General features: G+C 44.4%; 1 long non-coding RNA gene across 1 annotated transcript; it reads left to right on the top strand.

The window, feature by feature from the left end:
• The first annotated feature begins 42,905 nt into the window (after positions 1-42,905).
• Positions 42,906-108,359, top strand: LOC137522758 (uncharacterized). The gene is made up of 4 exons (XR_011022430.1): positions 42,906-43,020; positions 49,568-49,655; positions 55,005-55,078; positions 107,631-108,359. It is a non-coding gene; the product is annotated as an uncharacterized lncRNA (long non-coding RNA).
• Positions 108,360-144,179: the final 35,820 nt, after the last annotated feature.

Below are 144,179 nucleotides of genomic sequence, written 5' to 3'. Positions count from 1 at the left end.
TAAAGCTTGCTTTCAGCCAAACCTTTGATAGACATATACTTCTAGTTATTCATTTTATTAGAGCCATTTGCAATATAAAGCTGTCATTTCTTTTCTGTATACTTCCTTTCGCTCTGGACTTAAAGTGGATCCGAGATAAACTTTTACTCATTGCATAATTGTGTTCCTTTCATATAGTTTATAGGGCATTCCTTAAGCCAAATACTTTTTTCTTTTTGTTTTAATTCTCTAATTCCCTATACACTAAACAAGCCTCGCCCACAGCTTTTCAGAGTGCCTTGGGCTTACAGAAGCTCAGTCTGGGCAGGAGGAGGGGGAGGTGTTACTAGCCATTGATTTCAGAGGCAGACGGGAGGAGGGAGGAGGAATTTACAAACAGACAAGCTGATAGCATCTCCAGCCCTTGGCCTGTGACAATGTGACAAACAGAACAAGGCTGCCCTCATTGTATCACAGGAATATAAAATCATAAACTTTTGAAACTTTTGCAGCTAGATATGCTGTGTAAACCATCTAAACTTTAGATAAGATATATAGATAAGTTACTTGTTATAGTTAGTTTTTCATCTCGGATCCGCTTTAACCTAAAACTAGATTGAAACTAAAACTACGTCTATGGGAGTTGGGGACATTGTATAGTTATATATCAAAGAGAAAGTCACATGCCACTACTGATCATTAAAACGTTAAGTTTATTATGAATTTATCAAAAACAAACATGACAAATATGTTAAAAGAAAAATAGGACCAATTTTTGGTTCCAGAAAGATTATCACACTGTGACAGTAATTTAGCGCTAGCAGTATAGTAACATGATACTGGCCTATCTGACCAGATCTGTATTTAGGTGATCGGAGCACATTTAACTCCCAAAATGTGTTTTTATAGTGAAAATGTGTCTCTTGTGTTTCCATTTTGGCATGCTTTTATCTATTACATACGATTGTACATGGTTTTGAATTGCATGTGATTTAAGATTTATGATAAGCTTTAATTTTTATGATTTATGATAAGCTTTTTTTTCCACATTAGATGTTTATTGAAACAAACATAGTTTCATGTAAACATACATCAACAGAACATGGCAGTAGTGTAGCTTAGGAGCTCTGGGCCCCAGTGTGAGTTTTACATTGGGTCCCCTCAAGCGCTCTATGCATAACTATTGCAAAACCTTCAAAGGACAGCTGCAGTGTCAGAGAGGTGTAGGCTGGGGAGGAGATCAGTCTATTAATGGTTTCAACTAATCAAAGCACATCTAGAGGTGATCATTACCAACTTCACCAATATAGAGCTAATAAAGCAGTTGAAGGAGGGCCCCCGCTGGGCCTCTTTGGTCCAGGGGCCCTGGTGTGCTGCCTCCCCTATTGCTACACCACTGGAACATGGTCTATAGCAACATAAGAAATATAGAAAAATGTAAAAGCTTTAATAATATAATATGAGATCAGTAGCAGGGGCGTAGGAATAGACCCTGCAGCCCCTGCAGTTGCAGGGGGGCCCCTAGCAAGTCAGGGGCCCGGAGGAGGAAAGGCTGTCACCACCGGCGTACCTACCGGGGATGCGACTCTCTCAGCTGCAGGGGGGCCCTGCCGCCCGGGGCTGCTCTGGGGCCCGCTCACTGTGCGTGTGGGGAGCGCTGCTCTGAACCCCCCAGCAAGGTGCTCAACTGGCCGCAGCGTCTAATAGACGCTGCGCCAGTTCATTCCCCGCAGCTCCGCTCCAGCAGCAGCCTGCATAGTCTCCGGCAGGCAGAGCAGGGCTACGGCAAGATGGCCGCCGAAGAAGCCCTACACTGGAGACTATTTGTGTCTCTAGTACAGGGCTTCGGCAGCCATCTTGCCGTAGCCCTGCACTCTGCCTGTCAGCGCGGGAGATGTGCTGCAGGAGGACTCGGGGAGCTGCGAGCCAGATGTCGGGAGAGGAGAAGACTTCTGTCAGGTAAGTGAATTGTTTTTTTTTCACAGGTGCATTTTTTTTTTCTAGTGTCTGCTGCCCACATTGTGATTTTCTGGTCACTGCTGCCCACATTGTGATTTTCAGGTGTCTGCTGCCCACATTATGATTTTCTGGTGACTGCTGCCCACATTATGATTTTCTGGTGTCTGCTGCCCACATTGCGATTTTCTGGTCACTGCTGCCCACATTGCGATTTTCTGGTGTCTGCTGCCCACATTATGATTTTCTGGTGTCTGCTGCCCACATTATGATTTTCTGGTGTCTGCTGCCCACATTACGATTTTCAGGTGTCTGCTGCTCACATTGTGATTTTCTGGTCACTGCTGCCCACATTACGATTTTCAGGTGTCTGCTGCCCACATTACGATTTTCAGGTGTCTGCTGCCCACATTACGATTTTCAGGTGTCTGCTGCCCACATTATGATTTTCTGGTGTCTGCTGCCCACATTATGATTTTCTGGTGTCTGCTGCCCACATTACGATTTTCAGGTGTCTGCTGCCCACATTGCGATTTTCTGGTCACTGCTGCCCACATTACGATTTTCAGGTGTCTGCTGCCCACATTACGATTTTCAGGTGTCTGCTGCCCACATTGCGATTTTCAGGTGTCTGCTGCCCACATTACGATTTTCAGGTGTCTGCTGCCCACATTACGATTTTCAGGTGTCTGCTGCCCACATTATGATTTTCTGGTGTCTGCTGCCCACATTGCGATTTTCTGGTGTCTGCTGCCCACATTACGATTTTCAGGTGTCTGCTGCCCACATTGCGATTTTCAGGTGTCTGCTGCCCACATTACGATTTTCTGGTCACTGCTGCCCACATTGCGATTTTCTGGTCACTGCTGCCCACATTGCAATTTTCAGGTGTCTGCTGCCCTCATTACGATTTTCAGGTGTCTGCTGCCCACATTACGATTTTCAGGTGTCTGCTGCCCACATTACGATTTTCAGGTGTCTGCTGCCCACATTGCGATTTTCAGGTGTCTGCTGCCCACATTGCGATTTTCTGGTGTCTGCTGCCCACATTACGATTTTCTGGTGTATGCTGCCCACATTAGGATTTTCTGGTGACTGCTGCCCACATTGCGATTTTCTGGTGACTGCTGCCCACATTGCGATTTTCTGGTGACTGCTGCCCACATAAGGATTTTCTGGTGACTGCTGCCCACATTAGGATTTTCTGGTGTCTGCTGCCCACATTACGACATTCTGGTGACTGACTGCTGCCCACATTAGGATTTTCTGGTGACTGCTGCCCACATTACGATATTCTGGTGACTGCTGCCCACATTAGGATTTTCTGGTGACTGATGCCCACATTGCAATTTTCTGGTGACTGCTGCCCACATGGCGATTTTCTGGTGACTGCTGCCCACATTGCGATTTTCTGGCCCACATTACGATTTTCTGGTGAACACTGCCCACGTTACGATTGTCTGGTGAATGCTGTCCACGTTACGATTTTCTGGTGAACGCTGCCCACATTACGATTTTCTGGCCCACATTACGATTTTCTGGTGAACACTGCCCAAGTTACGATTGTCTGGTGAATGCTGTCCATGTTACAATTTTCTGGTGAACTCTGCCCACATTACGATTTTCTGGTGAATGCTGCCCACGTTACAACTTTCTGGTGACTGCTGCTCACGTTACTATTTTCTGGTGACTGGTGCTGCCCACTTTACAATTAATTTACAGTGAAACGCTGCCCCATTACGATTATTTGGCACCTATGGGGGGGGGGGGGCCCATCCAAATATTCGCAGGGGGGCCCAGTGATTTCTAGTTACGCCCCTGATCAGTAGTAAGATCAGAGATAAGTAGGATAATTAATGACATGCAAATACTGTATATTCTGGTGTATAATGCCTAGTACACACCATACAATTTTCTGTTAGATTTTTCTGTTAGATTTTCTGTAAGATTTTCTATAATTAGACAGTAAACATACTGGTAGAGATTGGTCATTATCTCTGGTGCATTGTCTTCTGGTTATCTCCTGCTGAGTAGTAGAACAATGCTTAATTGCTAGGCAGATAGATAGTTAGATAGATAATTTCCAACAGAAATTATCTACCTGTATCTGACAGGTAAATCTTACAGACAAAATTACAGAAAATGTTATGGTGTGTACTAGGAATAATACTTTTGAACCTAGGAAAATCTTCTCAAAAGTTGGGGGTCGTCTTCTACACCGGGTGTCGTCTTATAGGGTGGGTGCTGAAACTTCTAAACCTGACTGGAGAATCTGTGGTTGCCGCATATGGTGGGGGGAGCTCAAAAAAATTTCAGCTGCATCGCCACCATATGCAGCAACCGTATGAAAGCAGCAAGGGTGGTTCTGTACAAGTATAGTAGAAGAAAATCCACTCACCAGGATTCCTGGAAAGAGGTGACTTAAAGAGAACCCGAGGTGGTATTTAATTATGTTACTGGGGCACAGAGGCTGGTTGTGCACACTAAGACCAGCCTCCGTTGCCCCATGGTGTGCCTCCATGTCCTCCCTGCATGCCGCTATACCCCTCGCAGTGCTGGCGACATGCAGCGCATCGCCAGCACAATGTTTACCTAAGCGCTGTCAGTCAGCGCCGCTCCCCCGCCTCCTCCGCTTCGGCGCTACCCGCCCGCGTCACTTCCCTCCTATCAGCGGGAGGGAAGGGACACGGGCGGGTAGCGCCGATGCTGAGGAGGCAGGGGAGCGGCTGACAGACAGCACTTAGGTAAACATTGTGCTGGCGACGCGCTGCGCGTCGCCAGCACTGTGGGGGGTATAGCGGCGCGCAGGGGGGACATGGAGGCACACCATGGGGCAACAGAGGCTGGTGTTAGTGTGCACAACCAGCCTCTGTGCCCCAGTAATATAATTAAATCCCACCTCGGGTTCTCTTTAACACAGCCTTGATGATGAGGTGAGGGGGCACCTCACTGCAAAGGTGTGAGTGAAGGGTGGAGCAAGCTGCAGGCATTCGGGGATGCTCAGGGTATAGAAAAAAGAGATAGAGCGGCACTGTGCCCAGAAAAACACATCTCTTTCACTTGTCTAGCCTGCCTTTGTATCCTATTACTTTACATTCTTTTCTGCCTCTCAGATCTTACTCCTGAGGACTGCAGTGAAGTGGTGCACGCATGCATGTGCGAGATCTGAGAGGCAGAGAAGAAGGTACTAGTATACAGGGGCAGGCCAGACAGGTGAAAGAGGCGTGTTTGCACTACCATTTTGATAGTCTTGAAGACAGGGATAGCTGACCAATCCAAGCAGGCTTTGTATATGTTACGGCTAAAACCAGAAATCGGCCAATTCTAGAATTGGCCGGCCGTTTCTGGAACTGGCCGATTTGACGTCGGCCAAAGTCCAAAATGCTGGGAATTTCTGACATTGCCCGGCCAGTTCTAGAAACGGCCAAAGTCAGTCGGCCAAACTGCGAAACGCACAAATCCCAGAATGGTAGTTAGATCACACTGTGCACATCCAGGAGCTACTAGTCTGTAAGCACCTTTAGGGACCAGTTTGTCAGGTTTTTTTTGTGAATACCAAATAAAAAAACAAAAAGTGAGTCTTGCACCTTAGTAGCATCAGACGTTAAAGCATTGTATCTTGCTTTGCAGGTGTGAGGTGAGCTTCAGATTTCTTTTGTAGCTCCTTCCTCAAATAATGAACACTGGGAAGGGGATGTTTAATGAAAGAATCCACAAGCACATAGGTATCAGTATTTTCATAGGTATTGGAATGTATGTGACACATACTGCCTTCAGGGGAAACTAGTGCAGATTGTTGGGAAGGATTGAACTGTTCACAAAACGGCAGTGGAACCCCAAATAACAAAAGCAGACTCATGATGATCAGTTATCTTTGAAGAGATGACAATTTATTTATCAATCAGGAGGAATTCTAATTGTATTTAAGCTGTTAAGAGACTGTAAAGAGTGATACTTACACAATTTTGTTATCTGCAAAGCCATATCAAAGTTGCCGGGAGAAGATGGAGAGAAGACAGAAGGCGGCGGAGGAATCGGCTGCAGCCGGCAGCATACAAGCCAGCCCCCGGGTCCTTGCAGGAAAGAAAGAAAGCAGCTGCAGCCGGCAGCATGAAAGGATGCCCCTGGTCCTTGTTTGCAGGAGAGGGGGGCAGACTAGGGGGATAAAAAATAAGCGGCAGCAGCAGGAGGGACAATACAGCCTTGCAGTAAGAGCCGAGGAGAATGAAGAGGAGGTAATTAGCGGTGGGGAACGGCACTTCGGGACTTGGCCGGCAACATCTAGCCAGAATGCGTTCTGGCCGGCCAAAGTCCGCAAAAATGCGCCATTTTGCACACTGGCCGGATCAGCCGGCCACTTCGCATTCTGACCGGCCAGAACCCGAAGTGGCCAGACTTCGGGTTCTGGCCGTAACATATACAACAACCAGCCAATCGCTGGTAAAGTACATCGCTTGCTATGATTGGCTGGTTGTTGTATACTGGGTACCACAAACAGTACAGCGTCAGTATCTAAACTATTTATATAGAATCAATAGTTGCAATAAAGTCCGGTCAGCACACCTATAATTCCAATGCAGTGTTTTGATTTATTGCCTATGTCAACACAAGTGACAATTGTTTCGGGCCACAGAGGGTCCCCTTCTTCAGAAAAGTGCAGACTTATATTTATACAGTATAGCACCAGTAGATAGATAGAGTACTGTATACAAATGTCCAAGAGTCAAGAGAGGTAGTCTTATAGGGCGAGTATGTCCCAAAATGTATATTATAACTGGAAAAGTTGGGGGTCGTCTTATATGCCCAGTCATCTTATCCGCCGGAATATACAGTCATTCAGAACTGATGTAGAACTATGCAAGTTTTGATTGCACAATCTATGTAGCTGGAAAATTTTGCATTTAAATCTCAAGTGGGCTTCATTTAATTGATCCATTTTGAAGCTGATCATCTGGCTCTGGACTTTATTTCACTTTGACTATACCATGACCTCTATAAATAAGACCTTTCTCTATTATCTATGCATGGTGTTAGGCTATGATAACAGGTTTACGTTAAAAGATATTTTGATTGAAAATCAGTCCCCTATATCAAAAATTAAATGTACTGTCTTTTTTGGACTATAAAAGTCACCTTTTTTCCTCCAAAAGTGGGGAAAAAGTCACTGCTTCTTATAGTCCAAATACAGGGAGTTCCTGACTTGTGAATGCCTGCCAATACGAACCTCAAACCCTCCACAATGTCGGGGACACCCTGTACTGTGCCCATGCAGAGGAGGACACGGGGGGATACAAAGGGGAATAGAAGCGGACACAAGGAGGACAGAGGTGGACACATCGGGGACACAGGAGGACTCAAGGCAGACAGAGGAGGACACAGGGAGACACAAGAGGTACAAGGGGGCATAAGGTACAAAGGGAGCATAATCCACAAGATGCCCCTTAACCATGGATGCACCAGGTTTAGTATATATATACTTATTCCCTTCCTTTGATGTGACTATTTTGGTTATAAAGTAAAAAAATACATACTGTAAATAATACAAACATTTATACATTTCTGTTCTCTCTAAAGCATACACGTGTCTTCGTCTCTCTTGCTTAAAAGAGCTGAGAGACCTGCCCATGTGTGAAGGGTCTAAATCTTGATTCTGCAGGATAAACTTGCTGAGAGCGCAAGGAAATGGGGCACTGGCAGAAGACAGAAGGCAGTGCAGATACCTCTGGCTATTCTCTGCTTATTTTGTTTCTCCTCACTAAAAAGAACCTGATAAAACAGAAACATATGGGCTGAAACTCACACTGACTGCCAGGAAACAGGATTTCTTTCTTCCTGGAGGTGGTGGAAGTTGGATGCATCTTTATTTTCTGCCTGGTGTGAGGCAAAGAACATTCAGTAAATAAAGTCACGCTCAGCCCCAACCCAGTCTCATTAAATAGTTATCTGGACAACTGTACGAGTCAGAAAATAAGAGACGATTATTATGTCACATCCAGAGGCAGAAACTATCATGTGAGATACAAAGCAATGAGAATCACATTAGCCATCCCTCACACTACCTGCTCTCAAGAGCTTGCAGTCTAATCATCAAGGAGTTTGGATGAGTGAAGACAGAAAGCCACTGTCATATTCCTGTTCATGTTGATTATAATATAATTGCTCTTCTGTCTTCGAATAAGACTGAATATGTTATATCAAAATATACAAAAGATAAGCTAAACTCGCAGAATTTTAAGAACACCATAGAAAGGGGAGTATTTAAACAGCACATAATGGGCTTGATCAGAGTAGCATAACGAGCGCTACAAACTTATGCCTCCTAATTGGCAATGGCACTCGTCCTGCCCTGAGTCCCTGCGGGTTCGTAGCGCTCGCTATGCTACTCTGATAAGACATGTTAACTTTGATAAGGTGTGATATCTTTGATAAGGTGTGATATTTGAGTTATCGCGGTTTAGTGAATAAAGCCCAATGTGTGATGCAACTGAGCACTGTGAACTACAAAACTACCCCTCACACAACCATTTCAGCCCGTGGGTTGTTTTCACCTTATGAACAAGAGGAATTTTCACATTTCAGCGCTTCTCCCATTCATTCTCCAATAACTTTATCACTGGTTATCACAACAAAATGATCTATACCTTGTTTTTCACCATCAATTTGGCTTTCTTTGGGTAGTACTTTATGCTAAATATTATTTTATTCTAAATGCATATTAATGGGAATAATAAGAAAAAAATGGAATATAGCATAATTTCTCAGTTTTCAGCCATTATAGTTTTAAAATAAAACATAAAACTGTGGATAAAAGCCACAAATTGTATTTCCCCATTGGTCCCAGTCATTGCAACGTTTAACTGATATCCCTAGTACAATGTATGGTGACAATATTTTATTTTAAAATAAAGGTACATTTTTCAGTTTTACATCCATCAGTCATCACTAAGTAAAAGACCATCATTTAATAAAAAATATACCCTGTTGATTGACATACATATTAAAAAAAATGTAGTTCCTACAGTCTGTAGGTGTGTATTTGGCCATAAGATGTCCTTGCTAAATAAGAACTATTGTTTGCCTGTGTTACTTCGGAAGTGACACAGGCATCTCATTGTGATGCCGGTGATCACGTGGACCTAGAGGGGAGATTAATGAATGGTAACTTTGTTCCCATTCATTCATCTAACGATCGGCGACGGGAGTGGCAGAAACGAGCAAGCAGGAGGGAGTACGGCAGCACCATCTGAGAATGATCACTGATTTTGAACAGAAACAGTGATCATTCTCGGTGGACATGCACGAATTGGCTCAGGGGACTTCTTTCCCCTGCTACAAATCCCCCCTGTCGCCGGGACCATTGCGATCGCGGGCTTCTGCGTGCATGATTGCACGCACAGCACCACAGACTGCATGGATGTGAGTTTCACGTCTCTGCGGCTACAGCAGCACTAGCTGCAGGTGTGAGACTCATGTCCATGTGGCAGTAATGGTTAAAGCAGCAGCCATAATATCTCAAGTGCAGTTCTGAGATCCCCTTTCAGGAGAGCTATAGCCGGTGCAATCCTCCAGGCAGGTACACCACCCCTGCCCCACACTGTGTATATCCAATCAGTGAATCTTATATAGCAAATAAAGAAAAAAATGTTCAGGCATTTTCCATTTTTACTTCTTCTGACCTAAGCCAATTTTTATGTCATTTCCTCCCTTACTCTTTTTTTCTTTCTATAAACTGCACTGTGATAACTAGCTTGCTTTGTAAAAACATGTGAGTGCAGCATAAATTGGATTTCAACAGCTTTTCCCTTCTCAGCCTTTTGTCCCACAGAACTGCCCTCAGACAATCAGTGAGGAGCAGGGATGTGGGAGGGGAGATTATTTCAGCAGCTTTTCCCTTCTCAGCCTCTTGTCACACTGAATTGCCCTCAGCCAATCAGTGAGGAGTAGGGATGTGGGAGGGGAGATGACAAGCTTCCTTCTCATTGGCAATGTACCAAACAAAGTCAGGCTATATCTATATGTTTAACCTTTTTATTGTTTCATTTGGGCACCTCCTAAAGCTTACGTGCTCATGAGTAGTGCGAACGATGCAGGCTATTCACACCCGCCCCATACATTCCCATAGTGCCATTTTTCCCTCTTCACCTTGAATGCATGTTGTGAATAGGACAGGACGGCCAATCAGACAGGATTTACACCTGGGCCACTCTCCCCCATAAAAGGAACAATCCCGCCGGCCATTTTCATTCTGCATTAGTCAGTGTAAGGAGAGGAGCTGCTGTTGCAGATAGATGTATCAATGGACGATGAGAGATAAGCTGCTTTGGTGACTTTTGTGAATATTGTGCAGTGTAACTGCTTCCTAGGTGCTCGGCTACTTGCAGTTCACTAGTTAGGGACCCCCCAATAGCGTTTTTAAAGGGAACCAGAGATGAACGATTCACACAAAATAAACATATCAGTTGATAGCTTGTAAAGAATAAATGCTCTACCCAATAATTTTGCCACTCTGGTGTGCCTTTTTGAGTGCTTTTTATCCATTATTGCCCCAGGAAATATCCAATATGGCCGCCGGCTCATATTCCTTCTGTTTCCAGGTTATGAGGTGTTCTGGATGTGCTGTCTAGGCTATATGAGACTATAAACAAGAAGGGCTGCTGTAGGCTTTCATCTGTGTGCTTTCAACTTCATATTCTGGTATGCTTTGTGGCTGCCTGTAGGAAGTGTCTCTCATAGTAATGAAACTGCATACAGTAGATAATAGTGACAGGCTGCACAGCCACACTTGTCTGTTAGACAGAGATTTTTCCTGCAGCAGCAGCCCCTCCCATGTCATCACAGCTCTCAGTATGTAAAGCATGAAATTTGAGCCAGGAGGGGGAAGGCTTGGGCTTGAAAAGACTCCACAGAAGAGTGACTCAGCTATAATGATTCCAGGTCAAACCTCGACTGAATTGTCGGTGGATTCTTATCACAGTTGATAACAGATAGATTAGACTGAGAAGAATAAAACTAAAAGCAGGGTAGGTGTTTACTGTCATGTTCCCACTGATAAATGTAATAAAATACATGAGGGTGCTTCGTCTCTGCCTGGTTCTCTTTAAGGACTCTGCTGTACTTCAAATTTGTTATTGCTTTTGTGTGATGTAGTGTGTTGTATCAACAGAACACCCTCATATACAGTGTAGTGTGTGCCTGTGTCACATTTATAGCCCACCCTCACTGCGCAAAAATAATTAATTGTCTGACATTTGTGACATGATGTGTGCTGTTATCCCCACATAGCATCACAGCTACACCCATGTGACAGGTTGTACTGTGTTATCGGTGATATCAATGGGCCAAATAAAAGTGTGACAGACATTTGTGACAATACCCCTTTGCTGGTCACTGCCTGCTGTGTGATCAACGTGTACTGTCACTGTGTCACATCAACATTTGTGTGCCTGTACTGTGCATGGCTATGTCACCATTATAGCCCACCATCACTGCACAAAAGTAATTTAATGTCTAACATTTGTGACACAACGTAATCTGTGTTGCCCCATAAAATAAGCAGTCAAAGCTCAAGACAGCCTCCTTGTGTTTCACCTTCCATCGCCTCCCCTTCTCCTTTCCTTAGTTCCCAGTTGTCCTTTACTCCAGCCTGCCCACTTCATGGTCATTGCCACAGAGTCAGAGTTTATCCATCAGATGTTTAAGTGGAAAAAAATTATGTTTCCAGGTAGCCCCCTTGCCCAATGTCTGACAGCTGGCTTGTCAGAAGTGCTAGCCTGCCAACATTTTCCATACCAGCTGGTTAAATCTGAGGCCTTCAAAAAACTTGTATGCATTGCTGCTCCACAATGGAAGGTACCTCAAAGAATACTTAGAAGGTACCTGAAGGATACTTTTCTCAGACGGGCTTTCAGCTTCTCAAATTATAAGTACAGCAGCCGGGTCAATGTCACTCTCAGTCCTCAAAAGGATTTTGAATACTATGAACTAATTGTGTACATAAACTCTTATACTACTTGGAGGTAGTAAAACTGGCCAGTGATTGGATCAAAATTTTAATGTGTGTATGAACCCTTTATTTATCAAAACCTGTATAGTCAAGATGTACAATTAAAAAAAAAAGTTCACTCCTTATTTTGTTTGACCTCACATTTCTTATTCTCTTTAAAGATTTTAACAGGTTTACAGAGAGATGTTGGAGAAGAAAACTTTAGCACATATTTCTGCTGATGCAATTAGGGCATTAGAAAATGTGTCATTAAATAGATGAGTGTTTCCTACTGAAGAAGAAAAGATAACATGACCACTCTTCTAAAAAAAAAAAGGTTAATAAGGGTGATTCCCTAAAAAGAACTGGTAAATATACTGGGAAGCTCTAATATGTGAGATTATTTGATTAGATTGTAGCCAGTGGTTCTCAGAAACTGAGCAAAGCTTTACAAAAAAGAGGAACTTTTTTAAAATAACTTTTTTAAAGCAACGTAAATGACTCACCTTATGAACTCAAGATTGCATTCTGATATACGGTACTTAAACATATATGACATAATTTTTGCCTATGAAAGTTGTAAGGAGCGTCAGCGAAGGGTTGGGACTTACAACACTATCACCATGTCAATTGCTATAAAAGTACGTGAGGAAGAAGACAGTAATGGTGCCTATTAAAAAGGAAACCCCATTCACATAAATGCAAATCTTTTCTCTACTGGCACCAAGTGTATAAAAAGGGTGCCACATAAATATAAAACAACTATATTGTTTGTAAAAGGGGGCTGCGTAAATATACAACTATATAGCTTGCTATCTTTAACTTTTTGATTTCCATACCAAGTTTATCAATTACAATAACCCATTATTTAAAGGGGTTCTGTGGGGGTGTCCTGAGGATAAAAACAGTCACTTACCTGGGGCTTCCATCAGCCGCCTGAAGCAATAATGTCCCACGCCGTCCTCGTCCGATCCGCCATTCTCCGCCACCAGTCTAGCGCGGCATGCTTTCAACTGCGGCTGCGCGGGCATGGCCATGCGCCTGCTCGCTCCCGCTCGTGTCATCGGAAGCATACTGCATAGGCACAGTACAAGAAACCTTTGTACTGCGCCTGCGCAGTGAGCTTCCAATGAAGTGAACGGGAGCCCGCATTATTCGTCTGTGTCAGACGAATAATTGCTCGGGGCCGGCGCCGGAGAACGGCGGATCGGCGGAGGACGGCGTGGGACATTATTGCTACAGGGGGCTGATAGAAGCCCCAGTTAAGTGTCTGTTTTTATCCTCAGGACACCCCCATAGAACCTCTTTAACAAATGCTTGTTTCTAAAACTGTATAATTGTTTCTAAAACTGTTCCCTATGCTTTCTCAGAAAAAAACAAATGTTTGCATTTCGAATTTTTGCACTACAACAAGCAGCTTCTCTGCTATGTATTAAAGATATTTTACTATATGATGGGAGTAGTGCAACATCTATAGAGGTTGCAATGGGGAATAGTAGAATATCACTATTATAATATCTGGCGCCTTTTTTTAACTGGGACCTTTATTGTATGCACACTGGCATAATCCACTTCCCTATCAAGCCATGGTAACTTCCATAAATGGGGAGTCACATCACTAATATTAGTAGCACACCGGTAGATAGACTATGTCATAGGACTACCACATTTTTTATTTCACATTTAGAGTCTGTGGTATAGAAGTGGAACTACTGTTTAACCATCTGTGAGAATTTTTATCACTTCCTGTCCAGGCAAGAGGGTGACAGCCAGCAATAAATACAATGGGCTTAATTCATCAAGCTGTGCTGCTAGAGCAGGACAGCTTTATGAGAGGAGTGCAAGCTCAGCGCACGCTATGCTGCGGTACTGCAGCGTAGCACACGCTGGTACCTCAATCGTGCTCTTTGTAACTAACGGCCAGATCCAGCCCCGTCCAGTCCAGTGACTTTCTAGGACATGATTTCGGGGCTTTGATTGACCCAATAGGCTGCTTGTCACTTGACAGGCAGCTGACTGGGCCAATAAAAGTGCAGGGATCACATTCCTATACAGCCACTACACCTGAGGGGGCTCAGAGTGGGATGAGCAGAGTGACCATTGGTTACAAGGAGAGCGCATAAGTTACCAGTGCACACTAGGCTTCACTACTGCAGGATAGCGTGTGGTGAGCTTGCGCTCCTCTGAATAAGCTGTGCTGCTAAAGAAGAGCAGCTTGATAAATCAAGCCCATAATGTTTTAGGGTAGGAAAAAGTTAGAATCCCTGGTAAGTATTCATAGCTGTTATATAAAGTATAAAGTCTGTGCAGGCGCTCAACATATAATGATCAGTTCCAGTCTTACTGTCAATATTTTCAGCACAATACCAAATGCAAAGACATAGTCCCATTAGGTACTCTCACCAGATCAGATGGCTGATTTGTAAAACAGATCAGCATAAACAGCATAAAAGTGACACTCCTTTGACATCTGTATCCGTCTGTATGTGAAACTCAAGCAGAATATGCAAACATAGCGTGATCCAGCTTCAATAGCCTGTATAGTGCCAACACTCAGCTCCACACGTGTAAGGTGACTAGACCCAGTGCTCCCGCCACAGACACCTATAGTGGTGCTGTTGTACGCTCACCAGATTGGGACGCTGATCCCATAGGCTGACCAGCAGTTTGCACTTGTTGAAATAATATTCCTCGTTTTCGGCTTGCATAAGTTCCCCTTAAAACTTAAAACAGACGCTACATAGCATAATACTGCTTTAATTAAAAAATGTAAAACATAACAGTGCACTCACAATGGTAGAGATCATGTGCGCGTATAGTAAAACCCCTGATATTCCTTCAGAGCTGGTTGTTTCTTGTCTCGCGTCTCCCAGCTGCAACTTCTGCCAGAGGCTCCGCCTTACTAGTTTCGTCAGTTGTGACTCATCAGAGGCTTGCCTCTGGCATGGCTGGGAGACGCTATAAGTGTAATGGTATGCAAATTACTTCCGCATTGCGTAATACGGTCCAGCGGGCGCCAGGAGACAGCCTGACATCCGCCGATCACTTCCGCATTTTACGCTGCGTTCCAGCGGGTGGCAAAAGCCGTCCTAGTGACTCTTCCTTATGTCTATCATCATTACGCATGCCAGCCCTCTATTCCAGCTATCTTATATGCAAAACCCACATATAAAACTCATTTAAAATACATATAAATTACAATCAGTGAATCATTGGGCAGTTTTTTTATCTACTATTAACCCTTATAATCTATATTAGTTAAAAAACAGAACTCGATCCTAACAATGAACGGATACTGCTATCCTATACAGCTTTCCTTTCTCAAGGGTACATGCACACATCCAAAAAGTTTATTGTTAACAAACACATAGTGAGTGCACATGGACTGTCACTCCCTGCTTTCCCGAGAACAATGCTTAAGAAATATGGTCCTAACATTAATATTAGTAATACTTAATTAATTAATAGTGATAAGCCACACCCCAATTTTGATAGTGATGGTCCCCATATGTGAGATTGCATCACAGGGGTACAGTCAATGTCCACAAATCACATGTTATGGCATATAAGTTCCAGTCTTATCAAAAACTGTCAATATTTTCAGCACAATTCCAAATGCAAAGACATAGTCCCATTAGGTACTCTCACCACCAGATCAGATGGCTGATTTGTAACAGATCAGCATAAACAGCATAAAAGTGACACTCCTTTGACATCCGTATCAATCTGTATCTGAAACTCAAGCAGAATATGCAAACATAGCGTGATCCAGCTTCAATAGCCTGTATAGTGCCAACACTCAGCTCCACACGTGTAAGGTGACTAGACCCAGTGCTCCCGCCACAGACACCTATAGTGGTGCTGTTGTACGCTCACCAGATTGGGACGCTGATCCCTTAGGCTGACCAGCAGTTTGCACTTGTTGAAATAATATTCCTCATTTTTGGCTTGCATAAGTTCCCCTTAAAACTTAAAACAGACGCTACATAGCGTAATACTGCTTTTATTAAAAAATGTAAAAACATAACAGTGCACTCACAATGGTAGAGATCATATGCGCATATAGTAAAACCCTCGATATTCCTCCAGAGCCGGTCATTATATGTTGAGCACCTGCACAGACTTTATACTTTATATTGCAATTTAGGGTGATACCCCCATTGTGTGGCGATCCATACGACTGTTGATTGTGTTTGCTGTATTTTATTTCTGTTAAGGTGTTGTTACCCCCAATCTGAAAAACAGTGTTCTGACCTGTCACATTGTTAGAAAAGCACCCATAGCCACATTTTGTATTACATTCATAGCTGTTACCTGTTTACCTTATTACCTGTGCACTGGGCTACCAGTTTTCATATTGAAACCTCAAAAAGTGAGAGGAAATTTCCCCAAATAATTGTATAGACTACAAAAAAAAATGTACATTCTTAAAAATAACATATTTTTTGAGAACTCAGCCTTCATAGTGAGACATGTCATGTAAGCTAATAGCAAGATGGAAAACTGTACTTGCAATTATAAATTCAGTGATCTTTTAGAAGTAGGATTCATAGGTATAAAAGGTGAGCATAGGCTGTCGGTGACTGACTTACCTTGAAACTTTTAAAAAGAAGAGGTATATGGAGGCTGATGTATTTATTTCCTTTTAAGCAATACCAGTTGCTTTGCAGTCCTGCTGATCTCTTTGGTTGCTTTTTGAATCTCACAAATGAAACAAGCATGCAGCTAATCCAATCAGATTTAAGGTAGAGTGCCTGATCTATATGATTGGTCATTGTCTATGGCCAAAACTTTTAGAGGCAGAAGAACATCAAGACAGCCCAAAAATTTGCATTGTGTAAAAGGAAACAAATATGTGAACCTCCATATCCCTCCCACTTTCGGTTTCCTTTAAAAAAAAAATCTGAGATGGGATTTTCTTCACTTAAAGTGTACCTGAGCTGGGCAAATAAAAAGATTTTATACTTACCCGGGGCTTCCTCCAGTGAGCATCGAGGTGTCCCTCACAGTCCTCTCAAGTGCCTCTGTGCTCCTGCTATCGGTCTTGGTTGCGCCAGTTGCTCTCGGGAGGAATACAAGGGGTGTATCAGTGCTCAAGGGGCTGGAGGAAGCCCGGGTAAATATAAAATCTTTTGATTTGCCCATCTCAGGTACACTTAAAGTGAGAAAAAGCATTCATATATACTGTATTTTTTGGACTATAAGACTCACTTTTTCTCTTCCAAAAGTGGGGAAAAAGTCACTGCGTCTTATAGTCCAAATGCAGGGAGTTCCTGACTTGTGAACACCTGCCAATATGAACCACCAACCTATTGCAATGTTGGGGGCTCCCTGTACTGTGACCGTATGGAGGAGGAAACAGGGGGACACAAAGAGGCATAGAGGACAACAGAAGGAGGACAGAGGCGGAAACATGGGGGACACAGGAGGACACATGGGGGACACAGGAGGTACAAGGGGACATGAGGTACAATAGGGGTATAATCCCTAAGATGCCCCTTCACCATGTATGCACCAGGTTTAGTATATATTTTTTCCCCTTGATTTTTGTCCTCTAAACCTAGGTGCGTCTCGTGGTCAGGAGCATCTTGTAGTCCGAAAAATATGGTATATTCAATATTTGACTTAGGTTCATATTGAAGTGAACAAATTTTGCTTAATTGAGAGTCTCATTCTTGAAACGGTCCCATTAGAACTGAAAGATTGATTTGTTTAATATTACCAAGGAAAATGCCTCTACTGTGGGATTTAAAAGACAATTTAACCAGCAAGATCCTTGGTCATTTGTTATTCCAGAGAAATTTTGATAAACTTGAGCTGATTAAATTTCGCTTTTTATCCCTAATTAAGTAAGGATGATTTAACAAAAGATATGTCACTTTAGGCATTAAAATAGATTTGAAAAGAATTGTGTTACCTTAGAGGCTAAGAGGTAGATTTCTTCACTTTATCAATGAGTTTTTAATGAAATTAATTAAGCAGGGAAATTTACCTCATATATTTTCTGAGGGTCAGAAGGAATAAATATTCCAAGATATTTAATGTGGTGATGAGTGACCACTGAAATACCAATTTAATCCACTGCTACTTGTTATATATGTTCTTTCAACATTAAGAGCTCATGTCTGATAGTACTAATTTTATACCCAGAGAATAATGAGAAGAAGTTAATGATTTCAAGAGCTTTCTTTAGAACTAAAGAAAAGTTGTTTTTTTTTTAATGTGAGGAGCATGTCATCAGCACATACTGTGTATTGGTAAAAGACAGTAAGGTTTTATTTCTTAATGTAATTCCTCTGAAAGAGTCAATAATTTTAAGAGCTATTGTAAATGGTCACAAGGTTAGGTTAGACAGTAGTGGGAAAGGAGACTGTAGTTTAAGAATTAGATACAAAGCCATGTGTTAGGCATTAATGGACAACTGAAGTGAGAAGAATATAAAAGCTGCCATGTGTATTTACTTTTAAACAATACCAGTTTCCTGGCAGCCCAGTGACTGCAATAGTGTCTGAATAACTCTAGAAACAAATAGGAAGCTAATCTTGTCAGATCTGACAATAATGTCAGAAAAACCTGATCTGCTGCCTACTTGTTCAGGGGTTATGGATAAAAGTATCAGAGACAAGGGGATCAGCAGGACAGCCAGGCAACTGGTATTGCTTAAAGAGGAGCTGTTAGGTATGGGGTCTCAGATAAAAAAAAAAACACATATATCAGTAGCTAAATATTGGCTGTACTTACATTACATATGCATTTCACTGTCCACGTTTGGATTTCACAGAATTTTTATATTATTTGCAGAGAATGATGCTCCTGACAGCTCATGGCAGGTTCCATGTTTGTCTGTCTTGTATGAAGCCAGTTGTGATGTAATATCCTCCCTTACCCTGCTTCCTGATGATTCGACTCACAAAAAAGATCAGGATCAAAGATCCTAATGGTTTATTATCCGGACAACACTACTGTGCAGTGAATATTAATTAGCCATGTGGCTAGGAACAATAGCAGACTCCTGCAGTATACTCTAATGGAACATGTGCCCTGTGAACAGCACATTGATTGTTCAGTGTTGTGAGCTAGGCTGCAAGCTACAAGCTGCTGCAACATGAGCCTGTAACTTCTCACTGTGTAAGCAGCCTTAGGGCGGGATAGGGAATTGAAGGGGAGGACCAAGGTAGTGCAGTGGGAAAAGAAGCAGCCCCAGAATGCTTTGCAGTATCTGTTATGCGGCCTGCCAGCCTCCTTAGGAGCTTGGGAATAAAGAGCCTTGCTGTTCAGCACACATCATAGTAAGAGAGATTTTTAACTTCAGTATTGCCTTTTTGGCTTCCTTCTAAACGGCTTAACACAGAAGAATAGAGGTTTAAATTAGCTTTTGCAGCCTGACAGTTACTCTTTAAAAGGAAATACATATGGCAGACTCCATATCCCTCTCACTTCAGTTGTCCTTTAGGTGGAAGGGTAGGCATAAACAAACATTTTTTTTAATATAATATTAATAATAGTAATAATAACAATAATAATAATGAGTTTGTTAAAAAAAAAAACTATGGCATTGTATTACAACCAAATTACTGCTTGAATATTATTTAAACATACCTGTTGTTTTCTGGACTAATGCTAAAAGAAGTACAAAGTAGCTGTGGTTGGTGGGAGAGATTCATGACTGACATTTGTGTATCTTTTTACTGCATAGGGCATTACAAAGCATTACTTACATTGCATTATTTACAATAAATGTAAAAATGCCAGTTGCTATATGGCCCTTGATAAAAATGTGTCTTTTCTTTTGCAGTCAGATTTGGCAATAAGATAACAAGGTTGTTCAGCCAGAATTTTAGAGAGACTTTTCATTGAAAAGGTATAAAAGCCTGTTGGAAGTGGGGTAAAGGGAGTATTTTCCGTTTGCAGACATGATTGTATATAATTGTACACTAGGGCCCATGTGCATTTAACGTTTTTCACCTGAGTTATCTCCTAGGAGATAATTTTCATCTTCTCTTTAAACTACATTTCCCGCATTTTACAATTGAAAAAGTACCCAAAAGTTGGTGAAAAAGTGCTATAATTTTTTTTTGAGCATTCTCTTTCTTGCTGGATGCTTAAAAAGGCATTTTATGACAAGTTGTGAAAATATCACCTAGGAGAAAACTCAGGAGAAATAGGGAATTGCACATGGGCCATGGTAAGAAAACAGTGCTTGTATACCAGGGCCCATATGCAATTCATTTTTTCTCTTGAGTTTTCTCCTAGGTGATATTTTTATACTTGTCAATAAAATGCCTTTTAAGCCTCCAGAAGGCAAGAAAATGCTTCAAATAATTTTGATAGTACTTTTTCACCAATATTTTGGTACTTTTCTAGTTGAAAAGTACTGGAAAGTTATTTAAAATCAAATATGAAAAATTATCTCCTAGGAGAAAACTCAGGTGAAAAGGTGAATTGCACATGGCCCTAGATATCTATATAAATAGCAATTTGAAGGGGCACCAGAATTCATTAGACTGGGCTCTTATTAACGAGGACAAATACATACATATACAGTAAATGGGGTCACATGAACATGCTTTCACATTGAATGGGAATGTGTGAGGGAATTAACATGAGAGTTAAACACATGACATGTGCTGAAAAAATGTAGCCATGGTGTGTTGGTTTTCTTTATATGCTGCAAAATATCATTCCCCGATACATCCTTTTGAGGATTATTTCTTATGTATTTGATCCCGTTCCGTCCCAGTAAATAAGTAAGTAAGTAAGTATTGTAAGTAGAGTAAGTCCTGCCATCATATGTGCCGCATGTTCTGCATTTTTGTTATCTTCACCTTATTTAAGGTTTGGCTGGCTTGAGTTTATGTTAACAATTTTAATAAAAACATACCATGGAGGACTATTTGGATGAATTAAAAAACAGGAAGTGCTGCAATACTCAGTGGAGAAAGATGTCTCACTTAAAACATCTCATCCTACTGCAGAGATCACCTTCTTTCAAGATACTTACATGTGATCGGAGGTGTGAGTTTAATAAAGTTTTATTTTATTTCTATTCACCTACACATGTGCTTAAAGAGAAACTGTAACCAAGAATTGAACTTCATCCCAATCAGTAGCTGATACCCCATTTTACATGAGAAATCTATTCTTTTTCATAAACGGATCATCAAGGGGCTCAGTATGGCTGATACTGTTGTGAAACCCCTCCCATAGGAAACTGTCAGGAACACGGTCCCGACAGTTTCCTGTCTGTGAACCTTGTTGCATTGTTGGAAATAGCTGATTAAAGCGGTTTCCAACTGCCAAAAACGCAAGCAGCATCTCCTTCCATTGACATCAGTTGCCAGCAGGGAAATGTCACCATGTGATAAATGTAAGAGAGGAAAGCTTTTACAATGAGCAAACACAGACTAAATCATTTATACATAATTATTGTAAAAATGAAACACTTTTTTTTATTAAATTATTTTCACTGGAGTTCCTCGTTAAAGAGAATCTGTATTGTTAAAATCGCACACAAGTAAACATACCAGTGTGTTAGGGGACATCTCCTATTACCCTCTGTCACAATTTCGCCGCTCCTCGCCGCATTAAAAGTAGTCAAAAACAGTTTTAAAAAGTTTGTTTATAAACAAACAAAATGGCCACCAAAACAGGAAGTAGATTGATGTACAATATGTCCACACATAGAAAATACATCCATACACAAGCAGGCTGTATACAGCTTTCCTTTTGAATCTCAAAAGATCATTTGTGTGTTTACCTTCTGCCCCCTTCTTCTCTCATGCACTGAACATTACAGACTTCCTGCAGACAGCTCTGCCTGTGCCTGTGTTTGTAATTCCTCAGTATGTGTCAGCCAGCTACTTTCACAGCCTAACAGAGGAGGATTTTTATCCAGCACTCTTCTATCACTGATAAGATAGCAGAGAAGCTGCTGGCTTATGTAAATAAAACACACACTGGAGTGTGCATAAAGGAACAGACCAGCACAGAAGAGTTGGCAGCCTTCCAGACACAGGCCGACAAGTCTGACAGGGGAAAGATACATTGATTTATTACAGAGACTGTGATAGTACAACGTGCTGCAGTGAGCCAGAACAGATTAGAATAGGTTTAGGAACTTGTAGGATGGTAGAAAAAACGTTGTAATTTTTGTTACAGAGTCACTTTAAGTAAAGGCTCTAATTGTATTTATTATTTTTAGAAGACAATCACCAATACCAAGAATTTAAGCTTTTGCAGACAGTGTAAAGCTCACTTTATATATGCTATAGTTCTCATTTTAATTATCAAAACATCTACAGGTTAAAGAAAATAAATGTCAAAATGAAAGAACTAAGGAAATGCGGACTAACAAAGACTTTACATTTTGAAAAGAAGAAATATGTGGTTGCCAGCATTAATATGCATATTTCAGCATCACAGACTTGATTTTTAGTGTTCACATATACATTATTAAAAAACATTCTCTTTCTTTTCTTCTCTTATTCTTATTTGCTGCTTTAAATGTAGGGAAAGTCATTATATTATTAAAGACATTTTTTTGTTTTTGATTGGGCTTCTACAATTACGATGTGCTCAATGTGATCAAACTCATTCCAAAGAAACCAGCATCACAGCAGACAAACTCTAATAGGCCATCTAGTAGACGTCAAAACATTTCCGTTAATTAGTCTATTTCCTTCTTTTAGAGACAGCTTTATTGTAAATATAAATCAGAATAAATATAGAAGAGCATAAAATATGTACACCGCAGAAAGGTCAGCTTCACTGACACACTTTACCTAAAATATAATTAATTAGAGGGAGCTATTCTTTTCATTGACTTACAGTTACAGCCAGCCACACAATGTAAAGTAGTTAAGAGCAACTGAAAACAAATATTTATATAAAAAAAAGAAAAAAAAATATATGGATCCTCTTAATTGTGTCTCCATATTGTGACATGAATTCTTAACAGAGTTTCAAGCTACAATGATGTGAAGTTTTATCATATACTAAAACAGCACTGCACAGAGGTGTATGTGTTCTTTAGCTTGATAACAGGATGAGGAAGCATAGCAATGACTAATCAGTTATCTTCCCTACCCTCTAAAGGTACAAACACATGTCTGATTTTTTACGTCAAATCGGGCGTGTGTACAAACGATCGTTCGGCTGATAGGGCTGGTTTTGTTGGATCCGCTTGGCAGATCCGACAAAATCAGCCGAGCGATCATTTGTACACATGCCCGATTTGACGTCCAAATGACCGGTCTCAACGTCCGGTCGTTTGGAAAAATCAGATGTGGGTATGTACTAGAGATGTCGCGAATGGTTCGTCTGCGAACGGTTCCAGGCGAACTTTGGGGGTTCACGTTCGCCTGCATCAGGCGAACTTTTGCGGAAGTTCGATTCACCCCATAATGCTGTATTGAGCAAAACTTTGACCCTCCATATCACTGTCAGCAGACATGTTATTGCCAAACACACTGCTCGAGGCCCTCCCTCCTCCAAGCTAGGTCCTTATACCATTTGACTCAGTTGTCTGCCTACACTAATTAGTTATGGGACAGCTGCTACACACTCTGCTAGGGAAATTTTAATTAGCCTCTTGTGTGCTCCCACCTCCTTTCTACCCATACCCAGTCTCTTCTGCCAGGGAAATATACTATTTTAAAAACCAGTATACATCATACCATAGCTGGGAATCAAACCCAGATCTCACTGTGTGGTGGGCAAGTCACCCTAACCACTGTACCACTACAGTAGTAAGTAAAGCTGGCTTAAAATTTACCATTTATGCTCAATGCAATAGAAACATTAGGTTGCTTAAAGGGAACCTTAACTGAGAGTGATATGGATGTTTCCTGTAAACAATACCAGTTGCCTGGCAGTCCAACTGATCTTTGTGACTGCAATAGTGGCTGAATCACACCCTGAAACAAACATGCAGCTAATCCAGTCTGACTTCAGTCAGAGCACCTGATCTGCATGCTTGTTCGGGGGCTGTGGCTAAAAGTATTAGAGACACAGGATCAGTAGGCGATTCAGGCAACTGGTATTATTTTAAAAGGAAAAATCCATATCCTTCTCCGTTTAGGTTCCCTTTAAGGATTTGTAGCATAAAAGCCAACTCACATTGGCTGGGATTTGAACCTGGGTCTCACTGTGTGGTGGGCAAGCACCCACACCACTGTATCAACTGAAGCTGGCATAAAATTTACCATTTATGCTCAATACAAGAGAAAAAGTAGACAAGACAAATAACATTTATATCACACTTTTCTCCTGGCGGACTCAAAGCACCAGAGCTGCAGCCACTAGGGCATGCTCTATAGGCAGTAGCAGTGTTAGGAAGACTTGCCTAAGGTCTCCTACTGAATAGGTGCTTCGCTTACTGAACAGACAGAGTTGAGATTTGAACTCTGGTCTCCTGCGCAGCTCTAGGGCCTCCCTCCGATCCACGCACAGTAGCGTGGATCGAGGGGGGAGGCCCTAGAGCTGCGCAGCCGCACTAACGCGTATGCGGACTGCGCAGCCCTGGCCGGCTCCGGCAGCCATCTTGGGAGAGGAAGAGGAGCCCGACCCCGTCCGTGGGGTCGGGAGCGGCACGGGGGGCGATCAGACTGCGGGGACCCGGCGGAACTGCACGGAGGGCGCGGACGGCATCCTCCGTGCATTTAAAAATGATTAAGGTACTTAACTTTTTTTTACTATTTGGGCTCGTAAGTCCTTTAAGGATTTGTAGCATAAAAGCCAACTCACATTGGCTGGGATTTGAACCTGGGTCTCTCTGTGTGGTGGGCAAGCACCCTAACCACTGTATCAACTGAAGCTGGCATACAATTTACCATTTATGCTCAATACAAGAGAAAAAGTAGACAAGACAAATAACATTTATATCACACTTTTCTCCTGGCGGACTCAAAGCACCAGAGCTGCAGCCACTAGGGCATGCTCTATAGGCAGTAGCAGTGTTAGGAAGACTTGCCTAAGGTCTCCTACTGAATAGGTGCTGGCTTACTGAACAGACAGAGAACTGGTATAGCTTAAAAGGAAATCAATATGGCAGCCTCCATATACCTCTCACTACAGTTCTCCTTTAAGCAACCTACTGTTTCTATTGCATTGAGCATAAATGGTAAATTTTAAGCCAGCTTTACTTACTACTGTAGTGGTACAGTGGTTAGGGTGACTTGCCCACCACACAGTGAGATCTGGGTTTGATTCCCAGCTATGGTATGATGTATACTGGTTTTTAAAATAGTATAATTCCCTGGCAGAAAAAACCCTCCTCCCTCCGGTAGAAGGGGAGGAGGGAGGTAGCCCACAAGAGGCTAATTAAAATTTCCCTAGCAGAGTGTGTAGCAGCTGTCCCATAACTAATTAGTGTAGGCAGACAACTGAGTCAAATGGTATAAGGACCTAGCTTGGAGGAGGAGGAGGGAGGGCGGGTCCTCCAGCAGTGATGTGTATTTCACTCAATCAGGTGTGCCTCCAGGTATTAGAGCTCTTGAAACATGTTTTCTATCATTTTTCCAGCTGGTAGAATTAAAAATTTAAAATTTTCAAAGTTCGCCTCCCCATTGAAGTCTATTGCGGTTCGCGAACTTTTTCACGAACCGAACCTTTCGCGGAGGTTCACGAACAGGGTTCTCTAACCGAAAATCGGAGATTCGCGACATCTCTAGTATGTACCTTTAAGCTAGGGGAGCAAAGAGGAGTGCCCCAAAACCATATTAGTGATGAGTGAAATCTATAGAATTGGTTGGTTGCCCCCCAAATTGTATTTCATATTTTTTTTAAATGCTTCAGTTTTCCAAAATATACCAATAGACTAATTTACCTATCACCTGGAGTTAGCACCTTTACTTTTTAGTTAGTGAGCCTTTACTTTTGTTTTGTTTGTGTGTAGCTATAGTTGTATTAGCCACTTCCCGACCGCCGTATTGACAATTGGCGGCCGGGAAGTGGACCCCGCAAGGACCGCCGTATTGACAAATGGCGGCGGTCCTTGTAGGGGCATGGGCGGAGCGATCGCGTCATCCGTGACGTGATCCTCCGCCGGCGCCTGTCACCGCTCACCCGCCGCAACATCCCGCCGGCCATACGGAAGCGCCGGAGGGATGTTAACCCGACGATCGCCGCATACAAAGTGTATAATACACTTTGTAATGGTTACAAAGTGTATTATACAGGCTGCCTCCTGCCCTGGTGGTCCCAGTGTCCGAGGGAACACCAGGGCAGGCTGCAGCCACCCTATGTCGCACCCAAGCACACTGATTTCTCCCCCCCTGCCCCAGATCGCCCGCAGCACCCCTCAGACCCCCCCCCTGCCCACCCCCCAGACCCCTGTTTGCACCCAATCACCCCCCTAATCACCCATCAATCACTCCCTGTCACTATCTGTCAACGCTATTTTTTTTTACCCCCCCCTGCCCCCTGCCCCCTCCTGATCACCCCCCCCCACCCCTCAGATTCTCCACAGACCCCCCCCCCAAACCCCCCCCCCCTGTGTACTGTATGCATCTATCCCCCCTGATCAGCTGTCAATCACCTGTCGATCACCTGTCAATCACCTGTCAATCACCCATCAATCACCCCCTGTCACTGCCACCCATCAATCAGCCCCTAACCTGCCCCTTGCGGGCAAACTGATCACCCACCCACACCTATAGATCGCCCGCAGATCCGACATCAGATCACCACCCAAGCACAGTGTTTACATCTATTCTCTCCTCTAAACACCCACTAATTACCCATCAATCACCCATCAATCACCCCCTATCACCACCTGTCACTGTTACCCATCAGATCAGACCCTAATCTGCCCCTTGCGGGCACCCAATCACCCGCCTTCACGCTCAGATTGCCCTCAGACCCCCCCTTATCAATTCGCCAGGGCATTATTTACATATGTCCTTCCCTGTAATAACCCACTGATCACCTGTCAATCACCTGTCAATCACCCATCAATCACCCCCTGTCACTGCCACCCATCAATCACCCCCTGTCACTGCCACCCATCAATCAGCCCCTAACCTGCCCCTTGCGGGCAATCTGATCACCCACCCACACCAATAGATCGCCCGCAGATCCGACATCAGATCACCACCCAAGCGCAGTGTTTACATCTATTGTCTCCTCTAAACACCCACTAATTACCCATCAATCACCCCCTATCACCACCTGTCACTGTTACCCATCAGATCAGACCCTAATCTGCCCCTTGCGGTCACCCAATCACCCACCTACACGCTCAGATTGCCCTTAGACCCCCTCTTATCAATTCGCCAGGGCATTATTTACATCTGTCCTTCCCTGTAATAACCCACTGATCACCCATCAATCACCCCCTGTCACTGCCACCCATCAATCACCCCCTGTCACTGCCACCCATCAATCAGCCCCTCACCTGCCCCTTGCGGGCAATCTGATCACCCACCCACACCAATAGATCGCCCGCAGATCCGACGTCAGATCACCTCCCAAGTGCAGTGTTTACATCTGTTCTCTCCTCCAAACACCCACTAATTACCCATCAATCACCCCCTGTCACTGCTACCCATCAGATTAGACCCCTATCTGCCCCTAGGGCACTCAATCACCCGCCCATACCCTCAGAACGCCCTCAGACCCCAGCCCTGATCACCTCGCCAGTGCATTGCTTGCATCTATTCCCCCCTCTAATCACACCTTGAGACACCCATCAATCACCTCCTGTCACCCCCTAGCACACCTACCCATCAGATCAGGCCCTAATTTGCCCCGTGTGGGCTCCTGATCACTCGGATAAACCCTCAGATCCCCCTCAGACCCCCTTCCGATTACCTCCCCAGTGCATTGATTGCATCTATTTTCCCCTCTAACCACCCCTGGCCCTGAGACACCCATCAATCACCTCCTGTCACCCCCTAGCACTCCTATCCATCAGATCAGGCCCAATACAACCTGTCATCTAAAAGGCCACCCTGCTTATGACCGGTTCCACAAAATTCGCCCCCTCATAGACCACCTGTCATCAAAATTTTCAGATGCTTATACCCCTGAACAGTCATTTTGAGACATTTGGTTTCCAGACTACTCACGGTTTTGGGCCCGTAAAATGCCAGGGCGGTATAGGAACCCCACAAACTGACCCCATTTTAGAAAATAGACACCCCAAGGTATTCTGTTAGGTGTATGACGAGTTCATAGAAGATTTTATTTTTTGTCAAAAGTTAGCAGAAATTGATTTTTTTTTTTCACAAAGTGTCATTTTTCACTAACTTGTGACAAAAAATAAAATCTTCTATGAACTCGCCATACACCTAACGGAATACCTTGGGGTGTCTTCTTTCTAAAATGGGGTCACTTGTGGGGTTCCTATACTGCCCTGGCATTTTAGGGGCCCTAAACCGTGAGGAGTAGTCTAGAAAACAAATGCCTCAAAATGACCTGTGATTAGGACGTTGGGCCCCTTAGCGCACCTAGGCTGCAAAAAGTGTCACACATGTGGTATCGCCGTACTCAGGAGAAGTAGTATAATGTGTTTTGGGGTGTATTTTTACACATATCCATGTTGGGTGGGAGAAATCTCTCTGTAAATGGACAATTGTGTGTAAAAAAAATCAAACAATTGTCATTTACAGAGATATTTCTCCCACCCAGCATGGGTATGTGTAAAAATACACCTCAAAACACATTATACTACTTCTCCTGAGTACGGCGGTACCACATATGTGGCACTTTTTTACACCCTAAGTACGCTAAGGGGCCCAAAGTCCAATGAGTACCTTTAGGATTTCACAGGTCATTTTGCGACATTGTTGGTTTCAAGACTACTCCTCACGGTTTAGGGCCCCTAAAATGCCAGGGCAGTATAGGAACCCCACAAATGACCCCATTCTAGAAATAAGACACCCAAAGGTATTCCGTTAGGAGTATGGTGAGTTCATAGAAGATTTTATTTTTTGTCACAAGTTAGCGGAAAATGACACTTTGTGAAAAAAAAACAATTAAAATCAATTTCCGCTAACTTGTGACAAAAAAATAAAAACTTCTATGAACTCACCATACTCCTAACGGAATACCTTGGGGTGTCTTCTTTCTAAAATGGGGTCATTAGTGGGGTTCCTATACTGCCCTGGCATTTTAGGGGCCCTAAACCGTGAGGAGTAGTCTTGAAACAAAAATGACCTGTGAAATCCTAAAGGTACTCATTGGACTTTGGGACCCTTAGCGCAGTTAGGCTGCAAAAAAGTGCCAATCATGTGGTATCGCCGTACTCGGGAGAAGTAGTATAATGTGTTTTGGGGTGTATTTTTACACATACCCATGCTGAGTGGGAGAAAGATCTCTGTAAATGGACAATTGTGTGTAAAAAAAATTAAAAAATTGTCATTTACAGAGATATTTCTCCCACCCAGCATTGGTATGTGTAAAAATACACCCCAAAACACATTATACTACTTCTCTTGAGTACGGCAATACCACATGTGTGGCACTTTTTTTCAGCCTAACTGCGCTAAGGGGCCCAAAGTCCAATGAGCACCTTTAGGCTTTACAGGGGTGCTTACAAATTAGCACCCCCCAAAATGCGAGGACAGTAAACACACCCCACAAATGACCCCATTTTGGAAAGTAGACACTTCAAGGTATTCAGAGAGGGGCATGGTGAGTCCGTGGCAGATTTCATTTTTTTTGTCTCAAGTTAGAAGAAATGGAAACTTTTTTTTTTTTTTGTCACAAAGTGTCATTTTCCGCTTACTTGTGACAAAAATTAATATCTTCTATGAACTCACTATGCCTCTCAGTGAATACTTTGGGATGTCTTCTTTCCAAAATGGGGTCATTTGGGGGGTATTTATACTATCCTGGAATTCTAGCCCCTCATGAAACATGTCAGGTGGTCAGAAAAGTCATAGATGCTTAAAAATGGGAAAATTCACTTTTTGCACCATAGTTTGTAAACGCTATAACTTTTACCCAAACCAATAAATATACACTTAATGGGGTTTTTTTTATCAAAAACATGTTTGTCCACATTTTTCGCGCTGCATGTATACAGAAATTTTACTTTATTTGAAAAATGTCAGCACAGAAAGTTAAAAAAATCATTTTTTTGCCAAAATTCATGTCTTTTTTGATGAATATAATAAAAAGTAAAAATCGCAGGAGCAATCAAATAGCACCAAAAGAAAGCTTTATTAGTGACAAGAAAAGGAGCCAAAATTCATTTAGGTGGTAGGTTGTATGAGCGAGCAATAAACCGTGAAAGCTGCAGTGGTCTGAATGGAAAAAAAGTGGCCGGTCCTTAAGGGGGGTAAAGCCCACGGTCCTCAAGTGGTTAAATTGTTAAACTGACGTTCAGGATGATGGCGCCTTAATTGGCAGCCATAACCACAGGATTCTGGCTTTTTCTTGTTTTTCTTCCCTTTTCCCTACCAATTCACCTTGTTTTCCCCCCTGAAGGTGTGCAGTGTGGTCTGGTGTAGCCTGGGACACTGGTGCAGGTCGTGGGGACTCCAGGACCTGGAGTTTTTTCCACCTTGCCACTGCCTGGGCCCATTGTCTGTGCAGGCACAGGCCTTGTGGAGTCCGCCGCTGCTAACAAGGATATCAGGGCTCCACTGAGGTAGGACACCGCGCTGATTGGGAAACCTTTGACCTCGCCGGATGCCGACTCCATCCATCCACCCTTTAGCTGCTGCTGCTCCACTGCAGTAGGGACAACTTTGTTTCTACCCCTTTATAATGCCAGCCACTAAACCAGAAGAAAGGGCCACCACAGCCGGATGCTTCAGTGACAGCCAGATTATCTTGACCTGCCCTGCAGAATGCTGCCCAGGAGTCGGCACCCACCACAGAAATTAACACTACACTAACACTTTGGCCTGCACTGCCAGATGCCACATGTCAGCAATTGGGATCCTCTGCAGCATTAGCCATCACCACAGGTTTCTTTCATGAAGAACTGGGTCATCATTGCAAAACCTTTGCCTCCCTCTGTCTCCCTCCCCTCATGTTTCCTTAGGGATGACAGATGATTGCTAAGTGTGACTGGTGGCGCCGTAGTATGGCAGCCTCGGCTCTTGACTTTCAGACATTACCCCCCCCCCCCCATCCTTTCAGAACCTGTATGAGCCAAAACCAATTCTGGGTACAACCCCCTGTTTGTACTTGGCAAAATAAATTATTCTGATTCTGATTTTATTTCTTTTACCACACAAGGCATATACACATTTGTCAGAAATGTTTCTTTCCATTAGCAGGGGATGTATGATCTGTCTAGTTACAAAAAATAAACATGAATAATCTAAACAAATGTATGCCTTATGACTAGTGTTGGGCGAACACCTAGATGTTCGGGTTCGCGAACGTTCGCCGAACATCGCCGCGATGTTCGGGTGTTCGCGCCGAACTCCGAACATAATGGAAGTCAATGGGGACCCGAACTTTCGTGCTTTGTAAAGCTTCCTTACATGCTACATACCCCAAATTTGCAGGGTATGTGCAGTGCAGTTTCTAGGCTAAAATGCACCCAGGGCGAGGGTGTAAAAATTGCGCGCCCCCCCCACGAGCAAGGTATGGGTGCCCACAGTATAGGTTAGCCAGGTCTAGTTTCACTTAGTATAGGTCCCCCCAGTATAGGTAGCCAAGAATAGGTACCCCAGTATAGGTAGCCAGGCATAGGTGAGCCAGTATAGTTGCCCCCGCTATAGGTTAGCGAGGTAGGTGCCTCCAGTATAGGTAGCCAGTATAGTTGCCCCCAGTATAGGTTAGATAGGCAGGCGCCCCCGGTATAGGTCATTTAGGTAGGTGTCTCCAATATAGGTAGCCAGTATAGTTGTCACCTGTATAGGCTAGCTAGGTAGGTAGGTGCCCCCAATACAGGTTAGATAAGTGCCCGAAGTATACGTTAGATAAGTAGCTGCCCCCCCAGTATAGGTTAGATAGGTAGCTGCCCCCCAGAATAGGTTAGATAGGTAGCTGCCCCCAGTATAGGTTAGATAGGTAGGTGCCCCCCAGTATAGGTTAGATTAGGTAGCTGCCCCCCCTTCCAGTATAGGCTAGATTAGACAGGTGCCCCCCAGTATAGGTTAGATAGGTAGCTGCCCCCCAGCATAGGTTAGATTAGGTAGGTGCCCCCCAGTATAGGTTAGATACGTAGCTGCCCCCCAGTGTAGGTTAGATTAGGTAGGTGCCCCCCAGCGTAGATTAGATTAGGTAGGTGCCCCCCAGGATAGGTTAGATAGGTAGCTGCCCCCCAGCGTAGGTTAGATTAGGTAGGTGCCCCCCAGGATAGGTTAGATAGGTAGCTGCCCCCCAGCGTAGGTTAGATTAGGTAGGTGCCCCCCAGGATAGGTTAGATAGGTAGCTGCCCCCCAGCGTAGGTTAGATTAGGTAGGTGCCGCCCAGTATAGGTTAGATAGGTAGCTGCACCCCAGTGTAGGTTAGATTAGGTAGCCTCCCCCCAGAGTAGGTTAGATTAGGTAGGTGCCCCCCAGGATAGGTTAGATAGGTAGCTGCCCCCCAGCGTAGGTTAGATTAGGTAGGTGCCCCCCAGGATAGGTTAGATAGGTAGCTGCCCCCCAGCGTAGGTTAGATTAGGTAGGTGCCCCCCAGGATAGGTTAGATAGGTAGCTGCCCCCCAGCGTAGGTTAGATTAGGTAGGTGCCCCCCAGGATAGGTTAGATAGGTAGCTGCCCCCCAGCGTAGGTTAGATTAGGTAGGTGCCCCCCAGCATAGGTTAGATAGTTAGCTGCCCCCCAGCGTAGGTTAGATTAGGTAGGTGCCCCCAAGGATAGTTTAGATAGGTAGCTGTCCCCATAATGGAGGGGGGAAGCACCGTAGCCGCGGGGAGGGCAACCTGACCTCTCCCGGGCCGCCCTCCGTGCTCCCCCCTCAGATGTATAGTGAGCAGCAGCAGCCAGGGAGGGAGCGCTGTATACAACATACCTCCCTGGCTCCAAGCGCTGCTCTCTCGTCGCCGGTCTTCCCCCATCTGCCTACTAGTGTTGTCCGGATCATGAACGATTCGGATCTTTGATCCGAATCTATTTTGTGAGTCGAATCATCCGAATCATCAAAATGAGTGATTCGGATCGCAAAAGGGGCGGGGCCAGGAGCGACACACCACCTCTCAGCGGGCAGCGGGGTCCTGGAAGCAGAGCTGAGATGGATCGCTCTGTTGGATGGGAGCCAGCCTTGCAGGGAGACAGGTAGATGAGAGAGAGGGGACATGGGTGCCACAGCCAGATATGTGTAGAGCACACATACTGGCTATAACGTGCTGCTCATTACAGGCTGTCTGTTCCGTAGTGCTGCATAGTGAACAAATGGGAAAGTTTTGGCTCAGCTCAGCACAGCTCAGTAACTTTGCAGGCACTGTGATTGCAGCGCAATATGATCCTCCCAGACTCTGCTCTAAACAGCTACACTTTACTTTGGGGAATGCTTTATTTCACTGTGCGACGTTTGCATGGAAAGTACACAGATGAGCATATAGGTGAAATACATGTAAAGCATATGATTGCAGCATGTGGGTATTGTGTGCACAAACATTTCTGCTCTCTGCTCGTCCCTCCTCCCTTCTCTGTCCACTCCCTGCCCTCTGTCCATCTTCTCCCCTTCTCTCTGTGTGTCCACCCCCCTCCCCTTCTCCTGTCCTGCTAGTCATTTCACCCCCGAATGCTTCCCCTGTAAAATGATCCGAGATTCGGATCAAAGATCCGGATCTTTTCAATGATCCGATTCGAATCATCCGGATCATTGAAAAGATCCGAACTTCCCATCTCTACTGCCTACACGCGTATACATACGCTGCTTCCGGCTAAACAGGAAGCAGCGTGTGTATAAGCGTGTATGCAGAGAGAAGAAGACCGGCGGCGAGAGAGCAGCGCTTGGAGCCAGGGAGGTATGTTGTATAAAGCGCTCCCTCCCTGGCTGCTGCTCACTATACATCTGAGGGGGGAGCACGGAGGGCGGCCCGGGAGAGGGAGGGAGAGGTCGGGTTGCCCTCCCCGCGGCTATGGTACTTCCCCCCTCCATTACAGCGCCCCCATCCCAACAGCGCCCCGGGCGGTGGCACGCCCCACACGGGGCTAGAAACGGGCATGGGTATGTGCACCTTGGGAGTGGGTACAAGAGGAAAAAAAATATTTGAAAAAGAGCTTATAGTTTTTGAGAAAATTGATTGTAAAGTTTCAAAGGAAAAACTGTCTTTTAAATGTGGAAAATGTCATGTTTCTTTTTGTCGCCATGCAGTCATAAATGTAATACAGAGAAGAGGTTCCAGGAAAAGGGACCGGTAACGCTAACCCAGCACAAGCAGCAGAACACGTGAGGGAACAGGAGGAGCCGCAAGAGGAGAAGGCCACGCTTTTTGAGACACAGCATCCCAGGCCTTGCATGAGGACAAATAGCGTGCGGATATAGCAATGCTTTTTGCCGCCATGCAGTCATAAATGTAATAAAGATGAGAGGTTCAATAAACAGGGACCGGAAACGCTAACCCAGCAGCAGCAGCAGCAGCACACGTGAGGGAACAGGAGGAGCCGCAGGAGGAGAAGGCCACGCTTTTTGAGACACAACATCCCAGGCCTTGTATGAGGACAAATAGCGTGCGGATATAGCAATGCTTTTTGCTGCCATGCAGTCATAAATGTAATAAAGATGAGAGGTTCAATAAACAGGGATCGGAGACGCTAACCCATCACAGATGGTCATTGTTCATGTTACTTGGTTGGGGTCCAGGAGTGTTGCGTAGTCGTTTCCAATCCAGGATTGATTCATTTTAATTTGAGTCAGACGGTCTGCATTTTCTGTGGAGAGGCGGATACGCCGATCTGTGACGATGCCTCCGGCAGCACTGAAACAGCGTTCCGACATAACGCTGGCTGCCGGGCAAGCCAGCACCTCTATTGCGTACATTGCCAGTTCGTGCCAGGTGTCTAGCTTCGATACCTAATAGTTGAAGGGTGCAGATGGATTGTTCAACACAGCTACGCCATCTGACATGTAGTCCTTGACCATCTTCTCCAGGCGATCGGTGTTGGAGGTGGATCTGCACGCTTGCTGTTCTGTGGGCTGCTGCTGCATGGGTGTCATAAAATTTTCCCACTCCAAGGACACTGCCGATACCATTTCCTTTTGGGCACTAGCTGCGGCTTGTGTTGTTTGCTGCCCTCCTGGTCGTCCTGGGTTTGCGGAAGTCAGTCTGTCGGCGTACAACTGGCTAGAGGAGGGGGAGGATGTCAATCTCCTCTCTAAAGTCTCCACAAGGGCCTGCTGGTAATTTTCCATTTTGACCTGTCTGACTCTTTCTTCAAGCAGTTTTGGAACATTGTGTTTGTACCGTGGATCCAGAAGGGTATAAACCCAGTAATTGGTGTTGTCCAGAATGCGCACAATGTGTGGGTCGCGTTCAATGCAGTCTAGCATGAATTGAGCCATGTGTGCCAGAGTCCTGCCAGAATCCTCATCATCCTCTTGTGAGCGTTGTGATAGTTGTTGTGATGCATCATAGTCGTCACCTTCTTCCTGGTCTGCTTCTGCTGACCATTCGCGCTGAATTGTGGAAGTCCAACGTGCACCGCTCTGGCCCTCGTCAGTGGTGGCATGAAATTCCTGCTCCAACTCCAGCTGTTCCTCCTCCTCTTCTTCGTCATAGCTGCTGGGGCCAGCGTTTCCTGAGGCGGATGGCCTGATGTTGGTACCATCACGCTGATCGTTTTCTCCCTCAGATTCCCCCAGTTGCATCATGACAGCTGTTTCCTTGATTTTCAACATTGACCTCTTCAGTAAACACAGCAATGGTATGGTAATGCTGACTGAAGAGTTGTCACTGCTCACAAGCAACGTGGATTGCTCAAAATTTTGGAGGACTTGGCAGAGGTCCAACATGTTGGCCCAATCGGATCCACAGAAGCTTGGCAGCTGTCCGGATGCGCCTCGGTACTGCGCCATCATGTACTGGACCACTGCACTCTTCTGCTCGCAAAAGCGGGCTAGCATGTGCAGCGTAGAATTCCAGCGCGTAGGGACATCACACAGCAAGCGATGGTGGGGGAGATTGAAGCGCTCCTGCATCTTGGCGAGTGCCCACCTCTTCCCTTACCCCTCCCTCTTTCACCGGATTTCTTCCTCATTTCACTTATCCTTAAAGTACACGCTGACTGGCAGCAGTACAGTGGCAGTACAGAAATGCTATACAGTGGTGGGTGAGCGGTGTACCACTATTCCCAGCAGCGACACAGAGCACAATGCTATACAGTAGCAAGTGAGCGGTGTACCACTATTCCCAGCAGCGACACAGAGCACAATGCTATACAGTGGCGGGTGAGCGGTGTACCACTATTCCCAGCAGCGACACAGAGCACAATGCTATACAGTGGCGGGTGAGCGGTGTACCACTATTCCCAGCAGCGACACAGAGCACAATGCTATACAGTGGCGGGTGAGCGGTGTACTACTATTCCCAGCAGACACAGAGTGGCAGTAAACAGAATGCTATATAGTGTGGCTGAGCGAGGTAAACAGAGTGGCAGTAAACAGAATGCTATATAGTGTGGCTGAGCGAGCGGTGTACTACTATTCCCAGCAGACACAGAACAGTAAACAGAATGCTATATAGTGTGGCTGAGCGGTGTACCACTATTCCCAGCAGCGACACAGAGCACAATGCTATACAGTGGCGGGTGAGCGGTGTACTACTATTCCCAGCAGCGACACAGAGCACAATGCTATACAGTGGCGGGTGAGCGGTGTACTACTATTCCCAGCAGACACAGAGTGGCAGTAAACAGAATGCTATATAGTGTGGCTGAGCGAGCGGTGTACTACTATTCCCAGCAGACACAGAACAGTAAACAGAATGCTATACAGTGGCGGGTGAGCGGTGTACCACTATTCCCAGCAGCGACACAGAGCACAATGCTATACAGTAGCGGGTGAGCGGTGTACCACTATTCCCAGCAGCGACACAGAGCACAATGCTATACAGTGGCGGGTGAGCGGTGTACCACTATTCCCAGCAGACACAGAGTGGCAGTAAACAGAATGCTATATAGTGTGGCTGAGCAAGGTACACAGAGTGGCAGTAAACAGAATGCTATATAGTGTGACTGAGCGAGCGGTGTACTACTATTCCCAGCAGACACAGAACAGTAAACAGAATGCTATACAGTGGTGGGTGAGCGGTGTACCACTATTCCCAGCAGCGACACAGAGCACAATGCTATACAGTGGCGGGTGAGGGGTGTACCACTATTCCCAGCAGCGACACAGAGCACAATACTATACAGTGGCGGGTGAGCGGTGTACTACTATTCCCAGCAGACACAGAGTGGCAGTAAACAGAATGCTATATAGTGTGGCTGAGCGAGGTACACAGAGTGGCAGTAAACAGAATGCTATATAGTGTGGCTGAGCGAGCGGTGTACTACTATTCCCAGCAGACACAGAACAGTAAACAGAATGCTATATAGTGTGGCTGAGCGGTGTACCACTATTCCCAGCAGCGACACAGAGCACAATGCTATACAGTGGCGGGTGAGCGATGTACCACTATTCCCAGCAGCGACACAGAGCACAATGCTATACAGTGGCGGGTGAGCGGTGTACTACTATTCCCAGCAGACACAGAGTGGCAGTAAACAGAATGCTATATAGTGTGGCTGAGCGAGGTACACAGAGTGGCAGTAAACAGAATGCTATATAGTGTGGCTGAGCGAGCGGTGTACTACTATTCCCAGCAGACACAGAACAGTAAACAGAATGCTATACAGTGGCGGGTGAGCGGTGTACCACTATTCCCAGCAGCGACACAGAGCACAATGCTATACAGTGGCGGGTGAGCGGTGTACCACTATTCCCAGCAGCGACACAGAGCACAATGCTATACAGTGGCGGGTGAGCGGTGTACCACTATTCCCAGCAGACACAGAGTGGCAGTAAACAGAATGCTATATAGTGTGGCTGAGCAAGGTACACAGAGTGGCAGTAAACAGAATGCTATATAGTGTGACTGAGCGAGCGGTGTACTACTATTCCCAGCAGACACAGAACAGTAAACAGAATGCTATACAGTGGCGGGTGAGCGGTGTACCACTATTCCCAGCAGCGACACAGAGCACAATGCTATACAGTGGCGGGTGAGCGGTGTACCACTATTCCCAGCAGCGACACAGAGCACAATGCTATACAGTGGCGGGTGAGCGGTGTACTACTATTCCCAGCAGACACAGAGTGGCAGTAAACAGAATGCTATATAGTGTGGCTGAGCGAGGTACACAGAGTGGCAGTAAACAGAATGCTATATAGTGTGGCTGAGCGAGCGGTGTACTACTATTCCCAGCAGACACAGAACAGTAAACAGAATGCTATATAGTGTGGCTGAGCGGTGTACCACTATTCCCAGCAGCGACACAGAGCACAATGCTATACAGTGGCGGGTGAGCGGTGTACTACTATTCCCAGCAGACACAGAGTGGCAGTAAACAGAATGCTATATAGTGTGGCTGAGCGAGGTACACAGAGTGGCAGTAAACAGAATGCTATATAGTGTGGCTGAGCGAGCGGTGTACTACTATTCCCAGCAGACACAGAACAGTAAACAGAATGCTATATAGTGTGGCTGAGCGGTGTACCACTATTCCCAGCAGCGACACAGAGCACAATGCTATACAGTGGCGGGTGAGCGGTGTACCACTATTCCCAGCAGCGAAACAGAGCACAATGCTATACAGTGGCGGGTGAGCGGTGTACCACTATTCCCAGCAGCAACACAGAGCACAATGCTATACAGTGGCGGGTGAGCGGTGTACCACTATTCCCAGCAGACACAGAGTGGTAGTAAACTGAATGCTATATAGTGTGGCTGAGCGAGGTACACAGAGTGGCAGTAAACAGAATGCTATATAGTGTGGCTGAGCGAGCGGTGTACTACTATTCCCAGCAGACACAGAACAGTAAACAGAATGCTATATAGTGTGGCTGAGCGGTGTACCACTATTCCCAGCAGCGACACAGAGCACAATGCTATACAGTGGCGGGTGAGCAGTGTACCACTATTCCCAGCAGCGACACAGAGCACAATGCTATACAGTGGCGGGTTAGCGGTGTACTACTATTCCCAGCAGACACAGAGTGGCAGTAAACAGAATGCTATATAGTGTGGCTGAGCGAGGTACACAGAGTGGCAGTAAACAGAATGCTATATAGTGTGGCTGAGCGAGCGGTGTACTACTATTCCCAGCAGCGACACCATGACTGGGGGGACCCTGGCTAGCGTGGCTGGAGCGCGAACTACCCTGCCTGCCTACCCAAAGCTAAACCCACAGACAAATGGCGGAAATATGACGTGGTTCGGGTATTTATTTACCCGAACCACGTGACATTTCGGCCAATCAGAGCGCGTTCGAGTCCGAACCACGTGACCCGTTCGGCCAATCACAGCGCTAGCCGAACGTTCGGGGAACGTTCGGCCATGCACTCTTAGTTTGGCCATGTGGCCGAACGGTTTGGCCGAACACCATCAGGTGTTCGGCCGAACTCGAACATCACCCGAACAGGGTGATGTTCTGCAGAACCCGAACAGTGGCGAACACTGTTCGCCCAACACTACTTATGACACACTACTAAGTTACATCTATGCAGAGAAATACATGAACTTTTTACATATCTTTTTTATGTTTCCATTTCAATTTATTTATCTCTTTTTGTGGATCCCTTATATCTCTATTTATAAACAGTATCCATTAATTTCTAAATATATGAAGGTGGGATGGAAAGGTTGCCATTGTTTTTATTATGCAACATATCCTAAACAAAGGAGAGAAGGTCCTTTTTTGACTCTTTAATCTTTAATCTTTTAAAGTGGCTGGATGGCGTAATGGTTAAGGGCTCTGCCTCTGACACAGGCAACCAGGGTTTGAATCTCGGCTCTGCCTGTTTAGTAAGCCAGCACCTATTCAGTAGGAGATCTTAGGCAAGTCTTCCTAACACTGCTACTGGCTATAGAGTGCACCCTATTGGCTGCTGCTCTGGTGCTTTGAGTCCGCCAGGATAAAAGCGCGATATAAATGTTATTTGTCTTGTCTTGTCTAATTATAGTCAGATAATTGATGCAATACACACTATTCATGTGATTGGGGATTTTCATTTCTAATTATAAAATACAGTATAGCTCCTATGTATAACAACAAATGAGACTTGAATTATGCTGTATTGTATTGCACAGTATGGTCTATGGTTATACTCAATTCAGTTTGAGGTCAGGAAGGGAGCCAAAGAGGTTAATAATGCTAGGAAAGTTTAGGAGCCTGGTGTGTGAAGTGACAAAGGGTCTACCATCAAAATAAAGGTTAGCTTTTTGGGCCTATTTGTATGCCTTTGATGTTTACAATGTATCTAATGTGGATGAATAATAAATCTAAAGCCAGGGTGAAAAAGGCAGAACTACTTTTATTTGCCGAGTACAATGGTTGTTGACTTGTCGTACCTGGAATTGATTGCGGTACACATGGCATTGGCAACAGATTAAGCAAGACAATTAGCACAACAGAGACAGGACAAAAAAGCAATACGGTAGCAATAAAAGAATACATGTAGGTAGTCATACACAGCATTGAGGGTAATATGATTGGGCAGGCAATAAGTCATTGTAAGATAAATTAGAAGAGCGCTGAAAAGAGTGCTGCACCTGTGCGGTGCTTGTAGGGTCGGGGTGGGCGCAGGGGATTGTGGAAGATGCAGGGGACACTTCTCTGTTCAGTTGATGGAGTTTCCGTGGGGGGAGGGGGCTGGCCTTGCAGGGGAGGGCTGAAGCTCAGTCAGAGGACAGACTGAGGAAAGAAGGTGCTCCTACGTCTGGTGGATCTAGAGGGGATGGAACTGTAGCAGCGGCCTGATGGGAGGAGCTTAAAAAACAGTTGCCTGGGTGGGAGGGGTCTCGTGAGATCTTAGTGGCTCTTGTCTTCATTCTGGTCGAATGGAGGAGGTTGAGAGGTAGCAGGGTTGATCCAATGACTCTTGCCACAGAGCCATTCACTCTCTGGAGCTTGTACCTGTCACCAGCGGTAGCACCTGCATACCAAACTATGATGGTTGAGCAGAGGATTCATTCTGTAGTTGTGGTGTAGAAGCTGGTGATGGTGAGCAGCTTTTATGACATTCCAAATTTCTTCAGTTGTTGCAGGAAGAATAACCTCTGCTGTGCGCTCTTCTGGATCTTTGTAGTGTTCTGCCCCCATTTTAAGTTTGCAGAAATGGATACGCCAAGGAAACAAATGTCCAATACCCTGGAAACTACTATCCCATGTATCCCCTCGATGAGAACAGGGTGGAGTGTGGAGGGGTGTTTATGGAAGTCTATAATCAGCTCAAAAGTTTTTGACGCATTGAGGATGAGCTTATTGTCCCTGCATTAAGACTCTACATCATGCCTGTTAGGAAGTCTATGACCCATGCACACAGAGTGGGATCTATCCTAAGATTCCCGAGGTTGTCGAGTAGGATGGCAAGGCATATGGTGTTGAAGGCAGAGCTGAAATCCAGGAACAGGATCCTGGCACAGGAATTGGGTCTGTCCAGGTGTTCCGTGATGTATGCTAGGTTGACATTGATGGCATTGTCCATGGACCTTTTTGCCCTATACGCAAATAGGTGTGGGTCACGGATGGCGTCAGTAGAGCACTTCATGACCAAAGATCAATCGCTCAAAGGTCTTCATAATGGGTGGAGTGAGGGCTACAAGTATGAAGTTGTTAAGTTCCATAATGCCCGTTTTTTTTTTGGGGGGGGGGGAACTGGGATGATCGTAGATCTTTTGAGATAGGATGAGCCTTCCACTAGGGACCTGTAATGTATCGAGGAGCGGACAGGGGCCAGCTGGTATGCACAAGTGTTTAGGCATTTTGATGACACACCATCCAGGCCTGAGGCTTTCCTTGGGTTGAGTTTGCAGAGGTGGCAGGGAACATCCTTAGCCACTATGTTAACCAAGAAGTTGAAGTTTATAGAATTTTAAGCTAACCTGCTGGTTGCAAATATGTATTTTCTAATATCTAATAAAACTACCTTGACATATTATTGGATTTAGAACCCCCACAAAAGGCTATCAAAATAATTTTCAATAGGCTAGCAAGAATTGTAGTTTAATACAGTCCATAATATTCAGGATTTTTTCTATACTGTCTGTCACTGTCACGTACCTGTCTCAGGGGCACAAGCTCAACTTGATCTTTTCTAATCAAAGCGGTTGAAATTCATTAAGAGGGTTTGCTATTATCGGGGATTTTAAACTGAGCAATGAAATAGGATGCTTTTCAGCTGAACGAATTCTTGCCAGGTTTTGGAAGAAGAGTGATTTGAGCATTAAGGAATTCTGATCTGGTTATTTTCTCCCTTGATTCTATGAAACTGAAAAAAAAACTGATAAGAGATTAATATCAGTGTTGCTTGCAAAGTGCTATTTTTCGATTTCAAGAAAACGCATTGTGTTTTTGCAAAATAGTCAAAGAAATCAAATTTGTGAAAATTCATGAAAAACACAAAAATGTTACTTTTACCATGAAACCATATATGTAGATAGAAAAAAACAAAGTCTTGTAAAAGTAATACCTTTTAATGGCTAACTGCTAAAGTTAAATAATGCAAGCTTTCTGGGATCTAGTCCCCTTCTTCAGGCATATTTCTAGATGATAGCTGTAGTAAAACACTGATGCAGGGAAGCTGCATGAAGATGGCAGTTGAACGTACTGGTTGCTGTTCAGCAGTTAGATGTCAGGTGGTCAGCAGGCTGGAGCCTGTGAACTTATGCAAGCAAACATGAAATCTAGCAGGTTTCTGAAGATAGTGAAGCCAAGTCAATCATGTTACATAACTGACATACATTGACTTGGCTTCACTATCTTCAGAAACCTGCTAGATTTCATGTTTGCTTGCATAAGCTCACTGGCTCCAGCCTGCTGACCACCTGACATCTAACTGCTGAACAGCAACCAGTACGTTCAACTGCCATCTTCATGCAGCTTCCCTGCATCAGTGTTTTACTACAGCTATCATCTAGAAATGTGCCTGAAGAAGGGGACTAGATCCCAGAAAGCTTGCATTATTTAACTTTAGCAGTTAGCCATTAAAAGGTATTACTTTTACAAGACTTTGTTTTTTTCTACCTACATATGTTGTTTGGCTAACACGGTACAGAAACATTTTTACTACTATCACCATGAAACCATGAAACCTTGAAAATTTGCAAAAAGCTCAAAATCTATTATTTTTAGTGCAAAAATTTGAGAAAAAGTAGAAAAATCACAAACTTATTGCAAAATGATTTTCAATGGCATTTTCGCTCATAACAAGTCAAATTTAACATTATTTTTGTAAATTAACCTGAAAAAATACCAGCATTTTTGCTCATCACTGATTAATATGTGCAAGAATTTTTGGTAAAATGCTTCTACAAAACAATTAGTGCCAAGAAATGTGTCTAGTTTTAAATATTATAGTATCTGCAAATTCCTTTATGGTAATTTTCTGATTTAATTGATCTCTAGTAAATTACATTATTTTAGCAACCAGGATTTTGCTGAGAAATGTGCCTATTGTTCCTTGGACTCATTTAAAGCTTTAAATAGAGTGTTATAAAGCCGTTTAAAGGGTTTTTTAATTAAATTGGGATTGGCAGTGATAGCACACTTTGAGGTGATGATGTTATGTATGTATTTTAAGTTCCCACTCTCTCTTTAAATTTAACAGCTAATAATTTACCTTATTTTGCTTGTTTGTTTCTCTATATTGTGGCTTTGGTGGTGAGGAGTTCTTTACTAGTTTTATGAGTGAGTACTGAGTGATGGAACCAATTACAACTTAAAAAGTAGACAAAGAACAGGCAAAAGTTGTAAAGTGTAGTAACTTTGAGAGTGGAAAAAAAAAATCACAATTAGAAGTACAGTCAATACTCCAACCAGGATTGCTACTCAAACAACCACTGACAACACAGGTGAGGATTTTGACCCTGTCCTCACAAAATATACAGGTGAAACTCCAAAAATTAGAATATTGTGCAAAATTCCACTTAATTCAACTTAAAAGGTGAAGCAAATATATGAAATAGACTACATGCAAAGCAAGATATTTCAAGCCTGTATTTGTTATAATGTTGATGATTAAGGCTTCCAGCTGATAAAATCCCCAAAGTCAAAATATAAGACCATTAGAATTAGAGATGTCCCGAACGGTTCGCCGGCGAATGGTTCTAGGCGAACTTCCGGTGGTTCGCGTTCGTCATGTAAGGTGAACTGTCCTGGAAGTTCGGTTTGCCCCCATAGTGCACCATTAGGGTCAACTTTGACCCTCTACATCACAGTCAGCAGGCACATTGTAGCCAATCAGGCTACACTCTCTCCTGGAGCCACTCCCTCCCTTATATAAGGCAGGCTCCGCCGACCATTACACTCACTCGTGTGCCTGCAATAGTGAGAGAAGGGACAGCTGCTGGCAGACTCTCATAGTGAAATATTAGTTAGGCTGTTGTAGGCTTGTTAGCTTGCTTCTGTCTGATTCTTATTGCTAAAATAGCACCCCACAACAGCTCTTTTGAGAACTATTCTTGTTCTTGTGATCTTTTTTTTTCTGTGTGTCCCACTGACACTTGTGTTGCATAGACAGCCTTGCTAATTCATACTGTGTGTGCCACTGCCAGGCCCAGCACATTCAGTGACAGATGCACATTGTAATGCCCATTACTGCATATACCTACCTGTTGTGTTGAGTGAACCCACCTTATCACTGCATATACCTACTTGTTGCATGCATTTCACATCAGTGTCCAGTTTTTGGGCCACAACATCCCCATCTTCCCAGATTGTGTCCTTCTACTGTAATTGTACAGGTACTGGCTGACGGCTTTCTCCCGTTCTAGCAGGCGAGAGAACATGACCAGGGTCAAATACTAGCAACTCGGGCTATCACATATCAAGCGTCACACCGGCAAGTTGTTTCTCCACTGAATGTCCGCAAAGTGTGCCATGGCCATGTAAGACCGCCTGAAATGCCCACACAAATTCCTGGCCTGCTTCAGGACGTCTTCTAAGTCTGGGTACTTTGACACAAATCTTTGAATGACTAGATTGAGCACATGTGCCATGCAGGGTACTTGTGTCAGCTTTCCCAAATTCAAAACGGAAAGGAGATTGCTGACGTTGTCACACACCATGTTGCCAATCTCCAGCTGGATCAGCCACTCATCCACCTGTTTGTTAAGAACAGCCAGGAGAGCTGGTCCAGTGTGACTCTCCGCTTTGAGGCAAGACATGTCTAAGATGGCGTGACACCGTCGTACCTGGCATGCAGCATAGGCCCTGGGAAGATGAGGCTGTGTAGCTGGAGAGGAGATCGCAGCACCAGTAAAGTTGAACTGCCACTCAGCCAAGGAGGAGAAGTAGGATGACAGTGAGGAGGATGTAGCAGGAGGAGAGGAGGTGGCAGGAGGCCTGCCTGCAAGCCATGGAGGTGTCACAACAAGTTGGTCTGCTGCACAGCCATGTACTCCCTGCTTGCCTGCGGTCACCAGGTTGACCCAATGAGCTGTGTAAGTGCCTTTTCTCCATGTGCCTTCATAAGGCAGTTGTCTCTACGTGAGTGTTGGCCTTTCCGTGGCTCAATTTTTGGAGGCAGGGATAACTGATCCGATCTAAGGCAGACACATGAAAAAACGTCCAAACCGCTGAGCCCCCCTGGGGTGATGGCACTATGGTGGCAACAGCAGCTGACGTTGAAGGGCATGTTGGCTGGCTGTCCATAGGTGGCGATAAATGGCGCTGGACACTGCCACCAACTGTTTCTAATGACGAGTTCCCTCTGCTTCTTTCAGCAACTCGTCTCCTCCTACTCCTCTCTGACTCCCCCTCTGAACTGTCCCCCTGTTCATCTCCTCTATTGGGAACATACGTGGGAACTGTATCATCGTCATAATCATAATCATCCTGCCCAGCTTCTCTTGCCTCAGACACCTCCAAAACTGCACCAACAGCAGGTACTTCATCCTCTTCACACATTACGTCCATAGTGTTTCTGCCTAACTCAGACATATGAGGTGGTGTAACTTGCTTAGCGCCTTCATCTGGTTGTAACAATAATGGCTGTGAATCGGTTAATTCACCACCAATTAACTCCTGCAAAGTGTCAAATGCAACGGATGTGGTGCTTTTAGTAGTGCTGGTGGCTGTGGAAGATGAGGTGTTCTGTGTTAAATAGTCAACCACGTCCTGACAATCTTGGGAGTTGATGGGACATGCCTTCTTCTGAGCACTGTACTTTGGTCGAGGGCCGCACAAAATCACATCAACACGACCTCGCACAGAGCTGCCGTGTGGCCCTCCTCTGGGTCTGCCTCTACCTCCGTCTGTTTTGTCCGTTGTGTCCATATTGGCGGGGATGAAGTGAAAGGTATGCACTGACTTGTCTGATACAATGTGCAGTCACACAGGTGCAGTTAACAGGTATGCACGGGGTGGTATATCACACTGCATGCACTCACGTAGGTAGGTGGGTGCACTGAAAACAAGAGGTAGGTATATGCAGTGATGGGTATTACAATGTGCACCTGTCACACACAAACAGGTAGCGGACAGGCACAGTGACACTGCATGTGCTCAACTCATGTAGGTAGGTGGGAGGGTGCACTGTGAACAACAGGTAGGTAGGTATATGCAGTACTGGGTAATACAATGTGCACCTGTCACACACAGACAGGTTGCGGACAGGCACAGTGACACTATGTGATGTGCACTCAACTCATGTAGGTAGGTGGGTGCACTGTGAACAACAGGTAGGTAGGTATATGCAGTAATGGGTATTACAATGTGCACCTGTCACACACAGGTAGTCACTGAATGTGCTGGGCCTGGCAGTGGCACACACACAAAATGGATTATCAAGGCTGTCTATGCAATACAAGTATGCTTGAAAGACAGAAAAAAAGAAAAAAAGAAAGAAAAAAAACCGAGAGCCAAATCTGGTGTAGTATGTTCGACCAATTTGGAAAAGTATATAAATGAGAATATACTCACAAGTGTGGGTCACCATGCAGGCGACCACTGTAATAGCAGGTGGGGAGAATTCTCACCTGACCCCACTCAGGTGTAAAAAGTCGCTCTCTATAGAAAGAAAATGGGGATACACCCCTCCACCCAGGGTGGACAAGATATGACTAAAAATGGTAGATAGAGGCACCAAAATAGGATAAGATGGGTTAAACACCGTTTAAAAAGGAGGGGGTGGGTGGATCTACTACCCTCACTACAAATGACCAGGCTAAATCAAGCCTTAGATATTGCAAGAAAATATTTATTAGTCTCCAAATACAGTGCAACGCGTTTCACGGGCGCACATCCCGCTTCATCAGGCAATTGAGATAGGAGAACACAAATATAGGTCTGTGGGAAGCTAGAGCGCCTCTGTAGCATGCTACAGAGGTGCTCTAGCTTCCCACAGACCTATATTTGTGTTCTCCTATCTCAATTGCCTGATGAAGCGGGATGTGCGCCCGTGAAACGCGTTGCACTGTATTTGGAGACTAATAAATATTTTCTTGCAATATCTATGGCTTGATTTAGCCTGGTCATTTGTAGTGAGGTTAGTGGATCCACCCACCCCCTCCTTTTTAAACGGTTTTTAACCCATCTTATCCTATTTTGGCACCTCTATCTACCATTTTTAGTCTTATGCAATACAAGTGTCAGTGTGACACACAGAAAAAAAAATAGATCACAAGAACAAGATTAGCTCTCAAAAGAGCTGTTGTGGGGTGCTATTTTAGCAATAAGAATCAGCAAGGAGCAAGCTAACAAGCCTACAAGAGCCTAACTAATCTTTCCCTATGAGAGAGTCTGCAGCAGCTGTCCCTTCTCTATTTACTGCAGGCACACGAGTGAGTATAATGGCCGGCAGGGCCTGCCTTTTATAAGGGGGGAGTGGCTCCAGGAGGGAGTGTAGTCTGATATGCTACAATGTGCCTGCTGACTGTGATGTAGAGGTTCAAAGTTGACTCTAATGGTGCACTATGGGGGCAAACCGAACTTCCAGAAAAGTTTGCGGTTCTCAGAGATCACAAACCACCGGAAGTTCGCCGAGAACCGTTCGCCGGCGAACCGTTCGGGCCATCTCTATTCTCCAAGACACTCAAATTTTGACCCTTACCTATCAACATGGAGACTACTAATACACTTGATAATGGGTGCCTTGGGCTTCTGACATTCATTGAATGTGGTGCTGATATGAACTGCTTCACATACAGTAATATGCATCCGGTGGCACTTACTGAGAAATATTAATTTCAAAAATTGCTGCTGCTATTGATAAATAAAAAAAAAACAAATAACCATCGTATTGAATACAGCTGTTTGGATAGGAAACAGTTTATATTTATGCACTACTGAATCCATCTGAGCAAAGCACACTGAATAAACAAAAAAGTTTATTTTAACTGTGTTATGTACTCAGCACATTAATGTAATAGAGCTGCTTTGCAGCCAGACAGCATCCGCCCTCCCTCTCAACAAGCTAAATACTCTGAGTGCGCACAGTATATTAAGCTGTCTGTATGTGACATGTAACTCGTTATTTAGACATTGCAGCAATGTGAGCTAAATAGAAATAGCTTTTATCAGAGATCTGCACGAAGCGTCAGGCTCCGCTTTCCTCTCTCAACTTGTCCTGAAGACAGAAACCGAACCTGTTCCCAAAGATTTAGAAATGTCTCTTGGTAACATGATTAGAACAAATGCTTGTTTGGTTTCATTTCCATAGGATATTTATATTCTTCCTACTTTTTCTGCACTAGAGACTTATCCTTGAAAAAAAATCTCAGAAGCTGTTTTGATACCTCCTGTAAAAAAACAAAAAACAAAAAAAAAAAAAACTAGTTTTATTAGCAGGCAGAGGCGTAGGTCACAGATACCTCCAGGGAAAATAGACATCACAATGATGTGTGGACAGAGTTGGATTTAACATTCCTCTGTGAAACTCCTCAGCAAATAATTTGCTTGAACAGTGTAAACACAAACTCAAAGCAGTATTCTCCAAAAACCCCTTTCAAACAATTGCAAATGTCTGCAAACGTTTCTTCAACCCTTTACTTCTGCAACCGCTTTTTTGACCAATCAGACGGCAGAGAAATCCATGTGCACTACTTAGACCAGAAATTCATCTGAAAGCCTTTGACCTTTTCTAAAGTTAATTAGCTGAAATGTGCACCCCTTAGACAGAGAAGCGATTACTTCCCAGGGAGCTGGGCTGGAGAGAATTTGGCAGTTTGCTCATCCGTGACTGTGGCCCAGCGGGTTGTGTTAGAGCAGCAGAGACGGAGAAACACATTTTAAGAAAACCAAATCAAATTAACAAGTGATTGTTTCGTTGATGGCCTTGTCACCTGTTTATGCTCGATCGGAGTTTCAGAGGTGAAAATAAGGAAACCAGAAGCCTGTGCAAAGAATTATGACAAAGCAGGCTAATTCAGAGAATCACATTTATTCGATGATACACAGCTGGGTGGATCAATGTGAAATCATTGAATAAATACCGAATTTCATGGATGACTTTCATAAATTGACAATAACGATAGTATCATTAATATCAGACTACAGTATAAATAGACAAAAAATGTAATGCCACTTTCTGTTTTCTCAGAAATGTTACCATTCTGCATTGTGGTGAGAATGTCGACTCTCTCAACTCTGTGTTTCCATCCTTTCCTTCTTCCTGTGCCAAAAGATAGGTAAATATTGTTAGCATGAGGAGTAATGGAAGATGTTAAGATAGTTCCCATAAATTTGCAATAAAAATCTATATATCGACAAATGTGCTTAAAGTAAACCAGAGATAGTGTGTGTGGGCAAATTTATACTTACCTAACCCTAAGCCTAACCCTAAGACCACCTCTTACTAATACCTAACCTTAAGAGCCCCCATCGATACGTAACCCTAAGACCCCTGCCAGTGCCTAACCCTAAGAACCCCACCCCCACCAATGCATAATCCTAAGAGGCCTTCTCTGCCAGTGCCTATCCCCATCTGTCAATAATATGGGCCCCACCATAGGCTCATATGTTAATAGCCATGATTAGCAGCTGTTACAGGTAATTTGTGCACTGGGTGCACCCAGTAAAATAGCAGGTGCCGGGTCACATCACCTGCTATTTTAGGTGCTGACTCTGAGATGATTGGACAACCAGAGCTGAATGTATTCTTGCCCCTCCATCATTTGCCAGCTTTCTTGTTCCTTTTGCTCTCTTCCATATATTTCCCCCCTTTTTTGGTAAAGCATCTCCCTCTTCTGTGTGCAAGAAAAGGCCTCTCCTAGTACAGAACCAACCTTCTTTCTATTACCAACACTTCAGTCCCCACCACACCCAGCCCCCTTTCATGTGTTTCTTTTTGCAGGCTTGTATTACATGCAAAGCAACCTCCTTTTTCTATTATACGGTGGGTGGCCTATGCAGGAATTAGAGGGGGTGTGGCTGTGCTTACGTTGCCTAAAAATGCAGACTGGACCTACCAAGGAGCATTTGCATAAATAGATAACAGGATAAGGAAAGCAAAACTGCATGTAACAGTGTTACATTTATTTTATTTTAATTTTAAATTTGAGTCTGATTTAAATCAGTTCACTAGAAGGAAGCAAAGCAATTTTCATGGTAGATTGGATGTAATGCATGGGCATGAGATTATCTGCCCAGTAGCAAATACGAGCCTCTGCAAGACAATACATGAAAAAGCTTTCAGTGGCAGTCAGTCTTTCAAACGTTCCATGCCTTTAAAATAATATGTTCATAGTATTGAACTAGATTATTATGTCATTGGTAACCCAGGGTTAGTTGATGTGTCTGTATTATATCATTGGCTCCATATATAACAGTCTATTGCATTAAGTATGTTTGACCTTTCTGTTACCCAGCGTAGTTTAGATCATGGTGTGTATATATATATATCTGTTCATACAGAGGAGAAAGGGAGTGCCAGGATGATAATATTTCTGAATAATGTAGCACTGTAGATGAGGGAATAATAGCAATTTATTCATAAGCAATTAGGAAATGTCTGACCTACTGCAAGGAAATGAAATGGCAAATAGACATATACCTCTTTCTCTGCAAGGCATTCATTCACAAAGGTGCATGCTGTATAGACATTTAATGTGGAATATTTATTACAGACAAAATATACCTAAACTATAGCATTACCTTAAAATTAACCTTTAAATAAAAGCAGCAGGACTCACATATATTTGAAATTGTCTTTTTCAAATGATAATTTTGTACAGATTTTATTGGGGTCATATGCAACAAGGCCGTAAATAATAATAATGAACACTCCAGCCAAGGTAAGTAGCTATGTAATAAAACACTGTTAAACTAGAAACGTGTATTCATAAATATGTGGCCATATGACCCAAATATGTGTATTTCCATAATGATCCAACAAAAACAAATGACCAGAGGTCCCCATCCATGTGCTGGAGAGGGGAATAGTCCAAACTTAAAGGGGAACTGTAGTGAAAATAATATAATGAATACAATTTCTTATTGTATACAATATAATGATCACAATTGCTTATTGTTTACAATATTCATTTATAGATACTTTATTCAGTGTTTGGCCATTGTAAAATCTTTCCTCTCCCTGATTTACATTTTGAAATAATTGGTCATTGGTGGTGATATCTTTAGTTCTGCCAGGTAATCTGTACGTATTGTTTGTTACTGAGAGTTCTATGCACAGAGCGAGATATTGCTTGCTTGGCAGTTGGAAAAAGCTGTTATTTCCCACAATGCAATGAAGTTCACAGACAGCAAACTGTCAGGACCATGGTCATGACATCACACTGTGGATTGGGTCATACCACAATGGGCTTGATTCACAAAGCGGTGCTAACCTACTTAGCATGTCTAAAGTCTTTAGATGTGCTAACCAGGGTGCTAAGTAGGTTAGCACCGGATTTCTCAATCAGATCGCGCGCTAACTTTGCGCGCGCAAAGTTTTACGCGCATAACATTTTACGCGCGTAAAGTTTTATGCGCATAAAGCTCGTTTAGACGTGCTAAGGGGGTTTTCACAGGCGTGCTAACAGTTAGCACCGCTTTGTGAATCAAGCCCAATATCATCCACACAGACCTCATTGATGATCTTTTCAAGAAAAAGTTAAGATTTCTTGGTAGAAAGGGGGTATCAGCTACAGTACTGATTGGGTAATACGTTCAATACTTTCTCTTTAGTTAGATCAAATTGATGGTGAAACGCGTGACATGAACCTCTCGTTCTCTTTTAAAAAAGTGAGGTTATAGTGATCGATTGTGTCCATGACCGCACCACCAGCTGGACTGACGGTTCTTTGAGACAGAACACCAAGAATAGCAAGCAAAGAAAGAACTTTACTGGCATGCTGTGCCAATTATTGGCTGATGTTAATCAAGCCTGTTCACCCAAAACTCTATGCATTCACTGCTGCCCAGACAAACATAATCAACACCACTGTACCCCCCAACAAAGGAACCTAGCTAATCAAGTGACATTCTTATCAGCCATCGCAGGGGGATGTGGCCCTGAAATTCAGGTATTTGAGACTTTTGCAGTAGATTTGTCCAGGCATCCATGAAATCCTCCCCCCCTCCCCCACACCTTGTCCAAGAGTAGGAGATGTGCATGACCTGGCGCTGAAGCTGATAGTAGAGGAAAAAAGAAGTGGTGGCATCTTGACATCATTGTATAGGTTGTGATGTAAGGAAATTTCATACAGTGAGTCGAAGAGTACTTTGTTTAGGTGAGTGAGCTTTGCTTTTTCTTAAGCTGTGCTTAAGAATGTATTTTTTTCTTACGTATTATATGCATACTGCTCCTAGATTTGATATACTTAAATATAATTCTTATCAATGTTTCTATCATCACCCGCAGATGTTTCTTAGCACTGTCTCCTGTAATGAATAATATGCAGTAAAGGCTTAATTTCAGTGTGATGATTTTATTTAATTATATAAAGACAGTTATAACTTGAGATTGTCATCATTGCACACTTGTTTTTCCTGGAAAGGGAGCCAGTGTTAATGATAAAAAAAATAACACGCAGAGGAGGTATATCTAGGTATAACTATGTGTGTGTGACGTGGTACGGTTGTTTAAGTATATGTCACTGAAAGTATCAGGCCTGAATAAATTAAACACGGATATAGGCACACAAGTATGTGAATCCATATATAACATCCAAATCTTCCTCGTATTCATACATTTTTTAGTCCTGTCATACAACTGTGAGATCCTTCATTCTCATTATATGACACAGCTCAGAAATCCGTTCGGTTGTGGCAGGGGCCACTTGCGATTCCCAGTCTCCAGGGATTCACTCTTGCAAGTCATATGAAGAGCCATAAGAGTTCCTTTCGACACTGAAAACTAAACTTGGGAGTATAAATAATAAACAATTGGTGCCCATTTTTTGAACAATGAAGTCGGTCTCATGAAATACCTCCTTGTATATGTGTGCAAAGAATCCATTTGTTATAATTTGACTTATTTATTAACTGTAACTTACAACAGGTGAAAAAAGAGTTAGTGTGAATAGTGGGACCAATTATAAAAGAACTCGTGGTATTTTTTTTTTTTTATTAGGTTTAGCTTCAATGCAGCTGACCACTCATTTTAATTTTAATTCCACACAGTTATAATTATCCCACCTGATGGAATGAATACAAACAAATGTGAATGGCTAGAGGAAATACAATGTATACCAGGGGCAAACCCAGCAGGATTTTCAAGGGGGGGATTCCTGAAAGGTCTTCCTCAGCTACGTACAATACAGTATAATAATATGGACATCCATCATGCTGGGTACACATAATGCAATTTCCCGTCCGACTGACAGGATTATTTCCTAAATGTCCAATCTGCTCCCGATCGACAACAGGATCAATTAGGAGCAGTTTGGATACAGATAATAAGGAGGACAGCCGACATTGCTAATGAAAGGGAAAGTGAAGCTTTCACACAGCAGGGCACAGGGCTGTGCTCATACCTGACTCTGTTAAGGTTCCCAGAGCTGCTCCATACTCTGTACACATGCTACTGTTCCATCAAAAGTCAACATTAGCTGGGAAAGAAAGGGAGCAGTGCTGTGAGCTGGAGGATACCTGCAGATATTCTGGTGTCTCAACTTGTGCCTGTACCCAGACACTGCACCAGCCCTGGTCTGAGGGCGATTCTTGGCAGCTGTAATCCTCCCTGTGTTTGCATATATATATATATATATATATATATATATATATATATATATATATATATATATATATATATATATATATATATATATATATATATATATATATATATATATATATATATATATATATATATATATATATATATATATATATACTGTATATAGTCCCCCCAGTGAACGAGCGAGATAGGGACTGTAGGTTTGTTCTTAACCAGAATCTGTGCTTATACAACTTTAACATTTTTCAAATAGTTTTATCTCAAAAACTACGAGTCCAATTTGAAAGTCCTGTATTAAAGCTGACCCAAACCAAACATTTTTTTAATTCAAAATATTTAGTTGCACCACTCTGACACATACAAATATAAATAAACACTCCTTCAAGCCTATGAGCATTTCAGTGCATGCTTTTCACCCTCCTCTTTGAATAACTAGGGTTATACAGGTGGCAGCCATTAGCAATTCCTCCTTTGCTGGACACCAACTACTCCACCAGTTTGCCGAATTATTTGCCGGCAATATAAAAGGAAAGGAGGGGTTCCTCCAATAAATGTAAAATATTTTATAATTGTCATCATGAAGCTGAAAAAAGGATGCTATTTATTATTATAATTTAGAAAATAGATGTTATTTCTGAAATCTTGTATTTTTAGTTTGGGTCCACTTTAAGTTCTCTAATTTATGGGGCACCCTTTTGTTGCAAGTGTTCCATTCTTTCCTTACAGGCTGGAAACAGTCATGATCCTGCTTTTTGTGTTTATATACGAAATTACTCTCTGTTAGGTATCTATCATTTTCAATATATTTCTAATAATTACACTTTGTATGGGAATGTCTTATTCTAACCGCCCAAAACAGATAATGACACAGCTGGACTCAATCCTGCCTCGACTGCATCCTGATCCTGCCAGAGGAGCTGTTAGTCTTTGGAGGTAATTTCTGGACTGTCTTTGTAGCTTGTGTTGCTAACCTGTGTTCAGGCAAAAATCCTGATTACAGACTCACAAAACAAGCCATGTTTATGCCCAATGAGGAAACATCAGGAAATTATTTTGTGATTATGGGATTGCTATGCTCTGGGCAATGGCATAAATGAGTGCAGGCTAATGACTGTCCGCATTGCTTGGGTAAAATGTGCTGGGATCACCTACCATTTCCAGCAAATACCCACCTCTTTATCTACACCTAATATTATGCCAACACATCAATTATTATAAACAAACAGTCATTTATGAAACAGAACTTGCCCGGAAGGAGGAGGGGGGGGGGGGGGGTTGTTGGCCAAAGTAATGAATGCTGACAGCCCAGCAATGAATGCAATGGCTCAATAACTGTATAGCAGGTCAATGGTCATACACTAATACTTGGTAAGGTTGTTGTTTGCTCCACATGTCACCTATGTGAATTTTTGTCTGCAACAGACAGAATGGGTAGAGAAAGATGCTGCAAGGTGTTATATAATAACTTAATTATTTTAAATTCTGGATTTAAAGAAGAAATGTAAACTATAGAGATGTTGTGAACATAGAATTTTTCGTTCGCGAACGCGAACTTCCGAAAATGTTCACGAACAGGTGAATCTGGCGAACTGCCATAGACTTCAATGGGCAGGCAAATTTTAAAACCTATAAAGACTGTTTTTGGCCACAAAAGTGAGGAAAAAGTTGTTTCAAGGGGTCTATCACCTGGACTGTGGCATGCCAGAGGGGGAGCCATGGCAAAAGTCTCACCAAAAATTACGGCGTTGACGTAAAGTCAGGTTTTAATCCCTAAAGGGCAGGAATCACATTATGCACAGCTCTGGTTGCCAGTGGGCTGTGAAGTGTCACACACAGAAAAATGCAATAGTACTATCAGAATACAGTGAAATAAGAATGCACTGGAATGGTTCTGTGCCTGCAACTTAATGAGGCAACAGCAGGAGTGTGCACACAGCACTGAGTGTCAGTAGGCTGTTGGGTGTCACACACAAAAAAAAATCCACAGGAGACCGATGTGCTAGCCTTCAAATTGGCTGTTTGGGGTGCTTTCACAGCAAGTGAGAACAGGGGCCTAGCTAATGCTTTCTCTACCAATCTGCAGCAAGTCTGACCCTGCTCTCACATTCAGCAGCCAGCAGAGAATGAATCCAGCTGCTTTTTGATAGGGGTGTGGGGGATCCAGGAAGGGTTGCTAGCTGATTGGCTGCCATGTGTCTGCTGGTTGTGAGGTAAGGGGTCAAAGTGTAGCTCAATGATAATGTATAGGGGGCGAATCAAACACGCCAAATGTTCGCTGTTCGCTGTGAATACGAACAACGGATGTTCGCAGAATACTGCTCGCAGGCGAAAAGTTTGGGCCATCTTAAGTAAACAACAATCAGCACATGGTTCTCCCTTCCAAACACTCCTAACCCCTTGACTTCCATGCAACTTGGTATTTCCCAAGGAGTTTGAAGCCTATAAGCATGAGGTCACATCTGATTCCAGCCCACTTGGTCCATAACACTAGTTTATACTCTGCAAAAAGGCAGGGATGTGAAAGATCCTTTCCCCTCCTTGCAGTTTTTAGTTGTATAGACACGGTGTCCAGGCAGAAGTGGGGCTATTAGTTTGTGTTTCAAAAAGGGGGATGGGAGAGGGCACACTAGTTCCCCTTGCTCATTATCACAACTATAGTAATGCATTGCATGTAACATGTTGCATTCTGCTTTACTCATCATGCATGAAGACTTTACACACATGATTCTGCTTACCACAGCTTAGTGAATGCAACAACCTTGTGTATTTAGCAAGGAGCTCTGTCAAACCTAATTATTTTAAGTGTACCTAAACTCTGCATTATTAGTATTATTATTTTAAATATGAGATTTGTATCTAATACTGTGAGACAGGATAGTACATAGTGGGCCATTTATTTGGATACACCTTAATAAAATGGGAATGGTTGGTGATATTAATTTCCTGTTTATGGCACATTAGTATATGTGAGAGGGGTAACTCTTCAAAATGGGTGGTGACCATGGCGGCCATTTTCAAGTCGGCCATTTTAAATCCAACTTTTGTTTTTTCAATAGGAAGAGGGTCATGTGACACATCAAACGTATTGGGAATTTCACAAGAAAAACAATGGTGTGCTTGGTTGTTTCATAACTTTATTTTTCGTGAGTTATTTACAAGTTTATATTTGTTTACAGCTATTGACATGTCGCTGAGATTAACACGTGAGGAGCGGATAGAAATTGTGTTGATGTCTGGTGAACGCAGTAACTGGGTCATTGCAGCAGATTTCAATGCAAGACACCCTACGAGACCACCCATCTCCCATGCTACAGTTAGCAAACTGCTTGCTAAGTTTCGTGAAACTGGTTCAGTGTTGGATTTGCCAAAATGTGGACACATTAATTTAAATCTGTCACTAATTAAGAAACACTAATGGCTGTCCTAGCTTAATTCAGCAAGAGCCCACAGCGTAGCACTCGTCGCATGTCACTGGAGAGTGGCATTAGTCGAACATCCCTTCAGTGGATATTAGCTACTCACAAATGGCACCCTTACAAACTCCAGCTAGTGCAGCATCTCAACGAGGATGACCCAGATCAGCGCACTGAGTTTTCAGAATGGGCAAAACAAAAATTGGAACAGGACCCTCAGTTTACGCAGAAGATTTTGTTCAGTGATGAGGCAAACTTTTATGTGAATGGTGAAGTTAACAAACAAAACTACCGCTATTGGTCTGACCCTAACCCACATTGGATAGATCCCCCCAAGACTGTTGGAACAAAAAAAATGATGGTATGGTGTGGTATATAGGGTACAAAGATAGTGGGGCCATTCTTTATCAATGGAAACCTCAAGGCCACAGGATATCCAAAATTGCTACATGATGATGTGTTTCTCTCTTTATGCACTGAAGCTGGCACGTTCCCTGAGTTTTTCCAGCAAGATGGTGCACCATTTTAGTTGTCAGGTCCAAGCATTTGTAGATGAACAGTTTCCTGGAAAGTGGATTGGTTGTCGTGGGCCAGTTGAATGGCCCCCAAAGTCTCCCAATCTGATCCCCTTACACTTTTATCTTTGGGGTCATCTGAAGGCAATTGTCTATGCTGTGAAGATATGAGATGTGCAGCACCTGAAACTATGGATACTGGAAGCCTGTGCTAGCATTTCTCCTGCAGTGTTGCTATCAGTGTGAGAAGAGTGGGAGAAGAGGGTGGCATTGACAGTCCAACACAATGGGCAGAACATTGAACACATTTTATAAGTGGTCAGAAACTTGTAAATAACTCATGAAAGAATAAAGTTACGTTAAAACCAAGCACACTATTGTTTTTCTTGTGAAATTCCCAATAACTTTGATGTGTCACATGACCCTCTACCTGTTGAAAAAACAAAAGTTGGATTCAAAATGGCCAACTTAAAAATGGCTGCCATGGTCACCACCTATCTTGAAAAGTTTCCCCCCTCACATATACTAATGTGCCACAAACAGGAAGTTAATATCACCAACCATTCCCATTTTATTAAGGTGTATCCATATACATGGCCCACCCTGTATATATACCTTTCAGTTTAACAGTCTCATTCCTCATATTCTTGTCATGTCCGTGATCTCAGTTGGCAGAAGTAGCCATATTTCTGCACAGCCCCTCTCCCTTCTGTATGAACACTGTTATTTCAGAGAATCACAGAGGCAGATGATAAATGTGGAGTGCTTTCTTCTTGAAGATTTCCCATAAACCAATATGCTATGGGCAAAAACCTGCAGTGCTTTCCTCAGTGGGGGCAGGGTTTGAACGAGAATAAAAGTGGGCAGCGGAATCAATTGATCCTAACTATATATATTTTTTTGCCACAACTTTTATAATATTGAAAGCCTAAGTGTATTTGATCAGGCGATGTGTGATCTTAGGATACCTTTAAGAGCTAAAATTTCTGTTTTCAGTAGGTGGAATATATTGCTCTTCACGGGAATAATGGCTTCAGAGGAATAATTCAAGGGAGGAATCTCCCACATGAGGAGGGTGAATTACTGAACTTCTACAAAGGTGTGAACTCCAAAAATTGTTGTATTCATGGTTATAAATCCAAAATTGGCCTGTAATAGATAGCGGTGATACCGCTGCAGAGGCAAGGGGCATGGCGGCTATCTCCGCATATCAGCCGGCGGCCTCTGCCGCGCAGTTACATGCTGCTGCTCTGCCTGGTCCTTCTATTGCACATAGATTGAGGGCTACTACGCGCGTGCGCGCCAGGGACAGGACCTTTATGCGAATAGAAGGGGAGTCAGCTGATTTGCCAAGTCAGCTGACTCCAACGGTACTTTCGACTGGCTGAGTGATGGGGGCGGCGCTGCGGGGCATCTCTGTATATATAGTACTAGTCTGTCAGTTGCCCCATGTCTGCTGTTGCGAATGCTAACGTGTTAGCGCTCAGACCCTAGTCAGATCTCAAAGTGTGCTAGAACCAGCTGGAGCTGGGGATCCACACTTAGCCAGATTATGTTGATAGCTTAAAGTACTAATTGCATTGTATTATCTGTTATGACCTTCTGCTTCCTTTGACTATTCTCCTGCTTGTTGATTCTGTACCTCTGCCCATCTGATTCCTGTTGCCGACTCAGCCTGAACTTAACACTGAATCAGCCTTCTGTCTTTGTACTTTACCTGTCTGTATGTTGCCTATTCTGCTTGTCTGACCTTCCTGTCCTCACCAGTGGGCCTAGCCACTGGTGAGGGATCTGTAGTAGCCTTCACCTACTCCTCAGGTGAAGCTCAGCTGCAGCATTGTCTGTAACACCTGCTCCTCAGGTGTCCGCTAGCTGCAGTATAGTCTTAATCACCTGCTCCTCAGGTGATCAACCTTTGCAACACTGTCTGTAACAGCTGCTCCTCAGGTGTCCACTAGCTGCAGTATAGTCTTAATCGCCTGCTCCTCAGGTGATCATCCTTTGCAGCACAGTCAGTGGTCCCTGCTCCTCAGGTGTTCACTGGCTGCAGTACAGTCTTAATCACCTGCTCCTCAGATGATCATTGGGTGCAGTACTGTCTGAGTCACTCGCTCCTCGTGAGATCTCCTCTTCCTCATTACTGTTGCACCAAACAAAATCTCACATTGGTTGTCCTGTGTCTGGCTATACTAGAATTATGGGTGATTCTGCAGATCACCACATAATCAGGTATAGCATCTGTATTATTTTGTGATACTGCAGATCACCAATAATCAGAAAATCTGTTTTGCTGACACCAATCGTTACAGAACAGCAGACCAAACATTATGGACGCACTGTGCAGCCAAGTTCAAGTCCTGACCACCTCGGTGAATAATCTCATCGGGGTGATTAATACCCAACAGACTCAGATCACACAACTGTCTGGGACAGTACAGGTACTTCAAATGACTGTTGATACAGTGCGATCCCCTCCAGTCACGCACATGTCCGTACCCAAGAAGTTTTCGGGGCATAGATCTGATTTTCAGAACTTTAGAAATCGTGTGCTATCTTATGTTGAGTTGAGGCCTAACTTGTCAGGAACAGAGCACCAGAGGGTAACATTTATAAAGACCCTCTTGTCAGGAGATTCACAAACATGGGCATATAGTCTTCATTCAGAGCATGAGGCGTTATCCTCAGTTCCAGAATTTTTTAAGGCCATGGCCATTATATATGATGATCTGGATATTGCAACCACTGCTGAAAGGAAACTAAAGACCCTCAGGCAGGGTCGTAATCCGGTGGAGGTTTATGCTGCGGAGTTTAGGAAGTGGGCTGTGTCAGCTAAATGGGGAAGATATGCATTGCTAGACTGTTTTGTGTCAGGATTGTCCGATGCAGTCTCTGATTTGATGTTTCGACATCCTGAGCCCAAATCCATAGACGACGCAATTTCTTTGGCAGTACGGGTAGATCACCGCTTACGCTGTCAGAAACAGACCCGTGGCAGAAATGCTGTAAGATCTGTCTCCTACGCCTCCTCTCCACCCTCGTCACCTCCGCACGAGCCGATGCAAATCGGACACTCTAGGTTGACGCAAGTGGAAAAGAATCGCAGAAGGTCAGAAAGACTCTGTATATACTGTGCTGAGGAGGGTCACATTGTCCAGAATTGCCCTCAGAAGTCAGGAAACGCTGCCGCCTAGGTGTAGTCAGTGGTAATACCCTAGGCAAGCAGTCTTTACCTCTAAACAATAATCGTTTGCTCCTTCCTTGTTCCATTACCTGGGAAGGTCAGACCACACCCACAGAAGCCTTTGTGGACTCCGGCTCTGCAGCCAATTTTATAGACTATGACTTTGTAAAAAAAATTGGGGATTCCCTTACTCCCTTTAGACCGGCAGATTTTGGTCACAGCGGTAGATGACTCTCCGTTACAGTGTAGACAGCCTCTTTCCCAGAGCCCCTTATTATTGTGTAATATAGGGGTGTTACATAAAGAGAAATTACAGTTCTTTGTCCTGCAAGTGGCAGCCTCTACTATTATTCTTGGTATGCCCTGGTTGCAACTCCACTCCCCTCAGATTAACTGGGCTTCAGGTCAGCTACAGAGCTGGTCAACCCATTGTCATCATCATTGTTTGGAGAGAGTTGCTGTTTGCGCCACCAAGATACAGGTCAAAGGGGTGCCAGTACAGTACGCAGAATTTGCTGACGTGTTCTGTCCAAAGTCTGCAGATAAACTCCCGCCCCACCGGAGTTTCGATTGTCCCATAGAATTAAGATCTGGATGTATGCCCCCTAGAGGTCATCTTTATAATCTGTCAGGGCCCAAGAAACTGGCGATGCAGGAATACATTAAAGAAAACTTGGCCAAGGGCTTCATCCATCCTTCCCGGTCACCAGCTGGGGCTGGCTTCTTTTTTGTACAGAAAAAGGACGGTGGGCTTAGACCTTGTATTGACTATCGAGGTTTAAATAAGATCACTGTAAAAAATCTTTATCCGTTGCCTCTAATTGACGATTTGTTTGCTCAGGTGACCAATGCCAGTATCTTCTCCAAATTAGACCTGCGAGGGGCATACAACCTGGTACGCATTAGGGACGATGACGAATGGAAGACGGCATTCAACACGCCCGACGGGCATTACGAGTATCTGCTTATACCCTTCGGGTTGTGTAATGCCCCTGCCGTCTTCCAGGAGTTAATCAATGACGTTTTCAGGGAGGTGCTGGGAAAATTTGTGCTAGTGTATCTAGACGACATACTAATTTTCTCTCCTAATTTAACAGAACATCGTAAGCAAGTAAAGTTTGTTTTTGGAAATTAAGACAGAATTCGCTGTACGCAAAGCTAGAGAAGTGCCTCTTCGAGGTCACTAAAGTTCCTTTTTTGGGATATATTATCTCCACTTCTGTTCTCTCCATGGATCCAGAAAAAGTCTCTGCTGTTTTGGAATGGCCCCAACCTGTAGGATTGAAGGCACTCCAAAGATTTCTTGGCTTCGCCAATTACTACAGAAAATTCATCAAGGGGTTCTCCTCGGTAGTGTCACCCCTCACCAATCTTACCAGAAAGGGGGCTGACAATTACCACTGGTCGGCAGAGGCACAGTCCGCCTTTGCCACATTGAAAAAATTGTACTTTTCTGCTCCCATTCTGAGACATGTGGACGTCACCTTCCCCTTCATTGTTGAGGTCGATGCATCAGAAATTGGGGTTGGGGCTGTACTGCCACAGCGCTCTGGTCTGCAAGGCAAACTACACCCATGTGCCTTCTTTTTTCGTAGGTTCTCTCCTGCCGAGAGGAACTACGATATCGGCAATCGAGAGCTCTTGGTCATTAAGTTAGCCTTTGAAGAATGGCTCCATTGGCTGGAAGGGGCAGAACATACCATCACAGTCTATACAGATCATAAAAACTTGGAGTACATAGAAGGGGCCAAAAGACTTAGTCCCCCGACAGGCCCGCTGGTCCCTGTTCTTTTCAAGGTTCAGATTTATCATAACGTATACACCAGGTAGTAAGAACGTCAAAGCAGACGCTCTATCTAGGTGTTTCGAGCCAGAGACAGTTCAGCCTTCACTCCTGAGACCATCCTACCTCAAAAAGTGGTGCTAGCAGCTACTGAAACCTGGGAGGACTGGACGGCTACTCTGGGGCCTTACCAACAGGACATTCCAGAAGGAAAACCTGAGGGGGTAATGTTCGTACCACTTCCTTTTCGCCTACAACTCTTACAATTATTCCATTCCCATAAGAATGTTGGGCATCCCGGGGCTGCCCGAACTCAGGATCTATTGGCCAGATGTGTATGGTGGCCTTCACTGGCACTTGATTGTAAAGAGTTTGTGAGAGAGTGCTCAGTTTGCGCTAGAAGTAAGCCCTCTCGCCAGGCACCAGTGGGTACATTACAACCCCTACCAGTGCCAAATGAACCCTGGACTCATTTATCTATGGACTTTGTAGGAGAACTCCCCAGGTCTCAGGGCAAGATGGTCATTTGGGTGGTAGTTCAGGGGCGTAACTAGGCCTCACCGGGCCCCCCTGCAGAATTTCAGAGCGCCCCCCAGGGGCCCGCTCGTGGCCGTTTCGTGGGGGCTGGAGGGTTGGCAGCATGAGGGGAAAGCCTTGGCCACAGTCGGCGGGGAGAGGGGAAGTTTCCCCCCTCTCCCTCACCTCGGGGCTCTCCCCTCTGCGCTCCCCTCCAGCTAGATATAGTGTGGGCAGTGGGCAGCGGCGGGCAGATAAATACCTTCTTCCGTGCATTCCATCGCAGACTCCTCACTCTAGCGGCTGACGTCACTTCCGGAAGTGACGTCACTTCCGGAAGTGACATCACTTCCGGAAGTGACGTCAGCCGCTAGAGCGAGGAGTCTGCGGTGGATCACACGGAAGAAGGTATGTATCTGCCGGCCGCTGCCCGCTGCCCACTGCCCACACTATATCTAGCTGGAGGGGAGTGTGCTAGAACCAGCTGGAGCTGGGGATCCACACTTAGCCAGATGATGTTGATAGCTTAAAGTACTAATTGCATTGTATTATCTGTTATGACCTTCTGCTTCCTTTGACTATTCTCCTGCTTGTTGATTCTGTACCTCTGCCCATCTGATTCCTGTTCCCGACTCTGCCTGAACTTAACACTGAATCAACCTTCTGTCTTTGTACTTTATCTGTCCGTACGTTGCCTACTCTGCTTGTCTGACCTTCCTGTCCTCACCAGTGGGCCTAGCCACTGGTGAGGGATCTGTAGTAGCCTTCACCTACTCCTCAGGTGAAGCTCAGCTGCAGCATTGTCTGTAACACCTGCTCCTCAGGTGTCCGCTAGCTGCAGTATAGTCTTAATCACCTGCTCCTCAGGTGATCATCCTTTGCAGCACAGTCAGTGGTCCCTGCTCCTCAGGTGTCCACTGGCTGCAGTATAGTCTTAATCGCCTGCTCCTCAGGTGACCATCCTTGCAGCACAGTCAGTGGTCCCTGCTCCTCAGGTGTCCACTGGCTGCAGTTCACCCGCTCCTCGGGAGATCTCCTCTTCCTCATTACTGTTGCACCAAACACTATCTCACATTGGTTGTCCTGTGTCTGGCTATACTAGCATTATGGGTGATTCTGCAGATCACCACATAATCAGGTATAGCATCTGTATTATTGGTGATACTGCAGATCACCAATAATCAGAAAATCTGTTTTGCTGAAACCAATCGTTACATGGCCATGCTCATTACCCATGATACTTGTATGGATCTTCACTAACTTTATCCATGCAATTGGAAATAGTTCAGACTTCTGTGCAGGTGTACTCTGTAGATGTAGGCATCAATGTTATTGACAAGGGACATAACCTCACTTTGTGCTTTGGTTGGTGAGGGTAACCGCCATAGGCACCTATGGAAATACTGGCTAAATCCAAAAATGTGGACACCCAAAAAAATAGCAATAGTGGTGGCAGAGTTCTGCTACAGTTAGGAATGGCAGTGGGCATGCTGGGAACAGTAGCTAAATAGAGTTAGTGCAGGGTCATTAGTGTTAGGAGTAGGTGGGGATGGTTAGTGTTAGGCACAGATAGGGGAGGTTTCTTGTTAGGCATAGACAGGGGAGGGTCCTTGTTAGGCATAGATAACAGAAGGTTTGTGTGAGAGTTAGTGTACAGAAGGGTATAATAGACTACTGGTAAAACTGCCAATATTTTACTATAGCGGATAGAATATCTGTAAAATTACCAATATCCCACTATCTCTATTTTGCACCTATTTTTCCTTGCACCTTTTTTGCCTTGATGCAAGGGTAAATGCCCAAACACGTGTGGGTGTAATCTATGGGGAAACATTTGATAGAATCTGGTAGACTACATTATTAGTATGAGGATGCTAAGATGTCAGATTACTGCAAGGAGAAAGGAAAATTAGTCTTTTCAACCCCTACATATTTGTATTAAAATAAAATGTGTATTGCACAGGTAAACACTTAAACATATTTATTAAAATGGTAAATACAGTCATTTATCATCTCATTGTTTCATCAACACTCCTCTTTTTTCATCTGGATCTATCTCTCTTCTCCTGTATATGCCTTTTCTCATATCTGTATATATTTTTTTCTACTGTATATGTCATATTTATAAACTTCTTCTCCCTGTACCTTGTTCCTCAGGTTTTTCTATTCTTCTGTCTTCCAATTGTTTTTTTTTCCCCTATGATTGTCTTGTATTCTTCAGTTATCTTGCTGGTAGACTACTGGTCACTGCCTATCCCCATCACATCCTGTCCCAATAGCCCAATACTGAATAGAAGTCCCATCAACAGTTATTTGAATTTCCTGCCTGGGCACAGGGTGAATTAACAGGTAAAATATAGTGGGGATTCACATAAGCCTCCCCCTTTTCTTTAGGAAGTGTAATATTTGAGTTTGCCACCCAGAATTCCAATTAAGCTGCTCATATATTTTAATTGCACTTTTGAGCTTTTCTATTGTTTAGGTGATTGCGCGATGACTAGTGCTGCTCGGGTACCCCTTTTTAAAATCCGAATTGATCTGGATCTGGATACCCAGATATCCGGATCGGATATCTGAATCCGAACTTTTTGGTATCTGCGTAGACGCGGATATCCAAACGCATTATCTTGGATATCCGGGCGGATTCGGATATCCGGGTAGAAAACCGGAAGTGGCCTTTAAATTGCTTTCAAAACTTTTTTGGGGGGAGGGGGGGGGGGGGTAAATGAGGCATGTAACATTATTTGTTTTTAAAGGGAATCACTAATTGATTATGTTGGGACTTAAAATCGCCCCCCCCGCCCCCAAAAAAATGGCTTTAAATTAACATCAGGACTAGGTTCCAGACAGCAGTCATGCAGCCCACATTGTGTCTAAAGTCCAACCGCACAACTGGGACATGGTTTTCACCCAGACACCAGCAGCATGCCGCACATGGCATGTGTACATGGCACGTAGCGTTGGTACCACGGCTGTAAAAAAATTGTGAACCAGGCTGTTTAGTTAGTCATAGTTAACAATCAGGAGGAGCAGGAGGTTGTGTTGGTAAAGGGTGGTAAGGCAGACATAGTGATCCCCAGCCACTTCATGTCCCCCTCTTGCCAACAACAGGGAAAGACTCGCTCAACAGGGTCTGGAGGCAGTTTTTCCTTGCACGGGAAGCAGTGTAGAGAGCAGAGGAGGCCACTGAGGACTGGCTGCTTGAACAGGCCTCAGTGTCAGCAGGAGTGGCAGAGGGGGTTCTGGTACTCTGAGTCTGACCACTGCCAGTGCCAGCTTGCTTCAGCCAGATGTTGTGGCTTGTACTTTATTAAAATCGGGGATGGACTTTAAAGCAAATCAGCACGAAGTGACAGACAGCAGAGCAGAAGACAGTGCACACACTAACTATCTAACTACACAATAACACAGTAATCCTATTCCCTAACCTATACTGTGGCTAATAGCAGGCAAGCAGCAGGCCTAGTCTCTGTGCACAGCACACACAGACACAGGACCTAATAGCAGCTGCTGCAGGCCTGCAGCACAAACTCTGAATGTCACTGAATGAAATCAAGCTAGCTACCTAATAAACAATAAAACAATAGTGTCGTGAAGGTGTTAATCACTCAGAAGCTTTAGGTTTATCACTGTATACAGCACTTGCTAGGCCAGGCAGCAGCACCGGAGCATGTCTCTCAGTGAGCAGCCACACAAGCAAGGACAATATTTCTCATTATGGCACCCCTCCTTATATACAAGGGGGGCTGGCCAGGATTCTGTTCTGTGATTGGGTGCTAGGGCTTAGGCTGGGAACCCTCTGATTGGTTCAATGAGGTCAGGAGGGGCTGGCCAGTGTTCCCTTCTGTGATTGGTTGCTAGGGCTTAGGCTGGGAGCCCTCTGATTGGCTCAATGATGTCATGGACGTCATCTCCTTAGTTACAGTATCGGATTCGAATATCTGACCTCAGTATCCGACCAGATTCCGGATTTCAGCTAGATATCCAAGTTTCCTCGGATAGCGCTATTTGGATTTGGCCAGATATCCGGAATCTGGATCCGGGTTCGGATAGTGGAAAAAGTTTATCTTTAGTTCGGATATCCGGAATCCGGATGAGCACCACTGGCGATGACTAAAGGCATGGGACTGAAGTATGCAGACTCACCTAATCAATGCCTAATTTTCATTATGTTACCTGGTTCTGAATTTTACAAATACCCTCAAGCAATGATTGTCATAGCAGGACTTTTTAAACATCATATGCAAAAATATGGTGCATGTATGAGTGAGAAGATTAACCCTAGTCTCTATTTTTGTACAGGCAAATGAAGGAGAAATGTGTATGAAATATGAAAATCTCCTTCCAACAGTATTGCATCAGCTGTCTTAGATTTTCTTGAAATCTGTATTGGTATTTCCATAGAGTGTACACCACAACAAGAGTTTCATGATGTTATTAACAACTGAGTCATACATTCCATACAATTCCTAGCATAGGTGAATAACTAACATAATGTGGGAAGCAAATGCATCCATCTATTGAAGAATATGTTATTGATGGCTTGTGAAAACATTTGTCTCGCCCCTTTACATCATGGAAAGAAAGCAAAAAAAAAAAAAAAAAGAAAGAAAGAAAGAAATGAGTAGGTGCATACAGATAAAGATACACAAGGGAAAGGATGGTAAAAAGGGTGATAATCAGATGTGCGAGAGTTATGGTGGCCATACATGGTACAATAAAAACGTTCGATTATCCAGTTTATTCAATCTAAATGATCGAATCGAATGAAAGTTGAAAATATTTTTTTTTTCTATCAGGAAATTCGAACGATTATCCCGTTTTTTCGAGAAAAATCAGATCGGACATGCTGGAAAAATCTTTATATTCGATCTAACAGAATAATCAAACTAAATTATCTAATCGAAAAAAGAGAAAAATTGTACCATGTATGGCCACCATTAAGGGTACGGAATAACAGATATGCACAATGTAACGATCTTACCTTATCCCGGCGGGTCTCGCGACGACTCCAGTGGCGTCTCCGGCGGGACTCGCTGGCGTGGGAAGTTTCCAGCGCCATCAGCTGCAGACGGCATCCCCTGTGTCTCTCCGACAGGCAGTCAGGGTGCGCGCATGAGCAGTTCGCATAGTCGCACACTCGTGAGTCAGAGCAGCCTTTACAGGCTCAGGAGGTGTGTCTGATTAGACTCGTCCTCCTGAGGGCTGGCCTGGCTCATTTCCCTCTACTATATTAGGCCAAGTGAGTCAGTTGCTGCTCACTGGCCTTGATACTAATCAGTTTGCTGGTTCTTGGCCTAGCTAGCTACTCTTGAGTTACATGAATATATTGTGTAGATGCACAATATACATGTACTCCAGTTAGCCATTTGTTGTTTTTGTATTTGATTATTATTATTGTAATTCATTCATAATATCCTCCTGATATTATTGAAGTAACATCTTATTGTATATTTTTCTGTGTACCGACCTCTTGCTTGCATTTTGACCTCACTCCTGTCTAGTCCTTCTGTACCGCTGCCATCTGATTTACGTTACCGACTCGGCCTGTTCCTGTTTCTGCCTGATCCTTGCAATACGACTGACATCTGTTACATGTGTATGACCCTGCTCGAATTTGACTACAATTTAGCTTAACGACTCTGTACTTCGACATATACTTGTGCACAAGTTCTGACCGATCTAGGCGATACCTTGTACTATTGTTGTGTATTAATCTACTGTTACTTATCTGTAAAAACGTCTATCAAATGCTGCTAAGATCTATGAATGTCAGTAAAACGCTGCTAATGTCCTAGGAACGATTTTGGGACCAATCTATTGCTGCAAATTAAATCTGCATATATATATTTTTTCTCAGCCCTTATTTATATATTTTTTTCTCTCAGCTTGGATTTTATTGTGATGGCTCAATAGTGCACTATTGATAGACAGGTCGTTTTCCATTTGAGGGGAGCAAGCAAGATAGAGTGTGGAACTCTGAGTGGTGAATAAGACTTGTATGTGTGTGTGCATGAAGGGTCATTTTTATGAAGTTATATGCATTTTTATGAATTTATATGCATTTTATTGTTGTAATTAACAATTTTAAATGTGGAATCATTAAAACATTATAGTATTCACTATTGAAGGCGCAGGTATCTAAATTTTGCATATTGTTGTGTATTATCTGTACGTTACCTCGTCATGCACCAGCATGATACAAATACTGTATATCCCACAGGGTTTTTTTGGAACTGATCAGTACGCCTATATGCCTATCTATTTTCAGAAAAATCTGTCATAAGATTTGTTATTAAACATTTATTTTCTATGGCCATTATTCTATGGCCCTTATTCCATTGACTTTTTTCAACTTTCTTCTTTGTTGATCTCACATTTAGAGATGATGAGGAAAGAGGTGCTTTTCATAGGGAAAATTTTTTTTTCTATAAAAGCAAAAGTCATTGTGTGAATCTGAAATGTACAGCAGTTTATACTACATAAAAATAAGCTAAGAATCATGGCAGTTTGAGTCACCTCCTCAGGCAAGCATACTCTCTCACTTAGGACATTTTGGCCACTGACCACCATTTTACTATCTCATTCACATCTTCCCATCAGTGGTGCTCATCCGGATTCCGGATATCCGAACTACCCAGATAATCCAAACTTTTTCAGCTATCCGACCTTGTATCCGAATTCTGGATATCTGGGCAAATCCGAATAGCACTACGCGTATACTGATCCGCAACCCAGATATCTGGTCGGATATCCGTCGGATATCTGAATCCGGGTACTGTAACCATGGAGATGACGTCCATGCCATCATTGAGCCAATCAGAGGGCTCACAGCAGAAGCCCTAGCAACCAATCACAGAGGGGAACTCTGTTTTTAGTTTTAGGTAGTCCCTGTGCTGCAGCAGCTCTGCTAGTTAGGTGTCTGTGTCTGTGTGTGCTGTTTGTGCATGCAGGCCAGGCCTGTGCTATTAGCCTTAGCTACAGTATAGTTTAGGGAGTAGAATTACTGTGTTATTGTGTAGTTATTTAGTACTGCTGTGCTAGTTGTTAGTGTAGTACTGTCTGTGTTAGCTTACTACTACAGATTACTGCATTTCTGCTGTGCTGGTGAGTGTCAGTGTGTGTGACAGACTGTCTTCTACTCTGCTGTTTGTCACTCCATGCTGATTAATTAAAGTCCAACACCGATTTAAATAAAGTGCAAGTACCCCACATCCATCTGGTGACATCATCATCACACAAACTTGCACTATGTCTGCTGGCACTGACAGCCGGGGAAGGGCAGCAAGGCCAAGAACAGAGGGAACATTGCTGGCACCGTCAGCAGTTCTGCTGCGTCAGTGTCCATTCCGCCGCTAGCCACTGGCCGTGGACGCACTGGGTGGCCAGCTGTAAGGGGGAGTCACGCTGCAGAGGCGCAGCAGCGTGTAGCAGCCATTTTTCAGCAGGGTCTGTGGTGCAAATTGGAGGAGAAAGACGCCGAGCCTGTAATGCAGCTGATGGTGGATGAGCAGGCCACCACCAGCTCTACAACAGAGGGCTCCACCCCCACCACCACTCCTGTTCGCACGAGTAGCAGCAGCCGCCCAGCAGTGCATGAGGACTCGTCGGTCATCATGTCAACCCCAGCGGGCAGCCTATCCTCAGTCAGCGCGCTCTTTAGTCCAGACACCACGAGAGCAATCAGGGCTGTTACCACTGACTTTAAGGAGGATATTCTGGTTGCAATGGGGTATGTGGAGGAGTCACAGATTGTGACAGTGATTGTTGGGGGGGAGTCCTTGCCTGATGTGTAAGCAGAAGAGGAGTTTGGGGGGTCATCAACATCCCAGCAATTGTTTGAGGAGAGGGAGTATGATGCTGATAATGATGACGAGATGAAGGACCATGACTACCATCCACAGGAGGGGGATGTTAGCTCTGAGTCTGAGGAGGAGGATGCGTCTGGCATGGAGGATCTGCATCACTGAAATTGGCAGGTGCAGCAGTGGGCGTGGAATGTAGGACCCACAGCCTGCTGCTTCATCTTCTGCCGCTATCACCAGCCGCACCACTCAACCCCAGGCACCAACCACCGCAGGGAGAAAAACAGCAGCAGCAGCCCATTCGGGCGTAAGGGAAAATTCCAATCCCCAATCTGGCAGTTTTTTTATCTTCCCTCAGTGGATAGCCAGTTTGTCACTAGTAACGTGTTCCGGGTGAAGCTGAGCAGAGGTTGTAACCCCTGCAACTACGGCACCTCCAGCTTCATCAACCATCTGGCAAAAAAAACATTATGTTGAGCATGAGGAGTTCAAGAGGCTGAAGGAAGCTGGCGCTGGCAGTGTTCCAACCAAAATCACCATCAGAACCCCCTTTGCCACTCCTGCCAACACTGAGGCCTGTTCAGGCAGCCAGTCCTCAGCAGTCTCCTCTGCTCCCTCCTCCTCATCCCATGCAAGCAAAAAACACCACCAGACCCTGCTGAGCGAGTCATTCGTTGTCAGGGCTCAACCTCCTGGCAGCCGTCGCATCTGCCAGCTGAACGGCCTGCTTGCACAGGCCATGTCCTCCCAGCTCCTCCTGTATTCCTTTGTGCAGGAGGGGAGTGACATGCGTGCGCTCCTGCAGTGCGCCGCTCCAGATTGGCCAATTCCAAGCCGGCATTATTTTTCACGCATGGCCACACCAGCACTGCACCGCTTCGCGATGGCCAATGTGCAACGTGGCCTAGACCATGTGGTAGGTGAGCGGATCCATGTCACTATGGACTCGTGGAGCAGCTGGTTTGGGACAGGCCACTATTTGTCCTTCACCGCGCACTGGGTCAGTTTAGTGGAAGGGGGTGAGGTGGGGACAGCAGCATCGGGCACAGCAGCAGCATTATCAAGCCAGTGGGTGGTGCCACCCTGCAGCAGGGTCAGGGGAAGCGCAGCAGGTTCCTCTGATCCAGTTGCATCCTCCGGCAACCCCGCTGCCGCCAAACACCCCCGCCTCAGCAGCAGTGTGAATGCCCGCCACTGCCAAGCGCTACTGGAGATGGTCAGCCTGGGGAAGCACAGACAGACGGCAGACCACGTCCTGGCCAAACTCCAAGAGCAGGAGAGGTGTTGGCTTACCCCCAGAGGCCTCAGAGTCGGAGAGGTGGTGTACGACAATGGGGCCAACCTGGGTGGTGCCATCCACCGGGGAGACTTCACCCACATCCCCTGTCTGGCCCACGTCCTGAACCCTGTGGTGCAGAAATTTCTGAGCACCTACCAGGGAACACACTTTTAAAAGCGGCTAGGAAAACTGTGGGTCATTTCCGCTACCCGGGTGGTGCCTCAGCATCCCTGGAAGGTGTGCAGAAGGAGCTGAACCTGCCACGGCACCGTCTCATCATGGACGTTCCAAAACCATGGAATTCCACTCTGGCCATGTTGGAATGTCTGATTGAACAGATGCAGGCTGTCAACTAGTACCTGGCCAAAGCCACCGCCGACGCCACCATGTTCGGGACCGGCACCACCCACCTCCCAGACATCATCCTCAGTGCTGAGTGGGGCAAAATGAAGCTGGTGTGCTTGGTGCTGGCACCCTTCCTGGAGGCCACCAACATGGTCAGCCGGAACCGTGCGTCAGTGTGTGAGTGGGTGACCATGGTGTGCATGCTGGACAAGGCCCTCTATGCTCTGCTGGAAGTGGGAGAGACAGCCTTGATCCAGCAGGAGCAGTAGCCACCTGCACAGTCCACCTCTGAGCGGCAGGAGGAGGTTGAGGACTTGGAGTTGGAGGAGTTGGAGGTCCCTGAGCTTGAGGATGAGGAGGCACAGCCGAGTGCAGCTGCAGTGGTGCGGGGATGGAGAGAGCAGGGGGAGGCTCTGGAATCAGAGGAGGAGGACTGCACTGTTGGCTCTGGGGGTGATGAAGATTATATGTCAGCAGAGATGGCAGCCCTCTTCCCCATGGCAGCGCACATGCGCAGTGCCTGCGCAGTGACCCAAGGGTGAAACAGATGCGTGCTCGGGAGGACATGAGGATCACCCTGATGCTGGACCCATGGCTGAAGGGGAAGCTGCATCAGTTCCTGCCTGCAGGAGGAGACCCTGTGCGCCGAATGAGGGACTTGCAGCGGTCCCTGACTTCCCCCAGACTTCCACCCTCACAGTCCAGCCAGCACAGCAGCAGGTGCCTGCGTCTATCAGCAGCAGGTGCCCAACAAACCTGCTATCTCTCACAAAGGCGCTCTACGCCACACCCGTACAGCTGCAGACTGAGGAGGAGGCACCTGCAGCAGCATCTGGCTATCAAAGCCAGAACCAACGCCTGACCTGGATGGTGGCAGACTACATGGGGTCCTACAGCGTGCTTGACACTGACACCCCTGTGGACACCTTGGATTACTGGGTTAAGCACCTGGATATTTGGAGCGAGCTGGCGCAGTACGTCCTGGAAGTCCTTGCTTGCCCCCCTTCCAGCGAACTGTCCGAGAGGTGCTTCACTGCAGCCGGTGGCGTGGTCACCGAGAAGCGCTCTCGTCTGTCCACCCAGTCTGTGGACAGACTGATGTTTCTCAAGAAAAAACAGGCTTGGGTGGTTGGTGAATTCCTGGCCCCTGTTGTTGGCAAGAGGGGGACATGAAGTGGCTTGAAATCCCTATGCCTGCCTTACCACCCTTTACCACCACAACCTCCTGGCTCAAAATTTTACACATTGCTGTATCTCTCTGCTGAAAAACAGTTCATACTATTCATCTATTGAATCCTCAATTAATCTCCTCCATAGATATTATATGACCGCAGCCAGAATTCATGATTTCGGTAGATCAGCTTCAGCCCTCTGCTTTAGGGGCTGCCAGACCAGGGGGGATCTTTAGCATACATGGTGGACTTGTCCAATAGCTCAATCATTTTGGAATGCCATCTGGACTAAATTATGTCTCACTAGCTGGTCGCCCGGCGTTGCCCGGGTATGTAATTGGCTAGTGTTAGCTCTGTCCACTTTTTCTAATCGTAACACAAAAGTTTGCTTTCTTAAAACAGAAAGAATTTGCAATAATTCAGGTTGGAGTGAGCTTGAGATGTCTCCCAGTGCATCACTGTTGAATATATGCAAATTAACCATTGTTACCCTTAGAAGCTAAACACACCTCCAGAACCGCTGGAATGCAATGATGTGTCAACTTGTTAATTTGTACAGAGCCATAACAATCCAACATGCATACAGACTGTTTTGGATTGTTTGATCCTCATCAGTGCATGGCATAGATTAATTTGGCTCTATGCAGTAGGGCTTGTAACACCGAGAGGTACAGACTAACCAGCAAGCTCATGGTGACCCAGAACTTATTGGAGTGTGTAAGGGACTACAATGGTTCTAAAAGCCCCCTTACTAAGATGTTAAGAAAAACAAAAGTTTGCTTTCTTAAAACAGAAATAATTTGCGATAATTCAGGTTGGAGTGAGCTTGAGATGTCTCCCAGTGCATCACTGCTGAATATATGCAAATTAACCATTCTACCCTTAGAAGCTAAACACACCTCCAGTGTAACAGTGTAAGGCCTCTTGCACACTGCACGCGATTCCGATTCAGATTCCGCTTTTTAATCAGTTTTTACATCCGATTCAGATTCAGATTTGCAGTGTGCAGAGAGAAAACTGCAAATCAGAATCTGAATCGGATGTAAAAACTGATTAAAAAGCGGAATCGGAATCGGAATCGCGTGCAGTGTGCAAGAGGCCTAAGAATAGCTGCAGTTTACATTTTCCAGTGAAATTTGTATTTGTCTCTTTTTGGTTATGGGAATAAAAAGTATCCTATACTTTATTCCAGGAAGTGTACTATGTGTGTGCCAAATTTCATTCAAATCCGTTCAGCCATTTTTGCGTGATCGAGTAACAAACATCCAAACATCCAAACATCCGAACTTTCCCATTTATTATACTAGCTGGTCGCCCGGCGTTGCCAGGGTATGCAATTGGCTTGTGTTAGCTCTCCACTTTTTCTAATCCTAACACACAATGGGCTCTATTCTCAAAGACTTCCCGCATGCGGTAAAGTACATGCGGGAAGTTTGCACCCAAAATACCGGCAAGTTGGGATTCTCAAAATGTTCCGCATGTTTTTTCCGCATGCGGAAAAAGTGTGATAAAAGTGCGGGATTCATGCGGTAAAATTCCCGCAAAAGTCGGTATTTTCCGCAATAAAAGATCAATTCTCAAAGATGTTCAGGCGCATCATTTCTTCGTTAATTACCGAATTTTTATCACCTACAAGTAGTAGGTGATATATTCCGCATCCCATTGACTTTAATGAAGTGTGGAGGCTTAAGGGCTGTGCTTGGTGGACTTTAACTTTTTTTTTTTAAACACTTTTTCATGCGACCTTTTTACCGCATGATTCCCGCATGAATAATGCCTGTTTCCGCATCTTTTTTCCCGCATGCGGAAAACATGCGGAAAATATTAGTGAATGTGGAAAAAATGCGGAGTTTACCGCTGGCGGGAATATAGCGGTAACATTTTGCGGAAAATTTGGCTCTTTGAGAATAGAGCCCAATTACTCAAGGATGACCTAGTTTGTGAGCTTTGTGGTCTTTGGCAATTGGCATCAATAATTGACATTAAAATGAAATAAATCTAATTGGCTGTGGCTCCACTCCTTTGAAAATCAATAGGTGAATTTTGAATAGCTTTTGTAGGCTCCACCCACTTTTCTGAATATTAATCCCAGTCACCCAGTGACCAACTGTGCAAAGTTTAAGAACCCTACCATTGACAGTGTAAGAAAAACAAAAGTTTGCTTTCTTAAAACAGAAAGAATTTGCGATAATTCAGGTTGGAGTGAGCTTAAAATGTCACCCAGTGCATCACTGTTGAATATATGCAAATTAACCATTGTTACCCTTAAAAGCTAAACACACCTCCTGCTGCTGGAAGGTGAAGATGTGTCATTTTGTTAATTTGTACAGAGCCATAATAATCCAACATGCATACATACAGACTGTTTTTTTTTTTTTTAAAGCCTTTCAGAGTAAAATCACTTAAAAACCAGCCCTCACACGGATCTCTCCATCAGGTTGGCAGCGATCTTGCCCTTCCTTCACTGTTCAATCATCATGCCGGCTTTTATTAAGTCTGTTCTTTATCAATAAAAAGAAAACAAAACATTTTAGAGCAATGAGCTCCACTCCTTTTGCTTCCACAATTCTTGTGCCTTCTCCTCTCCAACACCTTTTTTTTCGCCAGGTACACCACATACAATCTTGCTAAGAAAATATTGCACACTGCTTCAAGTGACAACTCCTCCTTCTGGAATACTATTAAGTTTCTTACATCCCACAAAACTTCCTTAAGTACGGAGAACACAATCCACCCCTTCCTATCCTTCTCCTTTGCACCCAGTGACACTCCACCCATCACCATTGAAAGAGATGTGACCCTAACCTCCACCACCACCTCTAAAAATTTCCTCAACTTCCTCCGAAAACCCTTTGCAAAATCACAATCCCAAAACACGTGGTCCACATCCTCTTCCCCTCCACACCCTTCTCTTGGACACCTTCCTGAGGGAGTCATACCCCTCAATTTGCAAAAAAACCCTAGTAGGGAGCGCTGACACCAGAGCCATCCAGACAACATCTTTTTGCCTGTTTGTTATTCCTTTAATACTCATTATTTTCCATACTGTCTCCGCTTGTGCACTTGTCATTCCTTTTATATAACATATTATATCATTTCTTGTGATCCATTTTTTTATATTCTGCTTGTTTATGTCTGTTAAGGCTGCTCCTGCCATATTGAAATTGTCCAGAATTCCTTTAACTTTTTGGTAGCATGATGTAGTAGTGAATGCAACAGGCTTGCTCAAATCCTTAGCGACCCATCCCATCCTGTTCCACAACCATCCTCCCAAGTACCTCACAAAATCCTTCACCCTCCCCTCTGACTCCAACACTCTACGGACAGACACCAGATAGTGCAGAGACAAAAAGGAAGCAACATCAGGGAAGTCCCAACCACCCAGAGACACACCCTTGTGAACCGTCACCCGTGCCACCCTCTCCATCTTTGAACCCCAGAAGAAGACAAACAACATTCTCTGCACCTCTTGCATCCACCTTTTGCCAGGAGGCAAGACCAAACAAAAATACAACAACAACGGCAATATCCAGGGCCGGATTTACCATAAGGCACTGTACAGGCGCCTGATGATGGAGGGGCGGCTCACTCTGCTTCACTAGCACCTCCCTCCTTCCCTATGCAGAGTCCTGAGCAGAGCATAAATGAGAGTTTAGTCACCTAACTCTTAGCATTCCGCTGATAAGATCTACCTTCACTCGGGGCCCACTAGCAGGCTACCTAATGCTAAGGGACACCTGTAACTACCTATGACTAGTAAGGGAGAAGTCACAGCTGGGTAAGCCAGCACACTTGCGGTGCGGTTCGGCGGGGGTTTGAATATTCGAGCTCTTTTTCAGCTATTCGAGCTCGGTATTCGAGCTCCGAATAGCTGGAGCTATTCGAATGGGCTATCCGAGTACACTCGAATAGCCCATTCACTATTCGAGCTATTCGAGCAACTCGGCGCTATTCGAGCTCGGTACCGAGCTCGAATAGCGTCATAGCCCAGATTGATGTCCTTAGAGCCAATCAGAGGGCTCCCAGGCCCTCTGACGGCAGCCAATCACAGAGGGGGACCCTGGCCAGCCCCTACCCTATAAATAGCGGCCGCCATGTTACGTTTCTCCATGCTTGCCTGAGACTTGTACAGAGAGAGAGTTGCTCCTTTGTGCTTTGGCTTAGCAAGTGCTCTATTGTGATCATTTACCTAGCGTTTTTGCTCACCTACACCTGCCATATACACCTATATTGTTGTTAGTTAGATAGACATTGTATTTTAGTTAGTAGCTTGTGTGTTACATTAGAGACAGGCAGCTGCTGCAAGCTTACAGGTTTAGGCCTCAGGGGGGCCTTGCCTCTGTGGGCAGCTGTCCTCTGTTTATTTCTCTCATCTATACCAGTATTTCTGCTGTCCTTTACTAATAGTATTGTAGTTATACTGTACTAGGAGTAGGACACTCACTGACTGTCACTGTTTATAGGCTACTAGCTAGCTCCTGCGTGTGTGCACTCACTCACTGTCTGTGTGTACACACACTCTATTTCCTTCTGATTACTGATAGATTATTGTTAGTTAGTTGTACTTACTGTTACTACTTACTCTTACTGTACTAGGAGTCTAGGACACTCAGTCAGACAGTCACTGTGTTCATAGGCTACTAGCTCCTGCGTGCGGTCACTCACTGTCTGAGTGTACACACACCACCCACACTCCATTTCCTTCTGATCGCTGATTGATTATTGTAATTAGTTAGTTCTACTTACTGTTACTACTTACTCTTACTGTACTAGGAGTCTAGGACACTCAGTCACTGTGTTCATAGGCTACTAGCTCCTGCGTGCGGTCACTCACTGTCTGAGTGTACACACACCACCCACACTCCATTTCCTTCTGATCGCTGATTGATTATTGTAATTAGTTAGTTCTACTTACTGTTACTACTTACTCTTACTGTACTAGGAGTCTAGGACACTCAGTCACTGTGTTCATAGGCTACTAGCTCCTGCGTGCGGTCACTCACTGTCTGAGTGTACACACACCACCCACACTCCATTTCCTTCTGATCGCTGATTGATTATTGTAATTAGTTAGTTGTACTTACTGTTACTACTTACTCTTACTGTACTAGGAGTCTAGGACACTCAGTCACTGTGTTCATAGGCTACTAGCTCCTGCGTGCGGTCACTCACTGTCTGAGTGTACACACACCACCCACACTCCATTTCCTTCTGATCGCTGATTGATTATTGTAATTAGTTAGTTCTACTTACTGTTACTACTTACTCTTACTGTACTAGGAGTCTAGGACACTCAGTCACTGTGTTCATAGGCTACTAGCTCCTGCGTGCGGTCACTCACTGTCTGAGTGTACACACACCACCCACACTCCATTTCCTTCTGATCGCTGATTGATTATTGTAATTAGTTAGTTGTACTTACTGTTACTACTTACTCTTACTGTACTAGGAGTCTAGGACACTCAGTCACTGTGTTCATAGGCTACTAGCTCCTGCGTGCGGTCACTCACTGTCTGAGTGTACACACACCACCCACACTCCATTTCCTTCTGATCGCTGATTGATTATTGTAATTAGTTAGTTCTACTTACTGTTACTACTTACTCTTACTGTACTAGGAGTCTAGGACACTCAGTCACTGTGTTCATAGGCTACTAGCTCCTGCGTGCGGTCACTCACTGTCTGAGTGTACACACACCACCCACACTCCATTTCCTTCTGATCGCTGATTGATTATTGTAATTAGTTAGTTCTACTTACTGTTACTACTTACTCTTACTGTACTAGGAGTCTAGGACACTCAGTCACTGTGTTCATAGGCTACTAGCTCCTGCGTGCGGTCACTCACTGTCTGAGTGTACACACACCACCCACACTCCATTTCCTTCTGATCGCTGATTGATTATTGTAATTAGTTAGTTCTACTTACTGTTACTACTTACTCTTACTGTACTAGGAGTCTAGGACACTCAGTCACTGTGTTCATAGGCTACTAGCTCCTGCGTGCGGGCACTCACTGTCTGAGTGTACACACACCACCCACACTCCATTTCCTTCTGATCGCTGATTGATTATTGTAATTAGTTAGTTGTACTTACTGTTACTACTTACTCTTACTGTACTAGGAGTCTAGGACACTCAGTCACTGTGTTCATAGGCTACTAGCTCCTGCGTGCGGTCACTCACTGTCTGAGTGTACACACACCACCCACACTCCATTTCCTTCTGATCGCTGATTGATTATTGTAATTAGTTAGTTCTACTTACTGTTACTACTTACTCTTACTGTACTAGGAGTCTAGGACACTCAGTCACTGTGTTCATAGGCTACTAGCTCCTGCGTGCGTGCACTCACTGTCTGAGTGTACACACACCACCCACACTCCATTTCCTTCTGATCGCTGATTGATTATTGTAATTAGTTAGTTGTACTTACTGTTACTACTTACTCTTACTGTACTAGGAGTCTAGGACACTCAGTCACTGTGTTCATAGGCTACTAGCTCCTGCGTGCGGTCACTCACTGTCTGAGTGTACACACACCACCCACACTCCATTTCCTTCTGATCGCTGATTGATTATTGTAATTAGTTAGTTCTACTTACTGTTACTACTTACTCTTACTGTACTAGGAGTCTAGGACACTCAGTCACTGTGTTCATAGGCTACTAGCTCCTGCGTGCGTGCACTCACTGTCTGAGTGTACACACACTAAATTTACTTGTGATTACTACTGATTATTGTAACTGCTAGTTGTACTTCCTGACTGTTACTACTTACTTACTGTACTAGGGGACACTCACTCAGTCACCTCACCAACCAACCCACTCCATTAAAGTACCCCACTTTTCACCCGCCCTTTTACAAAACTTTTGTCTATACGCCCAAAACATTTAAGATGTCTGGAAGTGGCAGCCAGCGCGGTTTGGGCAAGGGGAAGGGCAGCAAGGGAATCAGGAGGAGAGGGAGCAGCATTGTGGCAAGCCGCGGCCGCGGGCGCGCCACCATGCACAGTTCCGCAGCAGCAGCAGCAGCGTCAGTGGCTAACATTCCTCCCATAGCCACTGGCCGTGGACGCCTTGGGCGCCGCCCAGCAGGAGCATCTGCAACTCACGCTGCAGAGACACAGCAGCAGCAGCGTGTAGCACCTGCTCCGATTTTCCTCCAGCCGGGTCGGAAACGTCCCATTGAGGAAAAGGATGCAGACACTGTGGTGCAACTCATGACGGAGGATGAGCAGCCCGCCATCAGCTCTGCATCCGAGGCCTCCACCCTCACCACCACCACCACCACCACCCCTGTTCGCAGCAGCCGCCCAGCAGGGTCTGGGGAGGAGGCCAGTTCACCGTCAGTCGCCGACCTCTCATTCAGCACTCTTTTGACCCCAGGCATGATGAGTCAATTGTCTGCTGTTGTTGGCGATTTTGAGGAGGAGATGCTGATGGGCACTTTGGGGGATGAGGGATTGGACAGCAAGACTGTGGCGACAGTCAAGCAGCCCATCCATGCATCAGGAGAGGAGTTTGGGGGGTCATCATCCCAGCAGGACATGTTTGAGGAGGGGGAGGATGATGTTGATGACCCGGTGACAGACAGAGACTGGGTGCCACCACCTCCAGGGGATGTCGTCCTCAGCAGCTCGGAGGAGGAGGAGGATGCGCTTGTGGGCCTTGCAAGGAGGCGCATCATTGCAAGCATTGGCAGCGACCCACAGCCTGCTGGTGTCTCAGGCTCAGCAGCAGCAGCAGCAGCATCAGCCAGTACCACCACCAGCCGCACCCAAGCCCCCCCCCCAACCACCACAGGGAGACAGGCAGCAGCGCTTCCATGCCGTAGGGGGATGTTTCTGTCACCAATCTGGCGCTTTTTCACCATGCCCACTGTGTACAGCAAGTACGCCACTTGCAACCACTGTCAGCGGAAGTTGAGCAGAGGTGCAGACCCCTTAAAGTTCAGCACCAGCTCGCTGATCAACCACCTTGCGGCTAAACATTTCCACCAGCATGAGGAGTTCCAGAGGCTGAAGGCATCTGGTGCTGGCAGTGGCACCACACCCATCACTGCACAGCCTTCAGCAGCAGCAACAGCAGCCACCCGCCCTCCTGCTCCTCCAGCAGCACCAGCAGGAGTGCGGAAACGCACTGCTCCTCCCCCCTCTGCAACTCCTGCCGCCGACACTGAGGCCTGTTCTGGCAGCCAGTCCTCAGTGGCCTCCTCCGCTGTGTCTGGTGATTCCCGTGTCAGCAAAAGGCCACGCCAGAGCCTTTTGAGCGAGTCCTTCCAGGGGGTGGTTAGGGCTCTGCCTCCCAGCAGCCGTCGCGTGCGGCAGCTGAACGGCTTGCTGGCACGGGCCATGTGCTCCCAACTCCTGCCGTACACGCTCGTGCAGGAGGGGAGTGACATGCGGGCGCTGCTTGCTTGTGCAGCCCCAGACTGGCAGCTCCCCAGCAGACACTTTTTCTCCCGCAAGGCCATTCCAGCACTGCACCGCTTTGTGATGGCCAATGTGGAGCGAGGGCTGGAGCACGCGGTTGGTGAAAGGGTCCACGTCACCATGGACTCCTGGAGCAGCCGCTTCGGGACAGGCCGCTACCTGTCCTTCACTGTCCACTGGGTCAGCTTGGTGGAAGGGGGTGAGGATGGGAGAGCAGCAGCGGGCACAGCAGCAGCAGCAGCAGCAACACAGTGGGTGGTGCCACCCCGCAGGGTCAGGGGAACTGCAGCGGGTTCCTCCGATCCTCTGCCATCCTCCGCCACACCTGGCCAAACCCCCCGCCTCAGCAGCAGCGTGAAGGCCCGCCACTGCCAAGCGCTGCTGCACTTGGTCAGCCTTGGCAAGACCAAGCTGACGGCAGCCCACGTGTTGGCCAAACTCCAGGAGCAGGAGAGGATTTGGCTGACCCCCAGAGGCCTCAGAGTCGGAGAGGTGGTGTCCGACAATGGGGCCAATCTGGTTGCTGCCATAGACAGGGGAAACCTGACCCACATCCCCTGTCTTGCCCACGTGCTGAACCTGGTGGTGCAGAAGTTCCTGCGCACCTACCAGGGGATGGGCGAACTGCTGGAAACGGCAAGGAATGTTGTGCGTCACTTCCGGCGCTCGGCTGCAGCCTGTGCGAGCCTGGAAGACGTGCAAAAGGAGCTGGATCTGCCACGCCATCGGCTGATCATTGACGTTCCGACTCGCTGGAACTCCACCCTGGCGATGTTGGAGCGTATGGTTGAACAGAGGCACGCTGTCAACCAGTACCTTGCCCTGGCCACTGTTTCCGCAGCTCGGAGAAGGGACAAGACCAGCAACATCCCGTCCATCGTCCCCGATGATGACTGGAGGCACATGCAGCAGGTGTGCTTTGTGCTGGCTCCCTTCCTGCAGGCCACAAACATGGTGAGCAGGGACCATGCTATGGTCTGCGAGTGGGTGCCCCTGGTTTCTCTGCTGAACAGGGCCCTCGATGGTTTGCTGGAACAGGGAGCGGCAGCCTTGGACCAGCAGGAGCGGCAACCAGCTGCGCAGTCCACCTCTGAGGGGGAGGAGGAGGAGGACTTGGTGGAGGTCCCTGACCTGGCTGCTGATGAGGGGGATCAGCACAGCGCAGCTGAGTTGGTGCGGGGGTGGAGAGAGGATGAGGCGGCAGAGGAGGAGGATGAGGACAGCACTGACGTCGATGTGCCAGCAGACGTGGCCCGCCTCTTCCCAATGGCAGCGCACATGCTGGCGTGCCTGCGCAGGGACCCCAGGGTGATCCAGATGAAGCAGAGGGAGGACATCTGGATCAGCATGATGTTGGACCCACGCCTCAAGGGGAAGTTGAGCCAGTTCCTGCCGCCTGCAGGAGGAGACCCAGCGCAACAAATAAGGAGCTTGCAGCAGGCCCTTGTTGAGCGCTTGGAGGAAGCCTTCCCCCAGCCTTCCACCCCCACTGTCCAGCAGCCAGCACAGAGGCAGCAGCAGGTGCCTGCATCCAGCAGCAGCAAGCGCCCCACAGACCTGCTGTCTCTCAGCCACGAGCTCTACAGGACTGTAGAGGCTCCGGCAGCAGTGACTAGAGAGGAGATGCATGCAGCAGCATCCTCCTCCGGTCACAGCCAGCGCCTGACCCGCATGGTGGCTGACTACATGGGGTCGTACAGCGGGCTTGACAGCGATGCCCCTGTTGATCCCATGGAGTATTGGGTCAAGCGCATGGAGATCTGGAGCGAGCTAGCGCAGTACGCCCTGGAAGTGCTGTCCTGCCCCCCTTCCAGCGTGCTGTCCGAGCGCTGCTTCAGTGCAGCTGGTGGCGTGGTCACCGAGAAACGCTCACGTCTGTCTCACAAGTCTGTGGACAGACTGACGTTTCTCAAGATGAACCAGGCGTGGGTGGAAGGCGAGTTCCTGGCCCCTGTTGTCGGCGAGAGGGGGACATGAACTGGCTGCCGGAACCATCGTTAATGTGCCTTACCACCCTTTACCACCTCCTGGCTCCTGCTCACTAAGCCAGCCTGGTTCACTTTGACTATTACGTCGCCTGCAGCCACACATTTTACACCTACAGTGGGCTGCTGTGTACTGCCCTTCTGCTGTCTGTCTGTGTTTCCCACTGCCAGGGTACACAGAATGACCTTCTTCTGCTGCCACTCTGCCACCAGCTATTACGTCAAACAATAGCTATATTGGTTGCAAAACCGAAACCAAACAAACCATTAAAAAAAAAAAAGGTTTAATTTTTCTGAGGTGCCCGGGTTGAAAACTGTGTTGTTCCAGTTGTGTATTGGACACAATGTGGGCTGCACGACCGCTGTCTGGGACCTCCTGTTGTGTTTATTTACGGCCCTGGTATCACCGCTAGGTACCAGGGCTATTATGTCACGCTGCCTACCTGCTGCCACACTCACACTGCTCCTCCATACCTCCTCCTGCTGCTGCTGCTGCTGTCTGTCTGTGTTTCCCACTGCCAGGGTACACAGATGATTTACCTTCTGCTGCCACTCTGCCACCAGCTATTACGTCAAACAATAGCTGCTCGCCTACTCCTCCATTCCTCCTCCTGCTGCTGCTGTCTGTCTGTGTTTCCCACTGCCAGGGTACACAAAATTACCTTCTTCTGCTGCCACTCTGCCACCAGCTATTACGTCCAAAAATAGCTAAATTGGTTGTAAAACCAAAAACCAAAAAACCATTAAAAAAAAAAAAAGGTTTAATTTTTCTGAGGTGCCCGGGTTGAAAACTGTGTTGTCCCAGTTGTGTATTGGACACAATGTGGGCTGCACGACCGCTGTCTGGGACCTCCTGTTGTGTTTATTTACGGCCCTGGTATCACCGCTAGGTACCAGGGCTATTATGTCACGCTGCCTACCTGCTGCCACACTCACACTACTCCTCCATTCCTCCTGCTGCTGCTGTCTGTCTGTGTTTCCCACTGCCAGGGTACACAGAATTACCTTCTGCTGCCACACTGCCACCAGCTATTACGTCAAACAATAGCTGCTCACATAATTACTCTCCTCCATTCCTCCTCCTGCTGCTGCTGCTGTCTGTCTGTGTTTCCCACCGCCAGGGTACACAGATTTACCTTCTGCTGCCACTCTGCCACCAGCTATTACGTCAAAAAATAGCTATATATCTGTGTAATTGGTTGTAAAACCAAAACTACAAAACCATTACAAAAAAAGGTTTAATTTTTCTGAGGTGCCCGGGTTGAAAACTGTGTTGTCCCAGTGGTGTATTGGACACAATGTGGGCTGCACGACCGCTGTCTGGGACCTCCTGTTGTGTTTATTTACAGCCATGGTATCACCGCTAGGTACCAGGGCTATTATGTCACGCTGCCTGCCTCATTGACTGCATGCTGCCACACACTCATCCTCCTCCTCCTGCTGCTAAATTTACCTCCTGCTGTCTGTGTGTTTCCACTGCCAGGGAGCACATACAATGGCGCTTCCAACATGCGTGCGCCACCAGCTATTTGTTGTTACGCTCAAAAATAGCTGCATTTCTTTAAAAAAAAAAAATGAAAAGAGAAATAAGTGACGAAGAAGACGATATAGAAGAAGATGAAGAAGAAGAAGAAGATGAAGAAGATGAAGAAGAAGATGAAGAAGATGAAGAAGAAGATGAAGAAGATGAAGAAGAAGATGAAGAAGAAGATGAAGAAGATGAAGAAGAAGATGAAGAAGAAGAAGAAGAAGAAGAAGAAGAAGATGAAGAAGATGAAGATGAAGAAGATGAAGAAGAAGATGAAGAAGATGAAGATGAAGAAGAAGATGAAGAAGATGAAGATGAAGATGAAGATGAAGAAGATGAAGAAGAAGATGAAGAAGATGAAGAAGAAGATGAAGAAGAAGAAGAAGAAGAAGAAGAAGAAGAAGAAGAAGAAGATGAAGAAGAAGATGAAGAAGATGAAGATGAAGATGAAGATGAAGAAGATGAAGATGAAGAAGATGAAGAAGAAGATGAAGAAGATGAAGAAGAAGATGAAGAAGAAGAAGAAGAAGAAGAAGAAGAAGAAGAAGAAGATGAAGAAGATGAAGATGAAGAAGATGAAGAAGAAGATGAAGAAGATGAATATGAAGAAGATGAAGAAGATGAAGAAGAAGATGAAGAAGATGAAGATGAAGAAGATGAAGAAGATGAAGATGAAGAAGATGAAGAAGAAGATGAAGAAGAAGAAGAAGAAGAAGAAGAAGAAGAAGATGAAGAAGATGAAGATGAAGAAGATGAAGAAGAAGATGAAGAAGATGAAGATGAAGAAGATGAAGAAGATGAAGAAGAAGATGAAGAAGATGAAGATGAAGAAGATGAAGAAGAAGATGAAGAAGATGAAGAAGAAGATGAAGAAGAAGAAGAAGAAGAAGATGAAGAAGATGAAGATGAAGAAGATGAAGAAGAAGATGAAGAAGATGAAGATGAAGAAGATGAAGAAGATGAAGAAGAAGATGAAGAAGATGAAGATGAAGAAGATGAAGAAGATGAAGATGAAGAAGATGAAGATGAAGAAGATGAAGAAGAAGAAGAAGAAGATGAAGAAGAAGAAGAAGATATAGAAGAAGAAGAAGAAGATATAGAAGATAAAGAAGAAGAAGAAGAAGAAGTATATACAGTACTGAACAAAATTCTGGACACAACTTCTCTTTTCACCTTTTTTTTTTTTTAAAGGAACATCCCCACATAATCACTTGCTGTTGTCACTTGGAAAAAAATATGTTTCTTGCATCATTAACCCTCAAAACAAGTGTTGGGAAGCTATTTAAGGCCAATTCGAATAGTCAGCTCGAATAGTTAGCTCGAATACCGACTCAAATAGTGAGCTCGAAGTCCGAGGTCGAATCGAATAGTAAAAATTATTCGACTCGAATATTCGACTGACCTCGAATAATTTACTATTCGAATTCGACCAAACTCGAATTTTAAAAAGGGGTATTTGAGCATCACTACCTGGCAATATCACAGCTTTCACCACCAACACTTTCCCTGAAAAGGACAACTTCCGCAACCTCCACAAATTCAACTTTCTTACCACTTTTCCTTTCACCTCATCCAAAGTCTTTCTACCTTTCATCTCTGCATCAAACGCCACACCCAACACCTTGATCTCCTGACTCACCGGCACTTTCTCCACTTTCAAAGGTACAGGCCTCCCAAAGGAAACCAGTTGGGACTTCTCCCAATTCACAGCCATTCCAGACATTCCACAAAACACCTTCACATGCAAATTCACCCTGTCAATATCAGCCTGAGACCCGCCCACAAACGACACATCATCCATATAAGCCAAATACTTCACCTGCTCTCCACCACCACCTGGCACAACAAACCCTTTCACCACTTTATCCCGCTGGACATACCTCAGCAAAGGCTCCACCACACAAATAAAAGCCATAAGCGACAGCGGACACCCCTGCCTGACTCCGGACAAAACGGGGAATGACCTGGACAAAACCCCATTTACCAAGACTTGGCTCGAAATTCCAGTGTAAAAACTTCTAATAACTTTTAGCAGACAATCAGGGACCCCTAATTTTGCCATCACCCCGAACAGGAAGGAGTGTGATACTCTATCAAATGCCTTTTCCAAATCGATACCCTCAACGACCATCGGCACTTTATTTTCCTGTGAAAAATGTATCATGTCCCTTAACAAAACCAGGTTATCGACGCTTCTTCGACCGGGGACCGCACAGGTCTGTCCCTCTCCAATCATAGATGCTATCACACTCCTTAACCTGTTTGCGACCAATTTCGCCACTATCTTGTAGTCCACATTCAACAGCGAAATTGGCCTCCAATTTTTTATCAATTTTTTGTCTCCTTTCTTATAAATCAGGGTGATGACTCCCTCCCGCATTGATGGGGACAACCGTCCAGAAGAAAAAACCTCCTGGACCACCTCCACCACTTCCCCACCAATGATAGGCCAGGCCCACCTAAAAAACTCCACTGGGAGCCCATCCTTGCCTGGAGTCAGGCACGTGCAGAGGGGGGTGCTCTGGGTGCCCAGGCACCCCCCCTTTTTAAAAACAGCAAAAAAGGCCACTCTGATCGCGCAAAATAAGCCCCGCCCCCTACCGCGGTGAGCCCCGCCCACCCGCGAGAAGCTCCGCCTGGGAAACTTTCAGGTGAAGAGGCCTGGATAGGAATCCTAGTGTGGCATACTGACCTCACCCTCCACCTAGGACCCATACTGACCTCTACCTCCCCAAGCACCCATAGTGACTTCTCCCTCACCCACAGGGACCTCTCCATCCACCTAGCACCCACAGTGACTTCTCCCTCCCCAGCACCCACAGTGACCTCTCCATCCACCTAGCACCCACAGTGACCTCTCCCCTCCACCTAGCACCCACAGTGACCTCTCCCTCCTCCCAGCACCCACAGTGACCTCTCCCTCCACCAAGCACCCACAGTGACCTCTCCCTTCCCCAGCACCCACAGTGACCTCTCCCTCCCCCAGCACCCACAGTGACCTCTCCCTCCACCTAGCACCCACAGTGACCTCTCCCTCCACCTAGCACCCACAGTGACCTCTCCCTCCCCCAGCACCCACAGTGACCTCTCCCTCCCACAGTGACCTCTCTCCACCTAGCACCCACAGTGACATTCTCCCTCCACCTAGCACCCACAGTGACCCCTCCCTCCCCCAGCACCCACAGTGACCTCTCCCTTCCACAGTGACCTCTCCCTCCACCTAGCACCCACAGTGACCTCTCTCTCCACCTAGCACCCACAGTGACCTCTCCCTCCATCTAGCACCCACAGTGACCTCTCCCTCCCCCAGCACCCACAGTGACCTCTCCCTCCCCCAGCACCCACAGTGACCTCTCCCTCCACCCAGCACCCACAGTGACCTCTCCCTCCACCTAGCACCCACAGTAACCTCTCCCTCCCCCAGCACCCACAGTGACCTCTCCCTCCCCCAGCACCGACAGTGACCTCTCCCTCCACCTAGCACCCACAGTGACCTCTCCCTCCCCCAGCACCCACAGTGACCTCTCCCTCCCCCAGCACCCACAGTGACCTCTCCCTCCACCTAGCACCCACAGTGACCTCTCCCTTACCCAGCACCCACAGTGACCTCTCCCTCCACCTAGCACCCACAGTGACCTCTCCCTGCACCTAGCACCCACAGTGACCTCTCCCTCCCCCAGCACCCACAGTGACCTCTCCCTCCCACAGTGACCTCTCCCTCCACCTAGCACCCACAGTGACTTCTCCCTGCACCTAGCACCCACAGTGACCTCTCCCTCCACCTAGCACCCACAGTGACCTCTCCCTCCACCTAGCACCCACAGTGACCTCTCCCTCCACCTAGCACCCACAGTGACCTCTCCCTCCCCCAGCATCCACAGTGACCTCTCCCTCCCACAGTGACCTCTCCCTCCACCTACCACCCACAGTGACCTCTCCCTCCACCAGCACCCACAGTGACCTCTCCCTCCACCTAGCACCCACAGTGACATCTCCTTCCCCAGCACCCACAGTGACCTCTCTCTCCCACAGTGACCTCTCCCTTCACCTACCACCCACAATCACCTCTCCTTCCCCAAATCTAGCAGTGATCCTGCCTACTCCAGCACCCACACTGACCTATCCTTCCCCCAGCACCTACAGTGATCTTTCCCTCCCCCAGAGGCTACACTCCTGTCCCCTGCAGCACTTACAGGGACCTCCCATCCCAAAAGCAGCGCCCACACTGATCTCTCCCAACACACAGCATCCACAACTACTCCCTCCTCCAATAACTACAATGACCTCTCCCAGAACCCACAGTAACCTACCCTTCCCCCAGCAACCACACTGACCTCTACCTCCCCTAGCAGCAATTATGCCACTCATAGCAGTACCCACAGTGACCTCCCACTCCCTGCACCCACCGCAATCCCACCAATATTCAGCACCCACATTACACTCAACCAGTAACCCCCACTATAGCAAGCACCCAGTACTTGCACCAAGCACCCTGCACCCAATACTTATATCCAACCTCCATATGGCACTTAGTACTTGCATCATTCACCCTATAGCTGGCTCCCAGTACTCACACCCACTTGGCACAGTTCTTGCACATTATCTGAACTCACAAAAACCAGTACTAGCACCAAAAGTACCTGCACTCAGAATCCACATGACACACAATGCCCACCCATAGTTAGCACCTAGTGCAGGCAATGCACCAAGTATTCGCACCAATGTACCTGCACCCAACACCCACATGTTTCATCTGCAGTACTTCCAGTTGCACTAAGCCTCCACTTGGTGCCCAGCACAAACACCAAACACTCACATATGACATCTAGTACTTGCACCCAGAACTCACAAGGGCTTGAGTACACATGATGCTTGACACCAACCGATACAGCCAGAATGCACATGACACCCTGTGCCAGCATCCAGAACCCACATGGCACCCAGCATCTGCCTTTAGCACTCACATGACAACAAATACCCCACTAGCCAGCACTCATCACCCATATGTTACCATGTACTCGCTCCCAGTACCCACTTGGCACTCAGTATTAGCACCTAAGACCCACATGACACCCTATAACCCCCATAATCAACACCCACATGGCATAGTACTCACACAGCACAAAGTTCCAAAGCCATTATATGCACCTAGTACCCATCCATGGCCAGCACCCATATAGCACCCAGTACCCATCCTTGGTCCGAACCCATATGAGACTCAGTACTCTCCCATGGCACACATCCAGACCACACATGGCACTCCCTACTCACTCATGTCCAACACTCACATGGCTCCCTGTACCAATTAGCACTCACATGGCACCCACTATTGTTTATCACCATCTGCTACTCATTCAGCACTCAATACTGCATAGCACCCACTGCAAATAAACACCCAAACACTGGACCTTGGTACCCACAGCAGCTTGACACGGACTGTACTTTGGCTCATCGGCACCCACTGCAACTTAGCACAAACTGGACCTTTGCGTCTTACCACCCACTGCATCTGTGCACCCACTGCACCTTGGCACTTACTGCAGTTTTGCATCTACTAATGCTTAGCAACCACTGCATATTGGCAACCACTGCTTCTTTGCCTGAAAAGAAGCTTGGGTGCTGATCTAGAGGGACAGAGGTCCCAGTAATGAAAGGTGAGTCCATGCCTACATCAGGCTCCACTGTGCCCACTCTAATAGTGCGCACCTATGACTGCTGATTTGAGGGTGGTGGCACCAAAGAAGTTGGTTGGAAGAAGACACAAAGTCTGCCTGATACTTCTATAAAGGTGTGTGTGTGTGTGTATGTGTGGTGGTGGTGGTGTGTGTGTGTGTGTGTGGGGGGGGGGTTAAGACTGCCTAGTGCTTTCTGGAGAAGGGGTATTACATACACAATTTAGCACGATTTATCGATTAGGGCCCCTTTTTAAAATTTGAGCACCCCCCCCCTTGAGAATCCTCTGCACGGCCCTGCCTGGAGTCTTGCCTGTTTGCATGGCACCCACTGCCGCCCATACCTCCTCCGTGGCCACCGACTCTTTCAACTGCTGCACCTCCAACGGATCCAAACACTCCTCCAACACCTCTTCACAATACTCTTCCATCTCCACATCCGACACAACATTCCCTCCTCCATACAAATCCACATAAAACTTCTGCACCTCTTCCACCACCTCAGAACCAACCACTTCTTTCTCATCCACCACCACTGACTCTAACACTTCCCTACTGGACACCACCTTCTTAAAGAAGAAACGGGAGCAAGACTCCCCCTCTTCCAAATCTCTCACTTTCGCCTGATACACAATCCTCTTCCCACGTTCCATCAACATTCCCTTCATTCGCTGTCTTGCCTCCTCCAACTCTTCCTCCACCTCATACCCCCATACCTTCATCTTCACCAGATACTGCAATCTCACTTTCCACCTTTCTTCCTCCTCTCTCTGCAAACACCTCTTCTCATACGCCAGATTCCTGAAAAAGCCAGAAATCCTCCTCTTCACCCAATCCCACCATTCCAACAAATCCACAAAACCTCTCTTCCTGCGCACCCATCCTGCATATTCCACCCTAAATCTTTCAAGTACATCCACATCCTCCAACAACTCCACATTCAACTTCCAGACTCCCTTCCCAAACACCACTCTCTCCGACGCTTCCAAGGAACAAAGAATGGCTCTGTGATCAGAAAAAGTGACCTGGTGATAAGAGACAGCAGAAACCAACACATACCTAGAAAGTAAAAAGTAATCTATGCGTGACTTAACCGTGCCCGTATCTGAAAAGTAAGTATATTCCCTGTCCCTACTGCCTGCCGCCAAAGCTGCATCATGCAGTCCAAAATCTGTCACAATCTGGTTGAGGATCCTACTGGTGGAGTCCAGCTTGGTCTCTCCTGACCCCACTCGATCCCCAACCGATCTTATACAATTCAGATCGCCGGCCACAATGGTCTTAATGCGGCCTGGCAGATTGAACTTGAGCACCTCCAAAAACTCTGCCCTCTCTTTCTTGTCTGCAGGAGCGTAACAGTTAAAACGACGGTACTGGGAACCCAAAAAATCAAAATTCACAACCATCATCCTTCCCGGAATGATGACAGCATGTGACAAAACCTTTATGCCTGAGTTATTAAACAGCATGCCAATGCCCTCATTCCTACTCTGGCAGGCAGGGAACCAGATGGCATTGCCCCCTGCCCATTCCCCAGAGCCTGGTACCATCTTCAATATACACTCCTGCAGACAAAAAATATCCGCCCTAAAATTTGCGAGGTCCTGCAGGACTGCAGCCCGGCGGTATGAGGAGCCGATCCCCCTCACATTTACTGACAGCAGGGACAGGACCATCACCAAAAGACACCACGTGTTATGCACCCTACACTCAGCCATCATCACTTCTTGGATGCCCTGGGACTCTTACTTAAGCCCACTGTAGCGGGCTCCTGCTTTCCTTTTCTATTTTTTTTCTATTTCTCTTCCTTTTTTGTTTCTTTGACTCCGCCATATTCCAGTCCTCTGGACCAGAATCTCCAGCAGCACTCGGCCCAGGCACCTCTGGGTTAATCCTCCTAGCTGGTTTGGTGTTTTTCCAGCTAGTGGGTACAGGAGACTGCGTCATATCAACTTTTAACTCTCCCTCAGAAATGTCACTGACAATACGCATTTTTGACACATGGGTGTCATCACTCTCTGATTCCGTCACAGGCTCTTTTCTTTCCTGATAAGGTGGTGGATAATCGCTGTCACTCTCTTCTATCACCACCTCTTTCTCCCCTCAGTTATGTCCATCTCACTCTCCTCCTCCTCATTTGCATAACCTCCTCCCACCTCCTCTGACATCATGCTGGCCGATTTCCCTCCTTTATTTGAAGTTGGGGAGCCGTTTTTTTTTGGAGGGAAAAGAGGGAGTCCCCTGCTGGGATCTCCCCACAGCAGTGTCAGCCTTTATCTTTTTCCCTGCGCTTTTCACAGGGCTGGAATGTGCTGGCAGAGTCTTCTGCGAGAGAGCAGAAGAAGGGGTGGAGTCAGGATTGTGCAGGGGATCAGCTGACTGTACAGCTGTTTCCCCACCTGCATTCCTCTCGTTCTCGCCGGCTCCAGGGACTGTGGCACTACTGCTCCCAGCGGACCTGCGGCTACTAGCGTCCATGGCAGGCCGCTGGGAGTCTGTGCAGACATCAGGCACCTCTGCCTGGCTGATGAGAAGCACGGGGGAGGCTTCGGTACTGGTAGCAGGGGTCGGGGAAGCCTCAGCATGCTCTCCAGGCTCACGCTGCGGGTCCCGCTCAGCAACAGCTGAGCTGGTGACGTCACTGGCATCGGGGGAATCCCGCTCTGCTTGAGAGCCGGGCACATCTTCGGGGAGCTGCTCTGGGGGGTTTCCTCCACAAAATCTCTCTGCACAGCCCCAGCCTGACTCTCCACAGCGGGGGGACTCGGGGCAACCTCAGTCACAGCACATAAATCAGCTTCTCCAGTCCTACTCGCTGCAGACACGGCAGCGGCAGCCTTCTTGCAGGCAGGACCGGCAACATTCTGCACATCACAGGGAAACTCTGCAGACAGAGGCACGGCGTCCTCTTCACCCCCACTCCCCACAGCATCATCATTTTCATTCACATCCTCGGCAAGTTTCCTTTTTTTAACTCGCTGCGGCTTTTGCACCTCCTCTGCCTGCAGCATCTGGGAATCAGTCACATCATCCACAGGGGGGATAGGGGGGTCTCTGCAGCGGTTGGGCCCGAATGACACACACTGGTGCCCTCTCCAGCTGCATCAGCAAAGGGAGGCTCAGTAACAGCCTCAGGGTCCCGGGGCTCCACATGGGGAGCCAGTGACCTCCTCCTTCCCCTGCTGTTTGAACCAGCTGCAGCAGCATACGTGTAAATCCTTGTTTTGCCACGCTTTTCACAATCTTTGGCCAAGTGGCCACTTATCCCACAGAAGTCACAAACTTTCACCTTCTTACAGCTGGAGCCAGGGTGCACTGGCTCCTTGCAATGTCTGCACCGCTCCTCAGAAACACAACTTCCGGCTCCATGACCGAACATATAGCACCTTTGGCAGTAGAGAGGCTGCCAAGGATACGTGACATAACCTCTCTCCCCAGCAATAGAGAAAACAGGGGGTGGGTGAACTACATCATGCCAGCAACCCTCCTGTCTCTTGAACTTCACAAAAAACTTCATTTTGCTTCTGTAAACACCAATATGGTTATATATTTTTTCAGCATAACTTACATCCTCAAAATATCTGAGCATAAACAGCCTGACCACATCTGGCTCCACGAATGGATTGTACATATGTACATAAATCTGTCTCGCCTTTTCGTTAAATAATGGCGTGACCGACTCCAACCAATTAACATAATCTTCCCTGCTCTCTCTATAATCTGCCAGCACTTTTAGCGCATCTTCCTCATTATGCATAGTAATATCATAGGCCCCTTGTCCTGGAAAATCTTGTATTGCGAACATCTTGCTCTTATTCAGCTTCAACCCCTCCACCAGTACCTTATCGATGAACGCCTTTGGTCCATGCTTCCTCCAATCCGTCTTTACTACAAAGCATACTGAGTTCCGAAGTTTTGGCATGCCTCCTCCACCTCCTCCACCTCCTCCACTCGACGCAGCTGCCATCCTCCCCTCGTTTATCCAGGGCCCCCACAAGGAGGACCCTTAGAATACCTCTCGTACCAAGACCAAGTATACTGTTTTGGATTGTTTGATCCTCATCAGTGCATGGCATGGATTAATTTAGCTCTATGCAGTAGGGCTTGTAACACCGAGAGGTACAGACTAACCAGCGAGCTCATGGTGACCCAGAACTCATTGGTGTGTGTAAGGGACTACAACGGTCCTAAAAGCCCCCTTACTAAGATGTTAAGAAAAACAAAAGTTTGCTTTCTTAAACAGAAAGAATTTGTGATAATTCAGTGAGCTTGAGATGTCTCCCAGGGCATCGCTGCTGAATATATGCAAATTAACCATTGTGCCCTTAGAAGCTAAACACACCTCCAGTGTAACAGTGTAAGAATGGCTGCAGTTTACATTTTCCAGTGAAATTTGTATTTGTCTCCACCCCCTTTTTGGTTATGGGAATAAAAAGTATCCTATACTTTATTCCAGGTAATGTACTATGTGTGTGCCAAATTTCAATTTACATTCTAGCAGTGAAATTTGTATTTTTCTCCACCCAGTGATGTCCTAATGTTTCCCAGGTATGTATTTGGCTGCTGTTGGCTGTGGGCACTTTTTCTAACACACAATTGTCAATAGTCAATGACCAAGTCTGAGAGAATTGTGGTCTTTGGCATGAATAATTTTCATCAAAATGAAACACATCTGATTCTCTGTTTGTGGCCCCACCCCTTTTCTAAATATTTAACCCCAGTCACCCAATGATCAACTGTACCAGGTTTGAGGCTTGTGCCATTAACAGTGCAAACATGGCAGCAATTAAATATTTGTCTTGAAAATCAGTAGGTGAATTGTGATTGGTTTTTATAGGCTCCACCCACTTTTCTGAATATTAATCCCAGTCACCCAGTGACCAACTGTGCAAAGTTTTAGAACCCTACAATTAATAGTGTAAGAATGGCTGCAGTTTACATTTTCCCAGTGAAATGTGTGTTTGTCTCCACCCACTGATGACTTGGCATTGCCCAGGTATGTATTTGGCTGGTGTTGGCTCCGCCCACTTTTTCTAACCCTAACACAAAATTACTTAATGACCAAGTTTGTGAGCTTTGCCGTCTTTGGCATCAATAATTTGCATTGAAATAAAATAAATCTGATTGGCTGTGGCTCCACCCCTATTCTGAATTTAAACCCCAATCACCCAATGGCCAACTGTACCAGGTACAGGTGATTAACAGTGCAAGAATGGTATCAATTAAATATTCCCCTTAAAGATTAATAGGTGGATTTTGATTGGCTTTTGTAGGCTCCACCCACTTTTCTGAATGTTAATCTCAGTCACCCAGTGACCAACTGTGCAAAGTTTGAGAACCCTACCATTAATAGTGTAAGAATTGCTGCAGTTTACATTTTCTCAGTGAAATTTGTATTTGTCTTCGCCTACTGATGACCCGGCATTGCCTGATTATGTATTTGGCTGGTTACATAGTTACATAGTTACATAGTTATTTTGGTTGAAAAAAGACATACGTCCATCGAGTTCAACCAGTATAAAGTTGGCTGCGCCCACTTTTCCTAACCCTAACCCACAAATCCTCAATTACTCAATGACAAAGTTTGTGAGCTTTGTGGTCTTTGGCATCAATAACCTGCATTAAAATGAAACAAATCAGATTGGCTGTTTGGGGCTCCACTCCCTTATATAAATTTAAACCCCAGTCACGCAATGATCAACTGTACCAGGTTTGAGTCTTGTGCCATTAACAGTGCAAGAATGGCAGCAATGAAATATTCCCCTGAAAAATCAATAGGTAATTTTTGATTGTTTTTTGTAGGCTCCATCCACTTTTCTGAATATTAATCCCAGTCACCCAGTAACCAACTGTGCAAAGTTTGAGAACCCTACCATTAACAGTGTAAGAATGGCTGCTGTTTACATTTTCTCAGTAAAATTTGTATTTGTCTCCGCCCACTTATGACCCTGCGTTGCCCGCTTATGTATTTATGTATTTGGCTGGTGTTGGCTGTGCCCACTTTCCTAACCCTAACACACAATGAATCAATTACTCAATTACCAAGTTTGTGAGCTTTGCGGTGTTTGGCAACAATAATTTGCATTGGAATGAAACAAATCTGATTGTCTATTTGTGGCTCCACCCCCTTTCTGAAATTGAACCCCAGTCACCCAATGATCAACTATACCAGGTTTGAGGCTTGTGCCATTAACAGTGCAAGAATAGCAGGTTTGAGGCTTGTGCCATTATAACAGTGCAAGAATGGCAGAAATATTCCCCTTGAAAACCGACCAACTGTACAAAGTTTGAGAACCCTACCATTAACAGTATAAGAAAGAATTTGCGTTAATTCAGGTTGGAGTGAGCTTGAGATGTCTCCCAGTGCATCACTGCAGAATATATGCAAATTAACCATTGTTACCCTCAGAAGCTAAACACACCTCCAGAACTGCTGGAATGCAATAATGTGTCAGCTTGTTAATGTGTACAGAGCCATTATAATCCAACATACATACAGACTGTTTTGGATTGTTTGATCCTCATCAGTGCATGGCATGGCTTAATTTGGCTCTATGTAGTCTGGCTTGTAACACTAGAGGTACAGACTAACCAGCAAGCTCATGTGACCCAGAACTCATTGGAGTGTGTAAGTGACTACAATGGTCCTAAAAGCCCCCTTACTAAGATGTTAAGAAAAACAAAAGTTTGCTTTCTGAAAACAGAAAGAATTTGCGATAATTCAGGTTGGAGTGAGCTTGAGATGTCTTCCAGTGCATCACTGCTGAATATATGCAAATTAACCATTCTACCATTAGAAGCTAAACACACCTCCAATGTAACAGTGTAAGAATGTCTGCAGTTTACATTTTCCAGTGAAATTTGTATTTGTCTCTTTTTGGTTATGGGAATAAAAAGTATCCTATACTTTATTCCAGGTAATGTACTATGTGTGTGCCAAATTTCATTCAAATCCGTTCAGCCGTTTTTGCGTGATCGAGTAACAAACATCCAAACATCCAAACATCCAAACATCCGAACTTTCCCATTTATTATATTAGTAGGATTAGTAGGATTACTAAATTCTCAATCCCTATAGACCCTTCGGTTGTCTTGTTGGGTAATAAACCCTCAAAGTTTAAACATCCTATGCAAAGATTATTTAAACATACATTTGCTTTTGGGAAATGTCACTTAGCTTCCAGATGGAAGTCCGCTACTTTATCTCCTGATTGTGTATTTTCAGATCTCAACTCAACCAAGCTCTCTGAGCATATTATTGCAAAAATACAGGATAATTTACCAAACTTTTTTAAAACATGGAATGACTGGATTGAATGGCAGGATAACAATGGTTTAAATTATGTTATCCACTCCTTTTAACTACATTACCTCTGGCATAACATGGATGCAGATGTTGTCTGTACTATCTGGGACCCTGCTATCTCACCCTTCTATGATTTCCCACCACGCACGCGCACACACACACACACACACACACACACACACACACACACACACACACACACACACACACACACACACACACACACACACACACACACACACACACACACACACACACACACACACACACACACACACACACACACACACACACACACACACACACACACACACACACACACACACACACACACACACACACACACACACACACACACACAAAGATTATTCTCATATTTTTATTTTCAGGTATATGGTGTTTTTTCTAACATTGCATCATTCTATAATACAGTATGTGCAGATTACACAACATTCAGCATTCAAAATGAGTCTTTCAGAGCAGTCTGTGCACTAATGACCTCTCCTCTAGCAGAGAAAAAGAAAACAGTTGAGATAATAAAAGTCAGATAACAGCCCTCTCCACGACTAAACTTAGTCGGAGAGTTAATGGCTTGTTTGCATAGAGATAACAACTGGAGTTTCTTAACTCTTCCTGTACTGGAAACAATTAGACTGATGTATCTGATCTTAATGTTTTATTTCTTAGCTGTACTACACATACAAATCATAAAATCATAATTTTTTCCGCTTCAGTGTCTCTTTAAGTTACTCCTCCTGCATGAGGAAATTTTCTGTGATGTGAAATATAACTGTTCTTAGTTTTTATATTACTAAACACCCTTGAAACAGAAAAAAAATTACAGCCATGGTACCAACACACTAGGTGCCTTGGTCTATCTAAACACAATTGCTGTGTAATGTTTTTGGAGGTGTCTGGACTGATAACTGTGCTGTCCGAGTTTTGGGGAGGCCCCAATTGCGGCAGTACGACCGCTTCCTGGAACCGCTCCTTTGTAATGTTTTAACTGTGCCGTGGTACCAACACTAGATGCCATGGTAGAATATCTATGCTGCCTGCCACACGTTACACTCCGTCTCCTCCTTCTGTCTCCTGCTGCCTGTGCTGCTACCACTGCCAGGGTGCATCTACCTAGTCCTCCTGCAACTGCTGTCTGTGGTACCCACCACCACCAGGGTCCACAAAGAACTATATCCTCTGCTGCCACTACCAGCTACTACCCAACTACAATAGCTGCATCTACCTACTCCTCCTGCTGCTGCTGTCTGTGGTACCCAACACCACTAGGGTCCACACAGAACTATATCTTCTGCTGCCACTACCAGCTATTATGCCACTACAATAGCTGCATCTACCTACTCCTCATGCTGCTGCTGTCTGTGGTACCCACCACCACCAGGGTCCACAAAGAACTATATCTTCTGCTGCCACTACCAGCTATTACGCAACTACAATAGCTGCATCTACCTACTCCTCCTGCTGCTCCTGTGTGTGGTACCCACCACCACCAGGGTCCACACAGAACTATATCTTCTGCTGCCACTACCAGCTATTACGCCACTACAATAGCTGCTTCTACCTACTCCTCCTGCTGCTGCTGTCTGTGGTACCCACCACCACCAGGGTCCACACAGAACTATATCTTCTGCTGCCACTACCAGCTACTATGTCACTACAATAGCTGCATCTACCTACTCCTTCTTCTCCTTCTGTCTCCTGATGCCTGTGCTGCTCCCACCACCAGGGTGCATTTACCTACTCTTCCTGCTGCTGCTGTATGTGCTACTCACCACCACCAGGGTCCACAAAGAACTCTATCTTCTGCTGCCACTACCAGCTACTACGCCACTACAATAGCTGCATCTACCTACTCCGCTTACAAAAAATTACAGGATGTCACCAAAATATATATATATATGACTGGTCTCACCCTAAAAAGACCAGCCTAGCACATGAGAACACTAGAGGAGCACAGGGTATATGAAATTAGCAAAATTTATTATAGCAATATAGGCATAGCAAAAAAACACACACTGACTCATAAAATACCCCCCATAAAAACCCACTTTAACTGACTGAAAAGGCGCCTGTAACAAGTATATTGCAAGACAGTCCCGGAGTGCACTCCTTGAAAAGACCAGCGCTGAGAAAAATATAGATATGTTTATCTTCAGGCCCATTAAACAGTCAGGAGGACTAGTGAACACTAGATACCATGGGACAAATATCTTCGTCCTCAACCCGTGTGCATATTGTAAAGCACGCCTCTATATTGTAAATATATACGTGCGCATTACAGCCACATGATCAGTGTCAAACTTTTTCACCTCAGGCTTGCAGCGTTTGTCACGAACTTTGTAGAACTTACGTGACCTTATATGCAATGAAGCCTTATGCCTTCCGAGCGGCTGCGGGAACCCGTTGAGGCCAGCCAAATGTCAGCAGTGATAGCGCTCGGGGCAGACCGCGCTGCAGCCGTGTGATGAGGCGTAAGGAAGCGCACGGAGGCACGGGGAGGACAGAGCTCCGCCCACTTCACCAGCATCACTGGCTCACGTGACGCGATTTATCCAAACGGATTTCCTCAGACGTCCACACAGAACTATATCTTCTGCTGCCACTACCAGCTATTACACCACTATAATAGCTGCATCTACCTACTCCTCCTGCAGCTCCTGTCAGTGGTACCCACCACCACCAGGTTCCACAAAGAACTATATCTTCTGCTGTCACTACCAGCTACTACGCCATTAAAATAGCTGCATCTACCTACTGCTCCTGCTGCTCCTGTTTGTGGTACCCACCACCACCAGGGTCCACAAAGAACTATTTCTTCTGCTGCCACTACCAGCTATTACGCCACTACAATAGCTGCATCTACCTACTCCTCTTGCTGCTGCTGCTGTCTGTGGTACCCACCACCACCAGGGTCCAAACAGAACTATATCTTCTGCTGCCACTACCAGCTATTACGCCACTACGACAGCTGCATCTACCTACTCCTCCTGCTACTGCTGTCTGTGATACCCACCACAGACAGGGTCTACACAGAACTATATCTTCTGCTGCCAGTCTGACACTGCCACCAGCTATTATGCCACTACAATAGCCTGCCACTGCCACCAGCTATTACGCACTACAATAGCTTTACATTTTTTGAGATGCCTGAGCTGAAAACTGTGATGTCCCAGTTGTGCGGTTGGACTTTGGACACAATGTGGGCTGCACGACCGCTGTCTGGAACCTAGTCCTGGTGTTAATTTACAGCTATTTTTTTTTATTATTTTTGTATTTGTATTTGAAGTCCCCACATAATCTATTAGTGTTTCTCTTTTTAAAAAAACATGATGCTACATGCCTCATTTACCCTAAAAAACATTTTAGAAGCAATTTAAAGGCCACTTCCAGTTTTCTATCTGGATATCCGAATCCGCCTGGAAATTCCGGATAATGCGTTCGGATATCCGATTTGGATCCAGATATCTGGGTATCCGAATCCGAATCAATTCGGATTTTAAAAAGGGGTATCCGAGCACCTCTGATTCCCATCGCCTATTGTCCTGTCTAGGGATGGTCGGAAATGTTGATTTTAGATTCTTTGGAAATTCTGATTTCTGCCTATTTCAATTACTGATTCCACGGATTTCTGATTTCCGTTTTCCGATTTCTGAGGAGTCTTTTTTCGGTCATTTTTTACATTCTCTATTTGGCCAAATACTTCCGAGTTGACTTGCATTCTCTGGTTGGTCAAATGCTTCCGAATTTTGTGATTGAGCTAAAATAACCGAGCTGTGGTAATGCAGTATTTCTCTCACCTTGGGTTCACTTTAAGCCTGGATGGTGCACGCATTGCCTGTTATTGCGTTAAGTCACTAGACCATTGGACGATCAGTAAGGCTCCCTGCACACTGCATGAGATTCTGATTCTGATTCCGATTTTTAATCGGTTTTTACATCCGATTCCTCTGTTTTTCTGTTGATTGTATTCAGGGAAAATTGGAATTGCAAATCAGAATTGGAAACGGAATCAAAATCGCAAAACGGATTTGCAGTGTGCAGGGAGCCTTATACCCTGTATTCTGCTGTACAGCATCATGGAAGATACTGGCACTATATAAAACAATAATAACTGCAGCCTTACCTATCATTTTCTGGAACCTGTTTTTTATAATGATCTCCCATAGGGCAGTGGCAAGTAACCTTTATTGCCTGCATATCCATGTGATGGAACTATAGGCATGTCACCTTCTAATTGGTCCTCCAGCCTCTGCATCTCTACAGAGGTACAAGCATAACGTTTGAAACAGGCAAAGCATTGCAGAAATTGATTCTTTCTGATGATAGAGATTAACCTCCTTACGACCGCCTAATGCTAATTGGCAGTCGCAAGGTGGCTTCCCCAGGACCGCCTAACGCCAATTGGCATCAAGAACTGGGAAAGAGATTAGCAGGGATACGCTCCGTCAACAGTCTGCCAGCAGCGATAACCACTAGCAGACCGAAAGGAAAAGAAATGTCTGTTTCCTTTCATTGTACATCGCTGTTACCTAATGCAGGGCTGTACTGGGGACAGCCCTGTCACTTGGCAGTAAAGGTTTGGTGGGGGGGGGGGGCATTTGTGTGCTAAGTTGTATGGCTCTGCAGTGAGCTGTGCAGCACTGAATTGTAAAAAATAGCCTGAGTCACGGGGGGAGCCTGTGGTCCTTAAGTGGTTAAGCGGCATACAGGGCAGTTTGGCACAGAGAGCTTTCGATGACGGCTCACCCTGCTGCTGCACAAATTCGGGGGGGGGGGGGGGGTGTTAAATTTTATTCCCCCTACAAATCATGGCAACTCATGAGGAGAAGTAATTCTGGGTCCGGCAATCCCCGAATCCCCAAATTACCCAAGCACAGGGCGCGGACTATAGCATTACTGCTATAGACACGTCAAGCTTCGGCGCTATGCGACGGGCGCCAAAAAGCCCTGCTTCAATTAATTGGGGGTCCCTGTAGGGTTGTTTTGCAGAGTAGATGTAAATAAATGAAAAATAAGGCTGCAAGTACTGTTGATTTGATTTTTACATGAAGATGTTTCTGCTTGAATACTCTTATGAAAGTTCACAATGTGCCCTGTGCTATTTATTCTGGTCATTGGTTATTGAACCAGAATTTGGAAATACATTTTCAGCTTTTAAAAGTATAATTAGTGTGGCCTAATAGACCCCATCACTATGCAAAATAGTGCAAAGTAACAGGGACATAACTACCTTTACTCAAATTAACTGTACAGATTAAAATTAGCAATCTACTGCTTGTGGACAATTTATAAGAATGTGCCATTTCACTTAAAGCCAAATGCTAACACAAATGACAATGTGGTGTTAGAGAAGATTTACTGTGTTTTTGCTGTATTGCACTATTATTATTATTATTTTTCTTTTCAAATTGTCTAGCCTATTTTCTTTTAGAAAATGTACAGACCAACATACAAAACAAGTTTAAGTCAAGTGGGCAGTCAGGGTGGTGCCCCAGGAAAACTTATGTATACCAGAGGATTTCCCATTTAGTGAAATTGGGATGGAGTTGAGGTGAGATAGGAAGGGGGTTGATTAAGCTGTGTACCTTACGCTGGGAATACATGATGCGTTTTTTTCCGCTCGATTCTCCGCTCAATCGATTTTGCCGCTCATACTCCACTCAATTCTCTTATCTTCCGCTAGTTTTTCTTATCTTTTTCCATTCACTTCTTTGATAAATCGAGCTTGAAAATGATTGAACATGAGATCAGACATGTTGGAAATTATCTATCAAACCAACTATCAGCTGGAAAAATGCATGGTGTATTCCTAGCATAACATCCTGTGTTAGCCAATCTGCCTTGGGATGGAAAAAAACACTATGTGGATAATCTCCTTCTTCTTCTCCTTCTACTTCTGTAGTACAGTGTAATACTAGAGATGGCCTGAACCTCCGATTTTTGGTTCGCATAGCTGGTTCGCGAACTTCTGCAAAAGTTTGGTTCGGGCGAACTTTCGCAAACCGCAATAGACTTCAATGGGAAGGCAAACTTGGAAGACTAAAAAAAAATATGCTGGCCACAAAAGTGATGGAAAAGATGTTTCAAGGGGTCTAACACCTGGAGGGGGGCATGGCGGAGTGGAATACATGCCAAAAGACCTGGGGAAAAATCTGGATTTGATGCAAAGCAGCGTTTTAAGGGCAGAAATCACATTGAATGCTTTCACACATCTTGCATGTGTATACATCAATCAGGGAGTGTAATCCCTTCCTCCCTCCTCCCCCTCCTCTTGTCTTGTCTTCCAGGGATTTGTAGGATGTCAAAAGCAACCTCACATACATTGGCCAGGAATCAAACTCAGGTAAACTGCTTTGAAGGCAGCTATGCTCACCACTATACCACCAACACTACATGCTGAAGCCAGCCTAGCATGTACCATTGTGATATACCCAAGAGAAAAATGAGCTTGCTTAGGGATTTGTAGGATGTCAGAAGCAACCTCACATACATTGGCCAGGAATCGAACCCAGGTCAACTGCTTTGAAGGCAGCTATGCGAAACTTCTTGGAGCAGACTTACTTCCTCCCTCCAAAAGACACACATACATCCCCATAAAATAATTCAACAGCAACTGCATGCACAGTCTCTGTGGCACAATCGATTAGCACATTCAGCTGTTAACCAAAAGGTTGGTGGTTCAAGCCCACCCAGGGACAGCCTTGCCTTTAACAGTTGTCCAAAGAGAACCCCAGATAGCCATGTAGAATCATCTCTTTCTCTCTCTGGGCTTGAACCACCAACCTTTCGGTTAACAGTCAAACACGCTAACTGATTGCACCACAGAGACTGTGCGCACAGTTGTTGCTAAACGATTTTATGTGGATGCATGTGTGTCTTGTGGAGGGAGGAAAAAAGTCTGCTCCAAGAAGTTTAACGCCACTTTAAACAAAACCTGTATATATCAAATTTCTACATATATTTCTATGATCCTTTTAATGATGACAAAGGCCAGGAAGAAGTAGGCAAAGGAGTGCCCATTTTTCCGTATGGCTAAGCGGTCTCGCTCACTTTTTCCTACAATGAAGCATCTGCTGTACAGCAGCAGAGTGGCGCAGCGGAAGCGTGCTGAGCCCATCACCCAGAGGTCGATGGATTGAAACCATCCTCTGCTAGGTGTACTTTGGTTTTTACACCTTGCTTTACCACATGGGCCAATCGGTGGCCATAGCCCCATAAGAGAAAGTGCCATTAGGGCCTTGCTGTAACATAGATAGTAGTGTAACTATTTCAACTAATGTACCCTTCTTAAACTTAAAGGTTATATACAAACATAAGCAGAGTGGTGCAGCGGAAGCATGCTGGGCCCATAACCCAGAAGTTGATGGATCGAAACCATCCTCTGCTAGGCAGGATTTAATTTTTGCACCTCGCTTTATTGCATGGGCAAAATGGTTTCTATAGCCCTGTAAGAGAAAGTGTAATAAGGGCCCCGTCGTAACATAGATATTAGGGTAGCTAAGACTACTACTGGGCCTTTCTTGTAGTTTAAGAGATGAGGGAACTGTGACACCACACTTAAAAAAAAAAGAGCAGAGAAGCTTCCCCATAATGGAGCATTGGATTTGGTAAAGTCTTAAGCCAATGTGTTGTAAGACACAAGTAAGCTTTAGGTTAGCAGGAATGGTTGCATGGCCACCTAGCTTTTCATCCTTCTCACCCTTGCCCTGGAATCTTCCAGACTTCAAATTGCTGCCCTTTGCTGTGTGTGTTACACCAGCATCATCCAGGGGGGCACATGATCTTTGTGAAGTCTTGACTTGAAGCCTGTAAGCAGTATCACCATGTGTCCCACTGCTTTCATCTAGCAAATTAGACAAGTAAGCAAGCTCATTTTTGTCTTGGGTATATCACAATGGTACATGCTAGGCTGGCTTCAGCATGTAGCATTGGTGGTACAGTGGTGAGCAATGAGCATAGCTACCTTCAAAGCAGTTGATCTGGGTTTGATTCCTGGCCAATGTATGTAAGCTGGCTTTTGACATCCTACAAATCCCTGGAAGACAAGACAAGAGAGGGAGGGTAAAAAAAAAGCACAAGAACAAGATTAGCTCTCAAAAGAGCTGTTGTGAGATTCTATTTTAGGAATAAAAATCAGCCAGGAGCAAGCTAACAAGCTTACAAGAGCCTAAATAATCTTTCCCTATGAGAGTCTGCCAGCAGCTTTCCCTTCACTAATTACTAGAAGGACACGAACAACTATAATGCTGCCTGCCTTATATAAGGGGTGGGGTGGCTCCAGGAGATAGTGTAGCCTGATTGGCGACAACGGGCCTACTGACGGTGATGTAGAGGGTCAAAGTTGACCCTAATGGTGCACTATGGGGGCAAACCGAACTTACGGGAACGTTCGCATTCGCATGCGATTGCGAACCACCCAAAGTTCACCTGGAACCGTTCGGGCCATCTCTATGTAATACAACTGTCAACTGTCATTTTTTTTATCAGATGTTATTTATTTATTTTCATTTGTTTCAATTTACAACTGGTTTAGGAAACTCAAACTAATTTGAGAAAGGGGGGCGTTCCTCCCGAAACGTCAGCGGTGGCTGCCTTTGTGACGTCACACTCAGAGGGGAAGGAGGTCAGCTGGAGCTTCGCAGCTGCACACAACAACGTTGAAGACGGAAGTTTCAACCAGCAACGGGTTGTCATCAATCAGACATCCTCCGCCCTCCAGGGGAGCCGGGCACACCAGCCCGACGTGATCCTTCCGTCCAGACTCTCTCACCTCGCCGCCGGCTGGGGCAGGTGAGATAGAGCGGCTCCCGCGAAGACCACTGCAGTACTATTCAACAACCCGGGTGAGATCGATCCAACCACTACTTACCTATGTTTGATGTGCTGAATCTACTTTGGCGCATTAGGAACTTCATTGTTTATCATATGCTGAGAGAGTAACCACAGCTTAATCTACAAGTGTGATCTGTGACTGCCATAACTTTCATACGTTCCTGGATTTATCTACATGAATTGGAAACCCTTAAGGGGTCCTCATCCGGAACTGTTTTGCATCAATTCAAGTGCACTTATCTATTTTTTAAACCACTTTTCAATATATGTACATATATTGTGTTCAGCACAGCTATTTCAATTTTATATATTTTTTATTTTTATTATTTTTATTTTTTATTTTATTGGTTCTAATGTAATATCGCCTGCTATTTGCACAACCATTAGCGGGTCCTCATAGCCCCTCATCAGTCTTTGGCTGATTTTTAATGCAACCTAATAAAAGTCAATTTAGCAGCCACTTTTTTCCAAAGTAGCGCAATCTGTTACTTTACTATCAAACTAATTTGTAGCCATGACAGATTCTCTTTTTTTAATTAATTAATGTTTTACATTAAGTGATTGTTGAGTGTGAGCATTGTCATTTAGCATTTTTAGTTAGAAACCCTTTGCCATAGTTGTCCATATTGCCTGGCTGTCCTGCTGCATATCTGCTTCTAATACTTTAAGCCATAGACTCTGAACAAGCATGCAGATCAAGATTAGATGCATGCTTGTTGAAGGTGTATGGTTTAGATTCCACTGGCCAGAAAGATCAGTAGGACTGCCAGGCAACTGGTATTGTTTAAAAGGAAATACATTGTGCTCTAAAGTACTGTAAATTGATTGTGTGTTGCTTTATAATGGTAACTTTAGCATATTCATAGAAATAAGTCATCACAAAAAATTACATATACATTTATATGGTGTTTTTGGTAGTCGATATAGAGATATTATTGCTATTTGGGTTTTAGTGAATATCAAATAAGTCAGGAAGAGCTTACACTGTAGTCATATTGCTCAGTGCTGTTCAGACTGAACAACAGAAATATTTATACGAAGAATTTGGCTATCCTACCTTTAGCATGCCCTGGCCATAACAGCACCTAATACAATGCAGAAGGAAACATCCAACACATTTTTGTTTTGTTTTAGACATCATATTGAAAACATAAGCAATAAGAGGTGGCTGCTCACAAAGGTATAAAAAAGGCAGAGAACTTAGCTCCAAAAGCTATTTGTATCTAATCTTGGGTCAGTAAGGCAAAAAACAAACCTTGATTCAGTAAGGGAAAAACAAAACTAATTTCGAGGTGTTATAATTATTTTAAATTATTCCAGTATAATAGTGGTCATTCAGACAATTTAGCTATTCCATTGTGCCTTTCATGAATGTAGTGTGTAAATTCCACGTTTTTTGTGTCTGGTTGTAAGAAGACATTAGTGATACCATACTATTTTTGTAACGCATTTAACACTTGGGAATACAATGCATTTTTTAGGAAAGGGAAAAAGGAGGGGCTGTGGTGGTAAGTGTGGGGTGGTCATGGGTGATATAGCTTTCTGTTTTGCTACACTACACAACTGGAATGATCACAGCTAAGAAGCTGTGTGATTTCTATATGGATGTGGTATTTTATAATTTCAAGAAGGAACTGTGATCTGGTTATAGATTTGTACATATAGCTCCTTTGGATTGATTGTCATGGACTGTTTTTTATGTATTTTTTGAAATAAAATATTTGATCTTTTATTGTACTAATCCATTAGAAACTATTTCTTGATGGAAATATGGCATGAAAAAAAAGACATTGACAATGAAATTACTGTAACAGAATACCAAAAAAAACACATTTTAATACTCTTTTACACTTTCATTCTCAATTAGGTCAATTGATCACAATTTATTTTTCAAAAACATACTTTTTTTTTTTAATTCAGTCTGTCCAAAAAACATTTTTGTTAAAAGGGAACCTGGTAAGAGAGGGATATGGAGGCTGCCATATTCATTTTCGTTTAAACCATACCAGTTTCCTGGCTGTCCTCAGGCCCGGATTTGTACTCTTTACCGCCCAAGGCCACTGTCAGCAGCCGCCCCTCTTCAGTCTGGCCGCCAGATGACACCCCCTCCCCCCCACGAATAGGTAGCCAGATAACCCTTCCCCCCCTCCTCTACTTTAAATAGCCTGATGACCCCCCCTTCCCTCCAGTATAGGTAGCCTGATGACTCCTTACCTCACCCCACGTCCCTCTAGTATAAGAAGCCCCCACCCCCTTCTTCTGTATAGCTAATCTGGCAGCTCCAAAAGAGTGTTCAGTTAAATATGGAAAAGGACTGAATGCAACAAATAAATTTTCATTGGGGATGGAATTTTCAGGCTTGGGGATTCTTGCGTCAACCACATTTTCCAGCACACATCAGTGTGCAGATTGCTGCTTAAAGGAAACATGAGGCATTAAAAAAAACTGATCTGCTAACCTGGGGCTTCCTCAAGCCCCTGGCAGCCTATATGTCTCTTGCCTCAGCTCTACTCCCAGCCGTTGTCCCAGGGTCCCCTCTGTAGCAGCCAGCGACATGGTGAGGTTGGCCTCTTCTGCGCCTGTGCGAGCAAGCGGCCTGTGGCAAGGACCATGAAGTACTGTGCCTGCACAGAATGCTCCCAGCCACGTGAGCATGGGCATGGGATCATGCTGAAGCGGCCGACCTTACCAGGTCAGTGGCTACAAAGGAGGGACCCCGGCTGGGAGCAGAGCTGCAGCAAGGGACAGATGAGCTGCCTGTTATGGCAACCTTCCCACTGAGGTGAGGGATCTCCAAGAGCGTAGAGTTTAGATTCCTATGGGTGTTCGCCAGAGCGCCCCACAAGGGATGATGGACTTTCAGCTGCCTATTTTTCACCAGGTTATGCTCAAGGAGGGACCCTAACAGTGAGTCAGAGAACAGGAGACAATGCGATGTAGAGGTCAATACGTCAATCCCTGGATCAGTAGACAAGATCGTAGTAGGGGTCACAGGCCGAGGTCGGGGCAGGTGGATATCAAGCAGAGTCAAGGTCACAGGCCAGAGATCGGGACAGGCAGATATCAAGCAGAGTCGACATCGCAAGCCAAGGGTCATAATGGGAAGTCAACACGGAACAGGGTTACACCAGGAACAGGCTCATCCAGAACTGTCAGAAACAAAAGCGGGCAGGAGCACTTATATAGCAAAATTTGGCGCCAAAGCAAGGCGCATGTGTTACAAACACATGCCGACCCTTTGCACATGCGTACAAAAACACGCTGACCCTTTGCACATGCGTACGTCATAATGCCCAGCGCCCACAAATGTATATTTATCCGCATGCGCCAATGTCCTTGCATACGCATGCGTGCTATGTAGATGCACTAACTTCCCTAGCCAGCCCAGCACCAGAGAAGACTTTGAGGCTCTGACTCTTACAGTAGTTAGTCACTTTCAAATAATGCGTGCCAAACACGCATTCCCTTCAGCTTGATAGCTGATTGACAGAAGCAGATGTTTCAGACTAAGGCCTGACTGGATTAACTGCATGCTTGTTTTGGGTATATGATTCAGACACTTCTGCAGTCAAAGATCAGCACGATGCCTAGTGCCTGGTATTGTTTGGAATGAAATAACTGTGGCAGCCTCCATATTCCTTCAAGTTCCTTTTAAAATACAATTATGCCAGCATTAATAAAAAAGGCTAAAACTCATACCTGTTTTTTTTTGTCTAGAGAAATGAATAAGTGGTCATGCAATGTGCATTGCCATATAGTACATTGCTTGAGTTTAATTTTCAGTACTACATTTTCTAAATAATCCCCACTTGCAGTGAAGAGCGAGCTCATTTCAGAGTCTATATAAATGCATATATCCGTGCTCATGCTCAACAAGTAAAAACTTGGACTTTGCATGCATGCCTTGGAGCAGAGCCATAATAGAGGCTTAATTTAGCCTTTTCATGACTTCAAATTTACAGATATGCACTGTAACAAGTAAGTGATTGTAATCAAGTTACAGAAACAAATCTGTCTTTGAAACTGCCTCACTTTTACTGGATTGAAATATAGATAGGTATATGGAATGGAAATATTTGCTTTCATACTTTAAATCACTTGCTTTTTCAACAGGGCTCTCCCATCCTTTTGTGTCTTGTAATGTTGCTATACATTTGGATCAGCATGTTACAAATGTCATGTTAATTATTATTTCAACCAGTTCTGCATTATGTACCAGTTAGCGATGAGCAGAAACTACGCCTATGCGTAATAACGCATCGTAATACATATTTACGCATCGTAATGTAATGCAAAATTTCAAGGAAAAGTGTAATTAATTTCCTATGTAATTGTAAGCATGAATTTACACATAATTTCATGCCGTGTTTGGCGAAAATTAGCAAAGCCCCCATACATGCTATTGCTAAAAAAAAATTGCTACATATGTTAAAGTGAACCTCCGGACTAAAAATCTACTCAGCAGCACTGAAAAGACTTGGTGTTTCTTTAACAGTTTCACAGCATCAGAACTTTGATTTTCTTAACAAAGCATCATTTTTAGCTGCATTTTTACCTAAGCTCCACCCATCAAAGAAAAAAAGCCCGGGCTTGTATTCCCTGATGCTGTGCAGAGCATGATGGGATTTCCTATGTTGTTATTCACGTTGCCTAGCAACTGGGAGGGGTGATCAGCACACAGGACAGTTGGAACTGTGTCTCATGCTCCCTGTCACCTCATTTCAACCAAAAAGATGGCTGCCATCATGAAATCAAACATTTGCTTGTTCTTTTAAAACAGTGTGGGTAAGAGATTATGTTACCTATCTATTTTAATTAACATAACTAATGTAACTTAAGGGCAGTATGTTTGTTTAGGCTGGAGTTCCTCTTTAAGGAGAATAGTGGGTACACCTGGTCTTAATCCAAAAAGATATGAGGCAGAAGATCAGCTGGACAGCCAGGCAATCTGGGTTATTCAAAAGGAAATAAAAACGTAAGCCTCCATAACCCTCTCACTTTGGGCCCCATATGCAATTTACTCTTTCTCCTGAGTTTCCTCCTAGGTGATATTTTCACAACTTGTCAATCAAATGCCTTTCAAGCCACCAACATGCAAGAAAACACTCAGAATAATGTCAACAGTACTTCCTCGCCTACTTTTTGGTACTTTTTCAGTTGCAAAGTGCTGAAAAGTTATTTTAAAGAGAAGATGAAAAATGATCTCCTTCGAGATAAGTCAGGAGAAAAGGTGAATTGCATTTGGTCCATGCATGTCTCCTTTATGGGACCCCATCACTTTTGCTCACCTCCAAAGTATTACTTTGACTTGCACAGTAAGTGTCTGATACCTTAAGGGAAATGCTAAAAAAAATTCTTAAAATATATAATAAAAAAACACTGTTCCTTTTTATATTGTTTCTTCATTTAGTGATTCCCCCTGGATTGTGAAGCAGTTGTCATTTTTAAACACCTCAAGATCGCTCTTGCATTCTTTTCACATTATGGGCTTGATTCACTAGACCGTGATTCTCATGGCTGTTTTCGCATGCGTTTTTGCGTTTGCGTGCGATTGCAAATTTGCATGTGCAATCACAAATTTTTCACGCACAATCGCAAATTTTAGTGTGAAAATGCAAAATTTATGATATGAGTTATCACGGTTTTGTGAATCAAGCCCTATAAGTAGAGATGGTCAATGAGAGGATAACAATTCTAAGTTTGTTAAGAATTATGTGTGTAGCTTACTATACACAATATGAAAGTGTAATGATCTGCTCAGCTGCCTGTGCAGGCAGGCAGCTTTTTGACCATTGTTTGGGTTTGCATGCTGCAGGACTCTGGAAAGAAGAGTTTCTGTCAGTTTTGCAGCTTGTGCTTGCTGAGGAATTTGCATACGTTGTCATGCAAATTGCCTGGCCACATTCATTGGAGGCGTGTACTATAAGTACTATGTGTTTCCCACAATGCTGGGCTGTTCATAAGGAGTCTTCCTGTGAAACACTCTGGAGAGTGTCAGCCATGCTCTTTGTTTGAAGATCAGCTTAGAGTAATTCCTGGAAACTGTGCTAGGCAGGTTCCCTAGTGCAGTTAGGATTGTTTATCTGTTTTGTTTGTCTGTTGCGATTGTCCTGTCCCAACGGTGGTGGACAGGAAATCGTTCTGATCTCTGTTCTTGGAGTATAGCTGGTGCAGCGGTTGCTACCAGCTATCTCTTCTGATCTGTCTCACTTGGATCGCACTAGCATCTTGCGCTAGCGCTGTGGATCCTTCTGTTCTGTCTCCTTGGATCGCGCTAGCCACTTTTGCTAGTGCTGTGGATCCTTCTGTTCTTCCTCCCTGGATCGCACTAGCATCCTGCGCTAGTGCTGTGGATCCTTCTGTTCTGCTACTCTGTACCTGGATCGCACTCACTTCGCGCTAGTGCTGTGGATCCTTCTGTTCTGTCTTCCTGGATCGCGCTAGCCACTTTCGCTAGTGCTGTGGATCCTATCTCTCGCTTGTCCCTGTTTTCGTGTGTCTGTCTTGTCTGCTACGACCGCTTGCTGGAGGCTCGGTGAGGTAACCGTTAAGCAAGCATTCGCGTCCTCTGTTTCATATTTGTCTGTCGATGGTTAGTTAGGCGTGCTTGTCTCTATTGTGCTTATCACGTGGAGACCGCGCATAACCGCGTGCACTGTTGCGAATGAGTCCGGTGTTCGCGGTTAGCTAGCGTTTGTTATTTTCAGCATCTCCTCATTGTATGATTTGCTGTGCCTTTGCTATCCTTGTATTCTGTTCTAATCTGCCTTGTGTCACTTCTGGCAATCACCTTTCTTGCGGTTGCGTTTCTGTTTCGTATCTGCTGTTGTGTGTGCGCGGTCGTGGGGCGGCGACTAGATTGGCGCACACACATACAATCTGTCCCTTTGCTCATTCTCATTCGCAATCGCTTCTCTTGCGATTGCGTTCTGTGCTTCGTACAATTCCTGTCTGGCATTTGTGGAAGTACAGAGGATTGGTTCCTCTGCACTCCCCAGCGCCATCTGCCGACAGGAATTTCCCTCTATGGGTGCGTAGCACCTTTTGCTGGGTGCCTGCAATTATACGCTTGTGGAGGATTTCCGCCGTATCAGCGCACGCGTTGTGAACTGCTCACGGAGAAAGTTCCACAATCGTTACAGTATGACCAGCCCAACCCACAACCCCAGTGTAGACAGAATTTCTGATTTGTACGATTTTGTCGAGTTTGGGTCCTGTGTCTTTAAGAGCTTTAACAGGCTAAATTCAGAGACCAAGGCGGAATTTCTTTATGAATGTGTGAGGTTTTGCCTGAATCCCACCTTTCAGATTTCTGATCCGTCCACGTCGGCTCTTCTGTTTGCCTATGTGCTCTTAAAAGACGATTTGTTCACCTGGGCATATGATGTGCTAAAAACCAATTCTTGGAATAATATTTTGTATCAGTTTCTTGCAGTGATATTCTCTCACTGGTTTAAACTGCCTGGCTTACCACCTGCTCTGATTGAGTGTGTAGCTGCTGATAGGTCAGCTGATCTTTCCCTTCCATGCAAAACTTTTCAGTATGACAATCAGTTCAATGTGTCTGTTGCCACTTCAGGTTTTAAACAGCAGACATGCAAAGTGGCTAAAAAGAGAAAAACAAAAAAACGCAAGCATCAGAATAAAACACTCCCTATTGATGTTTATAATGATGTTGTTCTGTCTGCGGCTATTTTGCCCCAATCCAAAGCTTATGTGGATCCTGCTATAGGTAGAATCGCACACTATATTAAAGCAGTTAAAAAATCTGTTCTTGTTCCTGAACTCCACCCATATGGAGATTATCTGGATACTGGCCTGTTTGAACCCCCATTTGCTTCCTGGGATGTTGGGGCCTTGCTGGAAGAATTCGATTTTGATTGGAAAGCCTTTTGCGATTTCTACATCGCAAAAAGCGAAAATGTCTTGAATGCTTGTCTCGATTCAATGTACCTTCTGATTGATTCCGATGAATGTGACAAGGATGATGTGGATCTGGTGATTTATGTGTGGCAGACGATTTTGGATGAGTTGCACACACACCAACCAATTGATTCCAATGAAGAGACATCGTTGTCGGATGATTGTTCCTGCCTTTCTGGGGTAAAGCATGAGAGTCTTGACTTTGTGCAATCTGAAATGAGTGAGTGTGCCGCTGTGGTTGATTCCTGTGTGAATCCTGAAGGATTCGCTCCTGACAGTGTGCAGTTTGAATCTGTGCGATCTGATGCCTGTTTCTCGGATGTTCCTGCAGATTGTGATCGGCATGAGTCTGCTGGTTTCCTCAAGGATGTGTGGGATCCTTTGTCATTTAGTAACAGATCTTTGAGATCTTCCGTCTGTGACCCTGCTATGGGGAAAATTTCTCGACTATGCAGCATCAGAAGTAAAATTAATATGCCTAATAAAGTTTATCCTGTTGATGTCGCTATTTCTTCTGCTAATGAGTCTCTGTCTCACCCTGTTCACACCTGTAAGGACCCGTTGCCTGGTGACAGTTGCTCCAGTGTTTCGGTCCTAGATGTCTTGCAGTCTGCTCCGCAGATCGCGGAGGTCTGCGCTATGGAAGCATCAGTTTCACAACCTAAAGTGAATTTTGATTCGCAAGTTTTGCGTTCTGATTCCTCGGATTCGACATTGTTAGCCGAATCTAAGAGTGAGACAGCGCTTCGGTTTTGCAAATCTGATGCTGAACCTTCTTTGCCTTATTCAGAGACGCTTTCTCTGAACCTGCCCTGTACCATGAATGAAAACATGTTTTCCTTTCACACTGACGTTTGTGAGCCCCTTTCTTGCTCTGAGGGAAGTGCTGATTCTGCACCCTGTACTCTGGATGCGTCAATGTGGCCTTGCTCAGAATCCCCTGCAGTGTCCCTAAAGGCTCGTCTAGGTATTGCCACTATACTCACCACTAATCTGTCCCTTTGCTCGTTCTCATTCGCAATCGCTTCTCTTGCGATTGTGTTCTGCGCTTCATACAATTCCTGTCTGGCATTTGTGGAGGTACAGAGGATTGGTTCCTCTGCACTCCCCAGCGCCATCTGCCGACAGGAATTCCCCTCTACGGGTGCGTAGCACCTTTTGCTGGGTGCCTGCAATTATACGCTTGTGGAGGATTTCTGCCGTATCAGCGCACGCGTTGTGCGCTGCTCACGGAGAAAGTTCCACAATCGTTACAGAAAGTGCTGCAATGGTTCCGTAAACAAAAGATCAGTTCTATACCAGGCAAAATAGAGAGGTGAATGTGCTTCCTCCTCAGATTGGCAGTCCGTAAAAAACATTAAAAAGTCTTATGCCGTTGGATAAGTGCACATCAATAATACATAATACCACAGTAAAACAATCAGGTGTTATATTCCAATAAGACAATTCTCTATCACTTCTGGGATATTCACCCACCACCAGGGCACCCGTTGGAGAACAAACTCGCCAGATATTGTATAACCCCTGCTAGATGTGTTATAGTGCGCTTTATCTTTAGAATCCTCCATGCATCAGGGTCCAGGTATCCCAGCTAGTGTTGGGCGAACACCTGGATGTTCGGGTTCGGGCCGAACAGGCCGAACATGGGCCAGATGTTCGGCATGTTCGGCCCGAACGCCGAACTCAATGGGAGTCAATGGGACCCCCGAACATGCCCATTTTGGGGGCCCTATGGGGTCGCAGGCATAAGGGGGGAGCATGCCCCGGTCGCGGGGGGGGTCGGAAATTCCCCCCACCCCCTCCGCTAGCGCTCCCCCCTCTGCCCGCTTCCCCATACAAAAAGTTTAAATCAAGTTCAATAGTACCTGGGCTGGTGGCATTGGCTGGCAGTGGAGTGAGGAGGAGGAGGAGTCCGAATAGCAGAGTGACGTTGAGGCCGGGCAGCGGGCGGTTCAGCGCTAGTACCCTTGTGGTACTTCCGCCCTTTCTCTGACCTCACGTCCTCTGCGTGATGACGCATACGAGGGTACGCGTGATGCGTACCCTCGTATGCAGAGGACGTGAGGTCAGAGAAAGGGCGGAAGTACCACAAGGGTACTAGCGCTGAACCGCCCGCTGCCCGGCCTCAACGTCACTCTGCTACTCGGACTCCTCCTCCTCCTCACTCCACTGCCAGCCAATGCCACCAGCCCAGGTACACTACTATTGAACTTGATTTAAACTTTTTTTATGGGGAAGCGGGCAGAGGGGGGAGCGCTAGCGGAGGGGGTGGGGGGAATTTCCGACCCCCCCCGCGATCGGGGCATGCTCCCCCCTTATGCCTGCGACCCCATAGGGGGGCCGTATTGCGGCCTGTTCGGCCGAACAGGGCCCTGTTCGCCCGAACAGGGGCCCTGTTCGGCCCTGTTCGGGGGCATACAGAAGTTCGGGGCGAACCCGAACTTAAAAGGCCGAACACCATCAGGTGTTCGGCCGAACTCGAACATCACCCGAACAGGGTGATGTTCTGCAGAACCCGAACAGTGGCGAACACTGTTCGCCCAACACTAATCCCAGCCAGTTCTCAGCAATAGGGATGGTCAGAATTGTCGATTTCTGATTCTGCAGAAATTCCAATTTCCGGCAATTCCGATTACCGATTTCACGGATTTCCGATCGGTTTCCGATTTCCTAGTTCAGATTTCCGATTTCCAAGTAGTGTTTTTTTTTTTGTCATTTTTTGCATTCTCTGATTGGCCAAATACTTCTGAGTTGACTCTGCATTCTCTGATTGGTCCAATGCTTCCGAGTTCTGTGATTGGGCTAAAATTACCGAGTTGTGGTAATGTGGTATTTCTATAGAAATCCAATTTCCAATCAGTTTCCAATTTCCGAGTAGTGATTTTTTTTTTTTTACATTTTTTGCATTCTCTGATTGGCCAAATACTTTCAAGTTGTTTCTGCATTCTCTGATTGGTCCATTGATTTCGAGATCTGGGATTGGGCTAAAATTACTGAATTGCAGTAATGCAGTATTTCTGCAGAAATCCGATTTCTGACTTCAGATCGGAAATTCAGATTTCCGATCGGAAATTCAGAAGTTTCAATTCTGCAAAATCTGAATTAGCATCCCTACTCAACAATAAAGGCAGCAGTACAAGTGTGGAAAACACCCTCATAGCATTATACCATTAAAAAAAGTTAAAAGCTTTATTATAAATGTGTAACCTGAAAATGGCCCAAATCAAATTCTGCCTCAATTTCTTTCATGTGCTTTATTTTCAGGCTGCATCGATGTGCCTGAAAATTTGCATAATTCTGCATCAACTCAATATTATTTGCATCTCATTCACCATCCCTAATTATAAGGTAAACATTATGAAATTAACATTTTCATCCCATAGTTATGGATCAGCAAAAGGGAGGATCAGGAAAGGAGCAAGAACATTTTCCACATACAATATATACAGTATATATGTCTTATGTTGTGGAGCACCAGCAGTGACACCTTTTGATGAAAGTACAGCCTCATGAAAATGTAGGAATTTTAGCAGAGGATATCAGAAGCGTGCTGTAATAGGTCACGCTGCACCTTAGGGCTTCCATAAACATATACCTCCAAACCAAGAACCCATTATTTTCTCTCAGCTATAACCGTCAGGTAAAACTCAGTACAAAACTGAAAATCCTAAAACTGGATATAAATTATATACTATTTAATTTTTTTTCCACAGAAAGCCCTTTAAGCCTACAATTACTGGCATGCATTTTGCTGATTACACTTGTCATTGAAAGATGAAAAATCTTTAAAATTATTTGGTATTGTAGCTGTAGCACTTTGCAAGAACTTTTATTTCCAGTTGTGTTCCACCTCTAAATATAGGAGCATTCTTGTTTTGAAATTGACACATTGGAATTAGCTGATTTAATCACAATTAAGATGTGTTGCTATTGACATTTAAGCTCGGTAACCAGTACTGCTGACTATCATTGTAATGTATGAATATTTTTGTGCCTTGGTCTTTTTTTTTTTCTATAGGAACAGACAAGATTCCTGAAATATAATATGTTAAAATTTGCAGTAGAAATCAGGTAATTTGGGCTCCAGAGGTGCCGTGGTATCTTGGGCCCCTCCGTAGGAAGTGAAGCACTTGCTATTTGCACTTTCAGTTTGTATAGTAGGTGGCCCCAGCAACCACTATATTATCTGGCACCTCAGGCACCAAAATGTACACTTACAGCTGCTAATCCTGAATATTAATATGGGCACCCATGGAGGTGCCCCAACAACCGCAGTGAATATTAAGCAGCAAATTGGTGGTAATTGTGGTGGTTGCCGCAGTCAGGGTTAGTCATCAGTTGGGGGATCAATAAGGGTAAGGCATTTTACGACTCAGGATTAGTGAGGCATTAGTTAGGGGGTTGGTTAGGGTTAGGCAATCTGTGGTGGGGGATCGAGTTAGGATTAGGCATTGGTTGGGGGGTCAGTTAAGGTTAGGCATTTTGCAGTGGAGGATACGTTTGGGTTGGGTATTGTTGCGGGGGTTGGTTAGGGTTCCGTAGAGGGAGGACTCATGTGAGAACAGGGTCAGGTTACCAATATTTTACAAATGGAAATAAGTAAAGGTATATCAGTAATTTTACTGATATTCCACTACTGGCTAGTGATGGGCAGAATATTAAATTTTGGGTTCTAGAATTTTAAATGCGAATCTCTGCAAAAAAAATTCAAATCTGGCAAATCTTTGAATCTCCATAGACGTCAATGGGCAGGAGCATTTTAAAAACTACAAAGACATGTTTCTGGCCACAAAAGTGATGAAAAATTTGTTTCAAGGGGCTTAACACCTGGAATGTGGCATGCTAGAGGGGGGTCCATGCCAAAAGTCCCACAAAAAATTACGGACGGAGTTGGTGCAGAGTCGTGTTTTAATCACTAAAGGACAGAAATCCCATTACATTCCTAAATTGCTGGAAAAAAGTGCTTTAAAACATCTGGCGTGTGTACATATCGATCAGGTAGTGTGAGGATTATGCCCACTTCACACTAACAGACGAAACACTGCGTTTAATGCACTGCAGTCCGCAAACAACTGCAAAGACCTTTAGTGATTACGTCAGGTGAGCATATCTTTGTTTTTACTAGTTGACACCTCCAGGACATAAATGTTAGTCCTCTCTGTGGCAATCTTTGTGTAGTGGTATGTAGTGGCCACCATACTTGTGTGCACAATCGTGGGATTGCGGGCAAGTCAGTCTGAGGTAGTTCACTGACAGTAAAGTGACCAAAAAAAACCATGGATTCTGCACTGAGGCCTTATACAGGGGTCAATAATGGATACTAGATGCCAGTAGTGGTGTGAAGGATTATTGGATTATGGTTGGTGCTCTACTATGACCCGGAGACCTGTCACCTGCAGCACTGAGGATTTACACAGGGGCCAGTGGATACTAGATGCCAGTAGTGGTGTGAAGGTGGGTTATGGTTGGTGCACTACTAGGACCAACAGACCTGTCTCCAACAACTAACTTGTTCACTGGCTATTGAAGAGCAATACAATAGCAACAAAAACAATGTATCAGCCCTAAGAAGGGCTTGGCTGTTCAGGACAATGTGGTAGCAGCAAGAATCTGCACTGAGGACATGGAACAGAGACCTAGCTAATGCCTTCCTTATGTGCAGCAGCTCTCTCTCTGCTCTCACTAACACTGCAGCCACAAAATGACTGCCGTCCTGGCGTTTTTAAGGAGGTGGGGGTTCAGGAGGGGGTTCTAGCTGATTGGCTGCCATGTGTCTGCTGACTGTAATGTAAGGGGTCAAAGTTTAGCTCAATGATGATGTATAGGGGGGGATTAAATCCCCCAATGTAATCGCCTGAGGAGGTGAATGCGAATACACGATCTTCACAGCAAATTATTCACCTGGTGAATACTTCAGCTCATCTCTACTAGTGGCTTTCTCCAGTGCTTAAATTACCATGGGGCCCTTTTTAAACCTATGCTTTGCAGTATGTTGTTTAAAGCACAAAAATAAGAACTACACCAAGAATTGTATAACACCTTGGCATAATAATAATAATAAATAATAATAAATAAATAATAATTCCCAATCCTGATCAGTGACTGGGGAGGATCAGGAAGGTCTGGAGACTCTCTTGGAGGGTGAAGGCATGCCTCACATCATATTTGCCAAGATCCATGGTATGAAAAAATGGAAGGATGTAGAAACCATTTCAGTATATGTGCTCATATAGTAGGATTTCTTTGGTGTGTGTGGAATAGTTAGGTCATTTTGGATGGAAATGATACCTATCCTGCTGTGGCAGCTTGTTTCACTGCATTCTCTTATATGCGAGTATGCATGTGTGTGGTCTTACCTATATGCATCTCTCCATGGATAAACAGGTGTGCAAGCACTGTGACTGGTACTTGTGCATGTTCTCAAGCAGTCTGGGCATGCCTGAGGAGGTGAAGGATATTAAAACCCTATAATAACATAAGCTTCCTGTTATGAGTTCTAATGAACTTCTTCTTGTCCATAACCTAAAGCTATTTTACCCAGAAGTTTGTTACTGACCCTTGCCTTGCTCATGACCATGGCTCCAATTGCTGTCTTCCTTGACCAAATTTAACCTTGCCTTAGCCAGTCACGACTCTTCACCTATTACTTATTTCTATAAGTAGCTTCATAGGCATTGATCAAAAAGTGCAATAAAAAGGGATTTTCAGTGGAATACTAGAATTTAACATAAAGACTATTAGAAATGGGTGGGAGAATGCAAGGTAAGATACCCCACGAAAAGTAAATGTTGAATTGGGAAAACAAGGTACCTAATCAGATAGAGAGGTGTTTGAGTTGTGTGGAGAGAGTTGCTGTTTAGAAGACCTGATGACAAAGTAAGTATAAAAAAAATAAATTGAAGAAAACTGAAGAATAATGTGTGCTCCTAAAACCAAAGTGCAATCATCACCCCCATAAGAAGCAATGGACTAAAATAAAAAATTTTTCCATGTATAATATATGACTGTATGTAAATTAAAAAGCAGCTATTCCCATGTGTGATAGTTTGATGCACCCTTATGTGCATATGTAATGTACTTATATAACATCTGCAATGGAAAATGAAACCTTCGTACACCAAACTCTCCATTAGAATATATGTTTAATGTGGTATACACGCCACTTACAATATTTTATGCACTTCATAATAAGTCATGAAATAAGTAAAACAGAAATAGAGAAGAAAATACACATTTTCCATTTAGAAGGTGTAAAAGAAACATGCTAAATTGTGTTGAGGTAGCTCCATAGCTCATTCTCTGTAGTGTATCTAAAGAGGATGAGTGGTAGACTCGGATATGGAGAATAACAAGGCCTAAAGTAAGGCATGGTCAGTAAGAATACGATGTAGCAATAAGCAGCAGTCATACAGTAACATACACTACAAATTGATCAGTGTACATAACAGACCCCAATAGAAGACAGGACCTATCAAAAGTCCCTCTGTAACAGACTGCTGTATGACAGACCCCAGTAACAGACAGCATCCCATGAAAAACCCCTATGACAGACAGCACCCTATGAGAGAAAACACATACACACTATGCCGCTAACATTTTCCTGTTCCTCTTCCCATACCACAAACAGCACTCCTGGCAGCCAGACTTTCTCTGAGGCCTCTGCAAAAATCACTGGCCGAGCAGGCAAGTGCAACAAATGCTTTTACCTCCTTTAGGCCTCTTGCACACTGCACGCGATTCCGATTCAGATCCCGCTTTTAAATCAGTTTTTACATCCGATTCAGATTCCGATTTGCAGTGTGCAGGGAGCAAACTGAAAATCGGAATCTGAATCTGATGTAAAAACTGATTAAAAAGCGGAATCTGAATCTGAATTGCATGCAGTGTGCAAGAGGCCTTAGTCAGGCTGACTGCATGCTAGGCAAGAAGCCGACAACTAAAAAACAGAGGCTATTTTTTGCATTCTCTGACCTGCCATATACTTCTGAGTTGACTCAACTCAGGGAATCGGAATGCCGCAGACATTTTAGGCCAATCATAAGACTCAGGAATACTTGGTAGTATCTGAGCCTTACGATTCGTCTAAAATTACTGCAGCCATCCAATTTTTGCTGAAAAACTCTACATTCTCTGATTGGTCCAATGCTTCTGAGTTCTCATTGGGCTAAAATTACAGAGCTGCAGTAAATAGGATTTCCACAGAAATCTGATTTACGTTTTCCGATCAGAAATACTGATTTTCAATCGGAAATGCGACATCTGAGTGAGCATCCCTGGTGAAAAGGAGACCTGATGCTTGTATTTTTTTTTTTTTGAAAGTGTACCAGAGCTGTTTTAACTAAAATGTTTTATACATACCTAGGGCTTCCTCCAGCCCCATACACATGGATCACTCCTACGCTGCCGTCCTCTGTCTTTTCACAGCTCCGAAACCAGGTCCACGCACTTCTGTCAATCAGAAGTAGTCTGACGTAAGTGAAGTGCGCTGTTTGTGTATCTCTTCAGCAGCCGCTGGAGAGATACATAGAAGGCGCACTTCTCCTGCGTAGACTGACTTGGACTGAGGGAAGTGCGAGGACCTGGTATCGGAGCTGCAAGAAGACGGAGGACGGCAGCGTGGGAGTGATTCATGTGTATGGGGCTGGAGGAAAGCCCAGGTATGTATAAAATGTTTTAGTTAGAACAGCTCTGCTTTCCTTTAACTCAGCTGGTCAGTTTATTGAAAGAAATGAAAAACGGTACAGATAACAGAAAATCGCTACACGCAGGCAGGATATCAGTAGTAGGATAAATGCTCCATCACACAGTTAAATCATGATGCATACAGAGGGTAGCAATGGCCCAAACAGTTTGCATGCAAACTTATGCGTGCAAACATCGATGGTTCGCGTTCGTGATCGAACGCGACCTTTATGTGAGTTCAACCCGCCACATCTTGTGATGTGTTTTTTTTTGTGTGTGGCCCACTGACACTGCATATACAGCCCTGTCTGTCGCAGCTAGCCCTTGCTAATTGCTATACTGTGCAAGGCCCAGCACATTCAGTGCCTAGTGTGACTGCTGCAAGCTGTTTTATATACCAGTCCGTGCATGCCTTTTCACAGCACCTGTTCGACCGCACGCTGTTCTATATACCATGTCGTGCATAACTTTCACTGCATCTGTGTGACCACACGCTGTTAACCATCTTAGCGGTATGGACGAGCTCAGCTCGTCCATCACCGCCGATGGCTGCCGCTCAGGCCCTGCTGGGCCGATTTTGTTCAAATAAAGAGCAGCACACGCAGCCGGCACTTTGCCAGCCGCGTGTGCTGCCCGATCGCCGCCGCTCTGCGGCGATTCGCCGTGAGCAGCGGCGAAAGAGGGTCCCCCCAGCCGCCTGAGCCCAGCGTAGCCGGAACAAAAAGTTCCGGCCAGCGCTAAGGGCTGGATCGGAGGCGGCTGACGTCAGGACGTCGGCTGACGTCCATGACGTCACTCCGCTCGTCGCTATGGCGACGATCTAAGCAAAACAAGGAAGGCCGCTCATTGCGGCCTTCCTTGTTTATTCTGGGCGCCGGAGGCGATCGGAAGAACGCCTCCGGAGCGCCCTCTAGTGGGCTTTCATGCAGCCAACTTTCAGTTGGCTGCATGAAATAGTTTTTTTTTAATTTAAAAAAAACCCTCCCGCAGCCGCCCTGGCGATCTTAATAGAACGCCAGGGTGGTTAAATATACCAGCAGTTAGTGCATAACTTTCATAGCATCTGTGTGACCGCATGCTGTTTTATATACCAGTCCGTGCATACCTTTCACTGCACCTGTGCGACCGCATGCTGTTTTATATACCAGTCCGTGGATACCTTTTCACTGCATCTGTGTGACCGCACGCTGTTTTATATACTAGCAGTCAGTGCATACCTTTCACTGCATCTGTGTGACTACACATTGTTTTACCAGCAGTCAGTGCATCCATTTTTACTGCACCTGTGTGACTGCACATTGTTATACCAGCAGTCCTTGAATACCTTTTACTGCATCTGTGACTGCACATTGTATAATACCTGGCAGTCAGTGCATACCTTTCACTTGAATGGATGGAAGACTTGCCCTCATAACAGATTCTTGTTAAAGGATTTCAAATGTATTTGTCTAATCATTATACAGTAGGGCCTCGAAAGAGACCTCCTGTATTTTTATTTTTCAATTACTACTTCCCTGAGTCGGGACTTGCATGCTGTGCCTTCTGCCTTCCTTGGATGTGTGGTGGTAGCCATTCATGCTCCTCTGCCCACAGCAGCCAAATGTCCCTGAAGGAAATCTTTGAGTGGAAGAAGCCAATGTCTGCCAGTCACCCCCTTGTCCGGCGTCTGACAGCTGGCTTGGCAGAACTGTTAGCTCGCCAGCTGTTACCATACTAGCTGGTTGACTCTGAGGCCTTCTGAAAATTTGTGGTGATTGGGACACCACAGTGGAAGATACCAGGCTGAAAACAGATGCCTGGTCTGCAAAGCACAGTCAGGGAAGGTACATTAATTATACAGCACATTGGGTCCTTCCTTGGATGCGTGGTGGTAGCCGTTTCTCAGGCTCACACTCCGGACCGGAATCAAACACTGATTCCCCGACCATTACCCATGGTCACCATGGTGCAGAAAGTACCAAAGAGAGTTGACCACACAGTTGAATGAATGGCAGACTTGCCCTCCATGACAGATTCCCGTTAAAGGATTTCAAGTGTACTCATCATTATACAGGGCCTCGAAAGAGTCCTGTATTGTTATTTTTCGTCACTACCTCCCCGAGTCAGGACTCAGGGAGGTAGCCTGCTGCCTTCCTTGGATGTGTGGTGGTAGCCATTTCTCAGGCTCCCACTCTGGACCAGAATCGAACCCTGATTCCCCGGCCGTACCCTTTCTTTAACAATGGTAGAGAAAGAACCATCCACAGTCTGAGCAGCGATGAACCCCTGGACTACTGGGTGCACAGGCTTGACCTGTGGCCAGAGCTGTCACAATTTGCCATCCAACTTCTGGCTTGCCCTGCCTCAAGTGTCCTTCAGTGCAGCTGGAGGCATTGTCATTGAGAAGAGAAGTCGCCTAGGTCAAAAAAAGTGTTCAGTACCTCACCTTTATTAAAATGAATAAGGCATGGATCCCGGAGGGCTACTGCCTGCCCGAAGACTAAGTCAGTCCCCACACACACAGCATCTCTGCCTGCACGCGTGTGACTGCCTTCTCTGCCACCACCAACAGGGTCCAGGGCTCCAGGTGGATCCCTGAACAAAAAGAATAATATTTTTTCTGGTGTGTGTACATGCCTCAAATACAAATATACAACACTCGGGGGATTTGATTCAAATATGATTTCCCTGGCGAGTCAGGCCCCTATCGCATAGAACTTAACTTTTATTCGTTATTAATAAAAATACATGTGTATCTCTGAGTACGGCATATACATGAAAACTATGTCGGTGTAAATACACCGACCTATGTATCACTATAAATAGTAGTCAGATGGGATTCACATGGACTATGTAGATATGCACCCACACCTCAAACAGTTACCCAGAGGGTGAGTCTTTGCGGTGTTCTAGTATCTGGTGCATATAAGGTGCATGTTTGCAAAAGTCTTCCCACATCTGACACAAATAAGCGGACAGTTAGGGGGTTCACACATACACCCAGTGTGCTACATGCAATTAACTCAACATGTTTCAGCTTGCGCCTTCATCAGGAGTGAATAAAAGTATGTACAGTGCAGTGCAGAGCTGCTCTGATAGGGGCTATACATGCTGACAGTCTGTTTGATATGTTGGGTGGGGGGATGTTATAGCTATGTGTTTAATGCACTGTACTGTACATACTTTTATTCACTCCTGACGAAGGCGCAAGCTAAAACATGTCGAGTTAATTGCATGTAGCACACTACACAAACAGCTGTTTGCGGTGCATTACACAGTGAGCTTGGTCAGTCAGTGTGAAGCAGTACACTAATTACACTACCTGATTGATGTATACACACACAAGATGGGTTTTTTTTGTAATAAAACTTTTTATTATGTATAAAGAGAACAATACAAAACACATAAATAGAGAACATTGTCAGGGAAGACCAACAGAAATGATGAGTGCATCAAAATTCTGCTCCCAATAATCTACGAAAGGCCATAGATAGTAAATTATCCAGAGGATGAGTTTATCATAGATAAAATATATAATAGCATATATATAATAAATGCAACTGTGCATGAAAAAGATATCCATTGATTATACCCAACAAATTAGAAGATGAAGAGAAGAAAAAGAAAAGAGAAAAGAGAAGGGAAGAAATGAAGAGATAGAGAAAAAGGAAAAGTATGAAGAGAAGAATGTGGTTCATGAGGGTTCAGTGAGGACAAAGGCAGCCAATACAATCACAGTTGTAAGATAAGTATGCATATAATAAAGCGGATTCAATATCTCCAGGCTGTAATATGTGTTTTACTGAAGCAGTAGATTTTTCGCCTCCTCCGAGTCTCTGTACTTGTATCACACCACGCATTTGCGGACAAAAGCTTCATTTCTACCATTTGAGCTATGATATAGATCATCCAAGTGACAAACGTTGTCTAATTCTGTAAAGACTTGATGCATGGTGGGTATCACGGAGCTCTTCCAGCTATGACAATCAGGGTGCTAGTAAGATTTGTTTGGACTTGGAAGATCTTCCCGGGAGTAGATTTAATAGAGCTAGCTCAGGGGTAAATGGAAGGGATTCTAAGTAAAAGGAGTGGTTGAGGGCAAAAATTATTTTCCAAAAAGGCTACATCAATGTGCAATTCCACCAGATGTGAATATATGAGCCTGTTTCTGTTTGATACCTCCAATATGCATCAGTGTCATTAGCGTTATATTTAGTGGTTTGAGCAGGGCATCTGCACCATCTGGCCAAAATCTTATAGTTGTGTTCCTGGAAGATGGTAGATTTATGAGTTAAAGCAAATATTTTTTCCCATTGTTCACCTTCTAGTTCCCTACCCAGATCCCTGTCCCATTTGTCTGTAAGAGAAAGTAGTTGTTTCGTGCTATTATATCCAATGAGCTCAGTGTACAAAGTGGAAATTTTGTGTTCAGTGGCGAGTGAGGCGGAGCAAAGAGACTCGAAGGATGTAAGCCACCGGAGAATGTCAGTGATTGGAGTCAGTGATCTGTAAAAGGACCTGATTTGTTCCCATAAGAAACAGTTAATTCTAGGTGCTGATGTTGGGTCCCCAATCTTCCCCCTCCCCTTAAGACTGGAAGAATTCACCATATGTCTCACCTGTGGCCAGAACTCACGATCCCAGCCCAAAATGCTATTAGAGTGCATTCTCATAGTAAAAGCTGGGTTGTCTAGAAGAGGAGAAAGGGGGCTAGGATTAGATGCCAATTTAAATAGTTTGTTGATCATGTCATGTCCCATCCTTTGAGAAGAAACTGGGGAGCCAACACCATATTTTCCCTCTTTTGGTCTTTGAGGGGGTGGTACCCATAAAAAGGCCGTTGGGTCGCTCGTAGAGAAAGCGGAGTCAAGCTTGACCCATTGCTTGGACTGTCTGCTCTGAAACCAGTCCAGAATTTGTGTTAGGATAACTGCATAACAGTAAAGGCGAATGTCGGGCAGGCCCATTCCCCCGCCCACTTTAGGATGGCTTAGTAGCTTAAAGTTGATCCTGTGTGGCTTTTTGTCCCATATGAAGTGTAAAAAATCAGTCTGAAGTTTCTTGAGAAAGGGGCTTGGAAGCCAGATCGGCAGAGCCTGCATGACATACAGCAGTTTGGGCAGAACATCCATTTTGATAACACATATCCGGCAGGACCAGGAAAGATAAAGGGATCTCCATCGCTCCAAGTCCTGACGAATCTTAGCTACCAAGGGGGGAAATTCAACTGGAACAACTCAGATGGGTCCCTAGAAATATAAACTCCAAGATATTTGATTTTAGTAGATTGCCATCTAAAAGGGAAGGAAGCCTTTAGTGTCTGGACTAGATGTTCTGGGAGGGTGATATTGAGTACTTCTGTTTTAGAAAGATTGATTTTAAAATTGCTGAGGTTACCATATTCCGTTAATTCTTTAAGTATATTGGGGAAAGCATTTATAGGGCTAGAGACATACAAAAGAAGGTCATCAGCAAAGAGCGACAATTTAACTGAGGTGTCACCTGATGCAATACCTTGGATAGAGAGATTATTGCGAAGAGCCACAGCAAGATGTTCCATACAAATTACATATAGGAGGGGAGACAGTGGGCACCCCTGTGTAGTCCCATTACGGACCGGGAAGGCCTCCCTGTTTGATCATTATTGATAATATTTGGGAGAATTGGTTTTAATCTTTCAGCCAGCATTTTGGAAAAAAAATCGAGGTCTAAGTTAATAAGAGAGATTGGGCGGTAGTTAGCACACAGTGTATTGTCCTTATCCGGTTTTGGGATGACAATAATATGTGTATTTAGCACCTGTGCAGAAAAAGAATGGTCAGCTGATATATGGTTGAATGCGGAAAGCATAAGAGGGGCAAGGAGGGTACCAAACTTCTTGTAGAATGCTCCTGTAAAGCCATCAGGGCCTGGGCTTTTACCTGGTTTAGCTGATTGAATGCTTTCCATTAGTTTCTGATAGGAGAAATCTTGTTCTAGTTCCTTTGCCATTTCAGATGAGATGTTTGGTAATTTGGTTTTGTCTAAATAAGACTGGATCTTTCTTTTAAGGGATTCTGGTTGCATGTCACAAAACTTCCCTTTAATATCATATAGAGATTCGTAGTACAATCTGAACGCTTCAGCAATTTCAGAGGTTTTGTAAAGTTTGGACCCATCAGGGTGAGTGATAGTGAAAATAGAGTTGTTTAACTTGGGATGAAGATATCTGGCCAACATACGTCCACATTTAACCCCATGCTCATAAAGAGCACCTTTGAGACGCATCCTGTCCACAAGTGTGCGTTCATCTAAGAGTGAAAGCAGGTTGTGTCTAGCTGTGGATAGTTCTAATTCAATTGTGGGAGAAGACACTTTTTAAGCTCCTCCTCCAGACTGGCAATTTTAGTTTTTAAGTTGGAGATTTGGGTACCTTTTTCCTTTTTGAGTCTAGTGCCATGTGAGATCAGCAAGCCTCTCAGAGTGCATTTGAGAGCTTCACATTCAAAGCTGGGGGCTGTTTCATCATCCCTATGATCTACCTGGAAGTTCTCTATGGCTCTTGTAATATCTGATATACAGGTCTGGTCTTTTAGTAAGTTGTTGTTTAACCTCCAGGGGATGAAAGAGCGGGTTCTATTTTCTAATAGAAAAGAGGAGTGGACCGGGGCATGGTCTGACCATAGCCTATTTCCAATGTGGGATTTAACACATCTATCTAAGAGTGGTTGGGAGACCAGTATATATTCAATTCTGCTATGGGATTTATGTACATGCGAGTAATGAGTATAGTTATATTCATTGGGGTGAAAGACTCTCCAGGAGACTGTTAGAGAGCAGAATTGAAGTTTTGTTTTGATAGATGTGAGCATGGAGCTTGAGACTGTAGACTTTTTGGAGAAAGAGTCCCACTAAGGTGTTAGGCAAAAATTGAGGATAATGTATCCCTTAGCAAAAAGACATCAGTTTATTGAGGTATGTAGATAATTTTTGTGTCTGGTTTTAATTGGGGAGATATATGTTACCTATTGTAAATTTAGATTTGCCAATCTGGAGGTTGATGAATAGTAATCTACCCTGGGGGTCTTTAAGCTCATCAATAAGTGAAGCGTTCAGATTCCTATGTAATCCGATAGATACTTCTTTAGATTTCCCATCTGGGTTTGGGCTATAAAACCATTTGTTAAACCATTTAGACCTTATGCATGGGATAGCATATGCCCAGAAGTGAGTTTCCTGAAGTGCTAAGATGGAAGTTTTTGATTTGTGGAAATGGTAGAGGACCTGTGAACGTTTTTGTGGAGTATTAAACAACTGTGAGATCAGCCATTGTAATTGTTAAACATCAAGATAATTATACAGAATTTCACCTTATAACATTGGATGGCTACTTGAACCTCTCGGGAAAATGTGAACGATGATAGAGAAAAGAAAAGACGGAAAAGAAAAGAAAAATGTAAGGATAAAAGAAGAAAAAATACAGGTATAAACATACCTACACACCCCTCTCCTAGTCATTGATCAGAAACAACCTGTACCACTACTAGGTCGCTGGAGACAGCGCCCTCAGCAGTAGTTCTGATCCGCGAGAGGTGGAGACACATGGCCAGTGGCTCCCACTATCCACCAGTAGTATATTAAACTTTATATATATTCTTTTGAATTTACCTTAAAACTTGTAACTAGGAAAAAGAGGATTGCCTATTAGGGTATGCTGTGGTCAGATGGACAAGCTGTTTTAAAGCACTTTATGCCTCCAATTTAGCATTGCAATTTTATTTCTGCCCTTAAAACCCTGCTCTGCATCAAATCTGTAATTTTCCCTGGGACTTTTGTCATGTATCCCACTCTGCCCTGCCCCCCTCCAGGTGTTAGACCCCTTGAAACATCTTTTCCATCACTTTTGTGGTCATAATTAGTATTTGTAGTTTTGAAAGTTCGCCTGCCCTTTGAAGTCTATTGCGGTTTGCAAAGTTCGCGCGAACCCAAACTTTTTCGGAAGTTCGCGTTCAAGGTTCACGAACCTAAAATCGGATGTTCAAGCCATATCTAACAGGGGAAGATATAAAAAAAAGACATACTGAATAGCAGAAGACATCTAAAATGAACAGCATAACAACTAATAGACCCTACTATTTGTGGGGTGTAAATACCGCAAGCCCCGCCAAGCCACGCACACAGCTGGAGTAAGGCAAATAAGATGGGGCAGAAAGGCCAAGAGAAAGACGTTTTTAAGAACACAAAGATTGTATCCAAGGGCCCCAGATATCATGATACTTTGCAACAGCACCACGGCGTTGGTAAATAGTTTTGTGATATGAGAGGATATTATTTACTGACGCTATTCACTCAGATTTTGCAGGTACTACCGGAAGGATCCAGTGTCTGGTCTTTTCAGTGATCTTGCCTGGTTAAGCCTTTTGCCTCACTTTTGAGGCTTGTTGTTCCTGCCATAAAATGTGTTACCACAGGCTAACTTAATAAATATTCCTTTCAATGTATAAAAGCTTACATTTTCTAATGCAATCATCTGTATACACGGTGTGTCATGCAGTGCTTTTTAATCCTCAGATGCAGAAGGTTGAGCCTCCAATTTTAGGTGATTATGAAAATCCTGTAAACATAATTTTTGTTTTCAGTATGTTATCTTAGTAACAACGTCTTGAAAAAATAAAAATAAAACTCTCCGTGCCTACTGACAATGTTGAAAAATGTGATTTTGGGGATCAGACCAACACATACATCATACTGATTGCTAACATTACACCAGTTGATAGTCAAAATAGAATATAAAGTCCTCTGAACTGACCAGCATTTCTTAAAAATGTTTTTTTGGCTGCCAATGTTGCATAGAAACAAAGCAATTCAAAAAGTGTTGACATACAGAGCACACCATTTTGAAGACTATCTATCAGAAAACATAGGAGCACAGCGGAATAAAAAAATAAGATTAGTTGTAATTATTACTCTTGCAAACTGTTATACACACTACTTCATTACTGGAAGAATTTTTAGTTTGATTTCCCCAGCTTGGAACACTTTTTGATCAAACTGTGCAAAGAAACAGACACACTTTGCCCTATTATTATTGTTATTATTTGGAAACTGCAGGGACACTATAATGAATTATATATAGTTATGGATATACAATGAGGCTCTGTTCGCATCTAAAATAAAAATTGCAAACGCAAGCATTTTGCAATTTTGTGCGTGATTTTTTTAGCACCTCGTGGTGCTTCACTGTGCGCTGCATTTTTTTAAAAGCACTTTTCTAAGCGCTTTTACAGAGCGATTTTTTAATTTACTCCCAGACGCAAGTCAGGAAGTGAACTCTTTGGTCTGGAAAATAATAAATACTAATAGTATTTATTCTTAAAAATACGAACGCAATCAATGCACAAATCGATTTTGTGAGCATTTTGCATTTTACCTAAAGCTTCCATTGAGGCAAAAACGCCTAAAAAAGGATACAGGCACCACTTTGCTGAGCGGATCGGAAACGAACCGCTCAGATGTGAACTCTCTCATAGGGAATCATTGCACAAGCGTTTTTAGGGTGATCTTGAAAATTGCCTGCACTTGAAAAAATGCCGAAAACGCCCTAGATGTAAACGAGCCCTGACCCAGGATAATTTTTTAGTAATACCTCCTTATATTTATTGTTAAATTATATTGTTTTTCATTTGCTTATCTCTTTTGTTTACTGTAACAAATTCCTTTCACTCTGAAATGAAGGCAGTCTGCTGAATTCTGACGGGAGAGTGAACAATGAGAATGATTCCCTCACAGTGTAATTCCCTCACTGTTAACTAACTCACTGTTAAGCTGCCTGTGTTTATGAGGTGTCTGCAGGAGAACAGAGGAAATGTAACTAATTTAAAACATTTGTAATGGTCTGTGACTCCACAACTTTTCATACTTTTTTTTGCTTTCAGGGAGAAATACTCTGTAGTCTGATAAGTAAAAAACAACTCTGGCTGTGCATTGAAGCTGACATCCCCACTGCAAATGAGTTGCCCCAATAGAGCTAAATCCTACACACAATGAATTAAAGCTTTTGTCTCTGATATTTAACATGCAAAGTAGGAAAATGTTTACACCGCTACTTAGACATTATTTGTACATTGTCATTTTAGAACACTTGGGTATTAATAGTGTTCCTTTAAGTGTTACCTTATGTTTCTATAAGCCTCCAAAATCAGAAAAATAGGTGTTGAAATTAAAAAAATGAAATAATAATATAAAATAATAATGCCAAGGAGCATATATTTATTCTTGATCCCCTTTTACTTTTGCAAAACCACTAATATTGCAAATTGCACATATTAATGATCAACATTTGTGGACTTACAAAGTCAATCTTTAGTGCTAGTGTTGTTTAATAGAAAAACAATGTGAATTACCAGATTTGGATGCAATGCTTTAGCTCTGAACGAAAAGATTTGGACATACACAAAGGCAATTAGGAGAGGTTATCAAAGACATATGGTGGAACAGAGAATTTTAAAGGAGAACTGCAGGCAATACAAAATTCAGTAATGAACAATTTAACTGAACAGCTGTTTATGTGCATCTGTTTTTTGTTTTTTTGCTTTTGGACAAAAATTGTCCTAGGAGATTCATGGACATTACAAGTATAGTTTATTTATTTATTTGACTTTGGATGTAATATTCATAAATAACTTGCCCTTATATTTAGCCCTGTTAAATTAAGTTGTTATGACAAAACCAACTATTTTTTTCAGTTACAGTTTGGATTGACCAAAAAAGCATTGGTTTGGTACACTTGAACTGTTTGGAGAAGGATTGGAGATTGCTAAAAGTTAATCAATCATATTAAATATAAATCAACAGCCTATTCTAGGATATATAAAATGGGAAATCATGTCACAATATGTGCCTATGTGCCTATATTACTCACTTTCTATAAATCTCTTTCGATGCCACACCTGGAGTAGAGGATTCAGTTTAGTACACCAAACTATAGGAAGGACAACAAATAATCAAAGGTATGAAAGGTCTCACTTATACAGAAAGGTTGAACAAACTGGGCTTATTAGCTTGAAAAAAAAGGCAATTGCAATGACTTAATTAAAATATATACATATATGTCTAATATAGGATGGTTTTTGAGTTTGAACCTGATGGACACACATCATTTTTTTCAACCTAGATAACTATGTAACAGGACAAAAAAGGGTGTTGGATGTAGCCGATACATGTAATTTCTTTTATAAAAAGGTGCCAGGTATAGCCGATAAACAGGATTTAGTTTATAAAATGGAGCTGGATGTAGCCAATAAACGTGATTTTGTTTAGAAAAGTGTCCTGAATGATGTCGACAAACACAATTTCATTTATAAAAAGGCACTTGTAGCTGATAAAACATAATTTTGTTTATAAAAGATAGCCAAAGGTAACCAATAAATAGGATTTCAAGTATAAAGGGTGCTGGATGTAGCTGATAAATTTGATTTTGTGTAAATAAAAAAAGGCACCTATTTGTAGTCATGAGTGTAATTCCATTTACAAAAGGGCACTGGATGTGGCCACTATTAGAATATAACCCTAACTATAACTCTCCATAGTGGTGCCCAACCTTAACCCCCATACTGGGCATAAAATTAACTCCCCCCCATGGTGGTGCCTAACATTAAACTCCCCATAGTGGTACTTAACCTCAACCCGCCCTCCCCATGGTGGTGCCTAACCTTAAACTCTCTCCCTGGTACCTAATCTTAACCCCCCTTGGGCCCTAACTTTAACCCCCCATGGTGGTGCCTAACCTTAATCACAGTATTCAGTGAAATTGTCGTAGCTGCAATTTTTTAAAGATATAACCTGTACAGTATTTGGCACAATCGTTGTAGATAATATTTCTGACACAGTCAAATTAAACAAGTCATATCTGCAGTATGTTTACAATAAGAAATACTTAAAGATTGCTGTGAGTGCTGTGAGTGGGCATGCTGCAATAAGCAGGCCAGCGGAAGTGTGGAGGAAAAAGAGTACAGGATAGAACTGAGCATGCATGGGGTGTAGAAAGGACCCAACTGCGCATGCATGAGGAATAGTATTTATGGTTCCAATGTCTGTACCAGAGCAGAGTCATGACCTAGACCGGGATGATTTTTAGAGAAACATATGCTGGGGAAAAAAGAGTGTGCAGTCCTCCACAGGAAAATATTGCTGACAAAATTATGTACTCCTTTTAAGTTTTTTTTTTTTCTGCCTTGGATAGCTTTTAAGCTGAACATTTATTTAGTTTGTTTCATTTTTACCTATTATGTGAACCAGAATTTGTTAATTTACTGAGTAGTCACTTCATTTAATCATTAGCTCACAAATCTGACTAGCCCTGTGCAAAACTTTAATGCAGCCCCCACTTCTGGTTCCCATTGAATAAAAATGAAACCTTTACTTATTGCATAACTGTGCCCCCTACATATAGTTTATAGAACATTGCTCAAGCCAAATACTTTTTGTTTATTTGTTTTAATACTTTAATTCCCTATAGACTAAACAAGCTTTGCTCCCAGCTCCTCCAGCGCCTATGCCTTCTGAGTCCTGTGTAGCAAGTGCTCATAGGAGCTCAACCTGGGGAGGAGGAGGCTTTTCCCGAAGGAGGAGGAGGCGTTACCAACCAGAGAGTTCAGTGGCAAGGGGGCAGAGAGGGGAGGAAGGGGAGGAAGGGGAGGAGGGAGGAAAGAGGAGTGGAGTTTTCACAGACTGAGGGGTGGAGATGCAGAGCAGCTTGCCTGTGTGTTATGATGACAAGCATAATATGGCTGCTCTCATTGTATCACAGGAAAAAATAATCATATACTTGTTGAAGCTTTTTGCAGCTAGATTTGTTGTGTAAACTATCTAAACTTTAGATAAAATATATAGACAAGTTACCTGTTATAGTTCGTTTTTCATCTTGGATCCACTTTAACTATAATAAACACACCTTTCTCTACTGAACGCCAAGCAAATTCAGACTGCTCAGGGCTTGCTGACTGCAACAGTGAACAGCAGTGTTTCGTTGATTACAGTATAAAGCTGGCAGCATACCCGATCTGCTATGGGTTGGGGTCACAGGAGTTTAGGTGCATAAACACATCCAATTTTAGTTGACAATCAGTGATCAATTTTAACACCTCCATGTACTATGAGGTCCAACAGATGCTGAATACTATGTTAGCTGAGTCAATACTACATAAAAGTGGTAAAATTGGTCAATGATTGGCCAATCAACATCAAATCAACATTGGATGTGTGCACTAGACTTTAGTTTTGAGAGTTTATGTGTTTTTTTTTTCAAATAAAATTTTTATTTTTTATTTTTTTTGTTTCTTTTTTTTTAACTGAATACATAAGGAAAATGAATGGCATTTGGCTTCACCTGTTTATTACTGAAGGGTAAATAACTAAAAGAAAATAAATATGAGCTGTTCTGAATAACAAGCAAGAAATTGGAAACTCCTACGACAGATATGAAAAAGCAAATACAACTAAATTAGCAACACTTTTCTCAGAGAAACCCACCAGATCCAGGTGTCTGAAGTGTCCGTGGGTCATCAGAAAAGAATGGACTTGATTAAATAATGTTGCTCATTACAGCAAATCAAGAAGATTATTTTACATGCAGAACCCCCATGTGTTCCGGGTTACGTGCTGCATACCATAGCCAGATAAATATACATCTTAGTTAAGGAGCTGGAAAGCTTGCATATATCAAATAAAATATTATATGTTCCAACAAAATAACACAGACAACACAGAAATGTTATCGCAAAAATTATAATGTAAGTTAAGAAAAATATATGGCCTTGCTGGTAAGCTACAGTGTCCACAGACATGATAGCACAATGATCAGGATAATGTTATTACAACAACAAAAACTCTCTCCCCATAGAAGATAATGCCAAAGGAAATCTCTTGGCCAAAGCAGATTTCAAAGAAAACACTTTTTATTTTTTTACTTATTATATTTCTAATGTTGACATACAAGTATTGGCTCACATATCCACAGTTGTTGGAAAAACATAACAATATAACAAGCAACCAGTTTACACCGAACTGCAGGTTCTGCTTCTCTTTCTAGAAGATAATCAGCAAACTGTTTTGTTCCAATAGTAAATTGCACAGTCTGCTGAGCTTTTGTTAGGCCCGGTTCACATTAGCGGTGGCTATCCGGAATAGCCGTGCCGGAGCCGCACCGCATGCTGGCCGGACGAAACGGACGCAAGGCATAGCAATGTAAGTCTATGCCAGGGTTCACATGTGTCCGTTTCGTCCGGACCGGAGCCGGACCGGATCCGGACTCCGGTGTCCGTTCCAACATGCGCTATTTTTTGGTCCGGCTCCTCCGGCAGCCGTATCCGGGGCGGAGCCGGACTGCACCATCCGGCCAATGGAAACCAATGAGAACCGGAGAGCGCACAACACACTGGCAAAAAATCCGGATGTTCTACCCCACTTCCTATGAGGATTGTTGCGGCGATATTGTATCGGGGACACATGGGCAACCATTTTGGAGTGGAGCAGCACGAGCTGGAGATGTTGGCAGCATGTTGGAGGTGGAGGTGAGTGCTAAACAGCGGAGGGCCTGATTCCACAGGTCCCCCTTCTGCTGACCTCCCAGACCCCAACATTTTTTTTTGTTTTAATTACAGGTTGTTATCTCTTTAAGAATCCGGATCCGGACCGCAACCGTGTTCATACCGCACGGAAACTGTATGCAACCGGACCGGATCCGGACAGGAACCGTACGGTTCAGGTCCGATCCGGCTCCGGTGCGGTCCGGACATCCGGTGCGGTTTTTGCAAAACCGCAAGTGTGAACCGGGCCTTAGGTGATGCTTTGGTTGTATTTTAGGGGTTCATTTGTCATTATTATATGGAAATGAATTTATTTCCTTTCTTTTTAAAGGGGAAATATAACTGTCTTTTAATTTACTTTTTCTTTATTTTGTGAAAAATAAAAAGGGAGCCAAAAATCTCTACTAATCTCCAGCAAAGCCATTGTTTTACTTCACATCCCCCTCCGTCCCATCACTAATAAGGTAAAGCTCTTTAGATGAACATTAAATTAACTACAGTGAAAACACTCTAGCTCTAGACAATCTATTTCCTATAATAAAATATTTTGTGTCCCTCTCTCAACTTCTTCATTTACTATGGGTCTGACACAAATCTGATAAGATTTGTTGTATGCTTGTTTCTGGAGTGTGAGTAAGACACTACTGCAACCAGTAGGATCAGCAGGACCAGAGCTGGGACATGGTCCTGCAGCACCCAAGGCTGAGACTCCAAAGTGTGCCCCCCATTCCTCCCACCCCAGCTGCCACACACTGGTTGCTATTAGATGAAGAGGAGCCCCAGAGCCCCCGAACCTCCCCCCCAACAGCAGTCACTGCCATGTATTCCTTTTTCTTATTTATCTCTGCTTCAAATGCAACAGAGCAATGATAGCTGAGTGAGTTGTGCGCACCCTCCTACACTGTGCCCTGAGGCTAGAGCCTCTCTCGCCTCTGCCACAGCCCGGCCCTGAGCAGGACTGTCAGGAATTGTTGAGCCAAAATTTTCATAATTTCGTGTTTCTTTAATTATGAATGCAAATGTTGCCGCTGCAACACGAAATTCATAATTCCGTAATTGCCAAACAAACCGTAATTTGAAATTCCTTAAAGAGGAGCTGTTAGGTATAGGGTCTCAGAGAAAATAAACACATATATCAGTAGCTAAAGATTGGCTGTACTTACATTACATATGCATTTCACTGTCCACGTTTGGATTTCACAGAATTTGTATATAGTATATGCAGAGATAGATGCTCCTGACAGCTCATGGCAGGCTCCATGTTTGTGAAGCCAAATGTGTCGTCATGTCCTGCCTGCTTCTGATCACAGATAAGCTCGTTCTTGAACAACACGGTGTGCAGTGAATATTAATGAGCCATGTGGCTAGGAACAATAGCTGACTCCTGCAGTGTAGTCTGCCCGGAGATTTATCAGTGCTACGCTCTGGACTGATTACACAAGCTGCTGTACCGTCTCATTAGCAGCCGAGGGGAGGGCCCCAGAATGCTTTGCAGTTTAGCTGCGGCTTGCGTCTTTATGGGTCTATAACAGACTTTAAGATAAGCATACATCAAAGGTAACTGAAATGTTTATCTTCACTAATGGCTTTTGAGCTTCCTTCTAAACTGTTTAACACAGGAGAATAGAGGTTTAAATTAGCTTCTGCAGCCTGACAGTTACTCTTTAAGCAAAATTTCGGTTTTGTAATTTCGCGTTTCAGCACAAATTCGTGTTTAACGCAAAATTTCGGAATTTTATGTGCTCTATAAAAATACAGTTATTTTAGTTACGAAAATTGACGTAATTTTGTTTCTACTAGTAATTATGCACATTTAGGTAATTACTAAACTCAGGAAAGTCACTCTTTGTGTATCAGGAGGCTCTATCTGCAGTCACTTCTAAGACAGGTGCTCTTTGCCATGGTGCACTTAGCAGTCATGTTGAGACACTTGGTTTTGGGCCTTGCAATATCTTATGATGCAAAGGTCCCTACACATGCTGTCACTTTAAATGCATCAGGTGGCTCTACCTGCAGCCACTTCTAAGACAGGTGTTCTTTGTCAAGGTGCACTTAGCGGACATGTATGCTGAGGCACTTGGTTTTGGGCCTTGCAATCTCTGATAATGCAAAGGTCCCTGCAAGTGCTGTCACTTTAAATGTATCAGGAGGCTCTGGACTGGAACACAATTTCGAGAACGGACGAATTTCTGAAACTCTGATTTGTTTGTCTTACGTTAATTATCATGATTGTGTAAAAAGAGTGTAATTACGAAATTCCCCATAAACATGAAATTCCACCTAATTTTATGAAATTTGCAAAATTTTGATTACGGCCATAATCATAATTTTGCGAAATATGCAAAATTTCACGTAATCATAATTTGTTCATTACACTTATCACTACTGTCAGGCAACTGGTATTGTTTAGAAGGAAATCAATAGGGCAGCCTCCATATTAATCTTGCTTCAGGTTTCCTTTAACTTTCATTGTTTGCTACTTTAGGGTGAAACTTAAAATAAAGTGATTGAAAAACACAAAATGATTAATTGCAGTAGGTGGCATAACCCTCTTGGATGCTCTGTACAAAGAAATAATGTTCCTCTGATAGTTTGTAACTGGACACAATATGTGGCTCACCAACGCACAGTTCCTTTCAGCTTTGTATGGTGCTTGTAATCGGTGTATAGAGTAATAACTGCCTGTTCCACAAAGGCTCACCAATAAATCCAGACCGAAACATGATCTAGTTTTTTGTTGAGTAGGTGATCATTATGAAAGACAACAGTTCCTGCATAATTCACGCCTTCTTCAAACAGATTATTTCTGCAAAGAACAATATGCCTTTTAATTACCTAAATTGTCCTCCTTCTTTCTCAGAGAGGTAACATAAAGCCTTCCTCCTTTCCTCTCTCAGAACAGAGAGCAGCATATGGTTAATGAGGATATGAAAGCAAATAGTCTGTGAGAAGAAATAATCTCTGCAGGATGAGTTGTGATATCTGCTGTTCTGAGAGCTTCACTGTGTTGCTGCAAAACTATGCCAGAAACAAAGACACGGTGCACCCAAAACAATGTATAAGTGCACACATAATTTGAAGAAGATTTACTGAAAGTGGCTGAGAAAGAAGTATTGGAACATTGTTGCTTTTTATGCACTTCCTGAATAGCTTAAGTGGTATCCAGGCCTTTGAAGGGAACTTACTAGGAAAAAAAATTATAAATGATGACTTGTGTAGCATCCTCACACTTATAGCTAAAGTGCCTTTACATTTCTGAGATTCATGCTTTCTCAGCTAAGACACGTTGCATATTTTATTCTATGGAGAAGAGACAGGAAGGAGACGTTGACTTCCTGCTGTGGGCAAGAATAAAGCAATTGGATAAAAAAAAGAGCCAGCACAGCTGTTAGCTTTTTTGCCTGAGTTATGCTGGGTATAGAAGACAGTGGTAAAAAGCTAAATACAGAGACATCAAATTGCTGCTTGAAAAAAATCAAAAAAGAATGTTTAAGGTGACAAAATCTTAGGTCTAAAGAGCTCATTAGTAATGGCCCTCATCCAAAAAACATTTCTCATGAGTTTTCTAACAGAGATTTGTTCACTCTTTGATAAAATATGTTTTTCAATCCGTTAAAAGGCAAATGAGTACTCAAAATAAGTTATCTAAAATACATTTTACAAACAAATTGGTAAAACAGGGCCAACAATATAATAAAAGCTGCTGAAGAAAAGACTAGTCTAAAGTCTCAATAGCTATAGCAAACAATCCATCAGCACTTAGACAGTTCAGCAAACAGTAGTAAGGCACCCTAGTGTCATCAAAACTTCAGTGACCAATCACCATCAACAAGTAAAATGAAGATTTACCAGCCCTCAACAGCCCGCACTACAAGGCTATAATTGGCTCTATGATCAATCCCGGACTCTCCTCTAATGTCCGTAGTAGAGATGTCGCGAACCTCCAATTTTCGGTTCGCTAACCCTGTTCGCGAACCTCCGCGAAAGGTTCAGTTTGCGAAAAACTTCGCGAACCGCAATAGACTTCAATGGGGAGGCGAACTTTGAAAATTTTAAAATATTCTACCGGCTGGAAAAATGATAGAAACCATGTTTCAAGGGCTCTAATACCTGGAGGCACACCTGATTGAGTGAAATACGCATCACTGCTGGAGGCCCACCCTCTCTCCCTCCTCCTCCAAGCAAGGTCCTTATACCATTTGACTCAGTTGTCTGCCTACACTAATTAGTTATGGGACAGCTGCGACACAGGGAGATTTTAATTAGCCTCTTGTGGGTCCCTCCTACCCCTCCTACCTCCTACCAGAGGGAGGAGGGTCTCATCTGCCAGGGAATTATACTATTTCAAAAACCAGTTTACATACCATGGCTGGGAATCGAACCCAGGTTTCACTGTGTGGTGGGCAAGTCACCCTAACCGCTGTACCACAACAGTACTAACTGAAGCTGGTCTAGCATTTACCATTTATGCTCAATGCAATAGAAACATTAGGTTGCTTAAAGGGAACCTTAACTGAGAGTGATATGGATGTTTCCTGTAAACAATACCAGTTGCCTGGCAGTCCAGCTGATCTTTGTGACTGCAATAGTGGCTGAATCACACCCTGAAACAAGCATGCAGCTAATCCAGTCTGACTTCAGTCAGAGCACCTGATCTGCATGCTTGTTCACGGGCTGTGGCTAAAAGTATTAGAGACACAGGATCAGCAGGTGATTCAGGCAACTGGTATTATTTTAAAAGGAAAAATCCATATCCTTCTCCGCTTAGGTTCCCTTTAAGGATTTGTAGCATAAAAGCCAACTCACATTGGTTGGGATTTGAACCCGGGTATCACTGTGTGGTGGGCAAGCACTCTAACCACTGTACCACAACAGTACTAACTGAAGCTGGCCTAGCATTTACCATTTATGCTCAATACAAGAGAAAAAGTAGACAAGACAAATAACATTTATATTACACTTTTCTCCTGGCGGACTCAAAGCACCAAAGCTGCAGCCACTAGGGCATGCTCTATAGGCCGCCAGGAGAAAAGTGTGATATAAATGTTATTTGTCTTCTCTACTACATAAATCACCTTATGCATTTGGAAAGTTTATATATA

This window comes from Hyperolius riggenbachi, chromosome 6 (genome assembly GCF_040937935.1).
Source record: "Hyperolius riggenbachi isolate aHypRig1 chromosome 6, aHypRig1.pri, whole genome shotgun sequence".
Taxonomy (NCBI): Eukaryota; Metazoa; Chordata; class Amphibia; order Anura; family Hyperoliidae; genus Hyperolius; species Hyperolius riggenbachi.
Note: the sequence above shows the minus strand (reverse complement) of the source record. Positions and strands in the feature narration are given on the sequence as shown.